The sequence below is a fragment of the Myodes glareolus genome, chromosome 13, assembly GCF_982192425.1.
Source record: "Myodes glareolus chromosome 13, mMyoGla1.1, whole genome shotgun sequence".
NCBI lineage: Eukaryota > Metazoa > Chordata > Mammalia > Rodentia > Cricetidae > Myodes > Myodes glareolus.
Window position 1 is genome coordinate 38192896 of NC_142038.1, and position 144179 is coordinate 38337074.

The 144179-nt window shown below is 40.9% G+C and overlaps 2 long non-coding RNA genes and 2 pseudogenes across 4 annotated transcripts; 1 reads left to right on the forward strand and 3 right to left on the reverse strand.

Moving 5' to 3' along the window:
- Positions 1–9893: 9893 nt before the first annotated feature.
- On the reverse strand, positions 9894–21911 carry LOC125390578 (uncharacterized). Of its 3 annotated transcripts, none has more exons than XR_015734774.1 (6): positions 21794–21911; positions 21442–21709; positions 11984–12096; positions 11473–11587; positions 10346–11299; positions 9894–10172 (listed from the first exon to the last, which is right to left on the reverse strand). It is a non-coding gene; the product is annotated as an uncharacterized LOC125390578 (long non-coding RNA). The 3 variants fall into 3 exon arrangements; XR_015734773.1 differs by having other exon boundaries at positions 10346–10467; positions 10691–11587; XR_015734772.1 differs by having other exon boundaries at positions 10346–11587.
- A 7088-nt stretch (positions 21912–28999) lies between these two features.
- LOC146891745 (uncharacterized) lies at positions 29000–99569 on the forward strand. Its single transcript, XR_014996943.2, has 5 exons — positions 29000–29331; positions 64853–64909; positions 66333–66479; positions 95030–95114; positions 99255–99569. It is a non-coding gene; the product is annotated as an uncharacterized LOC146891745 (long non-coding RNA).
- LOC125390682 (U1 spliceosomal RNA) lies at positions 38822–38961 on the reverse strand (annotated as a pseudogene).
- Positions 99570–126847: 27278 nt separating the features above from the next.
- Positions 126848–127305, reverse strand: LOC125390246 (large ribosomal subunit protein eL28 pseudogene; annotated as a pseudogene).
- Positions 127306–144179: the final 16874 nt, after the last annotated feature.

Genomic DNA, 144179 nt, shown 5'->3' on the forward strand with positions numbered 1-144179 from the left:
ATATTTAAGTTAAAAAGAAAGTTACAGAGTGATATATAAAATATGGTAATGTTTGCATTTTTAAAACATGAAGCCCTACTGAGCAAATTATACTTGTATATTTAGGAATAAAAGTGTGTGTGCATATCTATACCTATTATATCCATGTGTGAGTGTGTGTATGTGTGTAAAAACAATTAAAAAAGAGGTCATGAATTTGAAGGAGAACAAGGGGAAGAAGGACACATGGGAAGGGCTGGAAGGAGGAAAGGAGGGGAGAAAATGCTGTAATTATATGGTACTTTTAAAAAAATTTAAAAAGGAGTTAGTTATAAAAGAGGGAGTCCCTGTTTAAAAGTTCTATCATGAGCTTGCATGGCTACCCCATACCAAAAACCAATTAAATAAAATAAATAATGTAGTAAAACTTCAGCTTTCCTCTCCTTCTTCTATCCATAACTACCACATATCAAGTTCACTTCTTACCATTCTGTCACGTGGCCACGGAGAGCTTTCTTTGTTGGACTTCAGTATGTATTATTAGGCCAGAAAGGACTTAACGTTATTTTAGCCACAGAGGAATTTTATGCCGGGACAACTTCTCACATTTACAAGATTGCCCTCTGTAATTGACTCGACACACGACATATATTTATGCGACGATAAACTGGATTAAATCACAATTCAATGTGATGGTCAGGTTTTGGGTCAACGTATTAGGCTTCCATTGATCACCTGGTAAAAGGTGTTTTGAAACAGTATTAAAGCTTGTGTGTTCTTAGAGGTAATTGGTCAAGTCATGCCAGCTATCCACAAAGAACAGGACATGAAACATCCACTGCCTCAAAGGGAAACCAGAACAAGAAACTTTATTTTGAGTGGGGTGGTCATATTTTACCCCTTTATGGACCCCTATATTCTAGGCTCATATATATAGCTATATATATATAGCTATTCCAGAAAAAGACAATAAAAAGATCTTTGAAGATAGTCTAATTTTTCCTTTTATTTTATAGAGGAAGCACTTGGGGTCCTGAGAAAAAAAAATCTCCTAAAATCACAAAACCAGAGGCAGAGGCAGATGGATCTCTATGAGTTCAAGGCAAGCCTGGTCTACAGAGTGAGTTCCAGGACAGAGAAACCTTGTCTTGAAAAACACAAAAACAAACAAGAGAAAGAAAGAAAGAAAGAAAGAAAGAAAGAAAGAAAGAAAGAAAGAAAGAAAGAAAGAAAGAAGCAAAGAAAGAGAGAAAGAAAAAAAGAAAGAAAGAAAGGAAGGAAGGAAGGAAGGAAGGAAGGAAGGAAGGAAGGAAGGAAGAAAGAAAGCCACAAGCCAGACGAGAAATCAAGCTCCATACGAGGATTATTCTGGCTCCACATGTGGGCCTGTGAGCACTTCTGACTGTGTCTCCAAACCACAGGCAATGCTTCATGTTGGTGTCTTCAAGGGTTCCCTCTTTCCCTCTCTAGGAAGATGATCTGTTGGCAAACATTGGCTGGAGAGTCAGAGAGTGTGGTTGATATGAAGACTGGGCATCGTCCATTTGTGTCTACTTTAAAATGTGTGAAATGCCTTTCCCAGCTTCACAGTTACCATATGACTATTGATTTTAATTAGTTCTGTCTATTAAGATTCCCCTTAGGTTCAGAAGCCGGCTTGGTAATTAACTGTTCAGCTTTTCAGTGGCTGGCAGTATTGGTAGGTGAGTTACTGCTCCTAATCCGATCCTTGGATCAATGCTGTTCGTTCTGTGGATGTACCCTCAAGGGTTAGGGTTCAGACTCAATTTTGACTTCAGGTGGCTCTTCCATATCTTGTCGTGGTAAAAGAGGCTCTTCAGATAGTACGATGTGTTCCCTACCTTTATAGCAGACACACGTGCCTCAGAACCCTGAAATAGTGTGTACATCGTCAGCCACCAATGCGAGGTATCCAGATGGAGTTTTTGAGGCTTTTTTGAAACTACCCGGTTGACATCAGACATCACGATTTGTGCTTCCTGGATGGCTGTGGTACTTCCATTCTGTGGAGAAGGACAGCTTCTTCTGCTTTTTTGTCGTTCTAAATTCAGGATCCTAAGTTAAGAATTGAGTTGTCAGACATTGATACCTGGTTATGTGAAACTGGTTCTCCCAGGATATGCAGACTCGAAGCATAATACTTCTGAAATTTAATTCCCAAAGTGTGTATTTTGTACTTTTGAAGACTTCATTGACCAAATTTGTGTTGTCTTTGCAGTTGCATTATGATAGGTATTCGAGATAATGATAGTGATGTTGGAATTTGGAAGCAATCAATTAATAATTATGTATGAGCCATGACAGCAATCCTTTTAGATTAAATAAAAATCCTTGGCATTTTCTGGGCTTTGTTATTAAGGGTGATCCATTATTTAACAGAATAGCGAACAGTTAAATGCTCGTTTTGTGATGTTCAGAAACTCTGGGTTTGCAGTGGTAAGGAGGAGATCACAGAATCCTCAGTGTTCAGGAGAATAGATGTTGAAACAGAGAGTGCCCAGGCCCATCTGTTCCTGCGTGCCCTGTGCCCTTCAGTTATGATGCCCCTCCCTCCAGCAGTGTCCTGTATGCCTCAACAGACTCTCTGATTTATTTCCGGAGGTTGGTGGCTCAGACTGTCAGTCAAAGCTGAGGATTTAGTTCGCTTGTGGATTTTCATTCTTGCCTGGTCCATTTGAGAGCACTGGGCTAGAATGGAAGCTGAGCTCACATATGGACGAGGGCTAGAATAGCTGGATCGGGGGACCCAGAGCGGTCAGGCTAAAACAAATTATATAACCAGGCAACCATCTCTTCTTATCTATTCTTAGATAACATTTTAAGTAACTCATATGGCAGGCTGAAATGAGGTACTTGGTGTCCTGCATCTTGTGTCTAAAAAGGGACACCGGGAAAGGAAAAAAAAATGCAGGTATGCACTGTTATCCAGTAGAGATTGGCTGCAGGGCCAGGAAAGAAGAAATAATGTTACTGACCCCGATGGTGCAAACTCATCACTTTACCTACTCAGTCAGTCATTATTATTGAACACACACTACTTCTGTGGTATCACGAGATGCAGAAGCTGTGTTTCTTCTCCTCGAGGAGACTATATCTAGGAGCAATTTAATCTGGTCACAGATACTGTGCTGTCTGTGCGGCTGGTCACCTGAAGTGGGGACCACAGGGCCTGTGAGCAGCTGTCATATAATTGAGTGCGAGGAGAAGGCGTTCAGGTGGTCAGGTCACACATAAATACGTGTAGGAACACGGCTCGCAGTTGGATTTTAAGGGCAATTATGCAACTATGACCATACTAAGCAAGATCCGATTTCCCTTTAGACTCCAGACCTACAAAATAGGACTGTGTTATCTATCTCTTCCCACAGCAGTGCTTAGTGATGGGTCTGCTCGGCCCCAGCACAATCCTTTACATGGGAAAGTGAGCGACAGTCATTGACAAAATTTGCTGGGAATTAATTTTCTCCTGTTCCCCAGTGAGCACATGCATTTTATGCTTCAAGATTATTGTTGCAGACAAAAGACATGCAGAATAAAATGGGGTATTATTTCATCCATGTTCGACACGGTACTGGAGGCTTCCAGGGGGTGGGGAGCATTCATATTTCTTCCAAAGAAGGTTAGATAGAGGCTAAAGTTGCCAGCAATGAAACATTGAATGTTTGAACACTAACCTACCTGGAGATTGTTTAATAATGTTTTACTCCGAGGCCATTGCTTCAGGTGTCTGATTGATGGCTATTTTCAGTGTTTCTCTTCAGGAGTATGGTACTCTTGGGGAGAATAAATAGGACTAGGAAATAAGACTTTTTTTTTTAAATCAGTTCCCTTAAGGTTGCCCACAGTTTATTCTGTGAAAGAATTATTTTAGGGGAATCAACAAGATTTTATATGCTAAATTAAGTCAAAATGCAAGTTTGCTCTTAGGGTATGACCTCCAAGTGGTGTAGAATAAAAACATACTTCTAAAATCAGTTTGATAGACTGACTTTAGATCTTGGTTTTGCTAGACTCAATGATGTGATATTTGCCAAATTACAGAAACTCTCTATGCCTTGGAAAGTATCTACTTTATAACTTTATATATGGTGAGGATCCAACAAATTAATAGCATTTCAAACTGTATATCCAGTGTGGGTTTAGATTATGCTGAGCAATACTGAGTACTCCTGACTGTCTGCATGTGGTGGTTAGCAAATGCTTGTGGTTGTGAATGTCATTTCAAGCGCTAGCCATTTGCTTTTGTTTTCTCCTGAGGAGCACCAAGCTCCTCGCTTGCTAGTGATTGCTTGATTTTGTAACCCCAGAAATGATTTTCGGCGTCATGGTGTGATTATGGTTACGAACATGAAAACCTCAGCTAATTTCTCAGGCCAAGTTCATTTGTAAATGGTGTGCGTTGGATAAATTTGTGTATAATTTATTCTGTATTTCCAAGAGGGAACCAAAGTGTTTATTTGGGGTTTATGTCCTCCAGCTGCACTGGTATTTCCTGGGGCGGTGGGGGGTGCGTTTCGAGAACTGTATACAGAGACCCCATTGTTTCCAAAACCATGTGGTCAAGCAAATTTGACAATTACCTTCTTGTTGGAAGCAAATCTGTGGTGAGTTTGCTGAGGGTAGAATTTCTGTTGACAAATCTCAGACAAGGCCTAAAGGATCCTCCTTGCTTGGTCTAGAGTGAGACTGGAAGGGTGTGTGAGCTTTCGGATACACGGGTTACCTCTCCCATCCCATGAGGGCTCTGAAGGCCTCCTCAGCACCTTTGTGCAGAGTCTGGAGAATGCTAGGTTCCTATGGCTGTTCATCTCTAAACCGTTTCAAGTCAAAGAGAAGGGTAGGCCAGACTTTCCTAGTACCAGGTATTAGTAGAGACTAAGTGGGTACCTTCTGAGAAGAAACTTGAGAAACAGAAAACAGAGCTAAAGTTTAAGAAGCTTCTAAGTTTTTGTTTTGTTTTATTTTTGCTCTTTTTTGTTTGTTTGTTTTTTGTCTGACTTGTAGGGCTGGAGTGCTCAGTTGTTGAGTGGCTGGCTCAGCATGTGTGAAGCCCTGGTTTTGATCTTTAACAACAGAAGAGGGGGAAAAGAAGCTACACATGCGAAAGAACCAAGACTAGGGTCGCTTGAGTGACTTGTAAGACACATCCAACACACTTTGTAGAGGCTGTGTCGTCCTTCTTTCTCCCTACCTCTGTGGTATGGGACTAAGCCCCTGCCCTCTCTCCACCCTCTGTCCACACCCAGCACTTGGAGAGCCAGACACTTTTAGATGAGTTCCTCTACAGTCAATACAAACCTCATTAGACTGTGTCCCTCTACTGCCTTCCTTCTCAGGCAGTCACCAGAGAAATAATCAGTGTTCCTCAGGCTGAGGTCAGGGTCACTTTAATTCGGGGGCAGATGTGTGTCCATGCATTTGTAAGAGCCTGAGACCTAAGGATCAATATATATTTAAGAAAGAATGTAACTCTCAAGCTGTTCCTCATCAGCCATACCTGAGTTGTTACTTTTTGTTGCTCTGAATAAGTCAGACCATTAAACACTGGCCAGAGTCTGAAAACATATTTATGGATTTTCGAGGCGTGATTAAAAAGTGAACCATTCTATCAATATACCATGTAGTAATGTATATGACATATACCATAGTAATAAGATAGTTTGTCAGTTTGCTTTATAAGGGGAAAATTTTATCTTTATCTCTTTAATACTTTATAATAAAATATCGGATAATTATTAGCTATTTGGAGAGAGCAATATGCTTTTCCAACTGTAGCTAGGTTTGTGTGTGTGTGTGGACACACCGGTCTGCCTCAGTGCTTACTTTAGCTTATGTTCTTTAGAAGATCAAGCTCAATCCCACCTTGCCTCTTCTTGGTACAAGTGATATTTTACCGCAGTTAGACCCACATCAGGCAGCCTCCTGACCTTCAACTTCTACAAATCTCAGTGTCAAGGGCAGCAAGGCTTTCACGGCTCTGCAATGGATTCCATGCATTGGTCATAGTTAAAATCAAGACTGTCCTATGGAATCCAAGCCTAGAAGGCCGACTATGCTGGCCATTCTACCAAAGGGAAGGGCACCTGTTTGGTGACTTTCCAGCATGATGTCCCTCTCTAGTTGGATTTGATCACTGCACTGACAAGACCATATGACAATTTTTATCAAGAGTTTCTTTGCTGGTTCATTAATTTTACCTAGACACTAGGTATGTGATGTAGATACCATTGTAAATATACATTACTTTCTATTGTTTACAATTAATAGATTTTCTTGCTTGTGAACAGTTTTTTTTTTCAGTTTTATAATTAGGTGAAGAACTACACAATGCAAGCTTGTAAAGGCAGAGGAAGTGCGAGCAGTAAATATTTAGAGAGGAGTAACAGGTAGGTACTGGTCTAGGAAAGTCAAGGTTTAGGCTTGAGGCCTGCTGTCTACACTGCCACTGTGGGGACTGACTCAAGTATACCCAAGGCCTGCCTTCTGCTTGGCTCATTTCCTGGAGTGTCTTCACACCTCTTTTTTAGTATCTTTCTAGGCTGTATGATGACTTTCTGGTTTCTTGCAATGTTTTCTGGGTAGGAAGAGTTAATTATGATGATGATGATGATAAATATTATTATTATTGTTCTTTCTACTTTCCTCTTATCTCGAGGCTGCCAGATAGATGGGATGAATGAGCATTAGTTGAAGGTTTTGCCTTTGCTAGGGGCTGGGCCTACACTATCTTATTAAACCCTTGCAATTACTCTGGGGTTTAGAACTGATTATTTTATCTCATTTTACACAGTTGGAAACTACACACATGAGGTATTAAGTAATTTGGATAAGATCACATGGTTAGTGCTAACAAACTTCTATTTATTTGCATTGAATCTGTAAATGGCTTTTAATTGAATAGTCATTTTTATAATGACCATTTTCTTTGAGGCTATTGTGAAGGAGTGTGTTCATGATCTCTTTCCAGACATGTTTGTTATTAGTGCATAAACAAACTGTAGATTTTTGCAAATCATTTCCTCCATATTGCTTTAATTGTTGATCATTTCTAGATGTTTTCTGATAAAAACATTTTTGTATCTCCTATGCATAATATCATATCATCTGTAAATAGGGATGATTTCATTTCTTCTTTCCTTATTAATATTCCTATTTTCTTTATTTTTCCAGCTAAATTTTTAAGCATAATATTAAAGAAGTGGGGGATAGTGGACAGGTTCCTTTCATTCCTGATTTCACTGGAGTTACTTCAATTTTTTTTCTCCATTTAGGATGATGCAGGCTGTAGGTTTCTCATATATATTATTATTGACATTTCTTATCTCTCCTAAAGGAAGGGGAACTTTGGATTTCCACCTGAGGCCTAGTTCAGACCTACTGTCTTGTTAGCTTACTGTAAGCTGCTCAAATCCTCAATGAACTATGAAGCTAAATGTTGGCAGACACATTTTGCATTTTCTCTAAGCATTGTCTGGTTTAGGCGACAAATCTGCAACTACCCGTGATTTTATTACCAGAAGAAACTGATGCTTTGAGACTATATAAGCCACTAGTAGGGTAAAGCAAATGAACACTAGTTTTGCAATCAATCTATGGAGACATGACGCCTATCCTTAAAGTGGTTGACTTGGTAGCTCTCAGCTATGGTTTGAAGTCTAAGAAGGGTTATGAGGTCTCTGTGGTGTTTATTCACATTGATACTCACCACCACTAATAGTTTCATTTTATTACAGGAATGGCTCCAGTGTCTTCATCTTAATAAGATACTCGGATTTTTCTTGGTGCGATGCAAAAGACACAACTTTGCTACTGTCTTTACTGAAGTCTGAACCCTTTTTAAGACTAATCATTTGACTTTGCACTAATGAGATTAAACTCAGCGGGGACAGATATCTTCTTTTCTAATTTTCATTCCTGCTATTTAATTGGCATTATGCACACATAATGAGACCAGAGAAAAATACCCACACCCTGTAGCAATCTGTTCAATACAGCTAGCTCAAGCAGATACAGCCAGATGTATCTATGGTGACCTCCTTGACTGTCTCGCTCTACATACATCAGAGAGGGTGGCTAACTCTCTCCTTGCTGAATGGTATTTGCTTCCTCCACAACAGAGGCATTAACATGTCTTTGTTTTTCTTCCCCTTTGGAAGTATTCTCAGCATCTTTTGGAGAGCCACAGCCTGGAGTTGAATGGGTCCTCATCTCTGTCATTTGCTGCTGAATGACTGTCCTGTAACTTCAGAGTTGAATGAATTCTCTCTTCGTGTGGGGAAATATTAGATTGCATGAAGGCCGGTACATGGGACACATGTGGGATTTTGCTCATTGTGTACCAGGTTTCTGTAGCAAAATCAACTTTGTCTACTCAGAAAGATTCTATTACTTTATTATTACTATTATCATTTCATGCACATATACAATGAAATATGACCTCTTTCCCTTGTCCAACTCCCCATTAAGATACTATCACTGAAATTATCAGCTCATTAACAAACCATGGTGGTTAGTCTTTCATTGCTTTTTTCAGCACTTTTCCATGGATTCAGGATTTCAGGGTCGGTTTCTTAATCCAAAGGTACTCAACAAAGCTCTGTTGCATTGCAACAATACAAACTTTCCTTCATCACAAAGGTACGAGCTTCCTTTCTTCCAAAACAGATTACATGAAAGTGATGCTAAGTTCCATCTTCCATGGAACAAACTGTGTGATTCTATGACACTTCCTGGAATTTTCTTTTGTTTGTATAGTACATGGACCAGGAAAATTCCTATTCCTATAACAAACTACTGAACAGATGGTTTAAAGAAAGCTCCCCTCACCCCACTAAGTTTTGCCCTTGGCTGTGATTTTCCTTACTCCAAAGCTGGTTCCCTCCAGCACTTTGATAATGCCGGAACCCAGAAGGCATCATCAAACCTCCCTTCTCTCTACTGAGAAAGAACATTTCCTTGTCTTCATTTCCAATGCTACCATAATAGCCCATGCCCCTACCTCTGATATATGACCAGAATAATAATGCTCCAGTCACCTTATCTGTTCAAAGTCTCCCCCTTGGCCCTTCATTCCAGGGACTATATTGCTGCTTTAAAACGCACGTCGGATCATTTTACTACCACATTTAAGAACTTTGGTGGTTTCTGTTGCTTTTGGACAAAAAGAAATAAAGACCCTAAACCCAAAGAGAAATCAATTAGATTCTTGATAATAATAGTCAATTAGCCCATGGCCTGTAAGGTTCCCTGTGATGCAGGAGCTACTCATCCTTTGCCAAGATACCAAACTCTGTTATTTGACTTCTACAAGACCATCTTTCCTTCACTCTAAGCTGATGACGAAATGATCAGCCTCTCTCCACGGCCTCTCAGTGGCTCCAGCTCACTCCTCTATACACACCCCTTCTGTTTCCACTTGCTTTCCGTTCCCAGCCCTGGGCAGGATTTTGTCCCATGACCCTATATTTTATCTGGAACATCTCTTATCCAATTTGGAATTTTGAATGCTGCTTTGTGAAGTAATTTACTGTCATTTCTACTCCAGTTGTTTGAGGGACCGCAGTTTTTGAGTCACACACAACACTGTCACTGGAGTTTTATCTCCTACTCCCAGAGCCCATTTGGGTTCGCATAGAACAGTCTTCCCCCTTCTATCTGTCCTGTGGGTGCACATTTATGATCTGAACTCCAACTCCCCCTGCATTGCTTTAAAAGTGATATTTAAAATGTGAAAGACTTGTTTACCATAACGAGCAACATTTGCAACTGTTGGGTGACCCCCTAGGGACACTTATTAAATCTTTGCTAACCCCCATTCCTTCTTTATTACCAATTATTTCCAGTTTGGGCTAATTTGCTGAAAAAATAATTCACCAAATGGCCAATTTCCTTAATTTACTTCATTTATTTTACTAATTTTAGTCAACAAAGTTTAACTTTGTCTTCTTAACGCTAAAGAATGTTACATTGACCTCTGCCTCAGTTCTCTGCTACGTGAACTGCATGTAGCTGGCCAATTTGGCACCCACGGCATGGGTGCGGGTCTTTTCCCTACAGAGCCTCGGGGATCTGCTCTTCCTTCACAGTGGTAGGATCCCCAGAGACTGAGTTCCATCAGTGTTTCAATTATACTGTTTTGTATGAGGCGCGATGAGATGAGATTTGGATAAACGCTGAGAAAGGAAAAAGAATGGTTTCATGCTAATTCTCTGGGAGAACATAGCACACAGCAAAGGCTCTGCGTAGGTCAGTAGTCCTTCCTGGGGAACGTAGAGGCAGGGCTGTGGACCAACGTCTGCAATGTGGTTTTCATAAGACACGGACAAGGCTTGCTAGGTATACTTACAGTTGCCGGCTTTTAACAGTGGCTCCAGATATAATTCAAGTTCACCGAGACTCTAAGAGTCTACAGGTTGGTGCTGTCTGATGTCTCCAGACGTTTGTAGGTGAGCCCGGAGCTGATAATACCTAGTAGCCAAATTAGTACTGTTAAATCATCAATCTAAAGAAATCAAAAGCAGGGCTACTATAATCCCCGCTGAATTGCACGGTAAGGCCCTGGTGATACTTAATATGAGCTTCTTCAATTCTGATTTGGTATGTACATTTGTCTCTCCCCAAACAGAGAAAATTCTTACTGGAAATCTTGAGCCTTAATCCGAACTTGACCCATTTAGGCAATAGCTCTTACCTCATCTAAGTTACCTAGGAAACAGCTCCCTTTTTCTGAGGACAGGTGATGGATCATTTTGCAGATAGTTTCTCCGAGGAACAATACTGCCACTCTATTTTCATGAGCAGAACAGAGTCATATTCCAAGAATACAAAATGGAGCTGCATGGGGCTAACCTTAAGGGACTGAAATTAAGCTGCGATGTGGAACTTCCTCACCAGATTGATGGCTCATCTACTGTTCTCTGAGGTCATAATTGGGAGAGTGTAAGAGCAAGGGCTATGCTGTTCCTAATCCTCGGGATGCCACATGAGGGTGTCCTCCAGACTGGTAACTAGACCCAGCAACCCAGCAGAGGAGCGCTGGGCTCTTTTGCACAGTACTGTTTATTGAGACTTACTGCTTTTTTATCCATCTCATCTCGCCTTACCTTTTATGACTGTCTATAGTCTTTGGTTTTCAGTCTTCATCTGAAGGCCTTTGCTTTCAGCATATAGACGTCTTTTGGGATTCCGAGTCATCTTTGGGTAAATTCCATGACCTACCTTCTCCACACTTCATTTAAGTCTAGGAAACTTTGGACACAGTGACAGGGAAAGAACAACCGGAAGTCTTGAACGCCACAAACTACGATAATGGAGATATAGATGACAGGTTATAATTATTCTCATGCAAAAGGACTCAGGAAAGAATTACTGACACAACATGAAAAAGCATATCGTTTAAGGCTCTTGATGAGTGTCACTCGGTTCCTGAAAAAGTTGCAGTGATCTGTTCCCTTGGAAAAGTTCGTCACTTACCCAGGGTTGCATTAGCCTTTGTGGCACCTTGATGTGAAGTGAGTGAGGTGTCCTTATTCACTTGGAAGACAGTCCTGGATTGGCTTCACCTCCTTGCCCTGTGTTCAGATTCCAGCTTGCAGACAACACAGTAGCATATTAGACTTGATCTCATTTGGAATGTTTTTGTGCTGTGTTTATGTTGCCAAAATTTGATCTATTCTGTCTTTATTTTTGAGTACGTAACATCTACTGCCACCCCTCTTTCTCATTCTTCAATGCACATATATATGTAGATACATATATGTTTATGTATATATGTATGTATACATATATCAGCATCTGTTATTCTTTAGTGACATATAAACCTGGCCCATCCCACATTCCATAAAGTTATCTTGGTCCCTTAGTATCTAGGTGTTCTTCATGTCTTCAAGATCTCATATCTCCCTAGTCCTCAAAATGAGTCACTTGCCAAGCTACACTATCCTTCAATAAGTTCCCTGAATACACCGTGCCTAATCATACATACCTCAGGCTCCAGGGTTTTGCGCTTGCAGCTTCTACTGCCACAAAATGGACTCATTTGCTCTCTCATCCTCTTTAGGCACAAACTGCTGCTGATGTGGAATGCTCCTCTGTATGCTGTGAATAGATTTTATTGTCATTGGTTAATAAAGAAGCTGCTTTGGCCTATGGCAGGGTAGAATATAGCAAGGTTGGAAAGCCAAACTGAATACTGGGAGAAAGAAGGAAGAGTCAAGGAAGATGCCAGCAGCCACAGGAGAAGTAAAATGTGAGGTAACAAGCCATGAGCCTCATGGTAAAATATAGAGTAATAGAAATGGGTTAGTTTAAGTTGTAAAAGCTAGTTAATAATAAGCCTGAGCTAAAAGGCCAAACAGTTTGAAATTAGTATTAGGTTCTGAGTGGTTATTTTAAATGTGGCTGTGGGATTGGATGGGACAAGAAACCTCTAGCAACATGTGTCCTCCTTACAGAAGCATTTTCTGGCACCTGTACAGCTCCTTTACCCTCTGCCCACCTCCCCTGCTATATGATTCTTTTCTTGCTGCTATCAAATGCTTATTATTTACGCAATCATTTTCATAGTCATCCCTCTAGGGTGTCAGGCTCACAGATAAAGGTTTCACTGTGTTTATACACGCTTCTGAACTGGGTCTGGCATGAAGTGGGGAGAAAAGGGTGGATGAACAGAATTAAGCTGTCATTCTTAAGATTGCAACAATAAATAACACATTATTCATATGGCCTGATGGAAAACCATAACACCAAAAAAAAAAAAACCAAAAAAAAAACCAATGGTCACAGTAGATTTTTGGAGTTAGGAGGAGAACCAAGAGGCACTTATTGAGAGACAGAAAATTTCCAGATAATGTCTTCTACAATTCAGAAAGAAGATTAAGTTGATCAGTGAAAAGAGGAAGAAGTGTACTAGGTGCGAGAGCAGCTGAATGGACTATTGGCCACAGTCTCGTTCAATAGATCTGCTACTCTCTTTTTCCTGGAATAAAACTGTTGAGATATGTTGGACTGAGACAGGAAGTAATAAATACTTAGGCCCAATTACCATCATCATCATTTTGTGATTGTCTAAGAGCCAAGTAGCCCCATGCTTTTCTTTCTAGGCAAAATCAAACGGCACTGTAAACACCATCTTCCCAAGCTATGGCAGCAGGCAAGCAATGAACAGATGCACAGATTGATGGCCTCCAAAGCAACCACACCCTTGAACCTGAATTCCCTGTGCCCCATGTTATCATGAGATGAGGAATGGAAAGTTTCTATATTGCTTTACTTTGGTTCCCATAACAAACTGCTACTGATTGGGTGGCTTAAACAACACAAATCCTACACATGCTATAGAGATCAGTATCTATTCAGACCATAGACTACTCCCATGGGAAAATATAGAAAAAATAGAGAAAAGGAAAGGGTTGTTTTCATATAAATACATACGAGTGCATGCGTATGTGTGAGGTAATGGTGGGAGATTACGAGAGTGTATATTTGTGCAAGGGGCAGTGAGTGAGTTATAGTTCTTCCATTTTACCCCCTATAAGTATTTTCAAAGTTACCAAGGTCTAAACTAACAATAGGTTGAGTTATTTTGGATTGAATGCTTTGGATATCATTTGTGAAAATGGACTAAATATGACATTTTCAGACTATTCATAGTGGGTTAGTTGACATAAATATCCAATATAAGATTATTTAATCCTTCTAGACTAAATTTTATGTTACTTCAAGTTCTATGTGGTGACATGTAGGGAGAGACAATGGCATGGGGTCCGGACCCCTGGGAATGATTGTTTACAAGTTGATGTGTTCCTGAAAGGAGGAGTTAAAATGAGGGATTTGGCAATACAGCAACTGAAGACTGTCAGATTCTGCCCTGCTTTGTACCAGATAATCTCTTCTGATGTCTTCAAATACTCTTTTATGTGGGGTGTTCATAGCTGTATTTCTTCTCTGTAAGTGCTGTTTCAGTTGATTTTCTCTGTGCTTTGGTCAAGCAGTTCTTTTAATGTTCTTCCCCTCATGGGTATTGTCAGAACTACAGGGGGCTAAGCCAACAGTGACTTGAGTGCTTTTGAATCTACTGCTTTGGATTTAATGCAAATAGACTAAATATGGTATTTTCAAATTATTCATGTAGGGTTATTTGACATAAAATATCCAATATAAAATTAATTAATCAATCCTTCTAGACGTCATTCTTTTGTGACTAATCTTCCAGTAGGCTTCAGAAATGGTTTTCCAGTCAGCTTTCAGGTAAAGATAACGGCACTCTCTCTCCTTTCAAAAGACATAAGTGTGTTACAATAACAGTTCAGATTTAGGTCATCCTACACATTTTTATGACATCATTTAAAATTTTTGTTCTATAAATTCAGATGCTCCAACAAACATGATTTCTAGTATTCGGTAAATACTAAATGCATTTTAAAATAAAATAAAATGTTCAGAGAACTCTTAAATTTATCTGAGTGTGAATTCCATCTTAATTTGCTTCTATTTGAAAAGTTTCTGCACCCCGATAATCCTCTGCACTCATGCAGCAATCCAAATCAGACCAAATTAGACTGAATTAGAAAAAGTCCAGGTTTAATGGATCAAACACTCCCAGATGATTTTCCAGCCCCCCAGAGATGAGAAGGAAAAGGGGGACAGGAAAACCACGTGTCTGTTTTTTTCTTGAGTGCAGTTTAAATACCCTGTGGGAGTGGTCTTTAGCAGCTCTGGCGAAGTAGCTGTGTTTGGCAGATTTTCTAAGATGTGGCGGGGTTTGGAGAGAGGTGGGGGACTGGGCTTGAGGTGGAACTTCCACCAGAACATTCCAGACTCTTTGGGTATATGGATACTAGCGGCTGGGGTGGCTTCCACCAGAGCGCTATTATCTGTTAAAATGGAAAAAAAAAGCTCCTTGTTTTTAAACCAACAGGAAATCTTGTGTCATTTCTTCTTGCCAGAGAAAATCATAATTTTATTTCACTTCCCACACAGAAATGCATTCTAATGCGATACGGAGTAATGTTTGAAAGTCTTTCATTCAGCTCATCATACATCTCTTGAACCCAAATGTGTGCTATTTACATTTTAAAAGGTTTTTCCATCACCTTAAAGCTCTAATGTGCAATATTTTTTCTCCTAGATTGGGTTACTGTTGCAATTGTTTTTTATGTATAGTGACGAAGAAGCAGACATTTACGGCATATTACAATCAATTACTTTATTGGAAATACATCCCGTAGTGAATTCGGTTTGGTAAGGCTTTTAGATGCCTTGCTTTGAAGCCCACGCTTCTAGTCTCCTTGCCGCTTGAGAAGATCCACTAAGCAGTAATCCCCTTGGGTGCTTGCTCTTTGTTAAGCAAAAGCATTTTTGGATTGGGGAATCCCTGTTTGACTGAAGGTACTATTCCGGGTCATTTAATTTTAGGATCGTGTGTTCAGAAGACAAACATTGCCACAGTGAGCCTATGTTTTTCGGATGTCTGTGTGTCTGTCAGGGTGACAGTAGCCTCTTTTAAAGACCCTGTTTGCTGCAGAGGTGCATTTCTGGCCCATACCAGGGAAAAAGAGATACCAGATTCCCGTCTAGTCTTTAGTCTCAAGATACTGATTTTGGTGGCTAAATGCCTGAGATAAGATTAGTTGGCTATGGCTAGAAGAATAGACTCATTTGCTTTAACACTGGAAACAATAAAAAAGCAAGTTAAAGTGATAGTATACCATTTGTGAGCATTCAGGCCACCTGCCCACCGCTTGGGAGAGTGCTTCACTCCTGCACGCGTGCCCAGTATGCAGGCAGTGCCCTGGCCTGCAGTGTGGTCTCTGTGCACATGCGTTGTTCCTGTCCCTATAAAGGGCAGAACCCCGTCTTTCTCTCTCTTCTTCCTTTTTCTCTTTCCTTCTCCCCAGCTCCCACAGCCCCCTCTCTTTTTCTGTGTCTGTCTCTCTTTACATCTCTGTATCTCTCTCTCTTCCCACATAGCTGCTGGCACCCCTTTTCTCACTCCTCTTTCTCACTCCCTCCCAATAAAGAAACCCTTCATGTGAGCACTGTGCTGTCTGTATGGAGTATCTGTCTCTAACCCACTGTGGGGTCCCTTGGCTCCAGTGTGCCAAGGTCTCTCTGGCACTGTTTTACAACACCATTCCTTAAAGAACAGCCCAAATTCTCAGGCACTAGGACATTAGTTTAATTCAGCAAAGGTTAAAATTATTATTTTAAGGAGTCTCTAGAAATTAGTTCTGATACAGTAGCACAACCACAGAGGGGGAAATGACCTCAGAAGCCACAAGATCTTCTGAGGTTCAAATGAAGAAAGATCAGTGTGGATGTCAAAGAGGACAGCATTATTATTGGGAATTTATACTTTTAGGGGAGGTTTTCTACCTGCGCCAGATAATATACAAGCCAAGTAGCCTTGTCAAACATGAGACAAATAATGGTCTTAATAGAATTGCTGAATTGAGCTGCTTTGGTGGAACTGGGTCAAGGGAAAGTAGGACAAGGGACATATTCGTACAGGATGAAGTATTGTCTGAGAGTGAAGAACCTCATGCATTTAGCTTTTAAAATGAGCTCAATTTACATTTGAGAGCAGTTGTTTGGATTAAAAAGAAGCCTTTAGATTAGAACATGAAGAAGAATAACAAAGCCCTGTGTTACTGGGAGACCATCTGGGGCTCTATTGAGATTTGATAGCAAGCAAGGCGTTACCAGGTCATTTCTAGTTTTCTGGGAAGGGATGACATCTCTACCAACGCTTGTGACAGGTACACATGCTGGACCATCACGGAAAGGTCTTATGGCTGCTCCAGTTGCAGGTCTTACTCTTTGATAGCCCCGCTTCTAGGCAGACAATTACACAACAGCGGAGATCTCCCGCGACCTTCTGCTATCACCTTGGTTTCTTGGCAGGTGTGATCTACTATTTTAATATAGAAAGTGTTAGAGAATGTGAGGTACTGGACACATCAGAAAAAAAATTTTGAGAGCAAGTGCAAGAGTGTTCCTTTGCTTTTGTTTGTCTGTTCTGGCTTCCTGATGATGCACCTTTATTGAAAAGAGATAAATATCATCGCTACTGTGAACTAGTTCTGGGATTTCTCCAATGATAAGAATTTTTTGCTTTAATGTTAAGAAAGATAATTGTTTTAAAGACTTTGGTCTTTTCTATCCCTGGGGTCTTTGGCAATTGGAGATAATGTCATTAAGTATTTGGAAATAAAATGCCTGCCTGCCATGCACAAAAACCTGGGTACAATCCTCAGTACTACACATGGTGATGGTAATGATTCCAGGCAGTTTTTAATAACTTAAGTGAATAGTAAATGAAAATAATGTAAAGCTATTGGAAATTAATGAGTGAGACAAAGAGACTATATTTATACAATTTGTGCATTTTGGAGGATCCAGCCTCATTTTTTAACACTTGCATAAATGTATGGTAAAAATATATTGATAACTCTGGCAGTGATGGTACACACCTTCATTCCCAGTACTCATGAGGCAGAGGTCGGTGGATCTCTGAGTTTGATGCCAGCCTTATCAATAGGGTATGTTGTGTGAGGTTTTACTCTTTTGACTTTTTGGGAGCCCGCCACCCAGCTCCCAGATACATCACACATGGAGGTTTATTCCTCGTTATGAATGCCTGGCCTTAGCTTGGCTTGTTTCCAGCCAGCTTTTCTTACCTTATGTTATCCCAACTCCCTTTTTCCTCTGGGCTTTATCTTTCTTACTTCCTTATATTTTTCTTTACTTCTTTCTCCGTGGTTGTGTAGTTGGGTGGTTGGCCCCTGGTGTCCTCTTCCCCTTGTTCCCTCACTCTCCTTTTTCTTTTCTCTTGGGCCTCCTATTTATACTCTCTGCCTGCTAGGCCCGCCTATCCTTGCTCCTGCCTCTCTATTGGCCCTTCATCTCTTTATTAGGACCATCAGGTGTTTTAGAGAGGCAAAGACACAAAGCTTCACAGATAATCAAATGCAGCATAAACAAAAATAACACACATGAAGATAATATTCCCCAACAAAAGCAAGTTCTAGGACAGACAGGACTACACAGAGAAACCCTGTCTCAAAAAATCATATATATATATATGTATATCATATTTATATATGATACAAATAACATTTATTAATTAATTCTATGATTTTTACAGATAAATATAATTTATCTATTAATTCTTTGATTTTAGCATCTTGTATATAGTGTTATTGTGTTTTCATTCAAACTCTGAAATCATAGATTTATACTTCATAGAATAATACTTCACCATACAAATCATATAAATCTATAAATAATACATATTATAAGGTATAAATCATAGATTAATACCTCATTCTACAATTTATATATTCAAGCCTAAAGTCACTAGCACATTTTGGCTGCCTTTGCTATAGATACAACCCACAATCTTGAATTACACCAAGATAAACATGAAAGGACAAGGAAGGGGTGGAGAGAACTGGAGGATTTAATAGTTAGAAAAATGCTTACTTGAGATTAAATGACCTTTCCTATAAATCAGAAGAGAAAATTGTCAGCTGGGCACTTCCTCATTTGCAGCATGTATAAGCAGCAGGAAAATGAGCCAAAACACCTTTTGGAGCCAAGCACCGTAGACTATGTGATCCAGCTCACTCTCACCGCTGTCTCTCCAGTAGATATTACTAGAGATAAATCAGACGGGGGCCCTGCACATCTCACTCTCCGACAGGCTGTTCCTGTTAGTAACATCTTTATTTTATTGCCCAAGGTTGAAGAACTCCTGCCTTTCCAAACATCCTGATACAGATAAAGTGAGTCAGTGCTGAATTAGCACCTCGTGATAAGAAAATGATTTATTTGCAATTTGGAGACTAGGAAGAATTTGGGTTGCATTATTTCAGAAGGTGGCCATGAGTTAGAGTCACATTTCTTGGGATTAATTTCAAAGCAACAGTGCTCTGCTGTTCCTGGAAATTCTGTCTGTTGGTTTGGCATCACGGACTCTTTTCCTAGTACACTCGTGAAATCACAGTAATTTTTGTGAAGCTTTTGAGATGCAGAGAGAAATGTCAGAAAGCTCAGTGTCCACCTGAAAACTGTAACCATCCTCTCGCTAAGAAAAAGTCCGCCTTCTTTCTTCTTTAAAAAAAATTTACAATATTTTACTGCTAATATTTATCTGTCTTTTCTATCTGTCCAACTGTTAACTAACTAACTAACCAACTAACCAACTAGTTAGAGACAAAGTCCTGCTGTGCAGCCCAGGCTGGCCTTGAACTCATCATTCTCTTCTCTGCCTCAGCCTCCCAAGTGCTTGGATACTAGGCATGTTCCACCATACCTGCCCGACCTCATTTCTGATGTCACTGAATGTCTTCCTTGCCAGTCTATCCCATTTCTTCATGTGGTTACACATCATACTCTCCCCTCTCTGAGCTTCTGTTCCTATTTCTCCTCTTGCCCCTCTGATCTCCTCAGCTACCCAAGTTCATCATCTTTGCTACTGCAGTGGAGATGCTGTTGTCCCTCTACTATAAGCCCTCTCTAAAATTGTCGCTGTCTTTTCTATTGTGGTTCAGTTCAGGATGCCAGTGGTGAGAGTAATCCTAGAGAGTTTAAACTGAACACACACACACACACACGAACAGTGAAATGTCATGGTCAAATTAGACTTTCACTTAGTATCCTTAGATACCCATTTAGTCCTTTTGCTCCCATCAGCAGCAATGCATAACAGAATACCTGAAAGACACAGAGCTTCTAATAAACCTTAATACCCTAGACAGTTATTTCTCAGTGTTCTAATGGTCTTCATTTTTGAGAAGTATATAGTGAAAGCAGCCATGCTCTGAACTGAGCAATATTCCCAGCAATAAAGAAAATCAAGAATAGATCTTGTCACCTGTGAATATTTAAAACCATTTTTGGAAGCATGTACTTTTGGGGGATTAAATTGAAGGAGGACCTTCAGAGGTTATCAATGGCATGTGGGTATTGGGGTACTGTTCTCAACGTTGGGGTTGGACACCAGGACAACACAGTTGCTGAGATACAGGATGAAATCCTCAAGGTCCTCCCTTAGCTACTGGTATCAGGACTTCAACTCCATTTGATCCCTGATTCTTCTGTCCATGGATTGAAGTATTCAGGCAAAAGATTTTAGTTGTGAATTCCCTTTTCTACTGAACTGAATAGTTTTATGTCAACTTGACATAAGTTAAACTCATCTGAGGGTAGGGAACTGTAACTAAGAAAATACCTTTGTAAGATGGGGCTGTATGCAAATCTGTAGAACATTTTCTTAATTAATGATTGATGGGGGAGGGCCCAGCCGTTGTGGGTGGTACCATCCCTGGGCTGGTAGTCCTGTTTCTATATGAGAGGAGACTGAGCAAGCCATGGGAAGCAAGCCAGTAAGCAGCACTCCTCCAAGACTTCTGTATTAGCTCCTGCCTCCAGGTTATTGCCCTGTTTGTGTTCCTGCCCTGGCTTCCTTTCATGATGAAAAGCCATGAGCAGGTGTAAACCGAATACCCTCTACGTCCAGTCTCTTTTGGTCATAGTATTTCAACACAGCAATCTAACCTTAACTAGGACACCTTTTTACTAGGGGATAGCTACAATATTCTGATGGGTTGGAGTTTTGAAAATACTGTGGGGAATATTTGTTGACTGCTTATGAGTAGTACAAGCCTGCTGGACCAGGCATTGTGCATGTCCATAGAGCCTTGATCGAGGGCCCTAGAATGGTCTAGGCTCCGTTCATAGGCTCATGAAGCAAACAACTGTTTTACCATTCAACTCAAGTCAGATCACAAAGAATCAGATACATGTGCCTTAGCCTTTCCGTAATGTCTTCCTCCTTTAGACCCACTCCTAGGGGTCAGACCTTGGTTAAAGACAGGAGGAGGGATGGAAGAGTAAAGGTGTGGTAATGACACAGGATCCTAATCTTGAGGCAGAAAGATGACACACCTTTGATCCAGTCACACCTTCTTCTGGAAGCTTCCGGCATATATGAAGACATGGAAGAAGGAAGGTTTTACTTTTTGCCTGCTTGCCTTCACCTTGCTAGCCTATCCATTCCATCACTGAAATTGAAGCCTACTTTTTCCAGCATATACAGAACACCAGCTGAGACACCATATGTCTCTCTCTCTCTCTCTCTCTCTCTCTCTCTCTCTCTCTCTCTCTCTTTCTCTCCCATAAGTTCTGTGACTGTAGAGAACCCTGATTAATACACTGGGTAATTTCAAAAACGCTCTTAGCTAGTCTTTGCTCAGGTGAAATTCCAAGTATGCCAGGGTCCCTCAGTGGTACCACTCCTCATGATAATTCACGTTGGAATGGGTCAGAGCGTGAGCAGCAGCACTGACCTGGCTCTCTTACCACCGTTCTCATCCGTGTGGCTTCTTCTTTCTTCCTAGCTCGTCACAGTGAAGGCTCAGAGCCTCAGAATGTACTCACCCTGATTTCCATTTCATTATCGAGGATAAACATCTGTAAATTTTCTTGGGTTCTGCTCTCCACATTAGCTATCACATTTCTTCTCTGTCGTTTTCATTCTCTGTCCACTTTCTTCTCCACGCCTTCAAGTCTCCCTTCAGTTTGCTGCTGCTTCCTGGATACAGCAGCCCAAGTTGCAGAGGAAATTGTAGCCAGATCAGAGGTCACAATCAAAACTGCATCTTTGAAGGAGACCGCTTTCCCTTTCCCATGATTCTGTGGCTCTTGCCTGGGAAGGAAGAGCATGGAAGAAAGTCAAGCCAGTGATGAATACAAAAAGGGGATCTGTTCTTGGCTCAGATTTTGGTTTCACCTCCGAAAAGACTGAATCCCCGTTTCCACAGCATGCTTTCTGAAGTAAAATGATTGGTTTAGTCCTGTCTGGAATTTAGCGAAATGTGCAGGCACTGACTCAGAACTGTGACGGACTGATCCTGACTTAATGAAACTCAACAGTGCTAGCCTGAGCAGTCACTTTCAGAAGGAGACACTTTGAGAGCTGATCAGGTTTCAACTTTTCCTCAGCGCTGAGCCAGAAACTCCTCATTTGTTTTCCTTGCCTGAGAGTCAACCCACTCTATTCAGAGGAGGTGACAACCGTGCCTGGAGAAGCTCTTCCCAGTCAATTTGCCTCAGGCATACAGGCACAGATCTTAGAGGAGAGCTGACAGTTTCCCTAGCTCAGAAGAGTTTTCTAGTGGCCAGAGATGACTGCATATGCTTTCAGAAGTCACAGGATTTTCCAGGGACTCAAGCTCACTTCACACACTGGCTGCTGGCAGAGGGACCTTGGCAAACCATTTAGCCTTTATCTGCCTTAGCTCTAAGGTAGTGGAAGACCATGAACAACTGAGGTTGATGTGAATGCTAATTGTGTTTTCTCACTTCTTTTCTGTTGATGGGCCTCAGGAGATGTGTGAGTGATTTACACTGTTACTGGCTGAGGTGGTCTGACTATCAAGTTCTGGCCTTGTCATCTGAAGACAAATGTGGGCCCTGACACCCTGGCCTCTTGTGGCTCACAGAAAACAGGAACCGCATGCAGATTCTTTATTCTGAGAAACAAAGTTAAGAATACTTTGAAGTGAAAGATAGCTTTTAGGTTCTCATTTCTTAGTATTGAATAGTTCCATACAATATTATAATATCTCCTGTAGATTCTTAAAGAAGGTTGTATTGTGAGACCCAATTTATAGCTGTTAGCTGAGATACTCAGGCTAAGAATGCAGTATGGTGAAAATGGAAGGAAGATTTTAACATTATTATATATTGGTCATCGTGAGAAAAAACTATGTTCATGTGTATGCATGCATGTGCTTATGTGTGGGGGGGGAGTTGTGTTTATGTGAGGAAATGATGGAGCAAGGGAAGGGGGAGAGAGACACACACAAAAAGAGAAGGTGACAATTTTCTATGTATTTTGATGAACCTAGTTTATCTTTGAGAATATCTTTATAGAAAATGCTTTAAGGTAAGTCTTTCCTGCATTGGAGGTACCAGAGAGATTCCTGAAACTGAAAAATGATTGAACGTTCCCTTACCTTTCACCATACTGCGCTGGGCTCCTCAGCCTGGACCACTGACGTGCTAGGGATAGTTGCCAATGCAGTCCCAAGTTCCAACTCTAAGTTACAGTCGTGCTTAAATCTATAGGAGTAGGAATGTTGAGTCAAGAACCAATTAAACTTGGTATTAATTGTTATTCTGGATGTATTTGGATTATATATGTTGTGAGTGGGTGTGGATATGGGCGTGTGCAGGGTCAGCTTTTGGGAGCTGGTTTTCTCTTCCCACCTTCTTTTGAGGTAGGATCTCTCTTCTTGTTCCCACGGTGCTGTGTATTCCAGGCTAGCTGGCTCTCAAGTTTCCAGAATAGTCTCCTGTCTCATTCTCTTGTGCAGCCTTAGGAGAGCTGAAATTATGGATTCATGTCACCACACCCAGATTTTTTAATCTGGATTCTGGGAATCAAATGTGGGTTTTCAGGCTTTTTAATCTCTCTGGTCATCTGTGTCCCTGCCTAAAACCCATTAATCTTTTGAATGTAACTCCAATACATGGCTATATAATGTGCTTGAATGCTTGAAATTTGAGTAGTGTATTTGTACTACTCAATTTGAATTTGAATTTGAGTAGTTCCATGTACCAACTGGAATTATGGTACATGATATGAAAAGAAATAAATGGTCTTAGTTTTCCAGTAATTATATGAAGACATCTTCAAAAACAGGTTAGAGTTTTCCATCTTGAAATTGTTCAGGAACAAATCAAGTGTTGATGACAGATAATATTTTAATACCCTTTTAAAAGCATATTGATCTAAATTGTACTGAAATCTTTGAGTCATTAGTTAGCATTTAAGGGTTGACTATCATGTAATGAGAAGGCTTGTAACAAACTCATTAAAGCACATTCAATTGAGAAAAAAATAAATTGAATGTAGATGGTTTGTAAGGCAAGTTAGGGAAACTAAAATGCATACGACGCACTCTTTGCCCCCAAGGAGCTTATGCATTGTAATAATTTTTGCACTTCTACATAATCGCCCTGGAAAGTCATCATCTTTGTGTGGTGAGACTTCCCCTGCAAAGCCTTTAGAACCTTCTTTGTAGGAGTTGCCGACAGAGACGATTTAGCACATTTGCTCCTCAGTGTGCACATACGCACTGCGGTCACTGGCATGTTCATTTCTTTGCTACCCTTGCAAGCAAGAAATGGTTTGCAAATCAAAACTGGGCTCCTATTTTTTGATGCAGCCCTATAGCTAATAACAATCAAAATAAACTAAATTCCCCCAAAGGAAAAATAACAACAATATTCTGTGACGGATGATATTTATGTAAAATTCAAATGCCAGCGTCCAGAGATGGCATTTATCGTCATTTGCAGAGCTTCCTCATGCCCCGCGCACCATCTGCTGCTGCTTTCAGGCTGTAGTTGACTTCAGCAGCGCGTGCCGGGACCATACACCTGAAGTCCACATAGTTCCTATTTTGTTCCATAACTACATCATGCTTGAGAGCCATATATTTGTTTTCTTCTAAAATATTCTTAAGTTTGGTCTGCTATATTCTAGGGATTTGACTTTGAGTTCATTTATATTCCCTCTTCAATAATAAAACATTTTTATAGACCGAGATTATATTTTACTTCTTGAACATTCAAAGAAATCTGAATCCTCTTTTAAAAGATGCATTCACTCATTCACATTATTTATTTATTATTTATATTTTGTATAGTCTCTGCCTGCATATACACCTCCATGCTAGAAGAGGGCACAAGACTTTATTATAAATGGTTGTGCGCCTCCGTGTGGTTGTTGGGAATTGAATTGAGGGCCTCTGGAAGAGCAACCAGGGCTCTTAACCTTTGAGTCATCTCTTCAGTACCTGCATCAAGTTTTTAAAGGTATTTCCAAAGGGTTCACTGGGGTCATTCCTGGCACAGGATAGAAGGAACAGGAAGAAGGAACAATCATCTCAGTAGTTCTCCAATAAGGCCTAGACAGTCAAGGAGCAATGCTTGGGTATAGCAGAAACTTATAGGTCCCCGCATCTCTGATGTGATTTCCTCACTTGTGAGCCTACAGACCGCCACTTCTTTCTCCCCTCTAATGTTCTCCTGGTTATAGTTTGCTGGTGGTTTCCATTATTTAGCTGCTTCTGATAGTTTTAAGTATCAACTTGACAGAATCTAAAATCACCTGAGAGATGGATCTCTGGGTAGATCTCTGGGGTATTCTCTCAATTGTTTTAACAATCAGGACATGCACAATGCATGTAGCACCATTTCCCGGCTGGGATCCTGACCTGAAATAGGGAAAGGGAGCTGAGCAGCGGCATGCTGTCATCATTCTCTGCTTCTTAATCGTGGATGCAAGATGACCTGCTCTCTCAAGCTCCTGTTGCCATGGCATCCCCCAGCGATGGCCTGGACCTTGGAACTGTGAATGGAAATAACCCTTTCTCCCTGAATTTGCCTTTGACGAATTATTTTACCATAGCAACAGGAAAAAACAACCCAGATGTCATTCTGTGGATATTTTATAGTCCTGTAGAGTTCAGGTTCAGAAATTGTGAAGGGAGGGGAACTGTTAGCTTTGACAGTGGCTAAGGTGTGACATGTGGCTTTGCCATGCACCAAGTTTGATTTGGGTCCTCTCTTGGTTAGTGGGGCAGTCCTGAAGTAACTCTTAGAGTGAGCAGATAAAGCAGACCTAAACCGCACTCGGGACGTGGTTCAGAGATTCCTCTGCTGACTTCCCCGTCCTCCAAGACCCTGGTGTATGGCTCCCTAGACACCAGGCATTCTGCTCAGCTGTGCATCTGTCCTCACAATGATTGAGGAAAGTGGCCAAACAACATCACCTTGGTGACCATAGCCAAGAAATGACAGCTGCATCCTAATAACAGAGAGCTGACTGTAAGACACTCACGGAGGTGAACCATGCAGTTTAAACCATTAGATGCCATCCAGATGCACTGAAAGGGAAGAAAGAGCCATGTTGAACCAAAGTTTAAAATAGTCAGTAGCCACCAGCCAGTGATCAGCAAGCCTTTCTATCTGTATTGCTTTTCCTTCTGCAACAACAAGAAAGTATCGACCAACTTTCAGGACTTTTGCTGGCACATACAGAGATCTTCAAGAGATTTGAATCTTTATAAGGAATCTTCCACATTTTAAAGCGAAAACCTCTCTCTTTCCTCCCCTCTCTCCTTTCCCTTTCCCTCTAAGTCTTGGTCTTTTGCAAAGACTTCCCTCTAAGTCTCGGTCATTTACAAAATTTTGCACCATGGATTTATTTGAATATTTTAAGTAGTCTCAGAGGAAAGTGGGCCTTAGTACCAAGGCGGGGTGCTGTGCTCTTGAGGAAGGGTGCAGGGCACAGGGAAAGAAGAGTGACCTAGACTTCTGAAGGCAGTTCTATGGTTTGAATCCCACCACAGGAGAATCTCCTCCTTGACTCATCTGTGAGTCCCATTTGCCTTTTTTGGGCATCTCACTGTAATGTAGATGGGATTCTTTCTGGAGTAAAAGTTAACCCTTTTTATTATCAGCTTGACTTGATCTTGCTCCCCAAACTCTGAGAAACAAAGCAGGAAAGACAGTGGCTGTGAACTTGGATCTCAGACCTAACCCAAGATACAGTGACTGTGGATGAATAGCTTAGATTGTATTGAAGGGGGGTTGCTCAGCTAGGAACAAGAATTAAACATCAAGACACAAGGAGAGTAGGTGTATACCTGTAACCCTAGCATTTTGGAGATGGAACAAGGTACGACTGAATGTTTGGGGCCATGGATGGTCAGGAATTGGAAACTGGATAGCCCAGAGCCCTAGGATAGAATCAAACACAACTGGCAAAAAAAAAAGAAATGTCAATGAAATAATTCCTAATGATATTCTGCTAGCCCAATAGCCAAAAGATGCTTCCTCAGGCAGAAGATGGGAGTAGATGCAGAGATCCGCAGCCAAATATTAGGCAGAGATTGAAGAACTTCTTGCAAAAATGGGAGGAAAGATTGTAGGAGCCAGAGGGGTTGAGGATACAAGAAGAATACTGTTCACAGATCCAACTAAGCAGGGCTCATAGGGACTCACAAAGACTAAAGAGGCAAGTATGGCTTGCATGAATCCACACTAGGTCATCTGCATATGTTATGGTTGTGGAGAGTGGTGTTCTTGTGGGACTCCTAAAAGTGGGACTGTGGGGTGTCTGACTCTTTTGCCTGCTCTTGGAACCCTTTCCTCCCACTAGGCTGACTGGTCCAGTCTTGATATGAGGATTTGAGCCTGGTCTTATTGTATCTTGTTATGCTATGTTCAAGTGATATCCCTGGGAGGCTTGCTCTTTTCTTAAGGAAATGGAGATGTGATTGTGGAAGAGAGGAGAATCGGGGAGCAGTCTAAATAAGTGAAGGAAAGGGAGGCTGTGGTTAGGATGTATTTATTATAGGAGAGAAGAATAAATAAAAAGAACAAAGTATAAGCCAAAATTAATAAAAAAAATAGTCTGAGACCCTTCTGGGCTGCCTACTAAGATCTTAAAGCCCTCCAAATTAAAATTTCAAATATTGGCGGCTGGAGAGATGGCTCAGTGATTAGGATTGCTGACTGCTCTTCCAAGAACCCTAGTTCAATTCCCAGCACTCACATGACAGCTCACAACTGTCTGTAACTCCAGTTCCAGAAGATCTGACACCTACCCACATAAAATAAAATTATTTAAAAAAACATTTAAAATAACTTACTAGGACTGCAGTGAGAGTAGAGAAAGATATCCTTTGCACATTATTTTATGTTTGCTATTTTATGTGGAATTACCTTCTTTCTTTTTATCATTCTTCCTAGGTTGGTCTTAACCATTCCATGCTCCAGGTGCTGCAAAGCAAAGGAATGAACTGTGAGTAGCTATCTACCAGTCAGACATTGCTGCGTTGTTCCTTTCTATGAGAGAATGGAAAGGAAAAGCTCAGAGTTAACTCTGAGTTAACTCTGGCCTGTAACTGTTGGTGACTGATGAAGCAAGAGGAAGGCAAGAGCTGTGGTAACCACTGTGCAGCTCAACCGCGCGACGGGAGAAATGAATGAACCCTTCTAGATAAGAGCAAGGGGCGCATCTCAGCGCCCCAGACAGACTGTGACAGCAGGGTAATCGTAGAGTAAGATATTTTGAAATTATACAGTCATCTCCATTAAAGAGACAACAGCTGGTACTAACTTGACAAACCAGTGAATTTTGTCGGAAAGATAAACCGCACACTTCTTGGGAAACCCAGCCAGCCTGATGCCGGGGATTCTAATAGCAGCACTTACTACTGTTTAAGTCAACATGCATTCTCGATGACCTTTCCTAAATGGGTGACAACACATTTTGCAAAACCCCAGCAAGATATATCGACAAGTAGCTGGAGGTGACTCATGGGAGGCGTTCCCTTTGCTGAGCCCATCAGTAGTGCTTGCTGAACTGCCTTCACCCTGCAACCCTGGGGAGATGCATGGCTACCCGATGGTGAGCATGGCCGCTTGCGGTGCTCTTTATTGATCTGAATTTGCTGTTCTGCAGGTGTGTCTCTCCCTCAAACTATAGCAATCATGTTCATGAATTTGAACCTCAGGGTGGTCCAGAGAGCCTGGCTTCCCCAGCTTTCTATCCTGACCTGTGTTCAGCCAGTGTTCTCTTTTACTCTCTACAGTCTCCTGTGCAGCTTGAAACCTTTGTCTGAGAAGCATGTTTTCATTTCCCTGAGCACTGTTTCTTTTAAATATTTCTCAATGAAAATGAGCCACTGGGGATGGTTGCATCATGGTTAATATCTTTGTCTATGAACGGCAGCAGTTTTGTCAGTGTATGTCTTGTTTAGGACCCCTGTTCTTTTACTGTTCTATGTAAGACACATATACCAAGCGAATCATTCACTGGTATTTGGACTTCTTTTTTAAATAGGTGGCCCTATTGCTTTTGCCCTGCCTATCTTCCAGCAGCAACAATTAGACACAAACGCCTGAAACGCTTTGCAAATGCGAGCACTGCCACTGAGCAGAGAGTTGACAGAATTCCCTCAGTGACCTCCCAGGAGACTGAAATTCAAGGGCAATGGGACTGCGCCCTCAAGCTGGAATGGAACGCTGCTGAGCCGGTCTCTCTCTGTAGCTCAGTAACGAGGCAGGTTATTTACAGTGCCCTTTTTGCTTGCTGGCTCTGTTAGCGTTTTTCTTTTCAATTTGGACCTTGGCCCATATCCTGCCCCTCTCACGAGGCACGTGCCATTTTGATTTTAAAATAATGGGAAGAACGCTCCGCTGCTGCTAGTTGGTGATATGGCTCTCCAACTGTCCACAGATTGCCGAGTAAGTGAAATGTTTTGACAGAGAGAAATATGTGTTGTCAACACTGCTTTCCCCATGGTTGAGAAGGGAAATTGAAACTGTACTTCAGTAGGGTTCAGATGTTGATGACTGCAATGATGTCCCCGAAACAAATGACTACCGACCATTTTGTTTCCGTTTCCTCCTCACTCTTCTCTAACGAAATGCCCAATTAAAGGCACAGCTCATGCACTGTAACCGAGGCTTAGGAAGGATTCTGGGATGGAGCAGTGATAGGGGCCATTCCTTAGCAGAGGAGAGACACTGCAGAGAACAGTGTTGTGTCATGATCTTCAGAGTTCCAGAGTGATGACTGTGAAGAAATGAAGAACAAGGCCTTATTTTTTTTTTAAGATGGAAAGATTGTGTGTGTGTGTGTGTGTGTGTGTGTGTGTGTTTTCACAGGGTGGGGGATGCATTGAGAGGCTGATTTGTGGCATATCAAATAGTAGACACGGACTGAAAAATTAAAATATGAAAAGGACGTAGAAACCCCGGTAGAGTGGCACATTTAGGACAGCTTGTGCATTTCTCCCCGGGTTTAGCGGAGTAACGGTCTGCGCAGCTGTGTGTTGTCTCCTGGCAGAATGAAGAGCTTTCTCTTTCCCTGGCAGGCGTGCTCTTGTCAAAAGCTTGTTGGAACAGGAACGCGGGCAGCTCACCGAGCCCTGCTGACCATTATCTTCACACCCGAGTCTGCAGCGTGGAAGTTGCTCTCTATTTTCTCGCTTAGGGAACCCTTCTGATAAGAGAAAAGGCCGACAGCTGTGCCTTTCCTCGGAATCACCGAGGAAACATGTTTCTCCCCTTGTCAATCTCCCTTCATGTGCTGGGTAGAACAAAGGAAAGGGATACGGCTTTAGAGGCTAGCCCGATTTTCAAAACTCATCTAACAACCTGTATTTTCTAGTATCTACACTCCACAAGCTTGTCTATCCCTAGCAGCTGAGCACGTTCTCATTTCAAAACCAATCGATTGAAAGGGCTATAAGAAGGGTAAAAATATGGTTATTATTACTGAAGAAGGGTAATATGATTATTTATATGGGCTGACCCTGGCTCACATATGGGGACTGAAATCAGACAGATTGGAGTCTGCACAGTGGCTCTTTTCTTGAGGCACTGTTGGGATGACTAAAGAGATATTGCACACACCGTGTCTAATGCAGTGCCTGACTCCTGTGTTTATACCTGCAATGCCAGCTTTCTTCTCTTTCTCCAGGCTGGGCTGTATTCCCTGGCAACCATGCACATGTCTCTCACAGGACTCCCCATACCTAACAAGCACCCACAAAGATGACTTATTCAACGATGTAGTAGCTATAATATAAAGAGACCCAATTCATGGATATGGTCATACAGTGATGATGGATTTTGAAAAACCAGTTTGACAAATTTATAAGTTCAAGTGGTTCTTCCTCTTTGTGTGATCACGCAGGAGATATGTGGATAGAAGTTATAAGCTGGTAGACAATATATTGCCTTTCTTGTTCCAAGAACATGAAAGGGTCATACTGTATTCTCCGTCCCATGGAAATTAGATATACTCTTTGATTCGTTTTGGCCAATGAAATCTAATGAGAAGTGACTATCATTTTTAGAAAGAAGTTTTAAAAGACTTTGCACTCACTCCCACTGTGGCCATGGAATCCAATGGTGAGGTAAGTGTTGTGTTAGCCCAGACTTAAGAGATATAAGTACCAGGACCCAACTGTTAATCCATGCTTAAAAATTAGACTGGGTGGGAAGTGGCTTCTGTTGAGTTTCACTACAGGGAACTTGAAGACCTTTGCTTTGGGCCTGCATAGACTAACACAGGAAATTCCACACATATTCCCCCATTCTGCTTTTGCTGACAACGCTTCAATGGTTCTTTTTGTGGTACTCCTTTTAGGGCAGAATATGAAAGCCATAGTCTTGGTATAGAGCAGTGTTTACCCCCAATAACCATAATGCCAGGTTGTATCCTCAATTTTACCCATTAGACTTGACCCTGATAGCATCTTCTGCAAAGAGGAAACAGACCACCACTGACTGATTGGACAGACTGTACCCTTCAGTTTCAATGCCACGTAAAACCTGTGGTGGTGGTGGTGGTGGTGGTGGGAGGCAGCTCTTCCTGGGTATAGGCATGGCCTTCAGGAAATTTTTAAAACAGTAGAATCAACTTGGACATGAGTTCTTTATTGCAAATCACAAATGCAGAATTATTAACAATTTTAGGAAGGAAATGCTGTTTTCTTCTGCACTCTCACATTCTCCTTGTTATACAATGGCTCAGGATGAAGTAACAAGGTGGGAAGAAGTGGGAGGGGTGGATCTTAAAATTTCTAACAACAGGAAGAAAATTGGACTGTTGCTTCCACTGCAGTGATGGCATTTATTTGGGATGTACCCCAAAGAAAAATACTTCCATTTTATGACTGCTCTCTGCACATTGATTTTGATGATACTAGATTATGAATATTTAGTTTCTAAAGTTACATACACCTGTTACAATTCTTCTCTCTAGAGTATATAAGATCTGTAAGGGCAAGGCTGGGCCTCTTTCAATCTTGGGTGTTCTTGGGGTCTGAATAGTACTTAATGTATATGTAAATAGGCCACTGTGCTAAGTTTCTGCCACTGTAACAAATACTGAGAGATGATCCACTTATAAGGATGGCTCATAATTTTAGTCTATGGTTGCTTAGCTTTGTTGCTATGGGCCTATTTTGACATGGTACATTATGGGAGAAGCTTGTGGTAGGCTGTTATCATGATGGCCAGGAAGTCACAAGACTTCTAGTGTTCTAGTATCTCCTTCAAGGGCACTCCTCCAGTGAACGAATTCTTTTCAACGAGGACCTGACTCCTAAAGAACTTAGCATGCCTCTAAAGTGCCACAGACTTGAGATCAGCAAATGTCACTTTGCAGTCCTTTAAGATACAAACTAGAGGATGTCCAATATATATGTAAGATTACGTGATCTTGAACTAGAAGAATACCAGTAGAATGTCTATCTCTTTGTAGCAGTCAGGTGGGTGAGAATCAGGATACTGGTTCTACTGTGGTTGTTACTAAGAAACCCAGAATACCTGCTATATAGGAAGAGAGATGTGTTCTAGCTGATTTTGCTGACAAAGATCTGAGGTTTCTCTGTATGGTACTCCACCAATGCCTTGCAAAATCTATACAAGTTGAACTGGACTGTGTCCTCCTATGTCCATATGTATGTATGCTCTTCTGTGAATATCACTGCTCATTTCATGTATCTATATTATTTTATAATCTGGTATGGAAAATCCTTCCCTATATGTGTTGCTTTTGTTGGTTAATGAATAAAGCTCTATTAGTCAATGGCTTAACAGACTAGACCAAGGTAGGAATTCCAAGAAGACAGAGGAGGGAAGAAGGTGGAGTCAGAGAGATGCCATGTAGCCACCAGAGGAAAAAGAAGTACCCATACACCACAAGCCCCATGGTAAAATATTTAAGATGTAAGAGCTAGCTAGAAACCACTTAAGATATTGGCCAAACATATTGTAATTAGTACAATTTCTGTGTGATTATTTCGTGTCTGTGTGGCTGGGAAGCAAACAAGCAGCTTCTGCCTACAGAATGACATGCCAACATGCTGACTATATCCACATAAAACCCGAGAGAGCTTAGAAAAAAAATCTAGACACACACAAAAAAACAGAGTTTAGTGCAGCTTCTTGGTAGTCACATTTTTTCCCCCCTGGATGGACTCAGTTTTCAGAAGGCGAGCAGAAGCACTGTGGCTCCTTTAAGAGAAGTCTTCCTGACTTAGCCCTGTGGAGGAAGGCTGTGTGGCTTCTTTAGGAGCTTAACTAGCTTCCTGGTTCGCCAGCAGAAATGGCTCTAGCTCTTTCAGGAAGCCAAGCACTTTAATGGCGTTTATAAGCAGAGAGTTACAACGTGCTTAATGGCAACATAGATCCGCTGTGTGCCTAAAAATGGGGCTGTGAGCATGGGTCACAAAGGTGATCAACAGACCTCCACCATGTTGGACTGAGCAGAGCCAAAATGCAAAGCAGACGTAGTCCTAGCCACGCTGCTTAGCATTTTAAGAAGCAGTCCTGGTCAGAAAAGGATTATAGATATGCAATAAAGACAAATTCACATGAAAAAGACCTCTAAAAGGGTCACAGTGTTGGATAAAAGTACATGGGCTTGAGAGACAGAGAAACAAGAATATAGATAAAAAATAAAGCCTTTAAAGAAACAGAATACAGACAGTCATAGATTAAAAGAGTAAATAAAATAAGCCATGTAAAGATGTAAAGCAGCCTCCACCTACAATTATCAACATGAAATAAAGAACAAGCAGATTGGATAAAGAATGGCTGCCTTGTCACAGGTGCTATACTCTTAGGCAAGAGTCCTGGTGAAGGCCAGATTCTGTAGAAGATAAATGGGAGATGGAGTTGAAGGGAAGTTGGGATATTGACTATGACTCCATACTTCAGTTTGGGAAGATGTAAATGGATATGACACTTACAAAATGAATGGTTGGGATTGATTCAAAGTGCTAAGTAATTATGGAGTGTTTCCTGCTATCAGATTGTAATGTAATGATCTTGGCTTTGGAGAACACTGTCCTCCTGAACCCTGATTGTCTTATGGCTAAGTTATGGTAGTGGGGGCCCAGCAGGTAAAGAGAAAACTGGGCAGAAGAGTCTTTTGTCTTTTTCTTTGTTGTTTCTTTCCACCACTCTACAAACTCGTCTTAATGATTTCTATCCAAGATTGAAGGCAAATGTTTCAGCTTTGACCTACTTAGAGTCTACCTATCTTCCAAGGGAACTACCAAAATGAGCATGGTGTTGGGTAGCCTTACTGTTAGAGCAGAGCTTGGAGTTGAATACGTGTCACCTGGAGCTTTCAAGATGTGACTTAGGTTCTGAGACCATGGGAATCACTGCTCAGAGATTTTCATGACTGCCCCCTAATCCCCATTTTAAACTTGGGATAAGTGGTTGAAAACAGAGAAGCTAGAAAAGACTGGTATTTTTCTGATACAAATATGGCAATATGGGTTTGCCAGTAAGTGCTTAATTGGTGGGTGTGGGAATGCTTTTGTACTTAATTGATAAGACATTCAGATTAATGAAGATCTCGCTCAAATGTTTGACTTTGGTCTTCACAGTCTTGTTTTATTACTTATTCTTTGACAGTGTCACACATATAAATATTGTATTTTGTTAAAAACTAGGCCTTCTGCTTTCATGTCGTGAGTGTGTGTGTGTTCAGTTTACTGAGTATAGTTATAGTGACTTTACAACAGAATGTAGTTTTTCACTAACTTTTATGGAAAATGCAGCTTTGTGGATAGCCTGACTTTGAGGAAAGTGCATCTAACTGGAAAAATACCTTATTTAAAAAATTTCTGTCCTTTATTTTTGGAAACTTTATCCACAACCGCTTCTTGGGTTTCTAAGACTATGCTTTAGTGAATGCATGGACCCCGCAGCCACAGTCATGACCATTTTCTTACAGAAAGTCTTTGAGTAATTCATTTATTTTGTAGCCTCAGGTATTGAACCCAGAACCTTGTGTGTCCTAGGGAACTGCTCTTCCAATAGGCTATAAGGCGCAGTCATCATTTTCCAAGGGGAGTACAATATAGCCTCTTTTTCTTTCATCCCTTTGCCATTTGTTATTTAGACAATAGAAAGGCTACAACTTAAGCATGACCTTGTGGAAATCACTTCATCGTTTTAAGCTCATCAACTATGAAATGCCAGACCCGAACTCCGTAACAGCTCAGATCCCTGGCAACAAATCATGTCTCCGAGTTGGATGCAGACAGGGAGGCAGCTGCCATGGGCAGAGCTGTGTGTGCACCCCCATGTTGTACATTCTCATTGTTTGCCTTACAATTTCCTTTGCACCTGAAAAATACCATTCCCTCACAGGCGGGCCTTAAAATAGTTTTTATTTTTGCTTCTAAAGTGAGCTTTTGGATTTGCAAAAACATTGTCGTGGATAAAATGAACAATTAGAGAATTATTGAAACATTATTTTTAGGTCTGTGCTTTATTCCACAAACCCATTCCCTTTGTCTCTTCTTCCTCAAAGGGTTTGGGCAGCTTGTTTCTTTGACTTTCATCAGATATCTTTTTTCCCCTTTCCTGTTCAAAATAAACTCTGTTTCCTTTTTCCCAGGCAGATGAAAGCCCGAATACTCTGTTCTTTCTGATACCAACCCTGTGATGGTGGGACACGGGTCCACGTCATTCACGATTGTCAGTTTCAAAGGATAATTTGGAGACTGTAGCATGAAAAGCAAGCTTCAATTTTCCTCTTCAGATCTTTCCAATAGACACTGCCTGTGTATTATTTCAGAAAATCTATTCACAAGTAGACTGTTTCCTTCCCTTACTGGGCACCAAATCAAGAAACTGCAGATAATGCATTGTTGTGTTTATTATGCATCATTTCTCTGCTGACACTGGAACCATCAAATATTGGGGAATTTACAACCAGGGAGGTCCAGTCATCATGCCTGAAGTGAAGGACAAAATATTCTGTAATTCATCCCCAGCTCTGATCCTTTACGGTCAGACAGTAAGCGATATACTTATCAAAGTCAAAATAACCTTCGCTTTACAAAGCACACTTGTCCTTAATTGGAAGACTAAAAATGCATAAGCCATCTCTCTCTTGATCATGGGATGGAGGCTGAATTGATATAACTTTGAGCATTTTGAAATTTACTGAGAGTGGTAATTATGTTTTAATTCACAGATTATATATGTGCTATAACGAAGAAGTGGAAAAGTCCTTGGAGTTGAAAACACTACACAGTTTAAACATGTACATACTGTTTATGAAATATCTAGGGTATGTTTTTTATTTATCTTCCTATTTTCCTATTTTAGTTTTTTGAGACAAGGTTTCTATCTGTAGCCCTGACTATCCTGGAACTCACTATGCTGGCCTAGAACTCAGGGACCCACCTATGTCTGCTTCCCAAGTGTTATTCCTTATGAATCAAGACTAAGGCTAGCAGTCCTATTGAAGCATTCTAGGGCATAGCTACAGAGGTTTGGAGTCTGGAACCCAAAGGAAGCATACTTGAATCCCTGATCAGCCTGGGAAAGGGATTACACACATATGCCTCTATGTACTTCTCTGTAAAATGTGAATACATAGTTCTGACCCTTATAGAAATGTTTTAAGGCTTAAATGAGATTCTACACATTGAAAGACTCTTAATACAGAGTCTTTTACATTTTGAAATGAATGAAATTTGAAATTTATGCCCTGGCAATGCTGAAGCAGACATGGACATCCGTATATGGCTGATGACCTTGTCCATATTAAGTTTCATGGTCTAAGTTGATGAAGACAACTGACCAGGTCTCTTCCCCAAGAGGGTGCCAGATCTAATTACAAAACGGTTGTGAACCACCCTGTGGTTACTGGGAACTGAATTCAGAATCTTTGGAAGAACAGTCAGTGCTCCTCATCGCTGAGCCTTACATTTTGAAATGTGGAGAAATGTTCCCATTGTTATGATTACTCCTAGTTGCCCTCTTCTTATTACTCTAAATAGCAGTAGCTCCTAGAGTAGCCGTACATGAGGCAAGGGGGAAATGCTATCCTTAGCTGAGAAACATATTACCTTTTCTCTTACAGAATTGGGTGGCAAATGAGAAGTATACAGTTTTGGTATTTTTAGTTGGCTTCAAAAGCAGACAGAAACAATGAAGATAATTCTTGATAACGCAGTTGATTACTATACTATCATCAAGCTGTACTTTATGAAAGTCACAGGATGCATCTTGCATCATGTATACAGTGACCTTCTGAGCCTTGAAAGTTAGGGCTGCTAATTTGCAAACAGGCTGGCTCTTCTATGTAGACAGTAAGTCTGTGGGCTGCACATTTCAGTGGGAACAATTGCAAAGGACAGAATGGCCAGAAGATGATCTCCACCCCTCCAATGTGGGCAAAACAAGTGGAGTCTATGTTTGGGCCTTTGTTCTAGCTGAGACCTGCATTGATGAGTATCTTCAGCAAAGTAAAACCCAAGTGTCAGCACTGGCTCTTCACTGTTGTCAAGGTCTTCTCTAATGATACTGCTTGAGTTTTTAAATGGCAAATTATAGCAAAGGTCTTGAGGAAGGAAATATTAGCAAATGAAGTGGCTGGCCATTTTAGTACCAGAACAACTGGCCTGACAGGTTTGTTGTTTTGGCTGTTGTTCTATGTGGTGTCACTATAAGATTAAGTTTATGTAACTGAACTGTTAATGAGGCTGTAATTTCAGGCAAATAGCTTATTCAAACATAAGACAAGCAATGGAGGACTCATCTTGAAATGAAAATTACAGTTTGAATATTTTTTCAAAAATCTTTATTTTCTTCTCTTTTTTTCAAACTAAGTAGAATGTAAAGTGGAAGGGTAAAATTGTGAACAGCACACACACAGAAACACACACACACACACACACACACACACACACACACCCTCAAAGCAAAGTCTTATCCAAATTTCTCAAGAAGTCACATCCAATCTCCATGTGTGTTGCATAAAACTTTCCTGGCTTTCATAGGAGCCACTGTTGTGAGAGGAGGAACCATAGTGTGCATTCATCAGTGCAGAAAACCTTCATGGGAAAGACTATAAACCCCAGAAGCCATAAACTTCAGAACTGGATTCTAGACTGAAGGTCTCTGGAAGCGCAAAGTCATACTCAAGCATGTGTGGTGGGAGTGGGAGTGGAGTGGGCAGGAGAGACTGAGTAAATAAAGCTTTTGGTCCAAAATTCCCAACTATCATGGGTCTGTTATCTACTGGACTTCATCACTTCCACTCCACCTTCTTTTCTTAGGCTGTGTAATTGTTTTCTTGAGTGTGAGCTTGCAATGTCTGGAAAACACAAAAGTTTACACAACAAGATAAAGCATGAAATGGATTTATTATAAATTTTAAAGAGATGTTCTCAACTTGTGTAACATGAGGGCCTGCTTGTTGGGGTTTCCTCCCCACAGGTCCACAGCAGTTTGGCCCCAAAGAAAATCACACAGAGAGTCTATATTAATGTTAAACTGATTGGCCCATTAACTCAGGTTTCTTATTAACTCTAATAACTTATATTAACCCATTATTTTTACCTATGTTAGCCACATGGCTCAGCACCTTTTTCAGTAGGGCAGGTCACATGCTGCTTCTTTGGTGTCTAGACAGGACTGCGGAGGAAGCTTCCTTCTTCCCAGAATACTCTTGTTCTCATTGTCCCACCTCTACTTCCTGTCTGGTTGTTCTGCCTATACTTCCTGCCAGGCTACTGGCCAATAAGTTTTTATTTAAAACATAATTGACAGAATACAATTGCCCTGCACCAAACTTACATTTTGATGTCAATAAGAAATAGACCACTAACTTAATACATTTGCCTGCTGACACCCAGCATTCTTCAGCAGGACATCTTTTTAAATTTTTTTTTTTAATTCTAAACAGGGAACAGCCTGAATGCAGTATCCTGCTACCACAAATTAAGCATTTGAGTTTCCCACATTTGAGGAAATCACAGGGATTAGCCTCTCCCTGGGATAACCATCTTAGTGATCATGGTATCTCCCCTGCCAGGTAAGCGCTTCACTGAGCCAAAGAGGGAGGTTAGAGTTGGTCTGCCCTGTCCATAGCCTTGAAACTTAAAAGTGATTCTATGTGCGGTTCAATTTTGCAAATGGCTTTCGGTTTCCTGATACTGCAGTCTCAAAGGGGGCTGTGTTTTCACAGTCCTCACAAAGCTATGAAGGCTTGCTTGTTACGAAGTTTACAGCTCTGGTCTTTATACATCCACACTGTGCTAAGCTCTATGGGATCCTTTTTGGCCTCCCACGGTGTGGCTAGAGCACACATGTCCTGAGAAAACTCAGGACTGCTGCCTTGGATGTACTTTTTTATCTTTAAATCCTGCATGTTCCTGGTGTGGGATTCCCCTCAGTATGCTATGAATACCATTGATCAATAAAGAAGTTGCTTTGGTCCTATAGCAGGGCAGAATATAGCCAGGCTGGAAGATATTTATATCTATATCTTTATCATCTATCTATCTATCTATAGATATCTATCTCATATATATGAGAGAGAGAGAGAGAAAGAGAGAGAGAGAGAGAGAGAGAGAGAGAGAGAGAGAGAGAAGGCAAAGCCAGGAGACACCTGCTTGCAGCTGCCAGAGAAGACAAATGCTGGAACCTTGGAACCTTGCTGGTAGGCCATAACTTTGTGGTAATGTACAGATTAATAGTAATGGGTCAGTTTAAGAGGTAAGAGCTAGCTAGAAATATGCACAAGCTAATTGGCCAAGAAGTGATGTAATTAATATAGATGTAATTAATAATTTGCGTGATTATTTCGGGTCTGGGCAGCCAGGAAATAACTGGCTCATGCCAACATGTTTCTATGACTATTCTCTAGGCCTCTAGCCAGTGCCATGTTGTATGTGCGGAGGCCACATCTCTCAAGGAAGCCTTCCTACCTACACACTCTTAAGAGAGTTCAAGTGCTGCACAGCGATTGACTTTAGCTGGTGTAATGCTCTCCTGTGATCTATACCCAATACTGGAGTCAGTCCCATAGCATTCAGATGTCCCTTGATAGTATTTACAAGAGTTCTGCTCTAACTATGGCAGCATGTTCATTTTGCTTCAAGTTTAACTGAGTCTCCATCACTCTTTGTGTGGTTAACTGGACTTCCCATACTTGGTAGCACCAAGACTAATGCCATCTTTCACAGAGAGTGAAGAATTCCATTAATAAAGAGCTGACAAGTATTGGATGAGCCCTTGGAGACCAAGAGAAAAATGTTGCTTATATCAGTCTTAATTCCATGTGCTCTCCTGCTGAGAGCTTTTCAATTATAAAGTGTTAATGTGTGTAATTCTTTAACACAACTTAGCTTGTATGGCTGGGTAGGGAAAAACAGTAGAGGGCAGGCTGTCTCTGCACATAGCTTCTCCCATTGGATAGTACCCTCACCTACCTCCCCTAGCCTTCTTGCCTTAAGTTTCTCACCAGGAAGCAGAGAAAGTACTTACCAAGTAGATACAGAAGCACATGGAAAGGAAAAGAGTTTCCAAGATGGATCCTGAGCTGCAGACGTGGCAGACTGCAAACAGAATGTTTATCACTCGTGAACACAATGGAATTTCTCTTCTTTCTTCTACAAACCTTCATAGATTGCTAACTCAATGCCAGGAATTATGCCTGGAGGATACTGAACTGTCATCATTAATCACATCAACATCATTATCAAAGGTTTTCATCAGTCCATGCATGCTCTGTGCTCCAAGAGAGTTAGCTTGAGTCATAGTGGCCTTCCTGAAGTCCGTGTTAAAGACAAGATACACAGATGCACTGGTTTCTTCTTGGTGTCTGCAAAGGACCAGTTTCATGTTGTTATGTGAACACCAAGGTGACAGAATATAGCTAAATTACAATAGATTCCATTCCTCACAGGGAGGGACATGCGTTGGTATTTATGATTATTTTCTTGTGTTCACTACAGAGTTGGTGTGGGAGGTCCTTCTGTATATGTGTTGTTTTTATTGGTTAATGAATAAAGAAACTCACTTGGCCTGATAGGGCAGAGTAGAGCTAGGTGGGAAAACTAAACTGAATGTTGGGAGAAAGAAGGTGGAGTCAGAGAAGCCATGTAGCCCAACTGGAAACAGACGTTGGAACTTTACCTGGTAAACCATAGCCTCATGGCGATACACATATGAATGAAGATAGGTTAATTTAGGATATGATTTAGCCAGAAATATGCTTAAGCTATTGGCCAAACTGTATTGCAAATAATATGGTTTCTATGTGATTATTTCGAGGCTGAGTAGCTGGGAACAAACAAGCCGTCTTCTATAACACAGACTATAGCTTGTTACTTTCTGCTCTAATGTACTTACCCACTTAAGTTTCAAAATAGAAATGAAATATACTGGCACATCTTTTTGCAACGAAGTTGTATGTGCTTCTTATATTGTATCAGACAGGCTAATATGCTTTAGCATTTGTAGTAGGAAACTTTATTAGCATGATGAAATAAATGCATGCAGGGCAATATCATGTCAACCCGTTGTTACCAGCAGATAAAGTCTGACGCGATAATTGCTAACTGAATGTTGTATCACGGTTATTACTGAGGTAAAATCATTTGCCATGGGATAATCAGGGGTAAAATATTGTGAATGATAAAAGAGTCGCTCCTGCTCTCTAGTTTTAATTAGCTGGAAATGTGCCCTGGGTGTTTTAGAAGGCTCACCTTATTGATACTGTTATTTAGACACGATTTATAATATTGGTATAGACTCAGCTAATGTTTTTCTCATTAAAGGTTTTATCATTGTTTTTCACTGTAAATCCTGTAGGTGAAGATTTTAAGGTGTATTAAATATTTATTTCAGTTCCCTGTGTTTGTATAAATATGTGTGCAGGTATGTGTGTGCTTTATGGAAACATTTTTGTAAGGTTTTAAACTCCAGAAGCTACTGTTTGTGGCTGTGCTAGCTTAGGCCTCTAGGCTATACCAATGTCCAGTTTCGGTCCCATAAGAAGATAACGGTGAATTGTTACTTAAGAAACGCTTCTTTTACCTATTTATTATCTAGGCTTGAAAGGGAGTCTTGGATACCCCATAAATCTGATTTGTGGTGTAAATCTGATCAGAACTATGGTTCTGATGTTTGATCACTAGGTTGCTTCTGATGTTCATGTTCCAGTTGTTAGTCAGGTTTTCGATGAACATCATAAGTGGTTCTAATGAAGTTCCCACACTGCTCAGTTCCAGAGGGAGAGTGATTGGAAGCATGTTCTGGAGAACGGTTCCCCTCCTCTTGACAGATATATTCAAGAAAACCTTGACAAATGACATCCCTGTGGCTCAAATCCTATTATTTGTCCCAGCATTTTCACCGTGATATTTCCCAGGTACGAGGTACCGTTCAAAATCAGTTTTGCCACCCAAGATGACTGGCCACCAGATCCAGGCTGTACTCATTTTAAAACTAGCACACAATTGCTGTGCAATGTTTCTAATATGGAAACTCATAAATACACTGTATACTGATATGAATTTGAATTACCCACTATCATGATGAAAAACCATGTGGCGAGCCAGGAACCAAGATTCATCTTGCAGCCTCATCCTCAGTGTGGAGTTTCAGATGTGTTTGTGCTTCCTCAAGGCCCAGGAGGTGCTCTTGTTCCTTAATAGCATTGGCTCTCCTCGTCCTCAAGAGTGGTCACTCTGGACTCATGAGACCTTTATCCTCTTAGGTACTTCTTTCTTCTAAGCAATGGTTGTGTGTTGTGAATATACACGATGCTGACAGAGTCTGTTTCTTTGCTATGCGACTTATCCTCTATCTACATTCAAGACCCACACTAGAGATTCTTTGGAGGCTAATAAATTGAATAATTGTGTTCTATAAGTGCATAAATCTGCACTCAGAAGACATGGTCTGGGAATGGCTTGGCATAGGTTGGCCCAGATAAACACCCAAGTCAAGTTAAATGTGTGGTGTCCTTTCAAAGTCAGAATAAAATATTTGTTTGATAGTTATTTAGTATGGATGAAGGAAATGTTTATTATGAAAAATATAAACAAGTTATGTCCAAAATATGAGTCTTAGTATATAGAATTTCCAAAGTAGATAGCTTAGTAAAAGATAGTCTTCAGCTGTGAAGAAAAATGAAATCATGAAATTTGCAGGTAGAAAAGACCATATTGAACGGGGTAACCGAGACCCAGAAAGACAAATGTCAAGTGTTGTCTTTCATTTCAGGTTCCTAGATCTACATCTTCGGATATAAGTAGATAACCTGGAGTAACTGCAAAGACCTGGAAAGTAAAAAGGGTTGTTGGATGGGGTGGGGACAATAGACAAAAGAATAGTAGGAAAGAAGTGATTTGAAAAGAGAAATGGGAAAATAAGGGGGCCATAATTAAGAAGGGGGAGTTAAATACACAAGAAGGAGAGTAAAATAACAGTAAGGATGTAGGATAATGTCAAAAGAAACCACACTATTAACTATATATATCAAAGAATAGCTGTAATACATGTAAGTTTGGATATAAAGATGTAGATGTATTTCAAACGAAAAATTTCCATCTGGCCTGACAATGCTCTCCCCAAGAGGCATAGACTATCTAACAAAATCCCACACCAAGCAGGGCAGTGGTGTCTTTAAACCTAGCATTTGGGAGGCAGAGGCAGGTGGATCTCTGTGAGTTTGAGGCCAGCCTGATCTATCTACAAGTACTAGTTCCAGAACAGCTAATACTGTTATACAGAGAGGCCCTGCTTGAAAAACAAACAAGCAAACAAACAAAAACAAAAAATGAAAAACAAAAACAAACAAAAAAGTAAAACAACAACAACAACAACCCAATACCAGGCGTGAGAAGCCCTCTTTTGAGTTAGGTTTTCTGAGAGACTACCAAACCGTTGTAGGATATTGCCATTGCTTTTTGTTGCCCCGGAAGATGGAGGGTAAGAACCAGTTACTGAGGATACAATGCACGTCATCTGCAGGGCACGGAGGCCTGAGATTCTGAGATGGATCTGACTTGAAAACCTTCTGCCCGATAACTGCCTTTCATGGCACCAAAAGAAACCATGCAAGCTTTCAAAGGAAGGTAGCATCCAATCATTCTATTCAGCTGTGTAGCCTGCAAGTCATCACAATAACCAGTATGGCAATAGTAGCATAGATATCTTGGTGGTAATCAACAGCCCTCTAATTTTACTTAAGACACACTCAACAAGAGAGAAACCATGCCTGATTCCAGGAAGCTAGCCAACTCTCCAGGGCTAATCTAGTAACAAATCTTGAAGGAGAACCTCCAGTTGCCAGGTTCTAAAGCAGCTTAATCCCTAACTATTCTCACACTCACAGATAGGGGTCGCTGTCATCTCTCATTGAAACAATTTCTGTTTGTAACAGAGTCTATATAGAAGACCACAATTTATCAAAATGCAGAGATGTAGAGCCCAGACCCAACTGATACATCTGCAACGTAACTCCTACACCTAAGGCTCAGGGAAAGTCACAGAAGAGGAGGTGGAAAGATAAAAGCAAGAGAAAGAAGCAGGAAGTTTGCGGTGACGTTGTGCCTGCTAGAAATGACAGAGAAATCATACCCATGAAGTCTCACCGGCATGGCTCTCTAAACAAGCTCGAAGAGGTAGCACACTAATGCACATGATAACACGGAAGGAGGAGAGCTCATGGGACTGCCGCTCTAGACAAAGAACTATAGAAAACTAAGAGATGCCGAGAGAGGGAGAAACAGTCCTTATCAGGGATGAACACATCATTTGGTTATCCAATACAAAATGGTCAGCCCTGAAAACATATACAAATAACATTATACAGACAGAGCAGGTTGTAATTACATTTATATTCACATATTTACACACACACATGCGTATACACACACACACACACACATATATATATATATATATATATACATACATACATATTAAAAGAAAAAGTGACTATGAACTTGAAAGTGAGCAAGCAGGATATTTGGGAGTGTTTAGAGGGAAGAACGGAAAGAGGGAAATGATAGGATGTAATTATAATCTCAGAAACCAAACACTGATAATTTTGAAGAGGACTGGGGATATAGCTCAGTGGTAAGACACTTGTCTATTATGGGCAAGGTCTAAGGGTCATTTCCCAGATACACACACACATGAGAGAGAGAGAGAGAGAGAGAGAGAGAGAGAGAGAGAGAGAGAGAGAGAGAGAGAGAGAGAGAAAGAGAGAGAGAGAGGGAGGGAGGGAGATATTTTAATAAGGAATTCCAGAGATACCCAGCAATTTTCCACCAGCTACTTTAAGAAATAACTGCAGCAATCAATACTAAAAGAAAGTGCAGTGATAGAATTACTCAGGGCCCTCAAATTTTATAACTAGATTAATTACTTTTTGCATGGATTCAGAGCACGCCATGAAAATGATTCTGCTTAATAAACTATTCTAAATGAAAACAAGATATAGGTATGCGACATGTGTAAGAAATATTCAGTGCACTTACATATATATTTTCTGTCTGTAAATAATCAAGAAAAAGTAAGTCATTTACCCCAAGATCAAGATTCCACATAGATTCAGCAGGAGTTGGGGCAGGCTGTGGCTGCTAGGTTACTCAACCCTCGGGGGTTGTTATGGCAGGCCTCAGAGATGGTGGCTTTCTGCAGGATAAGGTACAATTTACATCACTGAAACCTCAGAGATAATGGGTCTGAAGTAGCTGGGAAGAGATTTTCTTGCCACTTAAGGGCACTATCAATTCGAGCACAAGTGTTTCCATTCCAATTTTGTAGTTACTATAAAAACCACATTGAAAATCCAAAATAACTGTTGCCATCTTTCCAATTTACTCCAATAGTATGTTGGTGTTAGGGTTGCCCGCCAATTATCCCTGTTTGGCATTTGGTTATTTTTGTCAGATTATTCCACAGGTTTACAACCTGGCAGGATTTATTTCTAGTCTCCGGAGAGGTATATTGCTTTACATACTGACAAAGCTAACCAATGCCCGAAAGATCTATGGATCTGTTTCTACACAGCAAAGTGATGTTTGGAGGACTTGAGGTCACTGTTCTCTAAAGGAATGAGGGACCTGATGTTGTTATGTGGACCAGGAGCATCTTCTCAAGCAATGCTCAAAGGTTGGTGATGCGTTAGAACCACTGTAGGAGCTTGAGGGAAGTACTGACAGCAGCTGTCCTCCAGCCCTGGTACTGCAGGCTATTCTAGAAAGAGACTTGGCAGCCCTCCTCCAGTTCTGGTACCTCATATTATCCTAGGATGAGACTCAGAAGCCCTCTTCCAGTCCCAGTACCTCAGGTTATTCTAGAACGATACCTGGACATTGATAGTTTAACAGCTCTATAGGTAATTTTCACATACTCCCCTTTAGAAAAATCCCCAGGTAATTCAGCAAGGATTGAGAATCAGCAATCCAAAGTGATGGCCCCTTTGTAGTGTAGCTTAATAAAAGGGTGTTACTTTATTAGAAATTACCTGCCTTTTAACAGTCTGGTGGGCATCATGAGCAGTTGCCCTGATAGTTTTATAGCAGACAGTCTGGATGTGATGGCTAAGCTTGCTACAACACTGATGTTTTCTTCTCACCTCTAGAGATGACGCGTAAATTAATAGTTTACATTTGACCTACCTCTAAAGAAATGAAAGGCAAATAGACTCCAGCAATGTACAGAGATCAATCATCATGACCGTGAGATCCGATGGTTTTTAAGAGTGACTTCTACTCATGCTAACCTGCTGCTTGCAATATTTCAGCATTTAATCATTCAGGGGAAGCAAAGTCAGAGAGACTGAGACTTTGCCTCAGTTGTCCTAGATATTAACCCAGAGAGTATGATTATTTGTTTTCTCAGTTCTAAGATTCCAGCATCCAAGCATGATGCTTGAGTATCCTGGGTATGACAATGTGGGTATGGAATTGAAAGATTTCCCACCTAGCAATGACTTGAGTCCCAGGTGGCAGGAAACATGATAGGTCAGCAGTACCTCACAGATCTTTTACCTCCCACAGGTCTTCTTAGTAACACAATATCCCTTTCAAATCCCTCCAAAATCTTCTTCATGGGAAATATCACTAGAAGAAAAAATTCTCTCCTTGTTTACTAGGCTTATGCGTAACTTTTTACTACAACTGTCTTTTCATTATAATTATATAACAAAGGCAAATGAATTTCCAGGTGTGGATGTCTAGGCTTTTAGAATCAGCATCATCTGGAATTTTATCATCATCATCATCATCATCATTTACCAGTAGCCATGGTTTAGAGGTCATTTGTCTCCCAGTTTCCCTTCCTGGGGCCTTGTCTTCAATGTATTAATAACAACAGTTGGAAGAGTCTAAGGAGAGAAGCCTGGTGCGGGGGTTCTCTGTGGCATCACACTTGGAAGAGATTAGTGCTCCTGTTAGAGGATGAGTTTGATTATAATGAACTAGTTGTTACAAAGTGAGGCCAAACTATGTAATTAATTTGTCCCTTATGCTTGTAGCCAGTTCTGTTTCCGCTCATTTGCCACATTATGGCATTGTTAAGGTGACTCTCATCAGTCCAAGTGGATTTGTGTGATCTTGGACTTTCAGACTCCAACACTTTGAGTTAAAAGGAGTATCTTTTCTTCTCTTTTCTCAGTCTTGGGTAAGTCCAATAGCCTTCTGTTGCTGCTACAAAAGAAGGTTGGTTGATATGGAAAATTGGTGCCAAAGAGTAGGATTGATGCTATAGCTGTGAATATTAAAATGTGGAACTCACTTTGAAGTGGTAAATGGACAGATATTGGAAGAGTTTTGAAGAACAGGCTAGACAGCATTTTACTAAGCACAGAAAATCATGGACAATCCTAATGAGCCCTCAGAAGATAAAGGCAGAAAGAAACTAGCCTCTGATAGAAATGAGACCCTGCAGGAGACTGGAGCAAAGGCTAGGCCTTTCCCTCCATGGTAAAGAGCTCACAGCTGTCTGCCCAGGCCCTTTAGATTGTGCGAGGCTGAGCTTAAAAGGGATGAACTGGAATGTGCATTTCTAGACAGAAAACTTCTCTGCACGTGGCATAATGATTACTAGCGACTCTCTTGTAACTGACAATGAGATTCAGGAGCAAAAACAAAAGCAGAAAATGGGGCGATTTGGGAAAAGTCACAGGTTGCTTAAAATGAGACAAAAATTCTGCATGTTTATCACAGCATAACCCCGGCAAGTGGCTGGATAAAGCGGTTCCAGGTATTGTCATAAGACCGTGGGATAAAGGCCTTCAGCAGGGCAACTCAGAAAACTTTGTAGCTGCTCTTCTCTCACAATCCTAGGGGCCTAAGTTCAGTGTTTTCAGGACAGCCTTTATTAGGTTCCCACGCCAGCACTACCTTCGGCTCTGCTTTCTGCTTCCTGGACAGTGTTCTAAAGATTCTCTAGATACAGTTCATGCAGGCACAGGCATGACTGAGTCACTGCTGGATGGAGGCCCAGACAGGAAGTAACATCCACATGGTGTGCAGAATGCAAGAGGGAAAGCAATAGAGTGGCTTCCTGGTTCTTCTTTTGTGATTTCAAAGAAATGCTAAGAAATCGAGCATACATTGCCTCAGAGATGGAGCCACCGCAGAGATTCTCCAGTGAGGCCAGGGGTCAGTAGGATATAGAGCCACCCATAGCAGACAAAGTCAACCTAGAGCCTGTGACTAGCAAAGCTGTAAGGTGGGGCTGCTTGAGCTCTTGGCACACATATCATAAGGCACAGATGTTGCCTCTTTGGAGTTTGGAGACTTAATGTCTGTTTTCTGTGGTTTTCAGACTGTTTTTGGACAAGTTATTTCTTTCTACTTCCTTCTTTCCTCTGGAATGGGAATGTGTATACTCTCCCTCTCCCAGACTCGTGGACACAAGTGACTTGCTTTTATTTTAATGGCTCATAGCTAGAGCAGGTTGCCTCAAATCTCAAATGTAAGAGAGGGCTTAAACATGATTGATAGAGGAGTAAATGAAGATTTGGGGACTCGTAGAGACAGAATACCATTATGTGCGAGAAACAAATGAAACTTCGAGACTAGGGAATGGAGGTTATGTCTTGGAATAAGTTGGCCTCCAGGAATTTGTATGCTGGAGGCCCAGTCCCCAGTTCAGCCAAGGCAAAAAGTATTGGAACATTTAAGACACACAGCTTCGTGGAAAGTTGCTAGGGCATCATGGACACTGCCCTTAGTAGGTATTAATGATAATTTAGGGAACTAGCATTGAGAAGAGGATGTCGTCATTGATTAACTCACATCTTAGAACTCCTTTGCACGTGACTTTGCATATCTGCCCTTTATCCGCAGCATAGATCAAACAGTTGAAGTTCTATCTCCAGGATCCCTCAATTCAATAGAGCTCTTTTTCATTTGTCTTTCTTTTCCTTCCTTAAACCTCTTCCTTTCTTCCTCCCCTCCCCCCGTCTATCAATTTATCAATAAGCTCTTCCTCTGTAGTTTTGGCTGACTGAAATCCCATATAGATCAGGATAAGTTTGAACTTGTGATAGTTCATCTGCATCTGGTTCTTGAATGATTGAATTATAAGCATCTGTCGCCATGCACAGCCAAGCCACATTTTATAAAGTAAGGACCTAGCCTCATATATTTCCCTGTAGCATCAGGAAAAAACCTCAATCTACTAATTAACTCTTTGACAAGACTTCAATTCCCTCAGTGCCATTTCACACTCATGAATGTATAGAACTGCAGTAGCTAAATGGTACATGGCTCTTAATTTGTGTCAAATACCCCTTCACTTACTCTTTAAAATATTAAGGTATTTATTACCGTATGAAACATTGTTATTTCCTTATTCTACAGAGATAAAAATTGAACAGGTAAAGCTAAGGAACTTTCCAACGCAATAAAGAATAAAAAAACAAAAATAAATAACAAAAAACCCCTAAAGAATCAGAAGTCATGATTCTTTGTATACTCCTGAAATCCCACTTGGGAGGTGGAGGCTGGAGTATTAGGAGTTCAAGGTCATTCTTAGCTGCATAGTTACATCCTGGGCTACATGAGACTAACTGAAAAGTATTTTCCCCTATGGATAAATGCTGCAGATGAAAATAATGTTAGTGGTAGTTCTTTCTGACTACTTCTGAGTATACAACTATGGATGGCTTATATATTTTTGTTGTTGTTGTTGTCAGCAGAAAAAATCCAAAATATTATTGAAAAGAACTGAAACAGATATTTCAGAGAAGTCCCGGAGTAAGTGTGTGACTTCCAGAAGATCAAGGAGTTGTACTCTCATTTATTTTCCTACTTCTTTGAAATTCAGAATTTCATGATACATACAGTGAATTTTGATCAAACCCATCCCCTATTGCTTCCCCTTCAATTTTTCTACTATGTGCCTGATACCTTCCCCTCCCAAATTCATACGCTTTTTATGTTTTTAATTTTTAAACCCATTGAGTCCAATTAGGTCTGCCTGGACATCAGACCATCTACTGTGCATGAGTAGCCATTGAGGAGCTCTGTCTTTGAAGATAACTTACTCTTTCTCCACTTGCCATCAGATGCCAACAGTTTCTCAACTACCAGTTATGAGAGACCCACCCTCACCACGCTGGGGATTAGGCCGGCTTGATCTTGTTAAGGTCTTGTCAATGTAGTCAGAATCACTTTGACTTCATGTACCCAATGGCCCTGTCATATGTAGCCAATAATGATTTGATTTTTATGTCCACTATGTCTGACTCTTAGATCTTATAAAGAAGCACTTTAATCCAGTACCTCTCAACCTTCCTAATGCTGCAATCTTTCAATATAGTTCTACATTTTGTGGTGACCCCCCAACCATAAAATTTTCTCATTGCTACTTTATAGCTATAATTTTGCTACTGTTATGAGTCATAATGTAAATATTTGATATGCAGAATATCTTATATGTGACCCTCCCAAAAAGATTGGGACTCACAGGTTGAGAATGACTATTTTAACTCCTTTATAGGATGATCTCTGAATCTTGGGGGGAGGTCTGTGATATAGATGTTTCATTTAAAGCTGAGCACCACACAGTTTCTTATTCTCTGTATGTTAACCAGTCGTGGGTCTCTGCAGATTGGAATCTACTGAAAAAAGCTTTTTGGAAGAGGAATGAGAGATGTATGGGTACAAAGACAAGAACTTAGGGACAGTTCCACACTATGCTATTTAATAGAATAAAGTACCATTATTAAGTTCTCCTCAATGATCTATGTCCTAACCAGTTGCAATTTTTTGGTACAGTTGACAATATCAGCTATGAGTTTCTTTTATGGAACAGCATTTAAATCCAAGGAGAAAGTAGTTGGTTATTCCCATAACATTTGTGTCACATGCTAAATATGTATCAACTGAAACTGATGGATAGATCATAAAAATATAATACATGTACACAGTGAAATAATTTTTAGTTATACATAAAAATGAAATTATGAAAATTGCAGGTGAACAGATGGAGCTGGAAACAATTATTCCAGGTGAGGTAACCCAGACCCAAAAAGACAAATGTCAAATGTTCTTTCTGAAATGTGAATGCCAGATTTGAAACTTTGTAAATGTGTATCTAAGTAATTGAATTACCTATATAAGCTAGGAAAGGCACCATAAAGGTGGGGTGCAAATGGTATGAAGGGGGAGAGGTGAGTTACGGAGCAGGAAGCATAAAATCAGGTGTCGGGGTGTGAGGGCAGGACAGTGGAGGGAGTATTTGGGGAGGGCTAACTGACACTTAAAGATTTTTGAAATAGCTGTATAGAAACCTACTCTATAGAAGCTGCTGAAGATATTTACACACACACACACACACACACACACACACACACACACACGGGATTTAAATAAAGTTAGCCTATAACTGGGAGACAATGCCTTTCCCAGATAAGGTATGAAGTTAAAAGTCCAGTGACAGTTTTCTTCTTTTTGAATTGTTGGCCAGTTGGGCCCATAGACTCCCTTCAGACATTAGAGGGCATTGCCATTGCTCGTGGTTACTTTGGAGAATTTGATGCTAAGACCTTATTGCTGAAGACACCACATCCTTGAGTTACAGGGTGTGGAGAAATCAAGCTTGTTCCGACTTGACTAGCTTTCATATTGCTAAAAGTTTCTATTTATGGAGTGGAGAAAAGTTTTAGCAATCTTTCTCAGTTGTGGCCCTTGTGAGCTCCAAGCTAGATGGGCCCTGATGGGGCAATAGTGGCATGAATGTTATAGGAGCTGTGATTTTTTTGAATGCTCCTTGTTCAAGTATCAATCCTGGAAGTTGTTGAACAAATGAACAAGGAAAGGGCCTCTAGCATGAATGCAGTGAGCCTTGGGCCCCAGAGCAATGAGCCTCAGGCATGATTGCAGGTAAAACTTGAGCATTAGTGTAGGTGAGGCAGTGAGTCTCAGGTTGTGAGTTTGGTGAAGCTCAGGCATTAGTAGTGGTCCACAAGAAAGAGCCTTGGGCATGAGTGCGGATCAGTCTCAGATGTGAACACAGTGAGTCTGGGGTGAGAATGCAGAAATCCAGGAGGGACATGACATTGAGCAGAATTTTCCAATTCTCTAACAGATTTGAAATATTATCTTTGTTGGGAAGCAGAAAATACAAACATTGCTTCATGGTACATCCAGGAGACATCTGATGAAAGAGAATAACACTCTGATTCATCTCTAAGTGAGTGTACAGTGCAGGAAGGGAATTAGTTTTCCAGGGCAAGGGAGACATGGAGGAATAGCTATATATTTTAAAATTAGCCCATTATTAACAGTTCCACCAAGCTGATTGGTATCCACCATTCAGCCATCTTTTACATAAACCGGACAATAGCTGAAGCAGCTATTTGGAGTAAATTACTGCCATTGTGAAATGTGATAAATGTCATATTACATCAACAGAGAGATTTTTAAAAATTTTTCTTTTCAACCTACCTCTCCTTAGTTAGTCTCTTTGCCAGAAGAGGAAAATGTCTTTTTTTTTCTGTCTTTCTTTCCAAACACTGGCAAGAATGTCTCAGTCATGTGAATGCAGCAAGACAGGACACATCTTGTAAAGGTTTTTCATTTTAATATTCTTTAATGACCAATAATAAAGCCTTTACAGTTAATCTGCTGTTCTCATGAGAACAATCTAGATGGTTAAGGAAAAAAATCAATCATTGGTGAACAGTAAGTGACAGCTCCCAACAACACAGCTGTATTTTTGCAAAAGTGATTAAACATTGTCTGCATTCATAATTGCATGGTTAATAAGAATGTTGAGCACCAAGTCAAGCATTGTTGCTAATGATGACAGATTATGATGCTACGAATGCTTTAGAGTTACTGAACTAAATTTTCAAAGGCAGTCCTTGGAACAGAATGCACACAGGCCCACTAAGTATTCAATTTGCATGGACCATTACCAGGTTTGTGCATGGCATTTGGGAGCTTTGCAGTTGAGAGTCTTTTGAAAAATCTGACCCATTCTGACAGAAAGCATCTGTAATCAACAGTAACTGATCTCCCAGCTTGGTGCAAGGTGCAAAGAGCTCTGTGTGTGGTTTCAAGAGAGTCCAAATACCCTTTAATAAAGAATCCTTGAGTCCCAGAGGAAGACAACAATGCCTAGGGACATAATTCAGATACAGAGATTGGTGTATGTACCAGAGTTCTGCAAACTGGTGAGGGATAGGACTGCAAAAGGTCTTACCTCGGAGCTCTTATCAGTGACTGCCATTTGACCATCAACATATCCACTGAATTTTGGGAATTAATGGGTCAGTTAACAGGTTTAATTAGTCAAAATCTGAGGTTGCCCCCATGGTTTACTGGGGATTGAGAGCTGTCCTGTGGTCTGAATTTCATGCTGTTTGGAGCTGTGGGTGGAGTGAGTCACTGGTTATTGAAAAGGACTGCTTCCTCTCAATTTGTCTAGATTCTGCTCAGGAAGGAAGCAATTCCATTTATGGGGCTATGCATAGTCACAATTTATGAGGAACACTACATGCTGAAAGGTAATTTATGAATTTGTACATTCTTGAAAATACTGTGCATCTCTCTGGGATGTTGAAGGGCTGATGGAATTTTTTGGTAGCATTATGACTTGTGTTATTTACTTATTCCTCCTTTTATGTGTATCTCATCTTGACAATAGCTTGGCCTAGAGAAGAAGAACAATTTGTATTGTGCCCTGACTTGCTGAGAGCCCCTCATTTGGTGCTATTTTTGTCTGTCCTAGTCAGCAGTGGTAAGAGCAGAGGGCTATAAACTCTTTTAGTGTGTAGGACAGATGGACAAAGGGTTGAGAATATGGCTTTCTGATGGCTGGGACTCAAATGTTACTCTGTCATCCAGTGGTGACATTATACAACTCTTCGAATGTTTCTTTTTCCTCATTAGTAAAGCAGAAATAGGAATAATAGGCACCAGGTTTTGATATTATGAGGACTCATGAGGTAAGTATATCAAAGTCTTAGTTTGGGACATGTTATACACCAGATGAAAGTGTATTCATCCTGTCTTTATGGCTGTGAAGGAAACTGGTCTTGGTTCTGGAAAATTACAAGCCACAGTGGAAGCCAGAATCTCTTTAACTTGCTAGGGTCATTCTTCACGGGTGTAGGAGAAGATGAAACAGAACCTTCTGTCCATATGTGATGTGATTGTAGCTGCCAATAAGGTACTAACATACTATGAGATAAAGTGTTTTTCTCTTACCTCTTGGGAGATACATACATTTAACAGAGTAATCAAACTGTGGTCAGTAGCTCAGGAACACAAGTCAGAGCCCAGCTATCACAGGGACTAAGGTTCCACAACCTACTTTTAGTACTGAAAATCACACCCAGAGGTATCTACATTCAGGACCTGAGTTGACATATTGATGGGAGGAGCATTTTGGAGTCCACGAAGACTGCAGAGTGAGCTACAATGGTGCTTGCTTAGACCCTGTCTGAGCTTCTGCTTTTAGAGTAACTCTCCCTATTCACAAACATGCTATGTCTCTGGTTAGAGATTAGGCCTCCTAACCTTCAATCTACAGGTAGGCAAAACCTTTCATTCTTTTTAAAAGTTATTAGTATTTTGATACAATATATTTTGATCATATTCTTTCCCCTCAGTTCCTCTTAGATCTTACCCACATCCCTATCTACCCAAATTTCTTTCTTTCTCTCTTTACAAAAAATGATGAAAATAACCCATTAATACTAAAACTGTGAAAATTAAAACAAATTAAAAAAATAAATAAAAGAATAAAGTAGAAAATCAATGAAGTTTACCAAACCAAATCAATGAGATTTAACAATACCAAAATAAATAAAAACAAGGGGCACACAAAGATATATAGAGTCCATTTTGTTACTCGTAGACATAGGCCCTGCCCTGGAGTGAAGTTGACATGCGTGGTGACACTATTGGAGAAAACTGATATTATCTTTCCCGACAGATCTCAACTGCAAAGAGTTTCTTGGTTGGGGGCAGACCTTTGTGTCCATGTCCCCTTGTTAGCGGTGGGATTCTGTCTGGTCTGGACCTGTGCAGTCCTGTGAATGCTGTCAGTCTCTGTGGGCTCACATGTGCATCAGTCCTACTGTGTTGGGGAAACACTGTTTCCCTAGAGTCATCTGCCACCTCTGGCTCTTACAGTCTGTCTGCATCCTCTTCTGCATAGATACATCACCCTTTCTAAAACACCAAGCCACAAAGTCCACAAGTGTAATTAAGAGGCAGTTATTTCTGTCACTGAATGTAGTGTGTGTGTGTGTGTGTGTGTGTGTGTGTGTGTGTATGTAGCAAAATAATTAGAACAAAGAATTACAGTTTGTAAACTAATATTTTGATGAGGGTGAAATCCAAGGTCAAATAAAGGGTTTTTGTTTGCTTGTTTGTTTGTTTTACAAAGACGGTCTTAATGGTAGAGTTTCTACCTTTAAGCACTGACTTCATGATCTGAAACTCCACGTTCTATTCAGTATTCCAAGTATCTTCCCCAATCTTATTATAAGCCCTACACATTCATAGGGCGAAAAAGTTCAGGCAATGTATTCTACTCATACAATAAACTACGAGGAAGTGAATTATAGTATATACCTAGCATAGGGAGTTCTCTTGCATACTTTAGGCTATGAGAGATACTTTGGGCTCCTATGATACAGGAATAGAGATGGAGAGGAAGCGAGACAGTTTATCTGAGATTGGAGCCTTGCAGGGGAGAATTTGGGAGATGGCACAGCAGGGTGATAAAATTCCGGAGGCTCCTAGGAGAAGGCCTCGGATGGCTTCCGTCCTATTCGGGCAGAGGACTGCCTGCTGACAAGAGGGATGTTGATAAGAAGCTTTCTCTAGACTCTTGCTGTCTGCAGTTAAGTGGAAAGTGAGAAGTAGTGCATATGGAGCAAGCGGTGGCAGAGGGAGTCAGCGTGAGCAGAGGGAGGATGCTAGCAAAGAGACAGGGGAGTCTCGGTAAGGAAATGGGAGCAGTTGGCCTAAGTGTCAACAGCAAGCCTGGGAAAAATCAAAGACAGTGGGAGGCCATGAGGGGGCTACAGTGAAGCCCCCAATAAAAAGTTCAGAGTGGTTGTTTGGGATGCAAATAAAGGTAGTTCCCAGTGTGCGGGTGGGAGAGGGAGGGCGGAAGCATATTGGATGGGGGTGGCAAAGAGTTTCAACTTTTCAGGAAAAAAAAAACAGTTCAGCCAGGAGTTTATGTAGTAGTATGACATTCTTTGAGTTACTGACTTATGGTTAAGAAGTGAGTTCTCTGGGCTTTGTGGCAAGTGCCTTTACTCAGTAGTGGTGTTAAAACACAATTTGGACAGTGTCTTTGTAGTTATGGTTAAAAGCTTCCTGTTTTCCTATGTGTACATGGATTACACATTTTCACTAAGAAATGATAACTGGGTAACAAAACTGGAAAATAATTATGATATTTAGGTGAAGGAAAGAAAAAGTCATCTGAAAGAGAAAACTATTGGAAGTTATTAAGTCAGTAGGTACTCCAAAGGTATCCACACTCTAACTCCCGGAATCTTGGAATATGCCATATTGTATGGTAAAATTACTTCTCACATGTAATAAAATCAAGCCTCCATCAGAGAGAGTATCTTTGGCACCTCAGTGGATGCAATCTAGACATACATGTTCTTAAAGCTGGGCAAACATTGGCCAGGAAAAGAGACCTTATTGTAGTGAAATGGCCAGGGACATCAACTGTTTTCGGTTTTTAACACAGGAAGGGGCTATGTAAGTCAAGCAATATTTTCTAGAACCTAAAGAAAGGTGTTTATATATCTAAAGACACCTTGAGTTTTCACCTGGGGAGACCCACATTTGCCTTCTGATGCACAGAACTAAAAAGCAATGGAATGGTCTTGTTTAAAGTGGTGTTTGGTTACAGTAGCTGCAGACAGTCCCTTCCTTCTTCCCCTCCTGAAAGGCTGAACACTGCTCAGCCTGGTCATGAGTTGGAGGCACACAATGATATTGGAAAGGATCAATGTAACCAAAACCAGTTGAATAGCTTCAGCTTTCTGAATAATGACGGGCTTCTTAGTGGGATTAGTTTGTCTTCAGATGTCTGCTCAGAAATATCAAAACTCAATTTCCACTCTTTTGGACTCAACTCTGGTAGGATTCCTGCAGAGTGCCCAGCAGTGCCTTCATTTCCTTGTGTTTGCCTTATTTGGGCTCATAGGTGAACCCCTCATAGCCATGTTTCTACAGCAGAAGCAACTGTCTAATAGCTCACTGTTGATGTGAACAGAAGGGGTTTCCTGGCTCAAGCTGGGCTAATCAGAATTGAAACTTCTGGTCCAGGAGTTTTTAATGGGTTTCGAGAGTGGTCAGGTGCAGCGTTTGCAGGTAGTTAAAAGGGAGAGGACGTAAATGTGGAGGATGAGTGACGGTCACAGGCATTGGTATAACTGTCAGGTCTGTAGGGAGAAGCTTCTGAGGTAAAAGCACGGAGCAGAAAAGAGGCTACAGTCTGAAAGAACCAAGAGGGTGGCAGTCTGTTGGCTTTTAGTAAACATTTTTACTTTTATTGGTGCCCAGATACATCTCTGACCCAGATTCTTCAAGGCTCCACCGTCTCATTACAAAAGCTGTCTTTATTTAAAACTTGTGGAAAGAGTTGCTGTTACTTCTAAGCAAAAGAGCCTTGACCGCTGCACCTGCTGTGATGTGGATGAATCAAGAGGGAGGCAAAAGATTCTATTAATGCCATCTTGGGTCCTCATTTGTGCTTACTCCAGGAAAGCCTACAGAAAATCAGGCCGCTTAATTATTCAACAGGCCAAAGGCATTTCATCGTTGTGCGGCTGTAGCTGTTGCTCATAGCAGGTCTTGCCTTTGTAGGGGTTGGGGCTCCTGGCCATAGCATGCTTTATTAGGCTTCTGCCAAAGGCATCTCATTTTCACATTCAAAATTAATGTTGGCAGATGGATATCTTTGAATCAGGATTTTGTAATTCTAGCTGACTTTTCTTCATCAAGCCTATGCATGCAAACATAGCAGCTCGAAGACCCAGCTGGAGTGCTTTTCTGTAGTTAGGAAATTTCGTTTCTTGGGAGAAAAATTGTAGCCAAAATGGTGGTTTTTCTAATTATCACTAATTTCAGAATTTAAAAAGCAACCATGGGACTGAAGACGCGGCACAGCAGTTAAGAGACCTTGCTACTATTCCAGAGGACCTGGATTTGGTCCCAGCACACATGCTGGGCAGCTCACAGCTCTGTCTAATTCCAGCTCAGAGGATCAAACGCTGTATTCTGGCCTCTGTGGACTCCACACACATATGCGTGTGTGTGTGTGCATGTGCCCACACGGGGACACACACACACACACACACACACACACACACAGAGGGAGGGGGGAGGGGTAACTATAAAAATTATCTTGTTACCTAACTCTTTAGTCATATAGACAAGAGTACATATGCAGGATGGCTAGATGGATTATTTTATAGTCTTTGATTTGATCTGTATTATGCAGAGTTAGCAGACCATGGAAATTTAGAAAATGAATTATTTATCAGATCAAAAACATACAAAACATTGGATTAAAATATTTTATGAATATTAAATAATTTTATAAGATATCCGATATTATCAATTTTGATTAACTTAAAATTTTTCTATTAATCTAAGCATGTCCAACCAAGTAGAATGTGTTTGATGGACTCAATATTAATGGAAGGCTAACCCACAGTATTTATGCATCTCTTCATTTCCCCATCTCCCTCCTTCCTTTTTATTTTTCATGAGTGCCTACCTTGTGCCTCACAACTTTTAAAAGCTGAATATATAATAGTTAATAATATGTTATGCCCTCATGGGTAGAGAACACCAAAAGAATGTGACCCACAAATTCAGCTAAACAGGGCTCACAGGGACTCACAGAGACTGCAGAGGCAATCATGAGCCTACATGGGTCAGCCTTAGGCCCCCTGCATATACGTTGTGGTTTATTAGGGTGAGGTTTCTGTGGGACTCCTGACAGTGGGATTGGGGGTGCCTCTGACTCTTTTGCCTGCTCTTCGTACTCTTCCCCTCCTATTGGGTTGAAACGAGGGTTTGATTTTAGTTTTATTGCATCTTGTTGTGCTGTGTTTGGTTGAGATTCCTAGGAAGTTTGCTCTTTTTTATAAGGGAAGTGGAGGAGCTGTAGTTCTGGGGAAGGGTGGCTACTAGGAGTTGAAAGGGGAGGCCGTGCTTGGGATGTATTGTATAAGAGAAGAATTTAAAGAAAAAATATAAAAACATAAAAAATGCCCCCAGGAGACCCTCTTTTTTGAGACTATGCACATGATGTTTATATTTAGTTAGAAGAAATATAAAATGAATATATAGTATAGTTTTAGGTAAAACTGAAGTATTACAAAAAATAAAAATAGTTATGTGTGAAAGGATAGATAAGGTATGATTTCTTATAGTGTGGTAATGTTTATTTGATATTCTAGCCATCTATCACCTGTTTATTCTTCATCTCTGATTATATAGGAAAACAAAATGACCCCTATGTATTCTTAGAAGACAGAGATTAAGTCATTTTTCCTGACTACAGATTTTATCATTTAAATTTTTTCCCACTGTGCTTCTTCCATTGATATCTCAAAGGGGAATGGGATTAGGAACTATTCTCTTTTTTCCCTCAAACAACTGTACTGAGTTTGAGCAAAGTTATTAAACTATGCTGTCGAACAGTACTTCCAAGTACCAGCAGATTTCCTCTTTTTCTCCACAATTCTCATCATCGGATATCTTCTGCTGTATATCAAGGACTTGTCTGGCATAGAAACAGTCTTAGGGTTCGTTTTCTCGGCCTGAGAGTCTAGATGATAACATGTCAACTGTTGCTGACGCCAACTCCCTCTGTCACGCATTCCTGCCAGCTTCAAGACGCCAGGCCACAGGTGACTTCCAGTGCGCACTGTTGCCAACATACAGGAGTCTTCTCCACTCATCCAGGGTGGAGATACACTTCCCATAGACAAGGAAGTCTGCTCTGAACTTACTGCTAGCACACGGGCATTTAAACTTCCCAGCCTGGGATATAGACAAGTGATAACTGTCCTTTGACCTCCCTGAATGTATTGTATATTTTTATATGGGTCATACCACACTATAATGCTTCAGAATAAATGATTCCCATGAAGCTGGGACTGTAGCTCAGTGATCGAGTGCTTGCCTAATTCCCACAGGTGATACGGGAGAATTGTCTGTATTCTGTCAATCATTTTAATAAAACGCTGATTGGCCAGGCAGGCAGTATAGGCGGGAAAGCCAGACAGGAAGTAGGGGTGGAGCAAAGAGACTGGGAGTATTCTGGAAACAGAGCTCCCTCAGCATTCCTGTACAGACCACCGAAGAGGCAGCATGTAACTTGCCCAGCAGAGAAAGGTACGGAGCCATTATGGCTAACATAGATAAGAATAATGGGATAATATAAGTTATAAGAGTTAACAAGAAGCCTGACCTAATGAGCCAATCAGTTTATAACCTTATGGAGTCTTGTGCGTGATTTTTCCTTGGGACTTGCTGGCTTGTTGGGGTACTGGGTGGGACAGAAACCCCAACAAGCCAGCCCTCATACTACACCACAGGGTCCTGAATTCAATACCTAGCATAAAGAGAAGAGAATAGACTAGAAAAATTAAAACCAACAAGCAAACAAAAACCAGATGGAACAAAAGAAAAGACCTTTCGAATTAGTGGCTTAACACAATAAGCATTTATTTAGTCTGTGGCTTGGAAGTTTAGGCTGCATATAAATGGTTGTTGTGGTCATGACTGGGCTCACCACACCTGGTGTTAAGCTGTTGGCTGGTTTCAGAGGGCTCCTGCTGTAGCTCCAGAGTTCCCTTAGTTCTTCCCAAGTCTTGTAGAGTCAGAGACATACATTCTCTCTTGCATACATATTCTCATAATAACTGTTGAGAGGAAGAGCAAGCAAGGCCAGTTGTTCACATTACTTTATAGCGAAACCATCTTTTTGGTCAAACAAGTCTCATAGATAGCCCTGGAGGCAGTGTGGAAGCGACTTGCAGGGCCAAATGACAAAGCTCAGGGGTTAAAGGGGAGAGAGGTTAGGAGCCAGGGTCATTAGTGTCATCAGCAGCATGCTCCTCCAGGGACTAATTGTTATAGGCTATTTATTTACCAAATGATCTAGGTAGAGTTTGAAGGGTTTGAGGGAAGCATGGGAGTAGGGGAAACCTGGAGTCTAGAGTAGATCAGAAATTGTCCAGGTGAGCAGTAGCAATGTCTGAATCTGGGGTGACAGGAAAACTGGGAAGTGGAGCAGTGGGAACTGCCCATGTAGCTAGCTATGGTATAGATGTAGGAATGTAAAGAAGATAGACAAGATAAAGATGGCTCTGGAATGTGACCTGGGTGCGGTAGTGCCTGGAACAGATGAATAGCCCACTATGCCTTGTAGTTAAGGGTCTGGAAGTTACTTGTCAAAGAAGCTTGGTGGGGTGAGTGGTTCAGGTACCCAAAACACAGAACAGCAAGAAATCAAGTTTGGGGAACAGCTGTGTAACCAGAACTAGGAGGATAGCAGGGGACTGATGGTCACGAGTGCAGGGGAATGACAGTCACGAGTGCAAGGGGATGATGGTTGTGAGTGCAGCAGGGTGATCGACATGAGTGCGGGGAATTTGGAGGGGCTCCTTGCTTGGGGACTTTGAAGGTCCTGGACAATAATTTGGACCCACTGTGTTGGAGCATGGTAGATTCCCAGAGCCTGTGGAGGGTGTTTATGTCTTTCTGGGGGATCCTTCCCCACCTTGATGCTCTCAGGACTGGAGCTTTATCTCAGGCACTATGGAGGAGATCCCCCACCTCGTCTGGGAATGCCAGCCATTCTGTGGTATAAAGACTGTCATTCCCTGCTGCCCCATGGTTGCCAGGCCCTGCTATGTTTAATCAATCACACTGGCTTCACCTTTGCCCCAAGACTCCAGTCCCTGCTCACCTCCAGATGCTCTCTGACCGTCCGTTTTCTTTCACTCCACCCAGTGCAACAAACAATTGCCAAACCTGGCAATCAGGGTGAAGCCAAGCATTCGAAACTCAACTGTTTTGCCTTCACTTTTTCTCCCCAATAGAAATCTCTTTTAAAGGGTCTCAAAGTGGAAAATGTTTTAAATTACTTCCTTCTACTGCCTGTTCTTGAATTCCTCAGGATATCACCGCTGATAACATTCACGAAGATTTCTGGGACACAGAATTGAGCTCAAAGGAGTCTGAAGGCTTCTGGGAGTCACCTGATAGGAGAAGTGATTTGCTAGCTCTGTGGTGGGGAAAGTCAAGTGTCACATTAGACAAACTTGATGAGCAATAGCTGCCTCGGAGCTTGAGCACAGCCCTGGGTGCCTATCCTGGCGTCTCCCTTCTAATAATGTTGCATGTAAAACAGAAGTTACATGACTTAATGTTACATATAAAACAGAAGTTAATAAATACAGATGCCATTTTTCTGGGTCTTGGAGTTGCTCAGTTTATCTTTTCTTCTTTTGTACTTCTGCTCCTGTCATTTGAAATCAGTGTAGTCTTTGTGAAGGACCAAGTTATTCCCGGTGTCAAGGAAACCAGAAAATAAAACCTGGATTGCAAAAACAGCTCTCTGAGGGAGTGGGTATGTGCTTGACTATGGAAAATCTGAATCTGCATACACTTCCTGCTCCTTCAAAGCCGACTTCTGCTGGGGCTGGTGATGAGGCTGCTGGATGCCGAGTATATTTCTTCTTCTGGCCAACTTCACATCTCACTGTAATTACATGTGCAATCATTCATCATGAAATGAATGTAGTTCTACATCAGGATTTCATAAAATGTGGTCTGTGGACTTCTGGTTTGCTTAAAAGTGGCCAAGTCTGGGATATGATAGTGTACATTAAAGAAAGCAAAACAAAACTGGGCATCCCAGGTGACCTCATACTTACTGGTGGATAAGAATAAACTATCATTGGAGCACAAATGTTCATTCATTTATCCCCTCACTTTCTCTCTCACTCCATCCATTTCTTCCTCCCTCCCTCCCTCCTTCCCTCCCTCCCTCCCTCCCTCCCTCCCTCCCTCCCTCCCTCCCTCTCTTTTTTCCTCCCTCCCTTCCTTCCATATCAGGTCTCATGGTAGCTTCGACTAGCCTTGAGTTTGCTCTATAGCTCGTGATGACCTCTATCCTCCTGCCCCCATCTCCTGTATACTGGGATTATAGATGCCTGGGTGCTGGGAATCTGGTCCAGGGCTTGGTGCCTTCTAGGCAAATACTCTACATATCAACTGAGCTCCATCTCTAGTCTATTCCCCTGAAACTGTTCCTTACTATTTGTATGCTTCAGATTAACACATAAGAGCAGCAAATACTATTTAAATATGATCCTTGCTTGTGACTATGTAAAGCCATCTAACCTAGCTTGTGGTTTAAGAATATTATCTGATGGTCATTATTTATTTCATCTTGGCTGTGTTTAGTTGGGTGTGACAAGACATCTAGGTATTGATTGCTGTTCATACTCTGCTTTTCATAGAAACTGCTCAATATGACATGGCCATGAAGCCCTTTTGCATTTAGGATTGTGTCTATTTCTTTCCACTCTTCCTGGGTGCAGAAGATCTCCAATTTAAGGTTGCATGTAGCCTAGGCCACTGAACAATCATGTACCTAGAGTATCTGCCTTGACCTTTTATCTGACTGAGAAGGGAGCCCTTGAGATGGCTGTATCAGTGGTGTTCGTTGTGGCAGGTTACTCGTTGTTAGGTGGTTCTGGATGGGACACATGCCCTTTCTACACTCAGATAAAAACTGTTTGGTTTACACATACCTTGTATTCTTTTCAAAGACAGAAAATCATTTCATGGGAAGGAATTTGGTTTTCAGAATTAGGGAAGTGAGCCCAAGTCTCAGCTCTGCCACAGGGCTATGGAATTACAGATAAATCACGAGATTGCTCTGGGCTTCAGCTTCTCTTGTCTAGTTGGATCAACGATATTGTATTTTTTGTTTCTCAAGGTATGTAGAGATCAGTTCTGTGGATTTTGCATGAAAAAAACTGCAAACTGCAAGTCTCTAGGACAGAAATGTAAGAGATGGCTTGTTCTGTTCCTATGGAACTGGAAATAAATGGTAATTCTGTCTCTGATGCTCACCACAATTTGCTTCCTTTGGCATATGGGAATTGTGGGGATAAAAAAGGCTTACCAGGATCATTGTATTGATAAAAATATGACAACACTTATGATGGTATCTAGCCTAAGACAACATATCTTACAGCAACTCAAAGATTTGATGCCCTCCCTCCGGGGGCAGGGTGCTTTGTTTGATGGAAATGACCTAGAGGGAGTTCGTATGGAGAGGTGATAAATATGAGCAGGATCCCCTGCTTCTATTCTACTCAACTCTGCTAATGGTTGGGTTATTTTCACTGTTTCCTTCATTCTTTTCTCCCCAGGATTTGATGGTGACTCCATAGCAGCAAGGAAGATGGCCACAAAGAAGCCATGCACAGGTTTATGGGGCTTTCTCCTTCTATTTCTTTTACAAATATGGAATCTCCAGTTACCGTGAATTGCTAGAGAGCTTCCTGAAGACCCCACAAGTGAAAATCAGGCCATTCAGGTCCCCAGCATTCAGTTAGAACCCTCTCACCCGAAAGCATTCTCGGTGACACACTTCATCTTGCCCATTTCGTCTCAGTTGACTTACTCTTTATCAGAACACTTTACTTGAATTGTCCCCAAACTAATTTACTTTGTCAGAAAGGGAAGCCTGATAACTTCACACTGTAATAAAGTTTTATAATGGCAATTAAAAAACTCCTATTATTTGCCCGCTGTGCTGACATTTCAGTGTTTTTATCTCACTTCATTTGTTAGCTCATTATGGGTTTCATCTGTCACTGCAGCGACCCATCCTTTTGCATGGCATAGGGGCACTGATGGCCCATATTGGGCTGCAGGGATGATGGGTGGCTGGAGAGTTAGCGCGTGCATTAGTTAATGGATGTATATTAATAACAATATTACAATAGTACATATTTATATTAATTCTATAAGCACTGATTATCAATACTATTTATACTATTTATCAGTAATGTATTTTGCTTAATAGATAATGGAAATTAGTTCATTTAATTCTCCTAATAATTTTTTGAAGCTATCTCTAGCACCTTTCCTATACTTATGAATATTTAAAGTTTGAGCAACTGTAAAATTCAATGGGAAGATCAAAATACTGTCCAAAGCCAAAAATGCCGCAAAGCATGAAGAATGGGATTTATATCCTGGTCCCCTTGGTTTCATAGCCTATGTGTTGTCCCTGCTCCTAATTTTCCTAGCAGTAGGAAGGGAGATAGACAAAGTGCTGCTGTTCAAACACCACACACCTTTAGTTATCTGAACAACAAAGACAAAGCAACCAAGCAGCAAGACAAGGAAACTTCCCCCTTCATCCCTTCCCACCATTTCCCAACATCATCAGAATATCTACTACCTGGCACCTAGTGTTCCAGAAGACAAGGTGAGCAATGCTCACCTTTCAGTTTATTCTAATGGCAAAACAAATAACCCAGCACACAGACAGACCAATCATGCCACGCCGTGTTGTGATGACTCAAGAGGGTCGCCGAAGCAGGGAGGGGGGGTGAGCTGTGAGACAGCCTCTGTAATGCAGGTGGCTGGTCAACATCTCTCGGAGGAAGTCACATGAGCCAAGGCCTGCATGAAGGCGAAGCCTGCAGGTAGTAGACAGGGAGGAGACGGCCTCGGGAACTCTGGTTGTGCCTAAGCTAGAACAGGCTCAGCAAGGCTGATGGGGGTGAGGCCTGAAAGTTACTGTGAGATCTGGGAGCCTAGGCGAAGGCTTTTATTCTGTTGCAGCTGGAAATAAATTGAAATGGTTTTGCCTTTGTTTATTTATTCATTTTGGTGCAGGGAATTGCTAGAATCTGGCTTCTAGGAACAACTGTAGATGTGGGTGGATCTGAACTCAGGACTCCAAAGCATGAGCTGAGAATCCTGCTCCCATTCAGCTGCCTTCATCCATGTGTGACGAAAGCCAACACGAGTGGTGTCAGTAGGGTAAGCGATGCTGAAGTCTTTTACTTCCTGCTCTTGTCTTTGGGGTTTTCACGTCAATTCTTTATGGTCCTCTTCAGTCCCTTCACTGTGATCAAGGTGTTGTGAAAACTGTCGTCTGCATCCTTATCCTTTCTAGTCCTTTCCTACAAGTTAGATTATTTTTGTACCCAAACCAAATTACACATTGCTCTTCTTATCTCAGCGGAAGTAGAAAGGAATCAGTTGCTTCCATTTTCTGATAGTATAGCTCTTGCTGCGGATCTGAGACAAATGTACTAGCATTGGAGAGATAGTGGATTAGCCTGCCAGCAGCACCCTTCCTCCGTGACTGTAAGCCGGTGCTGGACATCATCAGCACCAAGGCCTGAGTTTGTAATCAGCTCTAAGCTCAGACTCCTCCGTTTGCATAGCATTGGCTGTTTCCTAGCCGAAGTGGGTGATTGGATTGGGGCTATTATCCACCAACTGCCGCTAAGAGCCATTAATATCGGTAGAATAACTGAGCAACCAGCTTTGGTGGAAAACGGAGCTAACTTTCCACATCATCGTGATCACGGTCAATTGTTTTCCAAGCCCTACTGGCCTCAGCCACAAAAACAACCCGATCTTTAAAACAAAGATGCTTCTTGAATACTTAACCATAAAAGTAAATGAGATTGCTTTAGACTGCTCTGTTAGCACCGCAACCACGCACACATGGAAACTATTACGAACCCTGTGTGTTTAAACGTTGGTAGATACTTTGCCAGCTCTGCTAGCGTATTATGTACTTCCGCGCAAAAGAGTGTTCCACCCAGCACCCGTCAGCACCATTTCTTTGGAGAAGATACTTACAATAAAGACAAGGATATTCTAAATACCACAAGTTATTATTTTACATTTCTGGTATAAAAGGTAATAGTCTTTCATTTCAAAGCTGGGTTACGTTCAAACACTGTTACTCTCACATTGCTAAGAGGGGTAGTTGTGGGATCAATCCAGCATCTGAAGGCTGGATCCCAGGTACATCTGGGGAAACTTTTAAACAGTTCTATTGCCTTTGCTCAATTCTTTTCTCCACATGGATGGCACATTCTGTCGTTGTCTTTAGTCTAAATTCTTCTTGCTACTCCAGGCCAAGCTCAAACGCTGCCCTTTCAGAAGTGATACCGGCATGGTTTAGCATGTATAATAAGGGAAGGGGATAAAACTGAACGTTGTCTTAGAAGTGATTGTGTAGAAATTGTCACACAGCTCATCTTTATATGACTGCCTTGGGAGGTAGACATTAATGCTCCCATTATGAACAGATGCCTGTGTGCTCCCAGAGATCAGAGAAGGAAGAGTCAGGGTACAGAATGAGGTTGACTTGACATTACAACTTCACCGTACTATGTGACTTCGCAGGGCTTCCAGGGTGCTCAAAGCAAGGTTCACACACCTCTGAGTGCATTGCTGTTTCCTGCTGCTTAGATTTGTGGGTGTTCTGTGTAGGGCTCTCTAACAGTGTTCTAATAGCCTTGCAGAAATCTTAGTAAACAAAGGAAAAGGTAATATGCTTCTACCTCATTATATTGTGATACAAATACAGACATAGGAAGAAAGACATCTCCTGACTCATAGGAGATTGGTAGGGGGCTACAGGATATTTTGAAGTGATGCAGAGAGGAGTTCATATTTTCTGCCTGTGGAAATTGGGGCAAGGGTTGGTAGGAGCAGGAGAGATTTTACAGAGCATCGTTTCGGTTCTGAAGGATGAGCAGGTGTTAGGAATCTAGACTTGCATCTAGTAGGGGCTTCGGGAAGCGGCTCACACAGAAAGACATTCGGTCAAAAGAGGGCTTTTGAACCAGAACAGACTGTGAGCATAGCAGCGAGTACGTCAGGACAACTGGTTATTTATTAAATAGAGGCCTGAGGGGCATAGCCCGAGAAGGGGCTGAGGAGAGAGATGGGCAGAGGTTAGGGTGTGTCTGTGGGCTTTTGTTTGCTTTAATGCTTAACTGAGCTTAAACTGAATTCATTGTTTGTCATCAAAACTACTAAACAAGCATGTACAGTAATAAAAAAAATAAGTGATTTTGTTTAAGGTTATATGTGGGGGAGACATTATTTTGTAAATATTTGAAGAGCTGAAGGAAAGGTAATTGGGCATCTATTGTAATTATCCAGTCAGAAGATGATGAGAGCCCGGATTGGGTGATGTTGGTGGGAAGGAGAGGTTGTCCAAATAGAGCCAAAGCCTGGCTATTATTCTCCTGTCTATTGTCTTGAATGGCTCTTGTCAGAAGGATTCATCTCCTACTGTCTCTTAGTGTAACAGCTTGGTCCCAACCACATGAATCCTTTTTTATGTCTCTGCAATGCTGAGTCTGTTGGCTATAAAATGCTGAAAGCACCCGAGCGCGTGTGCGTGCAAAGCAGGCACACATCTGCATTCGGACGGCTTTCAGCTAGGGAGTGCAGTGCCGTCCTGCCTCCTGTAACACCCCGTGCAGCAGAGTCACCACTGCCATCGCGGGAACATCGGGCCCTGAAAGCATCTTCAAAATTTGCTTTTTGAGAAAAGCAGGAGGGAAAATCAGAAGTTTTTTTTTCTTCCATGACTCCTATATTTATCTTTCCATATAAGTAAAGTGAATTATATCAGCACGTACTAAGCAGTTTGTTTCCATGCCTCAGCCAAGTGTCCTTGAGTCCTGCAGGATTTGTAGTAGGCAGCCTTACTGTCTTAAATCTGTATTGACAGGTGTAAACTTACATGAATAAATTAATAACACAAAGGAGCAAAACAAAGCCCAGCTACTAGGATGCTTGGTTAACTTGGGAACTAATAGTGTCAGGAAAGCACAGGTCCAGTTCAATGGCTTCTGAATGGATTTTCTTCTTGACTGTAGTCAGCCATGTGCCTGTGAAATTTGTAATGCTCCCCGCTTTTCTCATCTGTGTTGTTATTTATGAAATTTATTCAGTATAGCCCTCTACCATGCTACGCTTACAGTTTTGCTGTAAAGGTGAAATAAAAAGCTAAGCAGCTATACAGTACTTTACGTGAGGTCTGAGTCTGTGTTTTTCCTTCCCTGGATCTCTATGGCTACCTGTCTCCCCGTCTCTGGTTTCTCTTGGAGACCTGTGATGCCCACTGAGTGAATCTGGGTGGCTGAGTATGCTGGCCCTGCCATATTGTGTCTTTTAAATTTCCCCCCAAAAGGTGATCTTGCGCTGTTCATTCCTGACCATCTTCAGTTGGTAGAAGAATGAGTGGGCATTAGGTTTATTTCTGGATGAAGAGGGGAATGCTTACCCATCTGGGAGAAAGAGAATGATTTCAGGTATGAGATCTGGTCAAAGTGGGAGATATTGGTAAACTGCCACAAAACATCGAGAAATGGGGAAGTTCTCCTTGTATAGTAAGGGGTATGTCAGACTATCTAAGGAATATGTCAGACTATCTAAGGGATATGTCAGACTATCTAAGGGGTGTGTCAGACTATCGATATACAGAGTTACCCCCACCCTTACTCCTCCTGCTACTGCCAAGCTGCACCTTAAACGAAGGTATTTCTATATGGATCTTAAAAAGATCCTTACCTTAAATTCTGAGTCAGGAAAAAAAAATCTTTAAAAAGAAACCATTAAAACAATATGTTTAAAGAACAAGATTTTATATCCCTCTTTCCTAAAAAGAACGTTTTCTTATAGAGCCTTAATCAACTGTAGACATACACCCTGAGAGTGGTCTCCACACTTCCTGGATTGTTTTAACTTTTCTGCTTATTTATTTATTTATTTATTCATTTATTTTTCCATTCAAAAATTTACATTCCCCCCTCCTCCCAGTTCCCTCTGCTCCCCCACTCATCCTCCTCCCTCCCCCTCCTTCCTTAAGAAAGGGCAGGGTACCCAGCCCTGTGGGGAGTCCAAGGCCCTCCCCCCTCCATCCAGGTCTAGGAAGGTATGCATCCAAATGGACTCAGGTCCCAAAAAGCCAGCACATGCAGTAGAAACAGGTCTCAGTGCTTTATCGATGGCTTCTCAGTCCGCCCCCATTGTCAGCCACATTCAGAGAGTCCGGTTTGATCACACGCTCATTCAGTCCCGGTCCAGCGGGATTTCGTGAGCTCCCATTAGATCAGGCACACTGTCTCAGTGAGTGGACCAACCCCTCGCGGTCCTGACTTCCTTGCTCGTCTTTTCCCTCCTTCTGCTCTTCAACTGGGCCTTGAGAGCTCAGTCCGTTGCTCTGATGAGGGTCTCTATCTCTATCTCCACCTTTTGCGGGACAAAGATTCTATGGTGATATTCGAGACAATCATCAGTGTGATAGTAGGGCAAGGCCAGTTCAGGCACCCTCTTCTCTGCTGCTCAAGGACATCCCCATGGATACCTGAGATCCCCTCTAGAGCCAAGTCTCTTGTTAACCCTAAAAGGGCTCCCTTAATGTAGATATCTTCTTCCCTGCTCCTGTATCTGCCCTTCCTCCATCTCCACCCTCCCAGTCCCCCTAGCTCTCCCCAGTCTTTCCCTTCTCCTTCTCTCCCCTTTTCCCATTCCGACCTTCACCCCTACCCCCACCCCCATGCTCCTAACTTTTGCCTAGCGATCTTGTTTGCTTTCAATTTCCAGGAGGATCTATATATGTTTTTCTTTGGGTTCACCTTGTTATTTGGTTTCTCTAGTCTTATGAGTTATAGGCTCAATGTCCTTTGTTTATGGCTAGAGTCCACAAATGAGTGAGTACACACCATATTCATCTTTTTGGGTCTGGGTTATCTCATTCAGGATAGTGTTTTCTATTTCCATCCAATCCATTTGCATTCAAAATTCAAGATGTCATTGTTTGGTTTTTTTTTTAAGGCTGAGTAGTACTCTAATGTGTATATATTCCACACTTTCTTTATGCAGTTTTCCACTGAGTGGCTAACTTTTCTGTCTTTAGGCTTTGGAGGTGAAGGGCCCAGCACACTGCCCATCCCATTGAACAGCCCGGCATTTCTTCTTTTTGGACTGGTTAGATTAGAATCTTCATGTCCCCTATTCCCTATTCCTCTTTGCATAGCCTTCGTGTGTTAACATAGCCCTCCAGCTTTGTGTACACATTTAGTTTTATCGTAATAAAGCAACTTGTGCTCTTTTGGCAATTCAAACACAGCATCATCTTTTCTTTCCTTTATGGTAGAAGCAAAAATAAAGAATTAAAAACAACCACAATGGCACTAGAGAGTATCGATTCCAAATAAAATCCCATAGGTTTGTTGATTCTCTTCATTGAGAGACAGGACTCAAGCCACCAGTAGGAGGGGAATTCTATTTCAACAGTATCATCTTAAACACCACAATTAAACATTCCAAAGGAGAAGCCATGGTTGCCCAACGCCCTCTTAAGCAATTCAACTATCTCAAAGTTACCATTTGCTAACATACCTTTGCATTAAGTTTTGTTTTCCTTTTTAAACAAAAGAAAATAGACAGACACATGGTGTGATATGTTAGCTGTCCATATTCACACAAAGACACAATGTAATCTCTGAGCCCAACATACAGAGGGAGGGGGAAAAAAAAGCCAGAATTCTGTGCAGTGAGTGCTACACAGGCCTTAGTGCCCTCCAGCTCTTCCAAAGAGAAGGAAGGAAGCAGTATTTTCATTTTCCCCAAAGGGCACGGTGGTGGTGTCTGTTTTTATTGCTGCCATAACAAATTATGACAACCCTGTGGGTTTCAGGCAATGTCCATAATTCTGTAGGTCAGAAGTCTTCGCAGGCCCTGTGTTTAGATGGGGGTCTCAGCTTAGGGTCTGCCAGGTTGGACTCTGGAAGAGTCTCTGGAAGAATTTTCAGGCTTATTCGTTTGGCATAACCTATCTTTGCAGTGGAGGACTATTGTCAACAACTGGATTTGCTTTCTGCCCCAAAAGCCCCCGGCACTTTCCTCACACTGCCCATATCCTCCTGTGTCAAACCTCGTGGATGACCCCTTACTTTGCCTCTTCTGCTGCCAGCCATAAAATTTGCTTACTTTTTAAAAAGGCTTACAATGGGCCTGCTCTGAGAGTCCAGAGAAACCATGTCTTAAAGTCAACCAATGTAAGACTTACTCCATTTGCGGAATCCATTTCTTCCTGTAAGAAAACACACTCACGCCTTTGGGGACCAGGAGAGGCATTTCTTTAAAGAGGCCATCTAAGAAAACCTGCCCACACATCTTCTGTGAAGGAAAACTTTGCCAGATGGTGACGATTAGTCTTCTGAAGGCCACAGCTGGAAGCGGCACTCATTAACGAAGCACTCACTTTGCATAATGTCTTGGTAAGTTCCCCTCAGGTCTATGTTGCAGAACAGTATTTGGAATAAAAATTTATATTTAGTTACTTTAATATCAAAAGAAAGTCCCTAGCCAGTAATTAGAAGATGAAAACTTGGGACATGTTTCATGTGACATATGAACTCATCCACGCACAGAACTACTTGGTTTGTCTCATGGCCACTCAGCCGTGTTCCAGGACTGATGATACCATGTGTCATGTAAGCATACTTCGAAATAGCAGCGCACAGGCCTGAATGAAGCTGTGGATGTGCATTACTGTCAGTGGAAATCGTGCTCTTGAATACATACGGCTCTCTTTTCTTTTCCAGGCCAGGGCAGGTAGTAGGAAATATTCTATCACGAGGGACTAGAAGTGAGTGCTTGCCATCACCTGCTTCCCAGTGTTATTCAAAAGAAGTTGTTCTGTGTTAGTAATTAATTTAACAAAGAACCAAAACCAACAAAAAATAAAAAAAAACTAAAAAGCACAGACCAGTGAGATGGTTTACTCAGTTATGTACTTGCTGCTAAGGCCCGAGTTCCATCTCTGAGATTCAAATGGTAGAAGGAGAGAACTGAATCCCACAAGTTATCTCCTAACCTCCGCATGTGCCTCCCCACTAATAATATATAAGTGTAATTTAAAAATTAAATATATAATAAATTTGATTAAATGAGGAGGAAACATTAAATATTCAAAGCCACGTGATCAATGCTGCAATCAATACTGTGGTTGCTAAACCAGAAAGAAGGGGAATCTGGTTTATGCGCGGCATGTCAACTCTATGCTATGGGAAGTCGTTAGGGACGTAGATGGTGCTGGGGCCTGACGAATGGGAAGGGCGCTTAAGGTGACTTTCATCCTAAAGAATAAATGAGTGGCTGGTTATTAGATTTTAAAAATGTAATAAGATGTTGCTTTCTCTTTAAGGCATTGATGAGTTGATGTGTCTGACAATGGTTAGGCACAGACTTGAGGAAGTAGTGACGGCCACACATCAGAAGTACCACAGGACATCTCTGTGGCTGTCTGTATTACATTTTATATGAAACAATGTTGGGCTGTTTCATACATTTCCTGCATATTATGCTTTCAGGTTTATTTTTCAGGCATGTCCTTTATGGAAGAGAAGCACACAGAAATTGCTCGGAATGGAAAGAATAAAGACGATACAGTTTTATTAAAAATCTAAAGTAAATAACACAATAGCAATATAACAGGGACAAGGGAATTCTACCCTGACAGGGAATTTCCTTATGTAACGCTTACGACATTGCCTGGTGTTATGACCCTTGGTGAGAGAGCTCTTCAGCTTCTCGCAGAGGGAAGAAGGGGTCTGCACTGTGTCTTCTTCCTGCGTGAAGACACTTGTAAGGGCAAAGGTGCTCCTTGCTTTACTTTAATTCACTGAGTTCTCTTGCAGGGCACTTTAAAAGATGATTCTGATTTCCTTCTGCATCAACTGTATTCTTGGACTGGGAAATCAAATTTTAACATGAACTTGCAAACAGCCCCAGTGCTGCACAACTCATTCATATTCTAGCAGTCTCCGCTGAAGCAGGAAGCAGAGTCAAGCTGTTGCCATGAAGCTTGTTTGGAGAGCTGGGGAATTCTCTGGGGACCCCTTGATCATACTTCTCAAAGGGGCTTTTGTCCCTCTCTTGAGCTGTTTCCTGCAAAGGGGTTGTGTCCAACATGCAAGGACATCACGAGGCCAGCAAGGGTGTGTGGAGTCTTCTGGGACTGCGATCTTTTAGTTTGAAGTCTGCCTTCTGACGAGTGTCCTTCCTTCCTTCCCACACCACCACACTGACAAGCTTCTTTTCATGCTTCTGCCTTGTAAAACTTTACTATAAAATAAATGAAAACCACTCCTTCCTTTTAAGGGATACGCTTTCTGATCAGTGGGCATTTTTTTCATTTTAAGTCTTTTGTGAAAAAGGCTGTCAAAATCTTATTAGAATGGTGTCTTTGGATACTATTGTCTGTTGAGAAACACCAATTGACTTAAAGTTTCTTAAATACTAGGCACCAAAAAGTATCAATTCAGTAATATTACCTTTAAGCATCTTATAATTATTTTTCTTTTGACAGGTATGGGGGCAGAGATGAAATAATAAATAAAAATAAAATAAGTTTGTGTTGATATTACTATTCCAAATTACACATAGGTATGTATGTTGAAGCTTAGTATATAGAGTTGATATATTTATTTTAGTGAATTTAGGAATAAAAATAATTCCATTTCATTATATTTTAGGAAGCTGAGTATTGATGTTTTTCTTTAGAAAATGTTAATAAAAGAAAGCTTTTTGACTTCACAACATTCTCATGGAAATATGAATGTCCTGTTTCATAGGGAACACATAGAAGGAGAAAATAAGGTAATTCTGAAGGGAAGCCAAAGGAATTGAAGTTGGTCAGTCACATTTGCATTAACCCAATTGATTGCTTCATAAGATTGTCTTCTAAAAGGTATTAATCTTGTTCTACATATATATTATCATTAGTGCCGGGTTCTTAACCTTTTTAACGCTGCAATTCTTTAATACAACTCCTCATATTGTGATGACCCAACCATAAAAATATTTTCCTTGCTACTTCGTAACTGTAATTTTGCTACTGTTATGAATCATAATGTAAATACCTATGTTTTCCAATGGTCTTAGGCAATCCCCATGTAAAGGTCATTTGATGCTCCCTAAAGGGGTCACAACCCAAAGATTGAGAACCGCTGGACTAGCATGTGAGTGCATGACTAGAGAATAAACTGTTAACAGATTTTTGCAAAATATCTATGTTTCTAAGCTAGTCTTGAACCTGGCTTAAATGATTGTCCTGCCTCAGCCTTGCAAGTGTCGAGGGTACAGGCATGTGTGACCATGTCCATCAGACTCTACACTTGATAGTGAGCTGTTACCCAATGTCCATTGCTACATATGTATTTATTGTAATTATTCCATGTACATACACATGTTTAACTAAGCAGAAACTTCATTAAATACATTTGTATTTATTTTCAAGATAAAACAAGGTTCAAAATAAATTTCTAGTACATGAGAAGCAAGGCTATCATCTGAAGTAAGAGTTTTCGAGTGATGAAGTCTGAGAATGCTTAAGTGTTTAATGGAAATGTTCTGATGTTTAGAAAGCAGAGACAAGCTAATATGCTCATTCATAGATTGTACAGGAAAATGATACTTGCCTTGACAGAAATATTGCATGCTTTGGGCTGGAGAGATGGCTTACCAGTTAAGGAAATCTGTTGCTCTTACAGAGGACTTGGGTTCAATTCTTAATACTCATTTTGGGTTGCTCATAGCCTTCTACAACTCCAGTCCCAGGGGATCTGATGCCCCCTTCAGGTCTATAGAGGCAACTACACACACATGGCATACAACCATACAGACAAAGACACATGCACACAAATAAAAGATAAAGATATCAGAAATATGGCACATATAGGTGCACAGTAAGATGACTGCATTCCCATTTTCAATTATCTGAGACTATAAAGACAAAACAAAATGAAGCAATTATTTAATACTTACTTTATAAATCTGAAAAGGTAGAACTTGTGGTCAGAAGTTGGGTACACGGAGCCAAACTTCAGGAGAGCAAGAAAACAAGGTACATGTTGTCGAGCAGATGGAGTAAGGAGATGAAGCACATAGGCAGCAAGCACTTGGACAACACACAGTAGGTCTAGTTGATGCTGGAATAACTGAGTCGCTGGGAACTGAAGAAGCAACTGGCAACGGGTTTGAAGAATCAAGGTGCGGAGTGAATCTGAGAAGGACCCGGCAGGGATTTGTGATGATGTATGGATGTGACTCTCAGAAGCCTGACTCTTGATTGGGTTGAGGTGGTACTGTCAACCAATGTGACTTGGTGCTCATTTCTCAGGAATGGCCTGAGTGTCCAGTTACACTGTCTTAAAGAAAATGTTTAAAAATCCCAGAACAGGGAAGAAAAATCAGATGGTGGTTTTCTAGTCTCAGGTAAGCAGTAAGAAAAGTTACTGGGCAGGTGTGGACATTACTTAATTTTCTGTTTCTGTCTTAAGTGAAAAAGACATTTATTTGGTGGTGGTATGATATATAAATACATTAAAATTAAATGCCAATACATGCCTTAATGTTTTAATTAGGATATACATTAAATAATTTGAATTTACAAGGGATTTTGAAAATAAATTCAGCCTTAGGCATGTCAGGAAATTAATATTTAGACAAGGAATGCCAGTATGTTCTACAGTGGCATGTACTCATATTTAGAATAAGGCTATTTTGTTTTCAAATCATGGTAGGGATAAAAACACAAATCTACTTGGCAGGAGAGTGTTATTTTAAAAATCAGTTTATTAGAACCGTAGAATTTTGACTTTCTGTGTAGAAAGTGTGGGGTGACGTGCAGTCAGCAGTAACTGTTTGGAAGAAGGGCCAGAGCTGGGAAATGCACACACATTCAAGCAGAGACAAAGGTCTAGTTGGGACAAGCCCTGGGGTGTGACACTCCCTGAGAATTCTCTTTCAAAAACTGTGTGTGTGGGGGTGTGTGTGTGTATATATTGCAGTTTTGCCTTTTGTGTGGGAATCAGGATCAGAACACAAGCCATCCATTTCTTGGCCCCATTCATCTGCAACTCTTGGGACTTACTTCTCTTGCTGCCTGCTCCTAGGAGTCCCTGCTTGGCCCATGCCTGGCAGTAGCTGTTTGGAACCTTGCCTCTGGCAGCTCCTGGGTTCAAGAATCCAGACCTGTCACAAGGCTCTCCAGGAGAAGCATCAGGCTGTCACCATCCATTAGGCAGCCCCCAGCTGACACACTGGCCAGTCCCTTCTCTCACAGGCCGTGGAACTGCAAGTGTTGGTGGAAACTGAGGAAAGAAACACATGCAGGTTCTAAACGGAGGAATTTGGTTGCTCTACTCGGTCGGCCCAATTCTCCTACCTGCTATGTTATGGTTTAGCCCCAACTTGCTTAGTTTTCCAGTTTTATGATCTTGGACAGAGCTTTCCTTTGGAAGGATTACAAGGTGAGGAAAGCTGAGCACTTGGGCACTCCTCCTCATGCCCACATTTTCTCAACAGAAACAAATACACAGGGGTTTATGAAAACTGGATGAAGCCACTCTTTCTCAGTCTGGGAGCCAGCTTCAATTCATCCTTCAGTAAGAGAGTATCAGTCCCTGCCTTCAGAAGCCCATCTGGCTATAGAAGGGTGATGGCAAATCCTGAGCTCAGCATGAGAGGGTTACAGTTTTAACCAAACCTGATGACAACTACTGCAATAACTAGGGTTGAACCTTCTTAACTATTTTAGTTTATTATCTTTTATGTCTCACTCTTATGGGTAACCTTATTTTTATTTCCCCCAGGATAAAAAGATTCTAAGTCTTTGCAGAGTGAACATCTATTTACAGACAGTCTGCATCTGTTTGGTTTTCTCAGTAACCACAACCCGACCCTTCTCCACATGCAGAGTGAGGTACATGACTGAATTACATCATTCGTGTTCCATAAGCCCTTGTCATTGGTTCAAGGTGACCTGTGACAGACGCTGGTTCTGTTCAGATAAGGAAAGGGAGCACTTTGGTTCCATCTACTAAAGTAACAAACATGCTTTGGTTTTGTGTGCTAAGGAGCTGCAGGGACTGTGGCTTGAGCAGTCACCTGTGAGAGTTGGCAGGGTGTGTTAAAAATGAAGGGGTAATGTGAGAGGAAACAAAACCATGCAGTGAGAGAGACAAGTGGCAATCTTGTGATGTCGTTTGAATCCATAGTTTAAGGTAACCCTCAGCCAATCCATTTTTAATCTGCTTAAACATGTTTACATTAGGTTTTTCCTTACCTTGGTTTTGTAAAACCTTAACTAAAGGACTGTGGGTAATTAGAGTCTTGACTGAGAGTTTCAGTTTAACGGATGGGCGTGACTACCTGTTGTCAACTTCTGTGATGTTCCCTGAGACCAGGGTCTGTGGTAGTCTCCATTCATTTTCTTATTGTCCCCATTGGCTTTATTTCTGTTCATGTTTTACCATGACGTAGGTTTTTAGTCTTTCTGAAATCTCAAAATGTAGAATTATCTTTTTGCCATGACTATTTCAGGAAGGTATAAAGCTCTGCAAACCCTTTTATATCTTTAATAACTCAAAGCAGGAGACTTCCAGGAATATCATTAAGCTGACCCTGAGATACATAAAAAATATTAAGGTCAGTGGCTATTTAGTTTTGCTTTTTCAATTTTAGACATTGCTAGGCCATTTTAGTTTCTTTGTTGGTGACCTTTAGTGTTTGATTGGAAAGGAGCTGAAGCTGCTCCTTAAAAGCAAGCAATGATGACAGAGGCTTCTCTAATAGACTTCACTGCGGTGGGGTCAGAGGTCAGAGAACAGAGGATGGTTAGTGGCAAGGCAGCCCGCTATTTGCCAGTCAGTTCTCGAGGTTGGCTTAGAGGTAACCTTAGATTAGACAAAACAGAGCAAGGTCAATGAACTCTAAGCCTCTGTGCTGGCTAAGTTTTCTTTTATCAACTTGACGCAACCCAGTGTTATCTGGAAGGAGGAAACCTCAACCGAGGAAATGCTTCCATTAGACTGGCCTGTAGGCAAGCCAGCGGACCATTTTCTTGATTTATGCTTGATGTGGGAGGACCCAGCCTACTGTAGGTCACCCAGGGCAAACGGTTCTGAGCTGTCTAAGACAGGAAACTGAGAAAGCCAGGAAGAGCAAGGCAGTCAGCTGTGTTCCTCCATGACCTCTGCTTCAGTTTCTGCCTCCAGGTTCCTGCTTTGAGTTCCTGACCTAACCTCCATTCACGGCAGACTGTGATCTGTGAGCTGAAGCAAACCTTTTCTTTCCCAAGTTGCTTTCATTATGGTATTTTATCACAAGAGCAGGAACCCAGCGAGGACAGATTGCCATCTTGAAAGGAACAAATATGAGGCTTAGGAGTCTCTTCCTGCAGACTCTGGACTGTGTGAGAACGAGAGCTGGTTCAAGGCCTTCTGTGGAAGCTCAAGATGTGTTCCAAATTCAGGAGCAGCCTAATGTCTCCCAGGAACACTAAAATGGCCTGCAGGGAAGTTTCCAACCTATGCTTAAATTACATAGTATGGCTTTTAAGCTTAGTTACTTTAATTTTAATTAAAATTGAAATTATTGTTCCCTAAGCTCTATTCTTTGGTGTGGTTAATTCTGGACTGAAAGGCTCAAACCAAGCCAAACCTCTTCATAGGAAATTGAGAAGCAACTGAAGTTCTCTTCTTTCTGTAACTATGTCTTTCTTAGCTGGTTTCCAGTTCTTTCTCCTTTCCTGTACAGAGTTTGCCTTGCATTTTTTTTCACTCTTACCCACTCTGTGAAGATCCATTCCTATCCTCCCAGTGATAAGAAAGAATATTTCAGTGTGAGGGGCAGAGATGAATATGAGTGGGGTTACCAAGATGATGGGCAAACTGAAGAGAATATTCTACTTCTGTGAGGTAAAATTATATTCAGTTGCTAATAGGAATGGCTATCTTATCAAGAAGTAAATCGTAGAAAGCAGATGAGGAGAGGGGAACACTTACCTTATAATGGGAATAGTGGGAACTTTAGGTAATAATACAGGAGTTCCCTAAAGGACTAGCTACTGCTTGGCCATTGCCAATAATCCCCAGGTAGAAAGTCATCATTACAGAGCCTTGCATATTACTGAATCATCATATGAGTCAAGCAAATCTTTGGATTTTTCTGATGGATCACAAGCTTGCTACTCTGCATCGGCTTCCACATTATTGCTTTACTCTGGGAAGGGTCTGGGCTTGCGTAGCACTGTGCTGCTTGTCTCTGGTAGAGCTCCATGAGATATCCCTAGTCATCTTCTGAGCTGCTCTATGGTGGGATTGGTGAGAAGGGATGAGGTGGTGTCTTGATTATTGTTCTATGGCTGTGAAGGGGCACCGTGACAAAGACAACTCTTAACAAAGAAAGCACTTAACTGGGAGATTGCTAACAACTTTAGAGGGCTAGTCTATGGCAGGAAGCAAACAGAAATGGCACTGGAGAAGCAGCTGAGAGTTTTACATCCTGATCCACAGGCAGCAGACAGAGAGGGAGAGCGGGGCACTGAACCTCAAAGACCTCTCCCAGGGGGTGCATCTCCTCCAACAAGTCTGTACCTCCTAGTCCTTTTCAAACATTTCCGCTTAGTGGAGACTACACACTCAGACATATGTGTCTATGGGGGTGTTCTCATTCTAACATTCTCAGGTGGGGAATAGGCAGATGATATTTGTAGCTACCTTCAAAAGTGCATAGCAAAGGGCTCAGAACTCATAGGCCTGACGGTCTATCTGGATTGTTAAGATCATACGGGTTAACAAGTAAACTAACTGGCGAGGGAAAGATGAAGAAGAGACCTCACCACACCTTTGGGAACCCCCATAATTAACAATGGAAGCAGGCTAATTAATTCGCAAAGATAGTATCCAAGAAGTCAGGAGCAGCCAGGATGGTTTTGTGAATCTCCTGCCTTTACCTTAGCCCTAATTACAGCTTCAGGCTGTAAATGTTTTAATTTGAGGATAATTTTCAGCCCTTTAATACATTTCTTTCCAATTTTCTGCTGCTTTAAACTTATAGTCTCACGATAAAGGGTGGCCTTCAGAGAATTCTCCTCATTCCTCTTGTAGAAATTAGATAGATTGATTAGTTTGGCTCACATTTCTGAGAATGTGCAGTTGTGTCTTGAGATTATGCTCCATTAGTGGTGAAACGTCTCCAGCAGAGGTAATTACTACCATTTAAAAACAGTTTAATCCTTTGAAATGCACCTTTTTGGTAGACAAGTAACTTTGTGCACAAAAATTTACCACAGTATCTCAGCATCAGGGATCTCATGGCAAAAAATATCTGTCCAATTCTGGTTTTGTGTGTGCAATACTGAGATTTATATATATATATATATATATATATATATATATATATATATATATATATATATATATATATATATATTGTTACTAATCCTAGGTTAGCAAACAAACCAATAGGTTCATTATTGCATCACATATATGTGTCACATTTTGTTTTCATCATTTTCCTCTACCCCACTGCCTTCTTCCCTCACTCTGGAAGGTTCTCGACTTCCCCTGAATGATCTCATCACCCTGCTTTCACGTCTAGTCTCTCTGCTTCCTTTTCTTCCTTCCTTTGTAGTATGTCATGCAATTGTTAGTAGACACTTTGGTAGCTAGGCTCATATACACTGTTTAAAATCTAGACTCCTCATATGGGAGAGAAAAATGTGGCAATTGTGTTTTTGAGTCTGGCTTATTTCGTTTAACACAATGATTTCCAGTCCTATTGTTTTGCTAATGTCAAGATTTTACTTTAATTTGTGGCTGCTTACAACATTACATGTATGTATCCCATTTCCTTTACTCATTTATTATTTGGTGGACACCTAGGAGGCTTCTATATCCTGGGTGCTGTGAATACTGTAGCTATAAATATAGAGATGTAATATCTGTGGTAGATTGACCTAGAGTCCATTGGATATACACCCCAAATGACAAAGATGAGTCATAAGGTAGTTCTAGTTTTAGTGTTTGGAAGAACTTCCATCCTTATTTTCACAGTGGCTATTGAGCTTTACATAGTGTTGAATAAGGGTTCCTCTTTCCCCACATCCTTACCAGCATTTCTGGTCATGCTTTATTTTTATTTTTGTTTTTTTATGATGGCAATTTGACTGGGCTAAGAGGGAATATTGTGGTGGTTTGATTAAGAATGTCCCCCACCAGCTCATATTTTTGAAAGCTCAGTCACCAGGGCGTGGCACTATTTCAAAAGATTAGAAAGATTAGGATACATGGCCTTTTTGAAGGATGTGACTCACTGAGGGTGGACTTTGAGGTTTTGAAAGCCCATGCCAAGCCCAAAGTCTCTGGCTCAGCATATGGATCAGGATGTAGCTGCCTTGCTCTCTGCCATGAGGACAATGGACTAAAAGCCTGAACTATAAGCAAGTTCTTAATTAAATGCTTTCCCTTATTAGAGTGGGCTTGGCAGGCAGCATAGTTGAAATGACCCTGTGGATGGAGGCACTTGTGATCCAGTGCTGTGAACACTTGTGGGAGATCTTGGCCCCACCCTTCATCTACCATACTGTGGAGTGGGCAAGGGAGAGACATCCTCCCGACTCCTCCACCTCTTGCTGCCTGTGGCAGGTGGAAAGCTGGCTCTGAGGTCGTGAGTGGGAGAATTGGCACCAGCCACCCTGCCTCCCGCACCGGCAGCATCATTCACCTTGCCATGGGAAGCAAAATAGAGATGACCCTGTTGGTGGGGGCACAAGTGATCGGGGTCTGGGGGGCATGAGAGCAGCAAGACTGCCTCTGTCTGCCATGTGGTGGCCTAGGTGATGAAAAATGCCCTCCCTCCCCTTGGCAGGTAAGAGAGCTGGCCCCTGGGTCACAGGGTGGGAGAACTGGCCCTGCTCCCCACCAGGTACAGTACACGGGAGAGTAGGCAACTACCTCACCTGATCAGCAACACCAGAGATGACGGGGTGCCGATGAGGGGGTGTGAGAGCAAGAGAGCTGCCCCTGCCATCCCTAGTATGCCATATGATGACAAAGATAAGGGAAATATGATCTCTCACCAAACCCCTTGCAACCTGTGACAGACAGGAGAGTCAGTCTGGAGGCATGAGAACTGAGGAGCGGGCCCTGACTTTCACCAAGGGCAGCAATCAGAAGAGAGAACCCTGTACCTTACCTGGGCAAACAACAGAGCTGACCCTGGTGGTGTGAGTGCTGGTGAGTTGGGCCCGAGGGTGCGGGAGCAGGATTGTCCCCCTCTTGCTGTCTGCTGCACTGGGTGAGTTAGCACGGGTCATGTTGGAGTCAGAGTTGCCTGACTGGTGACTAAGAGAGAAGCTGGCAGGCTGACCAACCCAGCTACCACCCAGGCCTATGAACCATGAGGTAGCCCACCTAACCCCCTCCTTATCTACAAACTACTGGAGAATGTGAAGGGGATGGACTTACAAATCCAAAACTCCAGGATGTTTGTTGACACAAGGCAACAATAGGATATTCAATAGGATTCCTAGTGAGGGGCCGGTATGGAGGTTGTAGCCAAATCTAGAAACCTCAAAACAGACTAATGTCTCATTGCCACAAACATGTAAAAGTAAAGATGTATGGACTAAAGGGTATGTTCTGTGATACGCTACAGCTCCTATGAGGAGATAGTTTACTTATTTATTTATTTATATTTTTGTGGTTTTACTTTTAATTTTTTTTGGGGGGGGCGGGGAGGTTGCAAGGGAAGAAGGCAGAAGTGAAGGGATAGGGAGATGAGTGGGATCTGGATACATAATGTTAAGTCCACAAAGAATCAATAAAAAGTTTTTTAAAAAGAGCGAGCTTGGTAATGGTGTCTCTTCATGGCAATAGAAAGGTGACTAAGCCAAACATCAAGGCAGTTTTAATTTTCATCTCTTGGATGGCTAGGGTTGCCGAATGCTTTTCCAGGTATGTATTGACCGTTTATCTGTATTCCTTCTTTAGATGAACTGTTCACTGAGCCCATTAGCACACCTATTGAGTTGACGATTTAGATTTTTGGGAGGCTATCTATTTTTTGTCATTCTTTATATATCTGATGTGCAGTTAGCAAAGATGGTTTTCCCCTGCTCTAAGAGTCTCTTCTCTCTGGTGACAGTCTCCTGTTCTCCGGAGCAACTTTTTAATTTCAGATAATTCCACTTGTCAGTTGTGAGAATTACTGCCTCTGCTGGAAAAATCCTTGCCTATGCTTGTGCCTTGAAGTGATTTATCTGTGTTTTCCTTCATCAGCTGCAAAGTTTCGTGTCTTACATTACGGCCTTTGATCTGTTTTGAATTGATTTTTGTGCAGGGTGAGAGATGGGGACGTGGCTTCATTTCTCTCTACGTGGACACAGGGCTTCTGCCCAGCAGCACTCCAGGAAGAGCCTGTCTTTTTCCTATGTGCATCTTTTGACAGCGTTGTCAAAAATTAAGTGCCTACAGCTCCGTGGGCTTGTTTTGCGGACTCTATTCTAGTCTATTGATCTGCAGAGCTGCTTTGTGTCTATGCTGTGTTTCTGTTGCTACAGCTCTATACTGAAACTTGAAATTAGGCATTGTTAGACTTTTAACTTAGCTGCTTCTGCTAAGATTTACGCTGGCTATTTGGGATCCTTTGTGCTTCCAAATGAGCTTTAGGGTTGTTTACTCTGGCTCTGCAAGAATGTTGCAATTTTCCTAGGGAGCCAGTCGAACGTGTAGATCACTCTGATAATACAGTCATTTTCTCTGTATTAATTCTGCCAGCCCATGAGCATTGGCGGCGGGGGGGGGGGGGTCTTTCCATTTTATAGACTCTTCTTTAAATCATTTCTTCAATGTCTGCCACTTTTTTTTAACCTCCTTGGTTATTGCTTATTGCTAGTTATTTTAGTTAGTTATTTGGTAATAGGATTTTTTCATATAATTTCTTTTTTTGACAAATTTGTGTTATATAGAAAACTTGCCATTTTGGGGGGTTGCTTTTGTCTCCCGCTACTTTGCTGAAAGTGTTTATCGAAACTAAGAGTTTTCTGTTGGCACTGTCGGGTTCTTTTCCATGTAGGTGTGGATGGGCTCTGCAAATTGGGATAATCTGTTCTTATTTGCATTCCTTTTATTTTAGGAATATGTATATACACGTGTATATGTATACATAATATATGTATGTATGTATTGGTGTCTAGTTTTATTGCACTGTGAGTTGACAGGATACTAGAAATTATTTTGATTTGTTTCTATTTAGTAAGGCTTGACTTGTGGCCTGAGATAGGGTCTGTTTTAGAGAAGGTTTCATGAGCCACTGAGAAGAATGAGCATTCTGTATCTGCCGGGTGGAATACTCTGTAAACATCCGCTAAGTCCAGCTGATCTATGGTGCAGTTTACCTCGGATTTCTGCATCAATTCTTAGTTTGGATGACCTATCTTTAATGACAGATGGGGTGTTTCAGTCACACATGACTATTATATCTGGACCCATCTAAATCTTTATGTCTATGTGTCTATGCTTTATGAAATTGAGAATAGCAATAATGAGTGCATCTATATTTAAAATGATCAAAGTTCATTGTGTTTTTCTCTTGCTATGTTGTGACAAGTGATCACTACTAATTTGTTTTAAAATACAATATAATTCCTACATTGTGTCCTTCATCTTTTCTGACTAACTTTGATTTGAAGTCTACTTTATCATAGGTCAGACAACTACACAGCCTATTTTTGGCTATCTGCTTGTTTGATGGTCCTTTGTCATTTGACTCAGACTGCTGGTGTGTTTTCCAATAAGACCCATTTCTTGGAGTCAGTAGATAGATCTAGTATCTTAAATCAGTTCGTTAGTCTCCATTGGGTTGAGTTGAGAACTCTTGTTTTTCCCGTTATTATTGACAGATATTTAAAAATTCTTGTAATTTTGTTGATTGCTTTTCTAATTAGTTGAAATTTATTAAGTTCTTTACTTTCTCTCCTACCATTACAAGGTGTTTGCTAGCTCACTGAGTTAGACGTTTTAAATTCCTTCCTAGCTCTCAGTTGTTCATGTATTCTTCACAAGAATATGTCCCCAGCTTGTTCCTTGGGCAGCAGAGGAGAGGGTGCCTGAACTGGCCTTATCCCATAGCCACACTGATGAATATCTTGCATATCACCATAGAATCTTCATCTGGCGATGGATGGAGATAGAGACAGAGACCCACATTGGATCACTTGACTGAGCTCTCAAGGTCCAAATGAAGAGCAGAAGGAGGGAGAACATGAGCAAGGAAGTCATGACCGCATGGGGTGCGTCCACCCACTGAGACAGTGGGACTGATCTAATGGGAGCTCACCAAGGCCAGCTGGACTGGTACTGAAGGAGTATGTGATCAAACTGGACTCTCTGAACGTGGCTGACAATGAGGGCTGACTGAGAAGCCAAGGACTATGGAACTGGGTTTTGATTCTACTGCATGGACTGGCTTTGTGGGAGCCTAGTCTGTTTGGATGCTCACCTTCCTAGACCTGGATGGAGTGGGGAGGACCTTGGACTTCCCACAGGACAGGGAACACTGACTGTTCTTAGGACTGGAGAGGGAAGGGGAGGGGTAGTTGGGGGGTGGGAGGGAAATGGGAGGAGGGGAGGAGGTGAAAATTTTTAATAAATAAATAAATAAATAAGAAACATTCTCCTATGCTGTCTTTATTGGCGTTACTGTCGTTCTTGCTCTGTGTATAGTATTTCGTCTTCTGCTCCTTTTGCTTCATGGATTCTTGGCTATGGACTCTTGATCACATGCAGTATTCTTGGATGCCGTGGTCACATTCATCTATTTGTTTTTCTAACTGAAGTTTGAATACAGTATTTTATCAACTTTTTATATTATCCCTGATTTTTTTCTTCTGTTTAGTCAGATATATTGATGGTGCTTTCTACTGTTTTTTTTTTTTGCTTAATACATTGAAATTTTATTTTTAATATGTAGTGGTTTGAATGAGAATAGCCCCCATAGGCTCATAGCTTGAATACTTAGTCACCAGGGACTGGTACTATTCGAAAGAATAAGGAGGCGTGGCTTTGTTGGAGGAACTGTGTCACTGGGAGTGGGCTTTGAGGATTCAAAAAGCCCATCCCAAGCTCAGACTCTACTTCTGCTGCCTGTGAATCTGGACGCCTAAGTCTCAGCTATCTCTCCAATATCATGTCTGCTTGCCTGCTGCCATGTTTCTCTCCATGCTGATTATGGACTAAACCTCTGAAAGTATAAACAAGTCCCAATTAAATACTTCCTTTTATAAGAGTTGCCGGTGCCATGATGTCCCTTCACAACACTGACTAAGACACTATATTTTTATTTATTTACTGTCAAACGCTGTTTCCCTGATGAACTTTTTCTCTGGCATTGGCTGTTTCAATCCATAGTGCTGGCTCTCTGTGGTATTCATTTTGCCAGCTTTCCCTCTGCGCTGCTGACTTCCCTTTTTGGGTCTTAGAATTCATCATTTATTTTTTATCTTTCCAGATTACTGATTGTTTTTTACAAGAAAACTTTTGAAATCTTCATTTGATGTTTACCCATTTCAGTACCTGGGGGTTCAATTTCTGAGGGTTCGTGAACTTCTGGGGGAGTCATGCTGTGTGGTTTGTCATATTTCTTATATTTTTGTGTTGTGATTTGTGCCTTTATTGGTTTGTCTGTGTGCTTTGGTTCTGGAGGGTAGGCCTTCTTATTGACCAGCCTACTCTTGAAAGCTCAATTCCAAGTAGCTCTCTGCCAAGAGAAAACAAATTGCTTTTAGAAGTAGTTTCTGCTTCTTTCTCAACAACAGTGAGCTTTGTTGCCATAGCTGTATTTGGCTTTGTTAGCTTTGAATCTGTTCTTCTCAGGTATCCTCTTCCTTCCCCTGTGGTCCCCAAGCATCCTCTTCCTTCCCTTGTGGTCCCCAGACTCTTCTCCCTGGAAGCTGAGTTTATTCTTCTCTGATGCTGATGATTTCATATGCTGACTCAGAGGCAACTTCCACTTTATCATCTTACCCAGCAGCCCCTCCTGTTCTGGTTGTATTTCCTTCTGAATGAAGATATTAATGGCTGGAGTGATGGCTCCACTATTAAGAGACACAGTTTAAAGTTCTGAGAAGAGAAATCCCTGGAAATGAGAGTTTTAGATTTAGTGTTTTAGATTGAATTTTGACTGGTAAACACAGTGGGAAGATTTTGGGGGGAGATCTGGTGGATTCATTTGTACCTTTAGAATGAATTTTGCTTATAGTAGTGTGTGTGTGTGTGTGTGTGTGTGTGTGTGGTTTTCCTAGCAATTATCTCAATAGAATTAAAAAATCTACAGGGTCATTGGTGCTGAGTTAAGGTTGCATATTAGTACTCTGTGTATCTTATTTGTGTAACTAGAGACGGCTCTTTCATTTCTCAGCCACTCAGACCTGAATAATCACACAGAAACTATATTAATTCCAACACTGTTTGGCCAATGACTCTGGCTTTCCTTTACTAAGCCATTGGCCGAAACAGCTTCTTTATTAACCAATGGTAATAAAACATATTCATAGCATACAGGGAAGAATCCAACATCATATTTGACTTATTCTATAATATGTCAACTTAAGGAAGTTGGGTCACTAAAAAGAGAAAAAATATTTTTATTCATCTGACTTTTTTATGTCAATTTTCTTTACCTTTTTAGTTTAAGACACATGAAAAATGCCTATGCCTCTCAACAAGAAAATAAGTGCTTGACTGTTATTGGTTGATGCTCCTATAATCATATAATGAGTGAATTTTAATCCATACCAAAGAACAATAGAATGTGCCTAGTGACCATGCCTCTTTATCGAGACAATGATTTGTGTAATACGCAATTTTATTTTATAGTTACCACTACACCCTGTGTGTACTACCTTGTATGTGAGAGATTCATATCAAAGTCTTGATGAAGTGTAAATGGACAGCATTATTGTACCTTGTACTGGCTATCTTCTTGGAGTCACTGATATTCTTTGGGTCTGATTGAACACATTTCCACGCTTTAAGTCTAGGACTGGAGTAGAGATGGCATAAACTCACGACAAGCATGGGAAGTTCTCGCATGACTGTGGCTACGGTTCTGAGATCAAAGATGGTGTGCAGTAATTGCCTTCGAGATAATTTTGTCCTGGGAGGAAGCTCCTTAAGACTCAGGATGTTTTAAAGGGAGGCTTATTAAGGTTCACATAAATCAGATAAGAAGCTCCAAGAAGCTCCAGAAATTGACCTAAGTGCACTAGACCGCTCCCTAATCAAGGCCCCGTGTGGCATGATTGTAGACACCGCAAGCTGCCCGCAAGAGGCAGAGACAAAGTGAAATGCTGGGGAAAGGCACTGTCCAACCTGTTGAACTGCCTGCAGGCTGTGCCTTGAACTCCAGCTTTCCAGCTTCTGTGAAGCATGACCCGTGCTGGGGTGGGAATTTGGCAGTGCAACCGTCTTTGAGTCATTTCTGTTCCTGTAAGTAATCTTGCACCTATACTCCTGTAAATAACCCCAAGAAAACTCATTAGTTCGCCAAGTTGGACCTTGGTGGTATCTATACTTCAGTCCGTTCAGTCTGTTGTGAGTTCCATATCTGGGATGGAGAGACATTCATTCACTTTTCCCAGGAGTAGGGTCACACAATGAAGACAGCATTGATAATAACTTGTTGTTTGCTTGTTTGTTTTCTGTAATGCTGGTGATTGAGCCAAGGATGTTGTCTGTGTTACACAAGTGTTCTACCACTGGGTTTCGTCTTAAGGTGAAACAAACTCTTTCCTTCCCAAGTTTCTTTGGTCATGGTTCTTTACCACAAAAATAGAAACCCTAACTAAGACAGATATAACATACCTAAGACTTTATTCTCATTCTCTCTCTCTCTCTCTCTCTCTCTCTCTCTCTCTCTCTCTCTCTCTCTCACACACACACACACACACACACACACACACACATTTTAAAAGAATCTTAAAATACAAATTTATGGAATACATTTGGAAATGCCAGTGAACCCTGTCTTCCTGTAGGCAGCACATCTTCTGTGTGAGACTTCTCTCCATGGATATGTGTATGTTTTCTTCTTGGACTAAGGTTGACAGATGCAGGGAACTCTAAACTTGCAAGCTATTTCTCGTTAATCTTGTCTTTTGTGTGCCTTCTCTTGCAGGTAAATGTTTAGCATTCAGCTTTCTCTCCTCCCATCTATGCTTAAGATGGCTGGTTGCCATGAATGAGAGGGCCACATGTCATCTTGCAGAGGGCAGACAGGAGGAATTAGCATCTGCTATACAGCCACTGGATCCTTCTGTTTTTATCAGGTTGATGCACACCGAGGCTTATTTCACACCACTTGACTTGCTAGAAGTGTGTGCTGTCATGGACCCCTAAAGTCTGTGATTCTGGTCAATTTCGATTTATCAAGAAATCCCCACATGCTGCGAAATCTTCCAGCTCCCACTCTGTGTCAATCCAGTCGTTGTCTTATTTCCTCTGCATGCTCCCTGCCGGGCACGCAGAACTCCACAAGCTCCTGAAGCCACAGGAAACTGGAGGGGAGCCAGAAGCTGAACCTCAGGCTCATCTGCCTTGCCGTCTCCATCTGTCAGGGACACCTCATCCCTGTTCCATGGTGGACGCAGTATGAAATAGCATGCCGAGTTACTTCTGCAAGCCCACAGACTCTCCTGGACTGTGTCAAAGAAAGGCACTCCTTGTCTCGGTGCCAGTGTTCCACTGTCCTCACTGTCACCCCTTCTGTGGTTTGTATCAATATCTGGAAAATAGGGGATTACAAGATCTGGCTGCATGTCTCTTTAACTTCCTCCCTGGTTATGGATATCTTTTATTTCCTGTAACACTCTGGAACTATTGAGACACAGAGTTCTAGATGATGCTGGGAGGTAGAGAATAGGAAAAGGAAAGGAAAATCCCCTTCATTTAAAAAATTTAAAACAGGGACAGGAGAGATGGCCCAGGATTTAAAAGCTCTGACTGGTCTTCTAGAAGACATGTTTGACTCTCAGAACCCATATGATGCCGTAAAAACCACCTGTAACTCCAGGCCCAGAGGATACAGTGCCCCCTTCTGGCCTCCATTGGCACTGTACGCACACAGTAGCAAGACATAATGCAGCCCAAACAAACATTCACACAAAATAAAAGTAAATACATATTTGTTCAAAAATTCAAAATAGTCCCACAGAAAATAAAATTGTATAGTTGTAACTAATATCTTCTTAAAACATATTGCCCTTGAAGGAAGAAAAGATGAGGAACCCAGGAAAGGTAGTAAATACTCTTATTCAGAGTTTTTTGTTTGTTTTTATCTGTTTGGGGACTAATCCTACGTAAAGTTTTCTACAAGCTTCTCTGTGAGTATTTCTCTGAACCTGGTGAGTTTTTGCATAAGCCTTTTCTATACCTCTGCCACCTGGAAAAAGCACACGATCCTGTCACAGCTGTCAGTCACTGAGGATGCAGCTGACGTCAGAGACGGTGCTCATGTAAGGACACGCTGTCCTCTGCCACTTTGGAAATGTTTAGTATGGGGATTCTGAGTACCAGGTTCCCACTGCTGCTGCCCAGGGCAAGAGACACACCTCTCTCGTTTCCTAACTGCTTCCTGCCCTGTCTTGTCGCACTTACCATGTGCAAAGGTCTGTTCACATCAGGCGAGGATGAGGAGACAGTTGGGCCATTCATTCCCTTAGAGACTAGTCATAATTCTTATGAAACCTCTATGGATTATTGACTGTAAAAGTCGTTATGTATTAGCAGGCTTCTTTTGTGATTTATTGGGGACTAAGTTAAAGGACAAATCTAAGCTCACCTCTCTTTCAGAATCTAGGGTATTGCTATTGAAGTAAGTCAGTGATCAGAATTTCTTTTCCCAGGATACCTTTGGGTTTTAGACAGCCTCTTTAACCCTTGCGCAAATATAAGCTTTATGCTTACTCTGGGCGCGCGGGGGGCAGGGGTGTTCCTATCTTCAAATATGTGCAACCGGCTCTACAACGCTGGATGTGCCCTTTGCTGTCCAACATTAGAGAAGCTGTGATCAATGATATGGAAACAGGGACTGAAAACATTCCTTCATGGAGAGAGGAAGGAACTCAAGAGGCTCCAAAGACCATTCCCTTCTCTGCAGTTACATGAGCTAAGTGGTTGACTGAAAGTTTCCCAGAGGATCCTTCAGTAATGCAACTGCCTGAATGTTGAACATGCTCCCATAAATGCTCCCTAGTAAAGTCATTGGTTCACCAAGCTGGACTTGGACAGAACCTTTTGATGCCCTCTCTGTCTGGAAGAAATAGATGTTCATATTGTTCTAGGGGAAGCCCTGTGAAACATGCAATTTAAATAATTTACAAACATATGACTTTCTTTTCAGTTCTGCAGATGTTTGCAGAAATACCTTGTAAATTTTCTGACCCACCCTTTCTGAGTTGTCAAGTGACTTCAACTCTCTCTCTCGCCCTCTCTCTCTCTCTCTCTCTCTCTCCTTTCTGAGTTGGCTTCAAATAATAGAAACACTTGAGATATTTAACTCCTGCCCCACTTCCCAAATTCCATAGTATTGCAAGTAATTGATTATAAGCAATCTAATTTGTATGAGAGTCTTTTGAGTAAAGACTTATCCTTTTTATATTTCTCTTCCTTCTTTGCTTTTTAGAGTTAGCTTCTTATAGCTCATCTTCTCTTTCTACACTGCTCGTATTCCTTTTGTATGTCCTTTGCTACCAAACCAGGGAAAAGTAAAAAAATAAGATCATATATAAGGGAGACTGTGCCATCTATATTGGTTGACTCAGGCAGAACCATGAAGTTGACATGTGGGCACCTGGTAATAAAAGCAGGAGTAGCCAAAACAATGCCAGTTATCTCTCAAGGTTTTCAAGAAGTCAGCATAACAGTCATGAGGAGAGCCATGCCTTCTTCATGTCTGAGCATTCTGCGTATCCCTGGGATAATACGTTAATTTAAAACAATCAATTAATCCTTGTTAGGATGAGACGTGCATGTCCGTAGTTAGGGAGAAACAGTATCGACCTCCGTGGAAACAGTAAAGAGCAAGCCAGAGTGCACAGAGGCTGTTTACTCGGTGATTGACACAGGCTGTGAGAGTCACTTGTGCTTGGCAGAGACTGCAAAGGCGAGAAGAGCAGGAAGTCTAATAGTGGGAAAAAGAGAAGGCTTCAAATGCGCCCTGCTGGAGGCAGCTGGCATGGGGAAGCTGTAGGCTAACTAGAAGTAAAACATTCTCTGGTTGCCTACGGGTGAATATTTGGCCTTATTCTGCTTAGGTCCAAGTTGGAAGTTGGGACGAAAAATAGAGATGTTGCCAGGTTTTAATCAATTTTTGGCTGTTTGGGACCAATTTTTACTAGGGCTGTTGTTTCACTCCTTGAATGGTTTCTTGGAGATCATGAGCTGACGTCTTACAGATCTGACATAGCAGACTGGCCTCCTGGCTTCTTTCCTGACTCATTACTGAGGACCGCAAGGGTTCTCTTGTTACATATGGTCTGGCCATTGTCCATGTGTGTATTCAGCCACTCACTTCACTAATGGAGAGTCAATTCAAACCAGACCATATGTTGTTCTCTTTCACACGTTCGTGATGCTAGAGTTCATCTCTGTAGACTCAGAACTTCAGACAAATAAAACCGACTGAGACCTCCGGCTGATAATAAACTCATTACCATCTGCAAGAGACAATAGGATGCTGTGGCATTTCTGAAATGGGAGAGTGGCCCCTGAGGGAAGAAGGCAAATGCTCTGCTCATGGAGAAGCTGAGGGAACCTGAAGTGGAAGGACGGTGGCTGGGAGGGGGTGTCCTTCAGTAGAGGACATTTTCCAAAGGCTTAAGTCTTAATCTGTAGGAAGAGAGCTCCACTTCCCTGTCTTTATTATTTTGTGCTGCGTGTCTGGTCCACACTGAAAACACTGATCGTCTATGTACTCGACCATGGTTCTGTGTGAGAGATGGGTAGGGTGACACCACACCCAAGAAGGGAATTAATCTGATTAGCTGGTTGGGGCCTGCGTGAGAAAGTACTAAGGACCCAGCCTTCACTTTTTCCATTCCAAGAATACTATTTGATGGGAAGATCTATAGCAGGTAGATTTGTCCCATGAGCAAGTTAGATTGCTTTCTTGGATCTTCCTCTGGAGTTCTGAAGCAAATTAGGGGAGTATGTACTGCCTACAGAGCATTTTTATTTAGTTTTTGTTGCTTTTACCTTCCAACCAAAGTTTCCCCTTAGTTCCTCTCCTCTCAGTTGCCCCCCTGACCTCCCTCCCCTCCCATCACTTCCCCTCCTCTGTTTCTCTTTAGATACAGTCAGGTCTCCCAGGGATATCAAACTGCCATGGTGTATCAGGTTGCAATGAGACTGGACATCTCTTTTTCTATTAAGGATGGATGAAGCAATCAGTAGGAGGAATGGGTCTCAAAAGCAGGTAACAGAGTCAGAGACATTCCCAGCTCTCACTGTTAGGAATCTTACTAGATCAAGTTATACAGTTGTAGCATATATGCAGAGGGTCAGTCCCATGCAGGCTCCCTGATTGTAGGTTCAGTCTCTATGAGTCCCTATGAGCATAGGTTATTTGGTTCTGAGGGTTTTCTTGTGGTGCCCTTGACCTCATTGGCTCCTATAATCTTTCTTTCTTATTTTTTGCAGGATTCCCCAAGCTTGGTCTAATGTTTGACTGTGGATCTCTGCCTCTGTTTCCATCAGTTGCTGGGTAAAGCCTCTCTGATGACAGGTGGGTTAGGCACCAAGCTATGAGTATAGCAGAAAATCATTAGGAATCATTTCAATGACTTTGCTTTCTTTTATTATTCATTCATGTTTGGTTCTATCCTAAGTCTCTGGGGTATCCTGCCTCCGATATCCTGCCCTTCTGGGGTGAGCTCTCTCTCTGGTTATGAGTCGCCAGCTGGGCCAGTCGTGAGGTGGTCTCTTCCACAATTTTTATGCCATCTTTATCCCAGAACATTTTGTTGGCAGGACAAATTGTATGTCGAAGGGTTTGTAGCTGTGTTGATGTCCCAGCACCTTCCCTGGAACTCTCGGCTGGTTACAGGAAATGACTGGTTTAGGCTCCCAAAACAAAAATCCAGCAAAGGATAGACAAATGAATATACCACATTTAAGTAATCTAATAACCAAACATTCCTGAATTGTGTTTGTAGTTATTTGAATGTAGTCCACACATCCATAAAAATGATTTCTGCACTGGGACTTTGATGTAGACATTTAGATAAAACATGGAAATATATTTATTAACTTCTGATGAGCAGGTTTCTTTTGCCAGGTATTTTATTGATCAAGAGGTTATAATATGAAAAACATTGAACTTCCTATAAAAATGTTTATAAGATCTTCTTTCTCCATGCTAAAAGAATTCATCTGATACAATTAACTAACAAAATGAAGATTTCTGATTTAAGCTTTTGTTTTCAGCACCAGGCAGTGAACCCAGGACCTGATCATGGTAGGCAAGTAATCTTCCATGGAGCAACATGCTGAGCCCTTAGACTTGAAGTTTTTAGGTGTAATACTGTGGATTATTAAAGCAGAAAACCAGCTCTTTGAGAGTTGAGAGCTCATGTTTAGACTTTTATTTATTGATTTATATAATCCTTCTTTGTATTATCACTAGGGCTTTTATGCAAAATGTTTTTGCTGTTTTATAGCTCAAAAGCTTTAATAATAGGTTGAATGGATTAATTTAGATAATACAGTTGAAACTGAGAAGAGAAAACAATTCAATGCCATTTTATCAGTACCTCTAGAAGGTTCCACTTATCTGTATGGGATGCTGACATGAGAGTGATGGGTCCAAATTTACCATAAATACACACGTAGAAATAGAGGCCGAGATACAAGTGTTTGTGATCCTGGTAAGAATGTTATATCTAAAGGATTTCAATGGAGAAGAACAAGAAGAACCAGGGCCCAGTGGCCTGGCATGGAGGCTGACTTCCAAGGCAGTATGTGATCCACCCTTGAGTTTCGACATAAAGTCCATAAAGTCTGAACAGTATGGGCAATTTAGCTGACATGTAGTGTTGAATCACAGCTATTTAGCTTAGGCTTTTTTTATTGCGTCTGCTTTTAATACAGTACAAGATCTGAAACATAAGATCAAATACAGGGCATTCGAATGTAGCTCAGTTGGTCAAGTGCTTGCCAAGTGCACATGAAGTCTTATATTTGATTCCCAGGACTCCATAAACAGGGCAGAGTGGTACATGCCTGCAGTTTCATCACACAGGAGGTAGAAGCAGGAGGATCAGAAGTTCAAGATCATCTTTGGCTACATAGTGAGTCTGAGGTCAGACCAAGGCCCTGTCTAGAAAGAATGTCAAATATACAAACGCAGAAGTGAACGTAGTAGTACAGTTTCAAACAACGTAAAGCCGAGCAGATCCCAGGGAAGACAGGAGGGTTCAGGGCAGCAATGATGAATTAAAATGTAACTTACAAGAAATGATTGTCAGAAATAATGCTAAATGCTTACCCCAGTTAGACCCTGACCAGAAGGTCCCAGCAACACAGTATTGTTATGTGAGTCTCACATATGGACCACACATATACATTCTTACTAAGCCACTGCCTCCTGCTGTGGTATGACATTTTCTCCTACCATCTAGATCTCTGTGCTTCTACAGTAACTGATCACATGAATGGGAGCTTCTATCTTACCCAATGAGCAAACAGCATAGGCACTTGAATGCAGTCAGTGCACAAACATGTCCCCATTGCTGGATGCATGCCGTCACCCTTACAAGAAGGCAGGGCAGAGGACACACTGTCCTCTCTTGCATCCAGTCCCACCAGGCTAATGCTCTGATGATTTGAAAAATGATAGTTTCCTCTCTCAGGATGCATCATCTCTTCACATCTTGCACTTATTTTCCAAACTCTGGGGCCATATATTCAACATGCAGTTTAATTTTTGTCTCTTATCATTTAAAAATTTATCCCGTTTCACAGTCATTTGTTATGCATCTCTAATTTGTCCTTTGCTGTATCCCAACAGAGTGGGGTCTATTCTGATAATTCATTTTATTAGATATTGGTGGTCTCCTTAGAAGTTCATTGCTGGTAGTAGTTCAGGATCTGAAACCATGTTTAAAAATTTATTTCTAATTAAAATATTACATCACTTGCTACTCCTCCCTCTCTTTCATGCAACTCATACCACATTTCTGTCCCTCCCCCAAAGTCATGGTCTCTTTTTCTTTAGTTATTGTTACACACACACACACACACACACAGAGAGAGAGAGAGAGAGAGAGAGAGAGAGAGAGAGAGAGAGAGAGAACATGCTGAGTCCATTTAGTATTATTTGCATATATATATGTTTTTATATATTTTTCTTTTGCTTTCGATATTAATTATAGTTAGAACATTTTTCCTTTCCTGTTCCTCCCTTCAAACACTACTGTATACCCATTCTTACTTCCCTTCAAATTTATTGCCTCTTTTTCATCAGTTATTGCTATATGCTTCTATGTATTTGTACACACATACATATTTACACTCGTAATATAACCTGTTGAATCCATATCACATTACTTGTGTATATGTTTTCAGAGCTGACCATTTGGTTTTGGATACCCAGTTGGTATGCTCTTCCCTGGAAAGGCCCACCTTTCCCACTCCCAGCTTTCCTCAGTTGCTTAGAGTTCTTTGTGTAGGGTTGAGACCTTGTGGGTTTTTCCTGTCTAGTCTGGAGTGTTTAAGGACTTCTTGGTTCCCAGTGCTCATTGGCTCAAGCTCTAGGAATCACACTGCCAAGCTTGTTTGCTTTTTCATTCTCTCCATCCAGACCCCTGTACCCAGAGGAAAGCTTCCCCTTGCCTTGTGCATTGCAATCTGAAGTGGTCCTCCCTGTTCTGCTATTCTAATGCCATGTCAAGCATTGCTTCTCCCAACACCCAGATTCACCAGGAAGTTTTTCTAGTCAAAGTGTCCACAGGGACTACGACCCTATACCGACTTTCTACTTCACCGTAAGTAACTAGCGATGGCATGGTATGCATTTAGTTTAGAAAGCATCTTCACATACAGCCTATGCCATGATCCAGTAGAAATCCTCAATCTCTTAAAGTCGCGTATGTTTAGCCTGGCTCCTTAGATCGTGGTAAGCAGGTCTCTTCTCATTTTTTCAAATATTATTTTGATTGCAGAAACATCTCTTTTTATGCTTTTGAGTTGTGAGGAATGGTTACTTCAGGACTCAGCACAGATTAGACTTTTATTGAATATTTCAGCAACAATGAGTTCTTCAGCTGGTGATAAGGGCTTCAGTTGGTGACAGAAATGAGAACAGAGCAGTTTTATGTTAGGACAAGATTAAATTGAGCTGAATGATTATACATGGATCAAATTACTGAACCTTGGGGAGAAATATAAGCCATATTAAATCAACAGTGACAAAACCCATCATAAGTCATATGTCTCAAGGATTGGAAAAATGAAACAATTGGATTATTCTGCTTTGTTTTCAGAATATATGACAAGTAATAATTTTCTGTTTACGAGAGATATTTACTTCTGAACTTTACATTTATCTCCTCATACATTTGTAAAATTCATTTAGTTCAGAAGCTGTTAAAGAAGTTTTTGCTCAAAATAAAACTTTGGTGTAAGACTACGTGAAACGATTTTGTCCATCTCCCCTTTTTCTGCATGTGTATTCATCCGTGTGGAGTCCGGGGGTTGATGTTAACTTTCTTATCCAATCTTCCAGGCTCTCTCCACCTTAGATTTTCAGAACGGGTCTTTCACCAAACATGGAGCCTGTCAATTTGGCTAGACTGGGTGTCTAGTAAGCCCCAGAATCCCCCTGCATCTGCCATGTTGATATTTAGTTTGCTTTCTTTTTATGCAGATGCTGAATACTGAACTCGGGTCCTCTGGGTTGTACAACAAGCACTTTACTGACTGAGCCTTCTTCACAGCCGTGCTTCACCAGTCTTTGGAAACCCATCATGTACAATTTTTAAAAAATTCAAAGAAGGGGGTGGTGAGATGGCTCATGGAGCTGGAGAGGTGGATCAGCAGTTAAGAGCACTGGCTGTTCTTCCAGACTCCTGAGTTCAATTCCCATCTGTGATGAGACTGGGTGCCCTCTTCTGGCCCATAGGGATACATGCAGGTGGGAAACTGTACATAATAAATAAATAAATCTTTAAAAAATTTCAAAGGAGGAGGTCTGCATTTTAATGTCCTTAAAAATATGGTGGGCTCTCTGTGTTCCAAGAAACAAAACATATTCAGCTATCTTGGTTAGTGAGAGATTCTGGGAAGGAAAGAAGAGGTGGGAAATTGTTTCCACTACTGAAGAAATTGTTACCTCATCCTGTAGCCCCAGCTTCAGGTGCAATGGCATCTTCGGTGCTTTCCGTCTTCCATTCACCACAGAACAGTAAGTCCTGACTCCCTTCTGCTTGATGGTTTCCTCATACTGATGACTTCAGTGACTGCTTTTCCTCTGGTTACCTTCTGGTTTCTATCTCCACTTTTATATTCTTGTCTGTTCATTCCTTTTGAATTTGCTATGTTGAATTGCCTTACAAAACATCTGACTCCATATTTTAGTCCTTCACTTGCTCTTAAGCTCTCTGTATTGCACTGTGATTTGAGAATCAATCTTTGGTTTAATTAGTTATGGCCAGACGGTGACAATGTGCCCAGACGGGCACAATGTTTAGAGAAGGTCTTCCCTAGGTTATATTTTACTGGTAAGTTTCTCCCAGGCTGAAGTTTATCCCATGAAGCTTAGTATGACTGAAAACTCTGTCTCATTAGGTACCCAAGTGGGAAGACATAGGAGTACTGTGACTTCGTGCTGAGAACTTATGAGACTGATTTAAATCCTTAATTTCATTGCTAACTTAGAGGCAGAAATTTAGCAAGCATGCAAATCAGATATTTGTGTCTGCCAGGCCAATTTATTTTCCCCAAAATAAGAAATATAAGGTCATGTGCTGAGTAGTCAGACAATTGGCTTGGGAAGCACACTCTGCGAGTTGGACAGCTTTGGAATGGAGAGGCGGCACATCCAGCTCATTCCGCTTTCTGCACATGACCCTCGCATATCTGGCTGAATGGAAATTGGCTCTACTTCTGACTCAATAGACCGGTGCTCAGGACAGGTTTATTGAATGTGAAAGTTCTCCTCTACTGGAATTTTTGGTAGAAATAAAAATCAATTCATGCCAGCATCAATCTACCTCTCTTGAGTTTTTCTTTGTTGCAAAATAAATACCTTCTTGGCGTCATTGACTTGAAGACAAAGTCCCAGCTTCTGAATGGGTTCAAAAGTGACTGTCTGCTTCTGACCTTGTCCTGTGTCTTTCACTCCAGTAGCACACAGTGGCCCCTTCTTTTGCTCTAGACACATGGATTTCATAGTTAATACCTTCCTCCAAATTAACTGATGAAACCTAAAAACCTCTTGCAGGATGGTGGGTGATGATACACTCAGTCAACCTATCCCTGAAATATTTGAGACATTAATTCAATAGGACCATTAATTTAATAGGAATCTAATCCTAGACATTAAGATTTTGGCTCCCACCTAAAATCATTTGTGCATTTCTAGCCAAGAAGCCCTTCTGTTATTTTAAAGTGATTTCCCATCTTCTGTATTAGTTACATTTCTATTGCTCTGTTAAAATAGTATGACCAAGGTAACTTCTAGAAGAAAGAGTTATTAGTGTTTACAGTTTCTGAAGCTTATAGAAGAGGCAGAGAGTGGCAGATATGGAGAAGAAAAGAAGCCCATATCTTGAATAAAAGCACATGCTAAGAACTGGGAATGGACAGACCCAGTAATACACTTCCTCTATCTTGGCTACACATTCTAACACCTATCCAAACCATACCATCAAATGGGGACCAAGCATTCTTTATTTTTCTATCTTTACCTGTTTCCCTTACTAAATATTTAGCTATGTGGTACCTAGGTGAAACTTAAGAGCCAGGCCTCAGCACACTGGGTGACTGTTAAAAAAGCCAGCTGTTTCTGTCATTACTTTCATTTTTGTGAAAGTTGTTTGCTTGCACTTCCTGCTTACTCAATTAATATTATTTCCTTACTGGGCCTCTGATGGAGTTGAAGATTAGGTAGTTATAGTTTATCAGACACAGAAAGCAAGTTATGGTAGAAGTAAATTAGGTATAAGACTTTGGACTCACCAAAATAGAATAGATATGAATATTTTCTCTGAATCTGTCAAATGCAAATGGGCTAGACATTGTTGATGTATTTATTACCTGTACATATTGTATATAGTCATTGTGCTTATTGCCTATAGTTTTCTTATATTCATTACAACCTTTTATATTTTAGACAAAAAGGGAAATATAGTGTCATTTCAATCGTATTTTAATGCAAGTATCTGACTCATAGATTGTTGAAATTGATTTGTCAAAATTGATTTGATTTGGAAATGTTCCTAGAAATGTTTGTTGGTCCTTGTAGAGGCAGACTGACTGTAGATTTGAAGACTTCCCTGACTAGTCAGCTTAAATCCCTAATGCCATGAAATAACACGATCAGGGTAAGAAACACTCCTCTTTTAAGGGTACAACTTTAATACTGATTCACTTTTATATTTAAGAGTCAACTGACAGTCTGCACTGTAAGAACATATTCCAGTCTATTAGTGTTTAGATTTGAATGCTTTGTTGAAAAGCTTGAGATGAACACCACACTTACTGTCTGTGAGCCAAAACAATAAAAGCCCTTAAATTTTAGAGAAACAAAGTTAGTGCTTGCTCATTGTGAAAGGCCTATTTCTTGGTATCTTTGGGTGATATCAAGCATGTGTGTATGTATGTATGTATGTATGTATGTGTACATATATGTGTGTGTATCATGTCTCTTCTCCCTTCATCATTGCATAGCAAGGCAGTCTCCTTTGAAGAATCGTTATCTACTATTAGTTGCAGTGCAAAGTAGAGTCTTACATATTATCTGGTACACTAATTAAATTGGATGAGGTGGTGAGGACCTATCCACAGCGGTAGAGCTAATGAGTCCTGCATTAGCACGGAGAGCAAAGACACAGCTGAAGACAAATGCTTTGCCTTAATTACACTGTTGTAGCTGTTGAGACAAGAGTGACATTTCTTTCCACTTGTAAGTAAAGTCTGTGATTGTATGAATTGTAAAACATCGTCTTAACTCTCCAAACTAACTAATGTTCAGTAAACGGTTTTTTTTTCCTTCATTGATTATATCCATTTAGGGGTTGAGAAATCAGTGCTTCTAATGGGATTCTAAATTGGTATTGATATCAGTTGTAGTTATTATAATGTGAAAAGTGTCACAAAGTAGGAGACTTAAGAAAGATACTTTAGAAAATATGGCATACGGTTACTTAAAAAAAAAAAACTACCAGGACCAATTATCAACAACTACAGCTGACGATCTCATGATAAAATAGACATAGAAATACATAACACGCCAGTCAGAAATGTCCTTACAGGCATGAGGACATTCTTGCTTCTTGTTTTTTTTTGTTCCTAAGTATCTAGAAATGTATCTAGAAATCAGTATCTAAGAATGTACCCGGCACATAGTAGGTTCTTAATAAATGTTTGATGAGTGAGTAGAAGTCACAAAAAGTGGTCTGTGTTCTCCAGATTACGTTTATGTTGAACCGACTTATTAGTTCATTAGGATTACACTTCCACTATAGTGTTAAAGCTGTGCAACTGGGGCTAGAAATTCGGCTCCTTGGTAGAGCGCTTACCTAGCGTGCATGAAGTCATAGGCTCAGAAAATAAAAAAAAAAGTCTCTTTTAAATTGTCTGAATACTACTTTCCAGATATTAGTTTCCAGTTATGAATGTGAGAATTGGGTTGTAAGAAGGCGGGAAATTGTCGTGAGTAATGTCGCTATGAAGAAAAGCACCTGTCCTGTGGTTCTCTCATGAGCACAGTGTCCTTCCTGCCCAGCTAGGGCAGCTAACACTGACCCCATCTCTATTTGTGTAAGATATACAATCCGAGTGTTACAACACTATGCGGGTGAGAGGTAAATTTAATAAAACTAGGCTATTGATTGGATTCATGCCAACTTCCGCGCATACTGTTTTTTCTCACCGTGAAAATAGACACTTTCAGAGTCCCACCTTTCTCTCAGCAGCATTTGTCGGTTTTAGTCTTTTTTTTTTCTGTTTTTGTCTTTTTTTGTCCTGCTTTTCTTCTACTTTTTGCAGGCTGCATCTGCATGTCTTGTCAGTGCCTTCTCTTTAAATGTGATGCTCTTCTGGGATGGGTTTTGTACCATTGTTTTTCTGCCCCCTTTCTTTTGGCAGTCAGCCCTTTCCTACCTCTTGGCTCCAGTTACTGCATAGATGCAAATGACTGATCTGAGTCCTTTGTCCTGTGTATGTCATTGACTGCGCCTCTTCTTTCCTATGATGTTTACAGAGTATGGCAAATTCACGTAACATTCCGTTCCTTGAAATGTTCTTTTCCAAAGATGTCACTGAGGCAGTGTGACTGTGCTCAGCTCTTCCTCCAACACGTGAATTTCCAACAGTGTGTTCTGGAGCAAACAAAAAATTCATGGGTATCATCTTAAAACTCTTCCACTCCCCAATGCTTTCCCGTTTACATCCAACCGGCCATGAAGTTGTTAGGTAGTTCGTTAGCTACTGGTAGGTTTGAGACTATTGACATAAACTCTTCCTCCATAATTAGCAGCTTGGAAAATCAGAAACTGAAGCTGTATGACTCCGATTATTGACCAGAAGAATGGTGTCTGAACCATATCTATGACCTTGGGTGATACATGGCTTTCTGAACTGTAAATAAGCCATTAATAAGTAACTATCTAAACTAGATGCTTTCTGTTAAAGATGGAGCACAGTCCTTGTTCTTCCCATAATCCTTAATCCAATGGGCCTGCCAATCATCTGGACAGATGGATACTCCTGAGGGAAAGCTGCATGGCACAGGGATTTTAGAAATAACGCACAGAATTCATTAAATGTGGACTGAACTGACACAATTGTCTCTTTGGCCATGTCTTCTTTCACCCTTTGAGGTGTTTCACTGAACTGTGTAATAAACTCCACTTATCTTCTATGTTATGGACAGGTGGATACTCCTCAGGCAAAGCTGAATGCCTTAGGGATTTTAAAAATAATGTACAGAATTCATTAAACGTAGACTGAACTGGCACAATGTTCTCTTTTTTTTTAAGTATATTGGACTCTTATTTATAATAAAAATTAAGTCACATGAATGCTCATCAATTTGGGGAGAAAGATGGAAATATTCATATAATGAGAGAGTAAAAAACAGTAAGTTCAAGTGAGATCTAAAAGAACATACAATTTGCAGGAAAATTGATGGAGCTGTAGACCATCATATCAAGTTAAAGAATCCAGACTCAGAAAGACAAATAATGCATTTTTCATATCTGGAATCTAGGTTAACACATATTATATATACTATATATTATATCACATATATGTGATATGAAAATAGAAGAAGGAGAATATGGCAGGTCACAAAAACAAGCAATCCAGAGAAGGGAGAGCCAGGAAGGTTTCCACAAGAAGTGATATAAAGGATAACATGAACAAATGCCAGGGTTGAGTCGAGGGTGGGTGCTGAAAAGATGTAGAAGCTAAAAATGGTAACTAAAACAGAGAGCCATGAGGGTTCCACAAGATGATCCTGATGCAGGCTGAGCATCAGTGCTGAAGCTGGCAATTTGTACACCTTTGTACTGTGTGCCACTGTATCTATGATCTAGAGTGCATTTGATATGTACACATGTTATCAACTGACACATGAACAAGTCATTCCATGTGCCACTGTGTCATAAGTGCATGGATGCATTTATGTACATCAGTTGTCAGTGACACAGGACCAAGACATTCCATGTGCTAATCTACCTTGAGGATGCATTGTATTTGGTGCATATAATAATCATTGGTGACAGAGGAAAGAATCACTCCATGTTGTACATGCATTTGTTCATACACTGTCTGAAGATGGAAACCTCATTTGAGGAGCACCTCTTCTTCAAAATTCCACCTTGAAGAAAGGACACTTTGATGGAGGTCATCTTGGGTACTCCTGGGTATCACACATGAAGAAAGAGCTGGATTAGAACCTGCAGGTCTTTGGCGATCACCAAATAAGTCAGAAACAGTTAAAATCTCTAGGCTCCCACGGAAGGCTTCTGTCAGACCATGGATCCAGGGAGAACCTGTGGATAGCCTTCTCAGGATTTACATGCTGTCTTTCAGCCTGAGCTCTAATTATAATTTGAAACAAACAAACAAACAAACAAAAACAAACCAAATCCACACACCACGGTGTTGTCTAGCCTCCCCTGTCTGCTGAGCAGGTGTATGATGTTAGAAGCATTTTTTTATATCTCGCGTGACGACTTTGAAATCAAGAGAAACAATCAGAGAACACTTAATGATCTTGCCAACTGACTCTCTTGACACATTCTGTTCCTTTGGGTCTCTCAATGTGGATAAGGTAACTGGTGCCACTTGGAAGATGAACAATTTCAGGATCAGGCATGGTGTCTTGGGCTGAAGCCATAAAAGAAGATGAAAGGACACTGTGACCTTGGGCATGAGGATTCCATTGCCTCAGCATCTTCCTTCCTGGGCTCTCCCCATGAGACGTGGTGTCCGGTGCTCACACACGTTTTCTCTCACCCTTTGCGCTGTTTCACTGAACTGTGTAATGAACTCCACTTATCATCTGTATTATGGACTTCATGTTTTCTTTGAATTCTTTTAAAAAACATTTATGTCTTATTTTTTTAATTATGTATATCCTCATCTACACATCAGAGAAGCCCTACACTGGGCCTGTGGATGATCTTAGGGGCTCTCATTTTCCGTGCATGGAGGATACCATATCAGCTCAGCCTCGACACTTACAGCATCTCTCATCTCATTATCCCTATGTTGGGAGAGATCTACTACCTCTAATTAGGAATACATAATGGGATTAGAATATAATGGTGATATGACCAGGTGGTTGTTGATAGTGTTGGTCACACTCTGGAGGTGAGCTGCGAGGGAACAGAAATAAACTAGAAAAATTAATTTCTAAGATGTCTTAGTTAGGGTTTCTATTAATGGAAAGAGACACCAGGGTGATGGTTATGTTTATAAAGGAAAGCAATTAATGAGGTGACTTACAGTTTCAGAGGTTTAGCCCATCATCATCATGGTGGGACATGGCAACATGAAGGTAGACATGGTGCTGGAGCTGAGAGTCCTTCCATTTTGACCTGCAGGCAACAAGACGTGGTCTGAGACATTGGGTGTGGCTTGAGGCTATAGGGACTTCAAAGCTAGCCTCCCTAAAAAGGTCAGAAATCTAGATAGAAGTTTGGAATCAGTATGTGGAGTTGAACTAAACAGAAACAGGTGGGTAAAAGGTGTGGCTGGGGAAAGAAGAAAACTAAACGTTAACTTCATTATCTGGTTTCATGATTCTTGTTCAAGGTGACAAGAAGACGTGTCAGGAGAGGGCATGTTCTATACCTTTAGTAATCCTATCCTGAAGTCTTGGCTGGAAAGGAGATATTTTAGTGAGGGCCTCTTTTGACCCTTCCTACAGTTTTCAGGCAGTCACTTTTTTCTACTTGCAAAATTAGTGTGTTCATTAGGAATTCAGGAATTTGAAACTTGAAGACAATCTCTTAAAAGATAGAAAAGATGTTAGTCTTCACCTACCTCCCCCCCCCCCCAAAAAATGGCCTTAGGGAGGAATTCTGCCAATCTGGAATGTGTTTGTGGGATGCGGGGTTTCTACTCATTCAGGTAATACTGTAGTGTTAGAGACTGTCACACATGGTGTGCAGTGACTCTCTGCTGCTCACAAATGTCCACGAGCATCCCAATGAGACACTGTGGGTCCCTAGACAACAGACTTCCCAGCACCAAGCTCTCTTACCTGGAAAGTGAGTTTACATCAGTGGTCACACATCCTGCTCCCCACCCCTGCCTCCTGCCTGTCAGTCAGAGAGCCTGACTTCAGGATGGTGCTATGAACCCCACCCCCCTCAGAAGGAGCCTAATTTGGACACAGGGTTTCTGATTTTCAGAAACCCTGCTATACTGTTTCTCATATTGGGACTAGACCTCTTCTTAGATTCTCCCACCATGCTTTTACCTTTCTGTCTTTCTATTCAAGATGTTAATATCTTTTTAAATAAATTTTTTCTTCAGCAATCCATTTTAGTATCTCCCTCTGAAGCCTTGAAACTCTTTGCCTAGTTCTTTATCCAGGACTTCAATCCTTTGGTAGGTGGAGAGCCTAGGCTTTTAAACATTTTTCCTTGGTTTCTTTCTTAGTCAGGGTTATATTGCTATGATGAGGTACCATGATCATGACAGTTCTTATAAAAGAAAACAATTAAGTGAGGGCTTCCTTACAGTTTCAAAGGTTTAGTCCGTTATCTTCACAGCAGGGAACACGGCAGCATGCAGGCAGCCATGGTGATGGAGAACGTGGCTTAGAGTTCTGCATCTGGATCCACAAGCGGCGTGAAGAGAGAGATCCAGGGATTGCCGTGGGCTTTTGAAACCCCACAGCTCACTCCCAGTGACACTTCTTCCAACAAGGCCACTTATACTCCAACATACCTTCTAATCCCTGTCAAGTACTATTATCCATTGATGACCAAGCATTCAAATATATAAGCCTATGTGGGCCATTATTATTCAAACCACCACAGAATCTGTTTTCAAGATTTATATATAATTTTCCATTCCTGCTGAACAGACTAATTTTCCAATGTGGACTAATATTACACTCTTCGTGTAATAGTCTGATGGCAGGAGGGAGGGTCACTGATGTGGAGACATTGCTACTCAGCAAATGTGTTTCCAGGAGCCTATATCAGCAGGTTTACGGACTCAGGTGCCCAGTATTGCTAGAGTTTGCCAGTGTCACATTAGCAAAACTTAAATGGAAAGTCTTGTTTCTGATGATTACTTGGCTATATGTTAGTACTTTAAGGCAAAAACGAGCCCCTCTTATCCCAAAATGATTTTCATCTAAGCCTTATACCCCACTCAAGAGAATACTCCAGAATAGAACAGACCACAGTGGCCTCTGGGCATGCTTTCCTAACAATTAAATTGGGCAGCCTTAGAAAACCATTTCAAAGTCATTTTCTGTTTGAAGCAGTCAGCCTCCGCAGTGTGAAAAGATGTAGTTATCTTTTTATAAACAAGGTAAAGACTTTCAGGTGGTCTGACTTGGAAGAAAAGCTGGACTCTGTAAGAAAGAACATGTTAGGGCTAAGGGAAAAAAGCACAGGACAAAGGCAAAGGAAGAAAATTTAGAGTACACAGTGAAATGAGAAAAATCCACGTGAGGTACACTAGGAAAATCCACTAGTATCAAGCATTCTGGGAACATTTGCCCCTTTTCCTAGACAAGGACAGAAGCTACACATGGAAACCAACTGGTATTACAGGTTCCCCAGAAAATGTCAGGTTGGTGATATATCAGCAAAATACTACTTTCAGTAGAGACTTTGAATAGTTTGTGGAATGCCTGCTTTGCTAGGTATAGTGTCTTAGTCACTGTTCAGTTGCTGTAAAGAGACTTCTTGACCATGACTCTAACTCCTTTCAGCTTTGATGACTGCAGCCTTCTTCTCTCTCTCTTGGGCTGGTTCCACACCATCTTAGCAACTGTCCTTGGGAAGTGTCCCACGACTCTGGCATCTCCAGCATCCTGGAGTCTCCAGCACAAGCCAGGATTCACCTTAACCACCTTACATAGTAGCTTCTCTGTGTCTCCATGAGGGACATCCCTGACACATGCCTGACTTAACCACAGAGGAAGAATCCACAACTCCTTTCTTGTATTCTTGACTCTAAAGCCAGAACCATGAGGCCACAACTGTCAAGTTCTTCTGCTTGCTGGGGCTAAAACTTGGCTGCTATTCAAATACATTTGCACCAGCTTTCTGTTTTTGAAGGTTTCCTTTACTGCTGAAGCTTTTCTTTAATTCCTGCCAGCGAGTTGGAATCTTAGCTGGGTCAGGTCTTGTTCTGAGGTCCCTGTCCCCTTTATTCTACTTAGCATCAGACTTGTCTTTAAATATTTTATCTCCTTCAGCACTGGACTTAGATCAACTACACTTCCTGGTGTTCTTTTTCTCCTCAAATTGTACAACTTGTATTTTTCTTTGCTCAGCTTGTTCCTTTCCAATATAGATCTTATAAGCATGGCCACTAATAACCAAGCAACACAGTCACTACGTGGCCATCTTGAAATCTCCTCTGCCAATGCCAGCAATCCAAATCTTTCCAATACAGCCATTAATCCAGACCTGTTCAATATAGTCACGGGCAGATCTTTTGGACAACGGAAGAAAACAGTCACTTTCTTCACCAAAATACTACAAGGACAGTCTCTGTCCACTTACTGATATTTTTCTCCTCTGAAATCTACTTAACCAGGTTGTTATAATCTACACAACTCTCAGTGCCCCCTTCTTTCACGCTCCTACTAGCCTGGGCTCTGCTGAAGGCATCCAACTGCTTTCCTAACCCAAAAGCCCCAAGGTCCACATTCCACCAACCAGCAGCATTGTCAGGCCTGTTACAGTAGCAATACCATACTACTGGTACCAACCTGCGTCTTAGTTGCTGTTTTATTGCTGGGAAGAGACACCACAACCGTAAAGTACCCTCAACAAAAGCAACCTTAGAATTTGCTAGTTTTGCTGTATGATACCAGAAGAATTCAGTCCATCACAACAGGGAAGACCTGGCAGCAGCCTGGGAAGGTATGGAGGCAGAAGCATGGGCTGGCTTGTCCACTGTATCTGAACCCAGGAAGCAGAGTGAGAACAAGAAGTAGGGCTGGGGTATAAACTCTAAGGCCCACCCTCAGTGACTGGCTTCCTGCAGTGTGACTCCACCTTCTGAAGCTATAACCTCTGCAAATGGTACCTTCTTCTGGGGACCAAATGTTCAAACAGATGAGCCTATGGTGGATATCTCATATTCAAACTCTAATGGACTGCTGTTTCCACAGAAGCTAGGAAACTTGTATTGACATTTCAGAGCAATCGTTTCCTGGTGTGTGTGAAAGACAGTTTTGAGTTATAAAACGTCTTTTAAAGTTGACACAACATTAGTAATGATCCATTAAAGGAAACTATTTCTCTAATCCAAAGGGCAAAATCTCTAGCCTGTGTGAAGACCTAACATTCTAGTTGGGAAGGGTCAACGACCAGAATAAAGGGATACCCCTAGAAGATGGGTTTGCCTTAAGTTATGCAAAACAGGTTGGAGGGAGAATTAGTCCTTTATTGAGCTAGTGTGTGTGGAGAGCTGAGGATTATGTGAATTGATAACTGAGGTTTTCCCTGAGGACCTGATGTCCTTTAGAGAAGGACAGATCCTTCTTTAAAACCAGGAATATGCTTGGTAGAGGAATAAAGGCCTGGAGTCAGGGGCCTGGGTAGCTGTGGCATCAGATCCTAAGAACCCTATGCTTTCCACACTGTTTGATTTCTTCTGGCTGACTTAGTCTCACTGTATGATAGTTTGATTACTCTGTCCCATTCACTCCTGAAAATGTATATAGGATCTCTACTTCTTAATAAGCTTGCTTGACATAAGACAGCTTATGCAAGACCTCCTGATCCTAAAATTTTTTATCCTTTATACCCTCTATCCAGTTTATCTTTTGATCTCCTGGTTCCTTCTCTCAGGACTCTCAGGACTTGCTAGTTCAGGTCAAGTGTACTCTTCCTTCTCAAAATTTCTGCTCGCTTATACAGTCCTTCTGAGCTGCAGTAAGGTTCTGTTTTACTCAGGATTTCTATTGCTGTGAGAGACTCTATGGCCATGACCACTCTTATAAAGGTAACCATTTTATTGGAGCTGGCTTACAGTTTCAGAAGTTTAGACCATTATCGTCATGATAGAAAGCATGGCAGTGTGCAGGCAGTCATGGTGTTGGAGAAAAGCTGAGAGTTCTACACCTGGATTGGCAGGCTACAGGAAGAGACTGCCCGCTGGACCTAGCTCGAGCCTCTGAGACCACAAAGCCCACCAATAGTGATAAACTTCCTCCAGCAATGCCATATCTACTCAAGCAAGGCCATACCTCCTAATATTGCCAGTCCCTATGAGCCTATGGGAACCATTTTCTTTCAAACTACCACAGGTTCTTTTGATCTGTCTACTTTCTGAAGAGCTTCTTTCTCTTTTTCTTCCTTTTTTCTATGTGATGGATCTCATGCAGTCTTTTTTTATTTAAATTTATTTATTTATTAAAAATTTCCACTTCCTCCCCACCTCCCTTTCCCCTCCTCCTCCACTCCTCCCCTCCCTCTCCAGTCCTAAGAGCAGTCAGGGTTCCCTGCCCTGTAGGAAGTCCAAAGTCCTTCCCATTCCATCCAGGTCTATGAAGGTGAGCATCCAAACAAACTAGGCTCCCATAAAGCCAGTCCATGCAGCAAAATAAAAACCCAGTGCCATTGTCCTTGGCTTCTCAGTCAGCCTTCATTAACAACCACATTCAGAGAGTCCAGTTTGATCACATGCTCCATCAGTACCAGTCCAGCTGGCCTTGGTGAGCTCCCATTAGATCAGTCCCACCGTCTCAGTGGGTGGATGCACCCCTTGCGGTCCTGACTTCCTTGCTCATGTTCTCCCTTCTTCTGCTCCTCATTTGGACCTTGGGAGCTCAGTCCAGTGCTCATTGTGGGTCTCTGTCTCTATCCCCATCCATCGCCAGATGAAGGTTCTATGGTGATATGCAAGATATTCATCAGTGTGGCTATGGGACAAGGCCAGTTCAGGCACCCTCTCCTCTGCTGCCCAAGGAACAAGCTGGGGACATCTCTTTGGACCTGGGAACCCTTCTAGAGTCAAGTCTCTTGCAAACCCTAAAATGGCTCCCTTAATTAAGATATTTACTTCCCTGCTCCCATATCCACCCTTCCTCTATCCTATCCACCCCACTCCCCCAAGCTCTCCCCAATCCTCCCCTTCTCCCTTCTCTCTACTCATCTCCCCTTACACCCACCCCACCCCCACCCCCGTGCACCCAACTTTTGCCTGGCATCCTTGTCTACTTCCAATATTCAGGAGGATAACTATATGATTTTCTTTGGGCTCACCTTCTTATTTAGCTTCTTTAGGACCATGAATTATAGGCTCAATGTCCTTTAATTATGACTAGAATCCACTTATGAGTGAGTACATACCATATTCATCTTTTTGGGCCTGGGTTACCTCACTCAGTAAAGCGTTTTCTATTTCCATCCATTTGCATGCAAAATTCAAGATGTTATTGTTTTTTTACCACTGAGAAAAACTCTAAAGTGTATATGTTCCACACCTTCTTTAACCATTCTTCTATTGAGGGGTACCTAGGCTGTTTCCAGGTACTGGCTATTAAAAATAGTGCTGCTATGAACATAGTTGAACAAATGCTTTTGTAGTATGTTAGGGCATCTCTTGGGTATATACCCAAGAGTGGAATTGCTGGGTCCTGAGGGAGATTGACTCCCAGTTTCCTGAGAAACCGCCACACTGATTTCCACAGTGGCTGCACAAGTTTGCATTCCCTCCAACAATGAATGAGTGTTCCCCTCACTCCACATCCTCTCCAGCATAGGCTATCATTGGTGTTTTTGAGTTTAGCTATTCTGACAGGTGTAAGATGCTGCTGAGCTTCACAGCTTGCCTGCTCTGAGGGGGTTTTCTCTTAAACACTAACAAAATTGTCCTATGGCTTCTTTTTGAGTCTGGTCTTCAATTCTTTTATTAATTGAGACTAAGAACCTCAAGATGCCTTCGATTCTCTAGTGTCAAAATGATTTACATCTCAAAGGGACAGAGAAAAGTTTGCAATTGGGATGTTTCTGAGAATCTCCCTTGGGAAGAGGCAAACCTTGGCCCAGGGGTTAGAAGAAAGGAAGCAGGTTTAAATTCCGGTCAAGTTTAGAGAGAGATTAAGACTGTCTTGACCAATCTAGTTTAGGTCTGGGCTGTTATGTTTAAGAGGCTAGAGAAACCAGATACACATCTAAATGGTCCTGACGTGGTGGTACATGTCTATAAATCTAGCACTCTGGAGACAGGAGGACCAGGAGTTTGAGGTCCCGTTTTAACAACAACAACAACAACAATAATGTATGTCAATAATGATAAAAATACCAATAAATGACTGACTTAAAGAATAAAGACTAGAATGATGGCTATGTGTGACCAATGTACAATTTCTAAATATATTAAAATTTCAAAGTATATATAAAACACTAAAAAGGGAATATAGGACATGTTTTCCTACTTAAGGATTTTCAGATAAAACTCTAGGAATATTTGATACCTACTTTAAGTCTTCCTTTCTCTTCAAATCCCCGACACTTACCCAATTGCCTATTTCCACCTGCCATCCTGGTTTCTTATCCCACTGGTGAAAATAAAGGAATCAGAATCTATCTATCAAAAATGAGACTTGCCAAAGTGCTGATAAGTATATAGCTTGCCTTCTTTCCTGTTGCAAAGGATGACTTCTTTCTACTGTCATCAAGGACAAATCTATCCAGTTGTAAGCTTTCGTCTAGATCTTCCAACCCAGCACCCTCTCACCTCATGCAGGAGATCACCATTGTAAGCATTCAAATATAAATATCAAGAGTATTTAAGAAGCCTTTGCTTGGACTCATACCCAACTGAATCAATTTGTTCATTTTTATTCTTCCATCTATAGTTACTTTCTCCCAGAGGATTGCCTTTTCTATTTTCATTTCTTGGGTGTATTGTACATGTGTGTGTGTTTCTGCATTATAGAGGCAAATGTATGTTGGCATATGTATAAGTGTGTGCCTGTGCATGTAGGGACCCAAGGCTGGTGTCAGGAATTATCTTTAATTGCTCTTCCACCTTATTCATTGAGGCAGGGCCTCTCAATCAAATGCAGAGCTTACAGATATGCTAGTCTTGGTAGCAGGTTTGCTCTGGGGATCTCTTGTCTTTACCTTCTGGGGCTGGAATTACAAGAAGGCTTCTGAGTCCACCAGGCATTTAAGTAAGTTTCTGGGGATCTGAACTCTACTTTATTTGCTTGCAGAGAATGCACTTTAAATGATGGTCTCTCTATCCCTCGATGTAATGTCTTTACCCACTGACCTCTAGTGACTACTCTGGTTATATTTCCATCTCTAAGACTCCACTTAAATGGCTCTTGTATGGTTCCAGCAATTTCATTTTGCCAAGTTTACTTTCCACTTAGTCCTTATCCTCTTAGCCTCATAGCAGCATTCCATGCCTTTGAATATTTGGCCACTTTATTCTTTCTTTTCTGCTTCCTCCTCCTCCTCCTCCTCCTCCTCCTCCTCCTTCTCCTCCTCTTCCTCTTCCTCTTCCTCCTCTCCCTCTTCCTCCTCATCTTCTTCTTGGAACGGTTTTCTCCCCTTAGCTTGTGGCAACCAGATGTTCATGTTTGAATCACATATCTGAAGCATACCATCCCATGGGCCACGTATCCCTCTGCTTTGGTCCTCCCAACATCTAAATATTGAACTCTCCCTGAGACTTGTCCTTGGCCCTCCTTTCTTTTTCTGCTCTACTCAGCTTCTTAGGTGATGTCTTTCACAGCACAGTTTTAGAAGTCACCAGTGCTGCTGATCACCGAGCTAGGTCTTTGGCCCTTAATTCTGCCATGAGCTTCAAATCCATGCTTTTAACTGCCTGCTGACACTTTCATATAGATATCTGATAATAATCACAAAAATTGTTAATTCCCAAACAGAGGTCTTGATCTCTATTCCCAGCCTTCCCTTCTCCATCAGTATCATCATATTATATTCTCCAGTAGCCACACCCTTTTATTTGAATCCACACTCGAGTCCTCTCTTAATGCTTCCCTTTACCTTCAGTGCATCATCAAAATCTACCAAGTCCAAGTTCAAAAATATCCAGCATCCGACCATATAGACTATTCTCAGTCTCTAGTCCAACTGTTTTCTTCTGCCTAATTTCTAACGATATTAAACCAAATTTACTGTATCTAACTATTCTAATGTATAATCTATTATTCAATAGCAACAGCCAGAGTGATATTTTGGGGCATTACTGTGACCATTATTTCATGACTCTCAGTCTTCCAATGAATGGACCATTGTCCAGAGTCCTTCTCCCGCTGTGTGAGGCATCAAATCTTGTGCTATCTTCTGGTTTTGTCATCTCATCTACCATTTATCCTACCACCGTGTGTTGCCCTCTAGCATTTAAATCTACTTTGTTTCTCCATCACAGAGCATATCATTTACTGAGCATTATATTACATATTTGCTCCTGCTCTGCTGTACCATTATTGTCTTGGCAGCTGGAGAATACCTGGTGAACATAAGTTGGATGACAAATTGCCAACAGCTCAATTTGAGTATTCATATGTTCCGGGCACTATCCGTGCTTCACAGAGTGTTTCATTTCATAACACTATCTTTCTACTATCACCAGTTTTGATGCTACACTATTCCCATTTAAGATATTAAGAAAGCCAAAACCCACACATTTTCACAAAGGTACATTGGTAGAGATTGAAAAGCCCTGTGTGCTGGCCTAGAGCTCTGCTCTTGACTGTTTTTTTTTCTCCCTATGCTTCTCTTCCATCCTCATTTCAAGCCATACTACAAAATCTGAGTAACTCTCGGATCCACTTTGGAAGCAACAGACAAATGGCATCGTTTTTGTCCCTCACAGCGTCAGCACCAACCTCACAGCCCCGGAGGGACTTCTAGGTTTCTCAGGTTGCCTTTCTTGGACCAAATCTTTCTGTTCTGCTGTTTATAGCTGCTTCCACATGCTCCTGAAATGCCTTGTTAACCATCTTGGGGGAGGCATTGTGCTTTTATCTCCTTGTTGTTAAGTCAAACACTACTTTTCATTTTCTTTCTTGTAAAATATTTTCATTGTTTCAAAACTATAAATGTGTGGTTTATGTGCACCTAAATGGATTTAGATGAAAGAAACAATTGCCATTAATAATAAGATAATATCCATATGCGGCTTCCAACATTTATGGCAAGTATTGATTTTGTAAGATTGTTTCCAACCTATGTGCTGTTTTCAACATTTATTACCACAATGTATATACACACATGGATTATTTGGGTGGTCAGGGACACGGAAGAATATATCATTTAAAATTATATTTATACATTAGCTTAGGTTGTGAATTTGATTATATGAGAACTCCAAGGCAAGTAAGGTTGGTTGTTTTGCTGTTTTCTTCAAGGTAGATTTAAAAATGGCTGAGTACACAGTAGGAAAGCAGCCTTAAGTGACCTCAGGGTACATTACTAGCTCTTCTCTGAGGTACAGTAAATGTTCTAGTCTTTTAGAATGAATATTTTCATACTAAGGCACGGCTGCAATATATTTTGAAAAGAGCTGGAAGAGGAAGAATCAGCTTGTTTTAGGAGCTGGTCAGCACCAGCTATAGCCATTTGTGGTCTTGCTTGTGTTCAATATTGATCTATATTTTACTTGACTGAGATGATCTTTAAGAGTGTGTTTTCTTTCCTAAATGGAAAATAAGCCTTTAGGCTATTTCAAATACAGCACATTCCCTTTTTAGTTAAAGACAGCTCACTCGCTCTTATTTATGCTGAATATTTTTATAGTACTTTCTTCTGATTCTCTTTGGATAATTAAGTATCAGTCTCGCTTCAGACTTTTGTACCTGGAGGCTAGCTCTGTTTCTCATCAGACCCGGAGATAAAACAGCTTTCCACTCTTCAGTTCGGGTTCCTTAGGTAGTGTATTTGAGGAATCATGGGATGCACAATTGTGAAGTCAGCTAATATTCTAAATGGGTGCTTCTATCGCTTTCATCTTCAAGGGAGACACATTGACAATGTTTCCGATAAACGCCAACCAGTAACTCCTTTAAGTAAATGATTCTATTGATTTGTAAATGTCATGTCTTATTTTTCAGGACTCCCCATGATTATCCTGCTTGGTTCATTTAAAGAATAAATTCTCACACACTCATGACAGAATTCAAGTCCCACACATACCCTGCCCTGGATCCAAGTCTGCACAGCTCTCATGGCGGTCTTGACACTGCCTGTGTGCTGAAGCCAAGAATGAATTACTTGGAATCAGATTGCCACTGACAAGGTCTACAAATCTGCTGATTCACCCAGTTCTTGGAGAAAAAAATCAATTATGTCAGATCATCTTGCCGTATGATAGGAAGCACTGTGGGAACAAGTCAATTCGATGTTAATTCAGTGCTTTGTCTTTGACACTGCTTGACACTGATCTAAATTTTACTCTCCAGCTCCATAAAACAACCATGATGAGCTGCTCTTCTTTCCTCTACTATGGCTTCCTACAGCTCCTTCCAACACCACCACAGTCACAGCAACTACAATGGCTACTACGGCTTCCTGATAACTCCAAGCTAACAAAGGACACAGCTGCATCTGTGATTACTTTTGTGCATCAATCACAATAGCCTCTATGATACAGGAGTTATTAAAATGACTTCTTTCTAAATGCTCAAATCAAAGCACAGAGCAGTTAAGTAAAGTGCCTCAAGTCTCACGGTAAGGATGTGGAAAAATGGGAATCTAGGATTGCAGGACATAGGGCTCTAGAATTGGCACCCTGTATAACCAGTGTGCACCTAAATACCACCAGGTGTGAGGATGATGCACCAAAACAACATATACTTCTTATGTCTTAATGTATGCTATATGCATAGCATTGCTAACAGAATGAAATGCATATAAAATCTCCATCTTTAGCTCTCTATGGATCTCTGTCCTCCTTTTGTCCTTCTCACCCCCGAATAGGATCTCAAATATCTCAGGCTTGCCTCAAACTCATGACAAAATGAGGCTGGCTGTAAACTCTTGGTAATTCAGTTGCTACCTCCCCAATGCTTGGATTTCAAACAAGTAACACCATACCTGGTTTTATAATCGTATCTTTTAGTTTAATAATTAATCATTTCTTTTGTTAGCACTGTTAATTTCTTTATGCTTCCCCTCTCATTCTTATTAGCCTAAAATTTCTAGTGGGTCTACTCAGTCCAAATGGCTGGATTTCTCTTTCAAACACCTTGTGGACAGCAGGGCTATTGTTCTGGCTCTACTCTCTGTTATTCTTCCTATAGGGTATTGATTTTGATGACTGGTCCGTCACCAATCCACACTACTCACCTCCTAGGGCTGTTATTTCTTGGTAATTCATTCTCCAGTTCAGCAAATGTATTTGATGACCACATAACATGTGCAAAGCCCTATGCCATGTTGCTAGCTGGACTGTAAAGGAAGATATGAAACATGCTTTGTACAGCTCAGATTCTACCAGGAGCGGCAGCTAGTAAACAAGGAAGTCGATAACTAAGAAAAGTAACTATCAATGTTCATAGTGTTTGAACCACGAAGTTAGGAAAAGGAAGAAAGATAGGAGATAGGGAACAAATAGCCTGGATCTGTTGAGGATAGTCAGGGGACATCTGTAAGGAGGTGTCTTTTAAACAGACCTGCAAGTATAAAAGTGTTCTAAAATTGTATTCTGAGGATGACTGCACCATTTTGATATACTGAAGTACCAGTGAGTCACAAACTCTAGTCATGGGAGCATCATGGTATGCAAATTGCATCTCAACAAAGCTGCTAGAACAATGGAATTCCAATATCCAGAAAAGGAGAAGCAGCAAAGAGAGTACTGTATTTCCAGTGACTGTACATTGAGGGTTCTATTATATAACTTGAGCATGTCCTTAGCTTTGTCAGTGACTTGGCTTTCTCAGAAGGGTAATCATTTACTCATCTGTATAACAAATTTCTTATTTCTATTGATCTTTCCCCTTTTGTTCTCTATCTTCATGATTTCATGCCTTTAATTCTCTTTGTCACAGTCTTTTTAAAATATTTATTTTGTATGTGTGCATGTGTGTTTGTGTGTGTGTGTGTGTGTGTGTGTGTGTCTGAGAGTGCATGCAATGCCCATGTCGGCTAAAAGAGGGCATCAGATCTCCTGGAGTTGGAGTTACCCTCCAAACTTTATTGAGACAGGATCTTACTCTGGCTGGCCTTTGCCTGTATCTCACCCAAGCTACTCTTTGCTATAGGTTCTCTCTCTCTCTCTCTCTCTCTCTCTCTCTCTCTCTCTCTCTCTCCCTTCCTTCCTCCCTCTCCCCTCCCTTTCTTTTTTCTCTTCCTCCCTCCCCCTCTCTCCCCCTCTCTTTCCTTCATTCCCTTCTTCTTTCTCTTTCTCTTCCCCTCTTTCTTTCTCTTTCTTTTTCTTTTTGGTTCCAGATGGGGTTTCTCTGTTTAGCTGTGATGGTCCTGGAACTCACTCTGTAGACCAGGCTGGGCCTCAAACTCATAGAGATCCACCTGTCTCTGCCACCCACATTCTGAGATTAAAGGTTTGCACCACTATAACCTGGCTGTTATAGTGTTGATGGGTTTTAAGAGGTTCTGTTTTATTTTTAATTAATTTTGGGGTGCTATGATGCAGGAGTGTGGAACAGATATGAAGGGACTGCAGGGGTGTGGGACAGATATGAAGGGGCTTGGAGGTGAGTAGGATCAGGGTGAATAATGGAAATTTTCAGAAATTTATTTATTTATGCAAAATAAATAAATAAATGAATGAATAAATGCATACTTAAAAATAAGGGCATAAAAGAGTTTATATGGCATATATTGATTAAGTAGAGGTGTTTTGCATGTCATATATTGGTTATGTAAATGAGTTTTGCATGTCATACATTCATCTTGTAAATGTATTTTGTAAGTCATGCATGGATTATATAAAAGTGATAAAGATAGAAAACAGCATTTGGGAAGAACCAACAACACTGACCAACAGACCCATATGGAATATACAGTCCAAAATGAATTAAATGTTAGTGTTTGCTCTTTTCTCTTAATTGATGTGGCTGCAACATCATTTACTTTATAATACTATGACGATGTCACAGACTTACTCTCTTTTGATATTTGTGTAATAAAATACTTTGATAAAAGAAAGAGAGAGAGAGAGAGCGAGAGAGAGAGAAATTAGATTGACTTATTTAACTTGCAATGTTGATGAATATCTCCAGCTATATTTTCTACATATTGCATATCATAAAAGCTATTGATATGGATACTATGTGGTAACCACTTATGTGGTATACATAGCAGTTTTGGTGATTTCAGTACATTTTCTTACTATACTAATTATAATCATTCCTGTATCTTGCTAGTATTTATAATTGTTTATGTTGGCAATTACATTGGCTAGTATTTTTGCAAAAGGGGAAATAAACAACCCCAGTGGAGCTCCGGGCAGTTTTGATTTCTGTTTTTCAGAGTATTGGTAGGAATGCTTCAAAAACTCATCATCAAGCATGATAGTTTGGTTTGAACTACATCTATACCAAAGCTAACAATCAAACTCCAAATGACAAATTGAGTCCTGAGTGATATCAGATAAGCCAGCCACACAGAGTCAAAGACAGATCACTCTGCTCAGTGTGAGAGGAAGATACCTGTGGGAGGGCAAGGCAGTAGAAATAAGCTTAGTTCAACCATCAAGTGGCTGGAGTAATTTTTATGATGTTTAAATGAGGTAAATACAGGCAATGACCACTCACCATTTCTGGTTAACAATTTGGCACTCATGATGTATTTGAACTTGCCCAGTCATTTCATATCTGACTATTCCCACTGCCAACTCTATTGCTTGCCCATTGCTCTCATCTCTGATAGGTCAAATTTGCTGTCACCTTGTAGGGCAGTGGTGCAGGGCAGAAAAGGAGAGTGTTGCTATTTTTCTGAGAGCTGGTTGTGACTCTCATTTTGTAAAATTGCCCAGTGCTCTTATGCCATAGCATCACTTCTGAATAGCCACTCTCCTTATCCTGCTGCCCACTGTCTATCTCTCAGCGAACACTCAGTTAGTGTATTCAACCACCTTCTGCATTTTGGGAGTATTCAAGAATATCTGGGTCTCATATTCAATGCCAAGCATTTTTTCCCCAGGTTCTTTATCCTTAGTTATTCCATGGTGCAATTTCTTCACTAACATTTCTCTTCTGCTTTGCTGTGAGCCTTTTCTGAGTCGGTGAAAAAATAATTCAAATTATAGAGCCTCTTTGTATGGGTTATTTTTCAGAATTGTCTGATTGTTTCTGATATTAGTATTTAAACTTGGATGTGGGGTTGGTATAAATAAATGGGTTGATGGTGCGGGAGAATTGTCTGTATTTTGTCAATCATGTATTTTAATAAAACTCTGATTGGCCAGGCAGGAAGTATAGGCGGGTCAACTAGACAGGAAGTAGAGGCAGGGCGATGAGTACAGGAGTATTCTAGGAAGCAGGAAGCTTCCTCTATTCCTGCCCAGATCACCGAAGAGGCAACATGTGAGCTGACAGCTGCAAAAGGTACCAAGCCATATGGCTAACATAGATCAGAATAATGCGTTAAGATAAGTCATAAGAACTAATAAGTAGACTGAGCAAATGGGCCAATCAGCTTTATAACTTATAGAGGTCTCTGTGTGATTGATTTTCTCTGGGACTTGCCAGCTGTGGGGTACTGGGTGGGATAGAAACCCCAACAAGCCGGCCCTCATGTTACAGGTTGAACTTTATTTTCTCTGTCTTTTCCTGCATATTCCATAAGGATGTTTTACTCACCCCAGAAAGCATTTCTCATTTTTCCTACTCTTTGCCTCTCTTTGACGTCTACTAAACCGTGCTTAGCCTTCTGTTTTGCTCTTTTCCTTGTTCTTCTCTTCCGGTTTCATCTCCCTGTCTTTTTTTTTTTTTTTTTTTTTTTGAGCTTCAGGTTTAGCCTATGCCCCTACACAGGCTGTCTTAGTCAAACTCTATTGCTGTGAAGAGACACCATGACTAAAGCAGTTTTTATAAAAGAAAGCATTTACTTGGGGCTGGCTTATGTTTCAGAGGCTTAATTCATTATTGTCATGGTCAGAAAGCGTGGTGGCATGGAGGCAGACATGGTGCTGGAGAGGTTCTACATTTGGATCAGCAGATAGCAGGAAGAGAAAGACACTGGGCCTGGCTTGAGCACTGAAAGCTCAAAGCCCCACCTCCAGTGACACACTACCTCCAACAAGACCACACCTACTTCAACAAGCCACACTTCCTAACAGTAACACTTTCTATGAGCCTGTAAGGGCCATTTCATTCAAGCCTTCACACAGGCTAAGCATTGCTTTCCTCTGAGCTACACCCCTTAATCCTTTTTGCTTTTGAATCATGAGGTGAGAGAACCTTTCTTTCTCAGCAAAATCGGGTGGCTCTATCTACACCAACACACATGGAAAGAAAACTACAATGACCTCTATGCTCTAGGCTGGGCTCAGCCTTGCGAACATTCACACCTTTGATTCAGTGATGGGTAGTTTCAGAAACTAAGAAAAAGACTTTACACGGGCATTTGTCAAATTAATGTCTTAAAGCATCATTCCTATTTCATGGTGAGAACAGGGTTCTGAGGCTGAACTAGGTTGACTGAAGCTGAATTATATCAATGTAAGGCATTATCACAGAAGATTGAACTGGGTTTCTGCTGTGTTCAGCACTTTGTCCTTACTGGTTAGGTACTGGAACTCTACATGAAATCCAGGCTCTCTATTCTCAGGAATAGATAATAATTATTTTAGTATAATTACAGATATTCCAATTCAACTGCTGTATCTTTTAAATAATAATTTAAGCCAGCCCATGCATTTCCCCCAAGTGACTTTCATTAGAAATCCTTGTGAACTGACTCAACTCAATCATTCTTATCGGATGCTTTTCCTTTTCTTGTCTTGAAGCAATCCCCTCTCTTTCCTGATGTGTCAAGGAAGAATGCAACCCTCTAGTTGCTTTTCCCTGCTGAGATCAAACATTTAAATGAGACACTGTGTAAACATTAAGAGGGAGAAAGAATGACCCAGGTATAGAGCAAATTCCTCTGAAGCCTTGCCCATTTCTGAGCTTAGGTGAGATAACATTTATTCCAACTTCATATGCATCTTTAAGGCAGGAGTTTTGCATATATGAATACTCAAATCCTTGTCAGTTATAAGTGGGTTGAACCAGGTAGTAAATCGGGGCCTCACCATGAATGCTCCCAATTCCTAAAGATCTTGAAATATTGAATTAGAAGGGCAGCCATGGGACAGGGTAGTGTAGTAGGGTTGTAAATAGAAGGTGGATGCAAAAATCCATCTTTAAGTACTTTAGTAGTAGTTGATCTTTATAGCTTCATAATTGTATTGGGAGTGGGAAAGAGTAGGCATATGCAGTGTTGTAAAAAGCAACATTGAGGACTTAGGGTCTGAAGTCCTGCTTTCCACTTCAGCTTTGTTAGCACATTTATTTTTCTCTTAGCAGCACTAAGGCGTAGATGTGAAGGAGACAGGAACCTGAAATGGAATGTTAAGTCACGTTCCACGATCACAAAGCTAATACGATCTGATCACGGCGTGAGCTGTGCCTTCTAAGTCCCTAATCAGACACTGCAGAATTTAATAATTTATAGGGCAAGAAAGCATAAAGTACATTTCGAGAAGGGGGTCTGTCTGAAGTGCTGCATGGAGAGAATCGCTGGAACCTCCTAGCTCCAAGGAGCACTGATGAGCTCCGCAGAGCTCCGTCCCAATGCTCGTCCGTAGGGATCCTAGGCCAGGACGTGGAGGCCTGCGGAGCTCTGCTTCCTTCATGCAGTGCACAGTTAAATGGGCTAAAATGACTGAAAAGATGATAGGGAAGGAGAATCTAGGTTTCATTTTGTCTCTCTTTCCCCACCAGAGTTCTATCTTTCAAACTCATGTCCAATGAATTGCTTTCTTTCTTACCTTCTTAGCTCAGCTGAGAAGTCACAGACACTTGTCTGTGCTGGGGAGACTTGCCTTGGAGATTTGGAGTTCTGACACCACCTTTAGGAAAACATTAGACTCCCTCAAATAAGCAAATGCACAGGCAATGTCTTTGTTATACACAACCTCAGTGTTCACTTTCTTCCTTCAGGTAGTGTCTTAGGGTGTCTATTGCTGTGAGGGGACACCATGATCGCAACAACTCTTATAAAGGAAACCATTTAATTGGGATGGCTTACACTTCAGAGGTTTAGTCCATTATCATCATGGCTGGAAGCATGGTGACATGTTGGAAGACAGAGTGTTGGAGCAGTAGCTGAGAATTCTATATCTGGAACGTCAGGCAGCAAGAATCAAAGTCCTCCCCCAGTGACACACTTCCTCCAACAAGGCCACTTCTACACCAGCAAGGCCACACCTCCTAATAGTGATACTCCCTATGAGCCTGTGGGGGTCATTTTCTTGCAAACTACCACATATAGCTTATCCTAAAATGCTAGATGGTCCTAGGGAAGAGACCCATTCCCGCCCCACCCCCCAAATTCCTGTTTGTCTCTTTTTCTCTTCTAAAGTACTAGTGTGGTTAACCCAGTGTCAATGAGGAAGGTTGAAACTACTTTTCTTAATTATTAAATTTGCTTTGGTAGCAAGAATAAACATTTTAGGAAAGTGTTTTTAGAGAATTCAAAATAATGGGATTATTTTAAGCTAAACGTTCTTTGTAGTTGTTGCTATTGTGTTTGATAAGGCAATTTGCAAGTTAAACCATGTAAAATTGCCACTCAGAGAAGTCTAAAAGTGGTGAAATCCAGACAATATATTGCAGTTCAACTTACTGTTTGCGTTGGGCACAGTTATGAGCTTTGAATGTAGGTGTGGTCTCAGGGCAATTGCATTTTCCATTTTCCCCTAAACTGTCTGACAGAGAAAAACTGGAATATAAATTCTATTTTTCAAGTTCCTGGGGCCTTAGTCATTGATATCAAATGTTCCTTTGCAAATGAATTCTGCTCTTTCCATCATTGGTTCCATTTGTAGCATATCTTCTTAGTGTGTGGTTTACATCACTTTGTGGGGCAATTGCTTGATGAACTAGCGTGAAAAGACAGTCCTTCCCAATGGTGTGGATCAGATCGGTACCATCAAACTTTGAACTGAAAAGTAGCCTTCACTGATACAGAGTAACTACATTTCTTTCTTTTCGTTTTCTTTCTTTCTTTCTTTTTTTCTTTTTGTTAGTGCTGAGGATCAAATTCAGGCTTTTCTGAAGGCTAGGAATGTACTATTACTGCTGGTGGTTATGTATCCCTAGCCTCTACTATAGTGGACATCAGATTGGTGTCACACCTCTTGAACTGTGAGTATAGTTAAGTGAAATACACTCTTATATATACACATAGACTCTATAGAAGTGATCTAGTGGAGGAAAACTTAGTGTGATTTTTAAAATGAAAATAACTTTAAAGCAGACATTAGTTCTTGTGTGAACATCTTTCCTTTACTGTAAGAGTTCATACCTTTCAAAACTTGCCCTCCCGTGAAGGGGAGAGGATGAATTCATCTGATTGCACGCTAGTCTTTTATTAAGAGCCATCAAATGTCAAATGCTTGAAATCAATGAATTTCACTTTATTTCTCCGGTTTTTTTTCCAAGGGCCCAGGGTTTGAAATATTATGTTCAGTGATTAAAAAAAAAAAAAAAACGAAAGGAAGAAAACCAGGCTTTACAATCATCTGGGTATTGATTGCTTCAGTTGAAAAAGGTAAAGCGTTTCCTAGGTTACAGAAAATGAGGCGATAACAAGAAACACCTGCCCTCAAAGGTTGCATGCAGACCCCTGGACATAGCCTGGAGCTTACTCTCTGCATATTTATCAGTGCAGAAGTGCTTTTGCCTCTACCCCTGCCTGGCTCCCTAAGGGCTCAGCAGCGGTGATGCTTCTCTGTTAGGATAACTGCCTCTCTGCTGCGTTTTTGCTTTAACCACTTCATGCAGAAGTAGAAGAGGTTGGTACTTGATAGTGTGTGTGTGTGTGTGTGTGTGTGTGTGTGTGTGTGTGTGTGTGTGTGTGATACGTGTAAGGGCCATTGGTGCTTATGTATGCCCACATATGCACACAAAGAGGTCAGAGGAAGACATTCAATGTTTCACTGTCCCTTTACCTTTTATTCTTTTGATTCAGGGCCCCTTACTGACCTTGACACTTGGTGTTTTAGCTGGGCTGGCTTTGGCGGCTCTGCCTGTCTCTGATGTGTAGCACTGGTCTACAAACATGTAACCATGCCTGGCTTTTTATACGGGTGCTCAGGATTTAAATTCACGGCTTTGGACTCTCATGCTTGTGGGCTCTTATCCAGTGACCGGCCTCCCCAGCCCATCTGTATTTTTTAAAATGGACACAACATGAGATTCGTTTTCCTCATTCTAAAGTCAAGTCCTCTTTTTTCTTTTGCTGACATCACATTTAGATGCCAAGGGTCTTCTTCACTATTCTTTTCCTCTTCCCCTTCCTAATTTTCATCTCTGATTTTCTTTCTTTTTAATTGTGGTTGAAAAATAATCAGTAGACTCTTTATTGTTTCTCAGGAGCACTTGGTGGCACAGGTCTCTTTTTTCTTCACCACCACAGGCTTCAGGCTTCTCAGGATTAGCACTGGGTGTGAACAGTGGCTACGTACAAATCTGGGCGGTCCTTCTTCTCAAGGCTCACGTACCCGATGCTGCTGAGGGTAGCCCAGACCATATGTTCTTGTTGATGGTGGTCCTCAGGTAAGAAGCATCTGGTTTTTGCTTACCAGATCTGTGTTTCATAACCGCTGCAACCCCGTGGACTCCCCTCACACAGTCTTGTGAATCAACCGATTGTAGCAGAAGGAGTTGAGGGCCTGAGGGCCTTCAGATTATTGTGCTTGGCACTGTACATCTGCTTATTCCTCTTGACCTGGGAACTGGAGCAGTTCTGAACAACCATCCATTGTAGATGCGCAGATGTGGCACTGGCTACTCTCCCTGTGGTGACCGGAAACAGAAAGAGTTCCATCTCTGATTTTATTGTTTTTTCCTCTTCAATTTCTAGGCAGCACTTGGTAAACCAGTTTAGCGTATATAATATATTTATAATAAGCTTCTATAATAAATGGTGATTTGATTCCATGCTACTTCATTGGCTTTAATTACCACAGCTACTGCTGATATGTCGGGTATAAAGCAACATTACTGCACTGTTAGTAATTAAACAGAAAACATTTAATTAAAAATAGTTAAGTTTCAATGGTAATTTTAAATCTCTTAATATATTTGTCCTCACTTTAGCTTAATTTTAGTGTTTACTATAACTTTTAATTCAATTTCAAGGTTTTAATTTATTTAATAAATTCATTTGCCCCTCTCCATGTAGAGTTTAGAGAAAATATCCACAAGGAAAGGCTAATCAATTGTCTCAACAAAGAAATAGTGAAAGAAATCAAAAGAAATTTCTTTTTTCTTTGAGGTATGTTTGTCCTTTTAATTCCTCTATCGGTTCTTCCTATCAGTTCTGTTTCTCTCAGACCGAGCATCCATCATGCACAGCACATACATGATATCTCTGGCTAACACGTGAGAAAACTACAGACCAACTCTGCAACAGAGGCGGATAATGAAACCTCAAACCTATCTCAGTAGCAGGAGCAATGAAACTCTGAAGTCCTAACCTTGTCCCTGGGCATGGGGAAGAGAACTAGCGACAGAAACAGGAGACAGGTGGTCAGGAAGGACCTTAGTCTGCCTGAGACAAGAGAGCCGCCAATAATTCAGTCAGAGCATGGTGGCTTCTACTGCTAATCTTAGACTGAGGCAGAGAAAGTTCTCAAGTAAATTATTTACATCATGATTAAATAAGTTAAAACTTTTAAAATTGTGTGAGACCAGTTCATTTTTTTTCTACTCCCCCTACTTTATCTATGTGGTACCAGCATGTATTTGGGTCTCTAGGAGTACAGACTACAAAAGCATCCTGTGTCTGTCTGGTATTTGCCCATCATTTTCAAGACGCAGGGTTCAATACTTGTGAATTTTCTCTATGACACAGCTTAGTTTCTGCTCTGAGACAAAGGGGTTTTTTTGTTTTCTTTTTTTGTTTGTTTGAGATTTCCTTCAGTCTCTCCTCTGAGTTAATTATAATTATTAGAAGTCTTATCTGAAGGCCACAGTTGTGTGGTGGGTGGTGACTGACTAGGCTATTCAGCAGCGCTGACATTTGTAGGCATAGCCACTTGATGGGTCAGGTCCTTGGCTGCTGACCAGTAAGTTCCTTGAGAGTCCCCTTTTTTTGTGGAGGAAGGGTCTTATTTGATACAAAGTAGTTATTCAAATGTTCAATATAGTAATAGATGTTTGCTGCCTTAGAAGCTATAGCATTCATCTAAAATTTAAGAAATGTTCTTAACTTTTTGATACTTTTCAAGTCTCTGTGCTTTTGGTTGAATATCAAAGGCCAACATGGTGGAGCCTGTTTACAGTTGCAAATATTTAGAGGTCATGATCATCATGGTGGCAGATAGACAGGCAGGCAGGCAGGCTGGGATGGTTCTGGAGCAGCACCTGAGAACTTACATCTTGAGACAACAACCATGAATCTGAGAAAGAGGCCGAGAGAGATAACTGGGAATGACATGGGGTTTTGAAACCCCAAAGCCTACCCACAGTGACACATCTCCTCCTATAAGACCACACTTGCTAGTGCAAATAGTTCCAACAACTGGGGACCAAGTTCTCAAACGTAAGAGTCTATGACGATCACTGTCATTCAACCCACTGCAGTCTGTCTATTGACTGTTGCATATCACAGCACTACCAGCTTGTTCCCAGAGTTCTGCTCTGACAGATTAGAGATCAGACAGCCTGCGTCTCTGCTTTTCACACTGGCTTTACATTAAAGGGAACCAAAGCTTCAGTTTTTTCTCTCTAGTTAACCACACCATCCAGTGGGTCCTCCAGCCTGGAAGGAGTGAGCCACAGGCACCGCTGAAGTGCCTGCAGCAGGAATTGGTAAGTAGAGCAGACGTTCAATGAGTTCAATGCTGGTTGCAGGAGAGATAGGTGGCTCCCTTTGCAGATACATTTTTTTTTAATAAGCGGTGACCTCAATATGTCATCCAATATTTTTGAAAGGATTCTGAAGTACAACAGCTATTCATTAAATTTGAATTTGTATTTTCCCCTTTTCCACAGCCCCCAATTTCCCTATCAGTCATGGTTCCTAATATCCTGCTATCTCCGGCCACACTGCCAACTCTGTCAGTTACTGAAACATTGTCACGATGGAGCAGTTTATTTTTCTGAAGTGATGAAAAGTAGATCACAGAGGCAGACTATCGGTGACTTTGCCGGAATGTTCTCCAGTTCAGAACACTTCTGCTTAGGTTTTGAATTATTATTGTTCATTATTTTATGTTCACTGGTAAAGTGCTTCTCAAGTAATTGATTCTGCAAAAATCATTCTTTACTTGAAACAATTGTCAATTTCTTCATTTGTGTGTGAGATATCTTGTTATATACTCTAGAAAATACATGGAGGGTGAGTGGTAACAATGTTTCAGTGTGGCATTTTATCCATTAATATTTGTACCAAGTGTAATTTTTCTGTAGAAACCTTTTATTGCATTTTGTCATCTCATTTGAGATGATTTATATTTTGTTTCTAAAGAGTTTTTCTTCCTTTATTACCATTAAAGAAAAAATCCTGAGAGTGCATGCAAGGTGTAAGGGCTCTTGTCTTATTCAGTGCGCTGTTTCTTTTTTCTTTCTTGGTTTTCCATTCTCTGTGTAGTCTTGGTTTTCCTGAAACTCACTCTGCAGACAGGCTAGCCTTGAACTCACAGAGATCCGCTTGCCTCTGCCTCCCGAGCTCTGGGATTAAAGGTGTGCATTGCCAACTCCTGGCCAGTGGTCTGCTTCTTAAGTCCCAGAAGCAGGAATGCACACCTCTGCTTCTTGCCCTCAGCCTTGTAAGGAAGACAGTGTTATTTGACACACATTTTCTTTTATTTTGTTCTTCTTGTTTTTCCTTTGTGATACACAATTTTCTTCAGAATCTTTCTACACTCTTAATTTCTGAATGAATTACCTGGTTTGTCAAGCTCCTCCCCTGTCCTCTCACTTTTCAAGTGTCTGGTAGAAGTTTGAGAAGCTCTTAGTTGTGTCTCACCGTTTTCCCTGACAATCCTAGGTAACGGCCTCTTTACCCCACCATTGGGATCCCATGCTAGGAGAGTAGCATCTGAGTTCCAGTCTCAAAGGGCTTCGACTGGAAACCTGGTGAGCTTCAGGTTCTTTCTATCTCGTTCTCTACTTTATAAATAGACTAATAAAATGCATCACTGTAAACTTCCTGAGAGACCAAGGTAACTCCAACCTGGGCCTCCTATTCTGTAACAATGGCTGTTATTCCTACTTCCTGAAATAGTGGCCATTGTTCCGCCTGACCTCCATTAACTTATAGAAAACTTTTGTTGAAAAGTTATGCCTTTTTATTTCTTGATTCCACAGGTAATTAGCCTGCATTCTATTTGAGAATGGGCCTCCTTTTCTCCAGCAAGATTGTACCGAGTGAAAAAAATAGTAGGATGTATAAGGACAGAGAATGAGAAACATGCACTTTTGTTTTTAAAGAGTAAGTAGTTTAAAAACTAGCTGTTGAAATTAGAGATACAGCTCAGCATCTCACAGAGATATTCTCAATCTCAGGCTTGCCAGTTTCTCTTAGTATTGTAGAGAAGTCATCACAGTGTGAAGAATTGGTCTATTGTTGGTTCTAAGTGGATGAAATTCTTATTAGTTGTTCAATGCAATTATAGTATCATGTGTTATGTATGACCAAATTACATACTGTAGTTGGAGGCCGCTTCTTTGTTCCCAGCTGCTCAGTCCTGAAATATCACATAGAAACCATATTATTTGCAATACTGTTTGGCCAATATCTTAAGCATATTTCTGGCTAACTCTTATATCCTAAGCTAACCCATTTTCATTAATCACGTGGGTGTGGCTTACCGGGTAAAGTTCTGGCATCTGTCTCTGGCAGGCCTACATGGCTTCTCACTGACTCTGCCTTCTATTTCCCAGCATTCTACCTAACTCTATTATATCCTATCACAGGCCAGGGCAGATTCTTTATTCATTAACCAATTGTATTCACAGCATAGAGAGGGGAATTGCACATCACCTATATACTCTTGAATGCACTGAGTACTCTTGAATATCTTCAGAGGTACTAACAGTCTTGCATTTAAAATGGTTAACTGAGAAACCCATATGGGTTAAACAATGGCCTTTAGCAAAGGACAGACTGCAGGCTTTAGAATACCTAGTAAGAGCAACTAGATGTTTGACATATTGAAGAATCAACAAACTTTTGAAATTCTCCTGTATTTGTTGTTAAAAAGAAGTCCGGAAAATGGAGAATGGTGACAGATCTAAGAGCTGCCAACAAGGTTATTAAACCTATGGACACTCTACAATCTGGAATTCCTCTGCCTTCTCTATTATAATCAAAAGGATGACCTCTTATAGTTATTGATTTGAAAGATTCTTTCTTCACTATACCTTTACAAGAAAAGGACAGGGAAAAATTTGCTTTTACAGTGCCTACTTATAATAATTCTCAGCCTACAGGAGATATCAATGGACGGTCCTCCCACAGGGAATGCTCAATTGCACTACCCTGTGCCAATACTTTGTAAGTCAACCATTGGAAATAATATGTAAGCAATTTTCTAAATCTATAATTTACCATTACATGGATAATATTTTGTTATCTGACTCAAATGCAGATGCTTTAGAAAGAATGTTTGGAGAAGTAAAGAAAGTTTTGCCTAAATGGGGCTTACAAATTTCTCCTGAAAAAAATACAAAGAGGAGATTCTGTCAATTATCTAGGTTACAAAATAATTTACAGAAAATTAGAACACAAATTTTTCTAGCTCTAAAAATAGTCTGTCAGTTACTCTAGGCCTTAGCCCAGTTGATGGTTTCAACAGTGAACATGAGACTTTTTGTGATTGCTCGGGCAGCCAGTTGTCTGTCATCTACTTCACATTTTAAAAGCTGCTTGATTATATTTCCTGACTACTCAAGTAATATTATCTCCCTTTTCAGGGCTTTGATGGAGTTGAATATTAGAGAGTTGTAGTTACTGTCTTCTTATGAGCCAGCAAATCCATTTCCAATACTTAGACTCCTTAAAATAGAATGTTTATTATAACATTTAGCATATGTTCTTTGTTTAATATTGTTTATACTGGTTGTAATTCTAATCTTAAACTTGATATCTGTTCCTAGTATATATAGTCTTACATAGTCTTATTTAAACAAAAGGGGGAGGTGCTTTAGAAATTCCTTCAGCTCCTTTAGCCAATAGTCTTTAAGATACCAGGCCACTTGGGCGTGGTCTCTTATACTATAAACGCAGCCGTGAAGCATGTGCTCATTCTCTTGCTTCTGGCTCTTGCTTCCAGCTGCTAGATTTGGTTCCTGTCCCTGTTCATGCAGAAGACTGTGATCTAGGACTGTGATTTGTGAGTCTCCCTTAAATAAATAACCCATTATTCTATGTAATTCCGAACTAGTGTGGGATTACTTTGTACCTCCTACCATCAATATACTATTGAATAAAATAAAAATCTTTCAGTATTAACTATTTGTATTTTTAGTAGTTGTTTAATTCAACATGTACAGTGTCACAGGTTCAGTAATGAAAAAATATTTTCATATTGTTATATTTATATTAGAGATAATGAGCATGAACCTGAGACCATACCATTTTTATTATTGTTTTTACTAGTTGATACTTGCTATTCAGTTAGCTTTGAAAATGCTTCTCTACCCATGTGTGTTCCTACCATAGTTACTGGCTAATTCGTAGCTCTAGGTTTGTATATCATCACACAGAAAGAATCTAATGGCTACAATTGTGTCTTGGAAAAACAGTTGAATAAACTCCCCTAAACAAGGGAGAAATAATAAAAGAGAATATTAAAAATAGAAGATTTGGTTTTAGTTTATTTTTTAAGATTTACTTATTTATTTATTATGTATATAGTGTTCTGCCTGCATGTATGCCTGTCTGTCAGGAGAAAGTACCAGATCTCATTATAGATAGTTGTGAGCTGCCATGTGGTTGTTGGGAATTGAACTCCAGTCCTCTGGAAGAGCAGCCTGTGCCCTTCACTGCTGAGCTATCTCTTTAACTTGGTTTTAGTTTTAGAACAAATATATTGACAGTGGGTATTTTTAGGGTTCTTAGAGCTGTCTAATTTCTCTGCCCAGAGTGTGCCCAATCACACACGTTTTGCTTTCAGAAGCAATTTGCTCATAACACAGTCATATTTAAAGTCATTCATAGATTCATTTTCCCATGTAAGATCTGTGCTTCTAAGTACGGTGATCAATGCCTGCTGTTTCTGGCCAATCACATCATTGGTTTGGCCAGAATGACTTACTCTCTCTGCCCCTCTCTACTGCATATGTATGTCCTCCATCTGTATGTCCATCCAATCCTTTCCAGCATTCCTTCTTCCTTCATGAACTTTACTAAAACTTCTATATTGCTTTTGTGTTTCTTGGTTCAGATCTGAGTATCAACACTTCCAGGAAGAAGATGAATGTCTCTACTCCTAGGAGCTCCTACATCCTTCCAGATCCTCTGCACTGATGTCATCATGGCATACATTTCCTCAGCTGTCTTACTGCTAGACAGACCACAAACTAAATGTACATAATTGTTAGTTAGTCTTAGTGAACCCACCGAAATAGGCTTCTTCCAGAAGATCATGAATTTTCTTTTATTCCTGATCTTGAGGTATTCTGCTCTGAGGGGCCATCTAGCAAGCACCCCAGTACTACCATCTTTTTACTCTCTGCTGCTAAGATGGGAATATCAGCATTTCCAGATTCCAGATTCATTCAGTCACTGAAATACACTATTTTACTATGATATAAATTATTCTAAAATATACAGAAGACAAAGAAAGCTAAGGTGTGTATGGTCAGAAAAAACACTATATCTCTCTCTGTTTTGTTTGTTTGTTTTGTTTTATGAGACAGGGTTTCTCTGTGGCTTTGGAGCCTGTCTTGGAACTAGCTCTTGTACAACAGCCTGGCCTCGAACTCACAGAGATCCGCTTGCCTCTGCTTCCCGAGTGCTGGGATTAAAGGTGCGTGCCATCACGACCCAGTCACTTATTTTCTTAATAGTGAATGCATGTATATTAATTCATGTGTTAAAGGTCCATGAAATCTAGAACATCCCCATCAAGGCAGAAACCTTTCTGATTTGACTCTCTAAAGATTGCCCTGATAGTTCAGCCATCTTTAAAGTCCATTCAGTTACACTCCTTTACCACATAATCGTTAGCTACCTCCTGTGTGACAGAACGACTGGGTGCCAGCAGTGTGCCTGCATCATGTTCCCTGTTTCTAAAGAGCTCAGAGGAATAAAGAAAGAAGGTTGTTTCTTTCTTTTCAGAGGACTGAAATCTAATTAAAATGCTTCTGATAATATTAGTTTTGAGAAGTGTTTTTCTGTTTTTTTTCTACAGAAGAGTTACTTTGTAAATAGCTTATAGATAAATGAAATGAAAAGCTATTTTTTTTGTTAAAAAATTAAGGTCACCCAACAACTGAATACCCACTATAATATATTCAGTTTCATGGCATGAGGGTAAAACTGTGTCCTACCGATCAACGTAAAAATATTCTATAAAAGAGAAACTGCTACCACAGGGACATTTAAATTCCTTTCTCACTTGTTTGCTTGTTAATAGTTTCATATATCACATGGTACTAGAGGATATTACAGTGGTGACATTCAATGAATCTGAGAGGGCAATAGACGTAATTAATAATATATTCATGGAAATCATGATAAAACACTAGGAAAATAAAATCTGATTATAGTAGTAACAGAAATTAAAATGGCATGGTATGAAAACTGACAAATGAAGGCAAAATAATTGATTGTTGTATTTCTTATTTTTATTTTAGAATGTTTAAATCTGTGTAAAATTTTTGTTAAATGTAGTTTAAGAATATATCTCTCTATATATCTATATATATGCACACACACACACACACACACACACACACACATATATATATATATAATGTTCTTGGCTAAAAAGTTTTGCTTTCGTTCATCAAATCCCAAATTAAAAATATTTTATGACCATTTCTATTGATAAGTTTCCAAATGTTCGACGAACTTGTATTTAGGAAATAATCTTAGACTATGCCCTTACATTCATAGTAATTTACTTCTATTTGATCTGAAAGATTGTCATGTGTATGAATGCATTCTGATCACCATGCATACAATCCTGACTGGTGTTTGGAAACCTTGAACATGGCTTAATTCCTTTGTCTTGAGACAAGATTTATAGGTCTCTCTGGTTTTAATTCTCCACTTCTTGTAAACTGTTAACCACTTTTTATTAAACTACAGGAAGGAGGAGGGCAAGGGAGGGCACTGGAGACAAGGGAGTGCACTGGGAACAAGGGAGGGCATGGGGTGGAAGAGTTTTGAATGGAGGTTATGGACATGATTCTGTGCTCCAAGTGTTTCCTTAGTCACTGTTCAACAAGCCCTCAAGAAGAACATTGTGTTGCTTTGGCAAAAATTGCAGACTGATGTCTCCATGTGAATACTGTTCTTTGTAATTGCGCCCTGACGGTCAGTTAAAGGTATCTGGGTTTCTTAAGAGAGTGTTTGATTTGGAGCCAAAGGAGGCATGGGAGGCAGTGGGACTTGCCACCTCTTCTGTAAGGGCTTGAAAAAAAAGTTGGTTCCCAGGATTTTCAAGTGTGAGTTGTCTGCAAGAGCTTTCCTGAACGAATTCAAATGGCCTCTGTCAAAGGAACTGGGCACCGTGGATCTGTTAACAGAAAACTGCACAGTTGCACAGTGACTTGGGTAGATTGATGTATAAAAGAAAGTGAAAAGAATCATGTGTGTGTCTGAGAAAAAGAGTGTTACACAGTGCTTTGGTTTGTGCTGTGGTGTCAGCTGAAATTAGGTTTTGTATTACCCCGGATGCTAAGCAGTCTCCAGAGAGGCTCTGCAGTATCTCGTTAAAGAGCAAGATCTCATAGGGATATGCAGAAGGACACACACTGTTATTATTATTATTATTATTATTATTATTATTATTATCACCACTAATTATCTTGCTGACAGTGGCCATAGGAATACAAACTGGTAGAGGTGATGGCGTCATTATAAATTTAAGCTTTTTTTATTTATGCATTTTTAATAGTCACATATCAAAACAATTAATCAAATATTAAGAATAGTTTAACAGGAAGGTTTTATTTTCTTCCAAGACCTTTAATCACTTAAGTCTATGATATGCAGCTTCAAAACATGTTCAGTGGCATGTTAAAATGTGTAGACATATGATCACAGTGAAAAAAATCATATCAACAGTCATCTTCTCTGTAAGGGGAATAGAGAGGCTTCCAAGCACATACAACAATCATTCTCTCTGTAAGAAGACAGAGCCATCCTCAAGTGCATACAACCCTCATCCTCCCTGTAAGAGGAACAGAGTTGTCTCCAAGTGTACACATCATCATCTTCTCTATAAAAGAACAGAGTGGTCTTCAAGTGTACACAATAGTCATCTTCTTTATAAAAGATCAGAATGATCTCCAAGTGTACACAATAGTCATCTTCTCTATAAAAGAACTGAGTGGTCTCCAAGTGCTTGCCTTCCAATGAGTTCTGGTGCTTTTTAATTTTCTTTCTGGTTGTTACTATGTCTATGACCATGGTGAAGGTAGCAGGAAATAATGCTTACTTCCATTTCAGGAGGAAGAGAATCTGAAGATGGAAAAATGCCTAGAGAATACTTGGGTAAATGTTGGAATTGTTATATGATGCACTGAAAGAAATGGATTAATTCTAGAATGATTCTGCAAGAAGTTGTGTAATGATAAAAGAACAAAAGAAAAATGAACAAGTTGCAGATACCATAAATATCTACCTGTAGTGGTAGGAATACTTGTGGTATCCGGAATTTGTCCATAAAAGTAATTTCACTTGCTTTAATTGTATTGTGAAGTTTAACACACAGAAAAGGATAATATATAGCCACGTATATACAAACACACACACACACACACACACACACCACATTCTTAAATTACAAAATCTGGTGTGCTCACCCAGTTCTCTAGAACCCTCCAAGGTCTGCATTATGTTTTCTTCCAAGATAGTTGTTCCTGTTCTGCTCTCCTCTTCTGGTAACCAACATCTGTCTTTTGCCTATCTCACTCCTTTGCTTTTAAAATGTTTTACTTTTTGTATATTCTTTCTAAACAATATATTTATTGGTTGGTCTGGAAAATCACACAGTGTATAGGAATCTGTTTCTTTCAGGAAAAGAGTTTCAGGAAAAGATAAAATGAATAGTCTGGTTCATTGGATTCAACCTTCACAATTTCTGCAGCCCTTCCAGTCTGGTAGCGCCCTGGGAAAGCAGGACTCAGACAACAGGGCATCTAGCAGAACTGATATTCTACAGAAATGCAGCCAGAAACACGAACTACTTTATCTTTCCTTCAAGATTTCTATGGCTCGCTTTGGAAGTCTCAGATTTAGCCAGGACAGAGAACAGTTTTATGAGAAGAAATTAGAGAGTTGCTTCAGGATTCATGGGATCCATAGGTAGCAGAAGTTTCATCAATGCATAGTCAAGGTCAGCAAAGAAGATATGAGTCGTACCCAGCTTTGCCTAGTATCTTCTGGTACCTAGATACAGTTGCTTAGCGTTAGAAGACATTGCTGGCTGGTCAGAGGTCACAGTTTCCCCATGGCCCTGACAGCTTATATCAACAGCTCTACAACATGGGACTCCCTCTCCCCAGTAGAACTTCCTGCTTCTACCTGCCCTTATCTGAAGGATGTCTCTGGGCCTGAAGCACTGACCTTACCTAAAAGCTGTCTCTAAACCAGATCCTTGACTTATTTTTAGCTTGAACCCTGGCATAGATCCTTGCTAGAAGGCTCCCTTGCTGAACATATGGTAACCAAGACTTGTGCTATGGGTCTTATGAGGGTAGCATGCCAACTAATACAAATTAGGGCTTGTCTCTCAGTTCCTCAATCCCATATATTCCTTATACTTTGGAATAAAGTTGAGCTGATTCATGGAAGTCTGTCTCCTGAAGAGCTGTCTCCTTTTGTGCTCCTGGAACACATACAAAGCTTTCTGTCACTGGTACTGCCTTTTCCCCTCAACATGGTGGTCAATAAAATGAGGGAAAATAGGAAGTCCCCTCCCACACCCCACACACAATGTTTTATAACACTTGGGACCTTTTTATTTTTTTTATTTTTTATTTATTTATTTATTTTTTAAGTAATTTTATTAAATTATAAAAGTTTCCATTTCTGCCCCTCCTCCCACCACCCTCCCACTCCCCCCACTCCCTCTCCTCCTCCCTCTCCATCCCTAAGAGCAGTCAGGGTTTCCTGCCCAGTGGGAAGTTCAAGTTCCTCCCCCCTCCCTCCAGGTCCAGGAAGGTGAGTGTCCAGACGGACTGGATCCGCAAAATCCAGTATATGCAGAGGAAACAAGTCCCAGTGCCATTGTCAATGGCTTTTCAGAAAGACTCCGGGCCAGCCACATTCAGAGAATCCGGCCACATTCAGAGAATCTGGTTGGATCACATGATCGTTCAGTCCCAGTCCAACTGGCCTTGGTAAACTCTCATTAGATCCGTCCCCTTGTATCAGTGGGTGATCGCATCCCTTGCAGTCCTTATTTCCTTTTTCATTTTTTTCCTCCTTCTGCTCCTCATTTGGACCTTGGGGGGCTCAGTCTGGTGCTCCAATGTGGGTCTCCGTCTGTATCGCCATCTTTAAAGGACACTTCTCCAAGCTCTGCTTGTTACCATGGGTAATGAAGGAAAGTAACTGTTATTAAGTGATATATGACTACATATAAGAGAACAGAGGGTATTATAAAAGATTATTTTGCATAAAACATAGTCATGTGGAACAAGCTAGCAGGTCACCAAGAGCCCTCTCTAGTCTCATGTCAACTTAACACAAACTGGAGCCATTTGAGAGAAGGGGAACCTCAGTTGGAAAAATGTCTCCATAAAATTGGACTGTAGGCAAGCCTGTAGGGCATTTTCTTAATTAGTGAGTCATGAGGGAGGGCCATCCCTGAGATTGTGGTCGTGGATTCCACAAGAAAACATGCTGAACAAGCCATGAGGAGCAAGTCAGAAGGCAGCACCCCTCCATGGCCTCTGAATCAGCTCCTGCCCCTCACCCCATATTCCTGCCCTGTTTGCGTTCTTGCCCTGACTTCCTTCAATGATGGACTACAACATGGAAGTGTAATCCATAGAAGCTCTTTTCTCCCCAGCTTGCTTTTGGTGATGGTGTTTTATCACAGCAATAATAAAGAGAGAGATTGGTTCCAGGATCATTGGGTATTGCTGTTACATACCTGACCATGCATTTTTGGGAAGATTGTGGAAGGTCTTTCCAGGTTTGGGCTAGAGAAGTCATTGAGTGTTCAATGCTTGACGAACTGTTGTGAGAACTTGGAAGACTGGATGATAATGCTGAGAGCAAAGATGATGGAGGCCTGGCTTGTGTAGGTTCATAGGGAAGCAAAGACTCTACCAGGCCATTTGTGTGAATATCTGGTATCTGGTCAGATAGAGATGAAGAATCAACTGTCTTTAACAAGAGACAAGAACCACTAAAATTAAAACTTTGCTTGGGAGAGACAATGGATGCTGGTCAGCTGGGGATGAAGAATAAGCATGTGATTAAGGAGAGACCAACATCACTGAGGTGAAATCTCTGGGAAGTGTTTCCTCATGGTCAGCAAACAGAAACTGTACTTCTGAAGAGGCCAAGGTTTTACCTCCTTCTATCAGCTGAGTTTAACAGTTTAAGAATTCCCCAGGTGGTACCCATTTTGATGTCATAAAGGGGTTATGAAGAACAACCATAACCACAGTGAGATTTGGCACTGTGTAACCAAACTCTGCCAGGAAGAGGGTGTTGGTGAAAAAGCAGCCCTGTTGCAGCAAGAGACCCCAGTATTTTGGAGATGGGATGACCACATCTCCAAAGAACATCAGATGGAGTGTAGCCAGTCAGCTTCCAGAAGACAAGTTGGGTGTTCTGCAGAGGGTAGAGCCAGAGAAGTAACCAGGCTCCTTGGAAGAGCCCAAAGACTATACTATGAGTGCTTCTAGACATGAACACCGAGCTATTTACACAGTGGGAGTTTGGTTTTACATTGTTCAGGTTGTGACCATGCCTGGGTTTTTCCCTCTTGATATAAAGTATATCACAAATTTTTAAGTTTATAGAAGGCCATACTTGAGACTTTGAACTTTAAAAGATCTTTGGGATTTTTAAAGAGATTGGATATTTTAAAGAAACTGAACTTTTAATGTATTTGAATTTTTAAAGACTGTGGGACTTTTAAAGTTATTTATATTTTATATTGTGATATTAATGCTGGCATGCCATCTTGGGGATAAATGAGAAAGGAAAGGTTCTAATTGAAAAGTGATGTGTTTGTGTGTTAAATTCAACAAAGGCTCGGTGGTGCTAGCTAGCTTTATTTAAACTTGACAGATTAGAGTCATCTGAGAGGATGGAACCTCAATTGAGAAAATGCCTTCTTAAGATTGGGCTGTATGCAAGTCTGTTGGGCATTTTCTTTATTAGTAATTGATGGGGGAGGGCCCAGCCCACCAGCCCAGCCCATTATTGGTGGGGCCACTCCTGGAATGGTGGTCCTGGGTTCTGTAAGACAGCAGCTTGAGCAAGTCATGTGGAGCAAGTCAGTAAGCAGTACTCTTCTATGGCTTCTGTCTCAGTTTCTGTCCCCATGTTCCTGCCCTGTTTGAGTTCCTGCTCTAACTTCAATCAGAGATGAAATACAATGTGGAAGTGTAAGCCAAATAAACCCTTTTTCTTCCCAACTTGCTTTTGACCATGGTGTTTGATCACAGCAATATTAACAACAATTGAGACACTGAGTCAACTGTGGTAACAGATATTCTTCTTGTTGCTCTTGCCTCTTGCAGACATAGGACTGTATTTTTTTTTCTGACCAGGAGTTGGTGTGCATATACCAACTCTCTAGCATATACAATATGCTAGAGATATCTCTCTAGCATATACAATAGATAGCCTAGTACCCATACTTCCTCGTAAAACCCCATTTCTCTTTGCCTCAGAATTTTTTTTTTTGGTTGACCATTTGGTCAAAAACATTGCTAAGATCTCCAACGTTGCCATTTATTTAAGATATTGCCATTCATGTTTCATACATTTTTGAGTCACCAGGGATTTCATGGAAATGATGTTCCAACCTTAAGGGGATTGCCAATGATATTTGTACCAGGAGGTAATATGAGACAGGCTTGCATGGGCTAACTTGATATGCTAAAAAAAAAAAGGTTCGTTTCAATAGCATTAGATTTCTGTCCCACTGTTTTAAGTATCTTAGCAACGCCAATCCCAGTTCAAAGCAGGAAATTGATTTAGAATATTGTTTAGAAATTGAGGGGAGGATTTCAGGAAGGTTGGTATCAGTTTATGAGCATTTTTAGGCATACAATAGTGAAATTTATGATTTATAGCTGGAAGGCACTAATTTGGAGCCCATGCGAACATTCTATGGCTATAGACATTTGGTAATTTTTCATCTTGGTACCAGTTAGGAAATTCTTACTTTCAACACTTTAGTATATGCATTTTGGTGAGTTAATGTATATAATTTGGTCGCATATACTTAAGAATAAAAGGTCTTGGTAATAAAATAGACATGTTTTCATCTTTATTAGATATCCCCAAAGGGTTTCCTGAGATACCTGAATCAATTTCCATGTTCATGTGGATGATTTTTTTGTATTTTTGAAATTATAATATTTATTCCTTCCCTAAAATGACCTTTCCTGGCTGAAAGAGTTGTAGACATAAGTAAATTCCTATCTTGATCTTTCTTCCCTTACATAAAAGTAAACTAATTTACTTAAGCAGAACTTAGCCATAACATTTACCCGATGGAAAGCGCCATCTTGGTTGGTTCTAGCTTACATGGTTTCTCCAACTACTTTTCTTAGTTTAACCTTATAATTAGTGATATTCGTGTCCAAACTATCTTCATACTTTATTCTTTAAAAATGACACATTGGTTTTTCATCGTTTTGACAGAATACATGAGCCAACTATGAGAGTTCTGTGAACGAACATGAAGTATTGCTCCATAAGGCTCATGTATTTGAATAGTTGGTCCCCAGATGGTGGCCTATTCAGGAAGGCAGTGCCGTCTCTAGGAGGTAGTTCAGATAAAGGAAGTTGTGGCTCACTGAGGTTAGGATAGGCCTTACAGATTATGGACTGATTCAGTTCCAACCTTAGGTCTATGGTTCTTAATCTGCCAAGATGTGAACAAACAGCCTCATGGTCTCTTGATCATAGACACTGTCTCTGCCATGATGGATAATACCTTTTACAACTCCGAGCTGAAATAAATACTTTCTCCAATTAATGTAATGATGTTTCATTTGTATTTTAATAAATGAAGCTTGCCTCGAGTTCAGAGAGTAAAACAGCTGCACTGATCAGCCTTATAGATCAGGCAGTGGGGACACATTTTAATCCCAGTAGCCACACTAGTTTGCCATGAAAACCAGGGAATAGTGGTGCATGCCTGCCTGTAGAGAGGGATATAAGACAGGCGGAGACAGCTCTCACACACAATCTCATTCGAAGATTCACAGAGACAGGATCACCATTTCAGACGGAGGTAGAGGTAAGAGCCAGTGACTGGCTGTTTTGGTTCTCTGATCTTCAGGTTGAACACCAATTTCTGTCTCTGGGTTTGTATTAATCATGCTACAAATTAAGTGTCAGTAATAAGAGAAGTAACAAATATAAAGAAAAAATTATTTGGGCGCAGGGGTTCAGTCTGTCGCAGCAGTTTTCAACCTGTAGGTCACGACCCCTTTGGAGCTTGAAGGACTGTGTCACCGGGGTTGCATATCACCTGTTTACATTACTATTCATAACAGTAGCAAAAATTATAGTTATGAAGTATCAAAAGAATAATTTTATGGTTGGGGATCATTAGGACATGAGGAACTGTATTAAAGGGTCACATCATTAGGAAGGTTGATAAGCATTGGTCCATCATGATAGGGTATGGGTGTGTGATGGAATAAGCTAACTTGTACATGGTAACCAGGGGAGAGGAGAGGGAGAGAGGGAGAGAGGGAAAGAGACGGGGGGGCAGGGAGAGAGAGAAAGAGAGAGAGAGAGAGAGAGAGAATATGAGTGAGAATGCTTTTTTCTCCTTCTCCCCTCTTTGTGCCTTTCCAGGCCCCTAGACTCGTAGATGTGCTACCATATTCAGAGCTGTTCCCACCGCCTTAGTAAAACTTCCTGGAGTCAGCTTCACAGACACGCCTAGAAGCGTACTTGATTAATCCCCTGGTGCTTTGTAATTCAGTTAAGCAGGCAATCAAGATTAATGTCACATGTCCATGCGAGAAGAACTGCAAATGTTCTTTGCTTGGATCAGAATTAAAATTGGTCATATTCTAATCTATAAACTATTTGAAACTTTCTGGTTATTACCTATTTACAGCTTTAAAGTCTGACATCCTTACATTTCCTGTCCTGCACATTCCCTTGAGATAAAGCACCATGTGACTTCTGCAGACACATGGAACCTTACTTTCCAGAGGAAAGCATGATTAAGCCAAATTATGAAACATGTCTGGTTCACTTTGGAAGCTTAATGAAATCTGGATAAGTATGAGAAACTTTGGAAAATTAGGCTTATAGGACATGCCAATTAAATTTAAAGGGGAAGATGACTCATTTGGAAT